Source organism: Asterias amurensis, chromosome 17 (genome assembly GCF_032118995.1).
Source record: "Asterias amurensis chromosome 17, ASM3211899v1".
In the NCBI taxonomy this organism is placed as follows: Eukaryota; Metazoa; Echinodermata; class Asteroidea; order Forcipulatida; family Asteriidae; genus Asterias; species Asterias amurensis.
In genome coordinates, this window is record NC_092664.1 from 12,819,558 (window position 1) to 12,924,580 (window position 105,023).

Genomic DNA, 105,023 nt, shown 5'->3' on the forward strand with positions numbered 1-105,023 from the left:
CCTTTAAAAACGAAAGGAAAACCACACGAGGCCGGAAACCCATGCAGTAAGGTGGAAACCGAAAACCCAACCCACATGCAATTAGTTCAGCGAATCGAACCGATGTCCAAATGAGCGTGTACAGACAGAAGGAATAAACCACTCAACCTATCAGTTCCCAGAACTGCCAGTTGTAGGGAGGGATTGATTTTCAAGATTTTGAAAACAATATCAACTCTAGCAAATATATAGGAAACAATAAATAAATCAAAAAAACTGAAGAAGCGGGCACATTACTCAGGTGTTGCTTATGGAGCTTTATGGCGATGGTTGGCCTATCGGAACGATAGTTGCCGGAACATGGAGGGGGGGGGCCACCGGGGTTGTTGAAAGCAGTTCTAGAAAAAAAAAACCGCTCATATTGCCAATAGTAAAACAAAATGCGACGGCCCTGCCCCCAAAATTCAAAAGGCTGCAAATAGGTGAACTCTATAAATGGAACAAGTCCATGATTTCGCGAATCGCGTGTCTTAATGAGAACAAGCCAACGCCCGGGTGTAGTTGTTGGTTAAGGATTTAAATTGAATCATGCGTGAACCGCCTACCAGAACTTTATAGAGCAACTAGTTGGCTTTAATTTAAAATGGCCAGATTATTGAATTCGCGATGTAAAAATTGGCGAACGGTCCACTGTCAACGGTCATCAGCAGGTAAAAGAAAACTGTAATATGAAGAGCTATCTACACCACTTCCGTGTTACTCGGTTGTTTTGTCAAATTTACCACCCTGCTAGGTGAAGAAAAGCTGTGATGAAAAGAAAAACCAAATGTGGCATTGATTGTACATGTGGTGTAGTTTGCCTTTCCTGCTTCCATTGCTCATTATGAAGGAGTTTAAGAACCCCTGCTCTGGTGAGTGTAGTGACTCTGTCGGTTCATTGATTGATGTGGCAGTCGCTTGGGAAATACAAGTAGAGGAGTTTTGTTGAGCTGTTGTAACTCCACACGTTCTACTACCTTGTTCGAGGAGAGAGATAAACTGCTACGTGTTCACACACCACAAGAGGCCGTGTACCGTCCGCGATTGTTTTGAGAGTGTAGAATGTAAGATTTGGCTTCATGTGACAGTCGAATCGTGGAATATTGTATCATTTACAATACAGTAGGTTTGCTGTGAGCCATAACAACATGGATGTACTTGTGCATGTACCATAACAAAACATACCACTGTTGAGCACGCAATTGAAGCACAACAACACACGGCATCAGTACTACTCTGATGGTCATCAGCAACTTCGGGTACCCACCGCAGACCACGAAATATCCCACGGTACGCCGTTTGCGGTTACTACACGAACACGCACACAACAGCTTGATTGCTTTACCATTCGCATCTGAGAGGAAATTATAAGCTTTTCTGAAAGATTGGTGTGAAGGAAGGAGGGTCTTTGTCATCTTTGATAATTGACTCTGCATGTGTATGTGGTGCAGTCGCTCGGAACCGCTGTGGTGCCCCTACTCATCTTAGCTGACATTTACCGACGGAACATCTACTTATCAAGTTATGTGACGCTAGCTTGAAGAACTTCTGAAATCATTAAAGAGTATCCACTACTGCAGGTCGTTTTCTTTGATACATCATTCACATTGGTAGTCAGCAGAGAGCCTTTGTTTTCGTCTGCACAAAATGTACTGATACAGTCGTCTCCTAAAACACTCTCACAGTACCCCCCAAAAAACAAACATGCAGCGACTTGCCACCGTTCTCGGCATGGTACTCCTCGTACTGCAGGCTACATCAGCGCAGTTTTACTCCAGCGACGAAATACGGCGTTTTACCCGGGATGTGGATTCCACGATGAGTGGCATGCGAAGCGCGGCTTACAGTGCCGACGATACGCAAGATATCCAGGAGGAGATTTTGAACTTGCTCGGTCTGAAACGAAGACCGAGGCCGGACGCCGTGAAAGGGACACACAACCGCTCGGCACCACTCTTCATGTTGGACCTTTACCGCTCGTTGAATACCAAGGAGTTCGAAGATGAAGATTTGGATTTGTATTTGCTCTCTGATGATGTGGTTACATGGATGCCTGGGACTACCTTCAATTACACCATGAATGAGGTGTCTGCTTTAAATCAGGCTGATACCATCATGAGTCTTCCAGGTAAGGTGACTGTTGATAAACGCGTCTATAGAGCCTTGTGTATTATACTGGTGTAGAAATATTTACCTTTCCACTTCACAATTAAAGTGTTAAAAGCGAGGCTGGAAGGTATCAAACAGTCGTGTTTCCTTTTGCCATAATGATTGTTCATATGGATTTTTTTTCAATTTCCGTAAATAAATAATTATAATATTAACAATATGACGAAACTGATATTTTATATAGTATAAAGAGTATTAAAATACTCTTTCATATAGTTTACTTGAAGGATAGGAGTCTACTGTTCTGGTGGTCATTATAGACCAATAATATCAAAGTTATACTTTATATATATCGTCCGCCCTCTGCATTGGGTTTGAAGCAGTTCCCGCCATCATTCAGCAACCAATCCCTTAGCAGACTAGGTGCAAATAACGTAACCCTCTTCCCTACGGCGGAGGAGGGTTACGTTTTCACAACTATTAGCAGACAATCTCTTTGAAACAGAAGTTCAAAGCATTTTGTCCCTTTTTGGACGTGTAAAACTGTTTTCATTTTTTATTTGAATTCAAATAAATTAAATTTTAACAGGGCTTTACATTTCAGCTACTCCTTAGTAGAACTACTGGTGGTACGATAGCGGAACGAACCACGAACTCATAGTTCTAACTTATGTAGAAGTACCTTTGGTTTTGAGTGAGCCCTAAAAAAATTTAAATCTATAAAAACAACGGCACATATTCTCATTCAATTCCATTGTTGATAATATCATGGAGGTAGGATCTAAATATTCTGACTGAATGTCAACAAGTTCTGAATTGTTATAAATCTGGAACCTGCTGCGGTATCGGAACCTGCGGTCGCCGGAACCCACGACCTCCGGAACTTGCGGGAACTTGCGACATATTGCTAGAGCACAGACACGTTAGTCTAAAGCATGGAGGTAGAAATAGATCCCATGGGCTAAGTTATCTAGCCCAAATTGTGGCTCATTACTTGATGTCTAACCACTGGAAGTATTCGGCACTGCTCCTTCCCATGCCGTGCAAAGGTTTCATTTTATGTCTCATGTCTTGAGTTTGTTCACAGAAAGCCACAAAAGAACCTTAAAATACCACGCATTGATTGCAAAAGGATTAAGATACAGACTTCCTGCTGTGGCTCTAAAGTTAAAAAGTAGCCGAGACTCAAGACTGACTGTTAACAACAAAAATGAGTAATGTTTGTGATAGAGTCCCGATTTGGGCTTAATTAAAGGCACTGAACACGCTTTGTATTTACTGAAATATAGCCCCAAAACGTACTTGGTAACATCGGGGAGGTGTGGATAGTGTAAAATATTGTGAGAAACAGCTCCCTATGAAAAACGTAAAAGGTAATTTCCCTACATATCACTCAAATATTTGAATCCGAGAAAGACTTCAGGTCTGAAGCCTTTCTCATTCATGTGAAAGTACACATCTGTGCAACAAACAAGGGTGTTTTCTCTTACATTATTTCGTGCAACTTCGATGAACAATTGAGCCAACATTTTCACAGATTTCTTGTTTGATGCGTATATTGTTGTGATACACCATGGAGGTAGTATGGTTACATGGATGGCTCTATGGATGGACAAACCGAGTGAGAACACTGGTCTTTGACAATTACCAAACGTGTCCAGTGCCTTTAAAACTACTTTGTCCTGCCGTGCCCGTGTTGACTGCCATAGCTCCTACTCCTACATTGTACAGGGCTAGAGTGGGTTTGATGACTGACCTCCCCACCTGTCACATGGATATAAACCAGCTGGACGGCTAATTAGCCCACTTATTGTAACCCAGCAAGAAACCTCAAGTTGCTCAGTCACTTTGCAGTCCACACATTGTGGCCCTCTAAACCCAAGGAACACAGTGGGTTGTAGGGTTGTATGCTGTAACATAATACATCATTGTGTAGGAGTCAGTTCAGACATGGATGTATTATAGCCCCATGGCTCAGAAGGGCTCGCCATATTGGTGTTGTGGGGTCTGGTTTGCGAGGGTCTGAGGCAGTGACAACATGTCTGATAATTCACGGAGGCAACGAAGGCGGTTGCCTCCATGCCCCTTTGGTCGGTGCCTTGGTGCCCTTCATATGATCCAGTAGAAAGTTCCTATCTCCGCATAGGTTGCCCTTTACCAAGGGGATAATGCCTTTGTGCCTTTGCCCTTATAGAAACGAAGCGTAGGGTCATTAGATAAACTTATGTGGCGCAAAGGTTGACAACAACACCATGAGAAATTCCAGCACTTCAAATCAACTTGTAAAACCAAAGCTTTCCTTCCACCATGCCAATGCAGTCAATGCACCATGCATGGATAAACTCTTTGCTCCATGGTTTAGAAAAAGGCTTGTAATGTATCTGTGTTGTTGGTCTGAACATGGTCTGAACTGCGAGGTTCATTTGAGGCAATGGTAAACTTAAAGTCACCTGGAAATTTTTTTTTTTCTTTCAAACATAAGAGTATATGCTTACGAACAATAAAACAATTTTTTTAGTAATTGTTTGTCACGATTTATATGTTTAAAAAATGTATAAAGTTGTTTGGGGGCTGACTCCGCCTACCCCTTTTGTGACGTCAGTCGAGGCAGACTTTGCCTGCAATGCGTATAGTAAACACACGTGCAAAGTACATGTACGTCCAAGTCGTGAGTTGGTACATGTCAAAAAGTGTTTTTCTGCATTCAGCAGCAATACACCTGGTCGGCATTGCCGGAAAAACAATTTTTTTTTTTTGAAACGTACAAACTCACGACTTGGTCCGTACATGTACTTTGCAATTGTGTTTACTCTACGCGTTATAGGCAAAGTCTGCCTCGATTGACGTCACGAACAGCGCCCTCTCGGGTCGGGGTCTACTCTTAAATTTGTAAATAACATAAGAACTGATTTTTTTTAAACCTGAGTTAACTGTTTATTCACACTCCACTCATCAAAACACATATTTTAGTGACAAAAGCTTTATTTTGAAAAAATACCACTTCCAGGTGACTTAAAGAGAAACTGTCTACAGCAACTTGAGAAATTCCAGCACCAAAAATCAACTCATGTCATTGCAGAACCCAAGCTTCCCTTTCCTCCATGGTGATAAATCGTTTTATTATAGAACCATATCTCAATGACAGAACGCAGGGTCGTGGGACTGGTTCGGGAATTCAGGCATCGTGGCCTAAAAAGTTAAATGGCCATTTCTCATTCCCTTCAGATATTTTAAGAGGCGCCTTGTTTAGTAAGTCTATTAAAGGCATTGAATTAAAAATTTGACACTGTTGATAATTACTTAAAATAATTATTATAATAAAAACCTACTTCGGTAACGAGCAATGGAGAGCTGGCCTGTTGATAGATAGAACATTGTGAGAAACCGCTCCCTCTGAACATAGAGCAAGGATCAGATTGCTCTATGCTCTGAAGTAACATAGTTTTTGAAAGAGGTCTCATTGAAATATTTGAATCTGATAAAACATTTCAGGGTTGAAGCCTTTTAAAGCGTCTGTGTTACCACCGCACAAAACAACTGTTGGTTTTGTGAATAATATATCTTCAGCGTCGTCATAGTATCATATTCCCAAACGCGACGTGGTACCATCCAATTTAACACCAAACAAGAAAAAAAGTACTTCTACAAATATGTCATGATGGTGTTGGCAGAAGCACAACTCTCTCTTTGGGAGCTAAGTAGATCCCGAAGTTGTCAGGTTAAGATATATGAATTAGGGTGATATTAAACAGTTGTAAAAGTGTGTTTTTTTGGAGATCGTCCAAATATTAATAAGTTCAAGCATCCGTCTGAACAAATTAATCCGTTCTGTCTTAGAGTTGCAGAGACACATCAGCCAAAATAGACACATCTTGGACTGTAAATAACCGCGTAGGGCCTACTTCTAAATGTATTAAAACAATATTTAGGAGTAGTATACGGGCTTCCACTCGATGCTTGCAGGGTTTGCCACCTCTAGTAATTTTCAAATACCAGTCTTTTCACTTTGTGTATCTCAAACCTGTTATCCAATAACAAACCTGTGAAAATTTTTAACTCAACTTAAAAGTTGCGAGATAATAATGGAAGAAAAAACACCTTTGTCACACGAAGTTGTGTGCTTTAAAGCCATTGGACACTTTCGGTAAACAGTATTGTCAAAATCCCACACTTCGTGTATCACAACTTATATATAAAATATTAACAAACCTGTGAAAATTTAGGCTCAATCGGTCATCGGAGTCGGGAGAAAATAACGGGAAAACCCACTCTTGTTTCCGCACGTTTCGCCGTGTCATGACATGTGTTTAAAATAAATCCCTAATTCTCGATATAGCAATTCTCGATATAGCCTATCGAGAATTGATATTGTTTTAACGTTTTCTCAAAAAGTAAAGCATTTCATGGAATAATATTTGTAAAGAGAAGTCTTTCACCATTATCTTCTGTAAACCCTGTAAGTTATTTGTAAATTTGTGAACTTTTATTTTTTGAGTAGTGGGCCGTGTCCGAATTGGTGGCTACGGATGCGGCTACGACCGTTGCCAGGGGTGTTGCTAAGGGCGTCCTATACTTCAATGCATGATGACCGGTGGCCGTAGCCGCCAATTCGGATCCGGCCGTAGTATATTTATGGGCTTCCACTTGATGCTTGCAGGGTTTGCCTTTAACTTTATCAATATCAGTCTAGCCACTGTTGATGGAGAATGTTGTGGACGAGGCTGTGGATTTAACCTCGGTTTAGCTGCTTGCTGCTCAGGTACGTCATTACACGTACTGTATGTGACATTGTGGGGTTCGATACCCTTACACACTCCGACTTATGGGGTAGGCCCTACTTTATAACTAGTGGAGGCCCAGACCAGACCAATAGAGCAATGACCAGAATGCTACCCCACATGGTTCTCTCTCTCTCTCTTTTTTTAGTGGTACCCCAAAGGAATGAGAATAATATAATGGAAGTACCCCAATACTTTCATGTATGCAACTTGTAAGTAAGGGTGAGTTTCCACCCAAATATTTGTAACCAGCTAGATAGCTTCACATGATAACCTTAATTGTTATCTTAGTATCAAAGGGTGGTAGCGTTTTCGAGATATCGCCGAAAATCCAGAGCGGTTTAATGTCCAAAAGCAAGGTTGGAACTCACAATCTGATGAACGTTTCTTAACTAATGTTTGGTCGATATAAATTGAGATATTTTTCTATAACCACATTATTTTCGAAGTGAAATGATTCTCCAAATGCTTTATACTATCCAATCCAAAGCTGCTAACCAATTCTTCTAACAAGTAAGTTTTGGTTGCCATAGTAAAGGAACATTGCTGAATTGCGGGTTTTTGTATTGTATTGTATTGTATTGGTTGTTTGTGCTAACAAATCAGTTGCTGGCAGTGTATTATAAGCACTTTGTAATCCACCCTACACTGACAATGAGATTGATCGGCCGTCTGGGTTACGCGAAAATAGTGGAAAACGGATTACACATTTTGCATGAAATCCATTCAAATACAAATTAATGAAACGCTCACTGGGCGATAAGTAACTCCACAAACGGGGATTTAGTTTTTATTAATTTCTCATCAAATGTGACACTTTAGACGGAAGTGTTTCAAGGGAGGTTTTCTACCATCATCATAAGACCGTGTAAATCTGTGATCTTAAACGATTTTTTGTACCAATTCTGTAATGTTTTAAAGATTGCATATCAGTTTACTGTGAACTCTTCAGCTTGGTTCGGCCTTCATTGGTGGAGTAAAAGTTCTTTAAATCTTAGCTCTGCTAGACGTATGATTGATTTGCCTAAGGCCGTAATTTTTTACAAAAAATGTGGTTGCCACATGAAGTCATTTGTCCGCGGCTGGTCAAACGACCGCTCATCAGTTGCGCACGCTCAAAATCATGCAAAAAATAATGTGTGGGTTCAGCAATAATTGGACCGTTCCTTACTTCGGGGTCAAAGGTCATGGTGTCTTAAGTAGTCCATGCAATATTAATTTTGCCACGTTTGCAATATTGTTTAAAGGTAGTGGACACTATTGTTAAAGGCAGTGGACACTATTGGTAATTACTCAAAATAATTATCATCATAAAAGCTTTCTTGGTTACGAGTAATGGGGAGAGGTTGATAGTATAAAACATCTGAAGTGACGTAGTTTTCGAGAGAGAAGTAATTTTCTACGAATTTGATTTCGAGACCTCAAGTTTAGAACTTGAGGTCTCGAAATCAAGCATCAGAAAGCACACAACTTCGTGTGACAAGGGTGTTTTTTCTTTCATTATTATCTCGCAACTTCTTTGACCGATTGAGCTCAAATTTTCACAGGTTTGTTATTTTATGCATATGTTGAGATACACCAAGTGAGAAGACTGGTCTTTGACATTTACCAATAGTGTCCACTGTCTTTAAGTACTCAAAACATTTTGTTTGCATAAAAACATAAAAGCTCACATTTTCTAAATATCCGAAACGATCATTGGATAGGGGACAATGTTAAGTTCTCACATTTTCCGAAAAAAATTCTCTTAGGGATTATGGTACTTTTTGTATGACACAAAACAACACAATTTTTTTACAAGTTAACATTAAACATACACGGTTTAAAGATAATTGATAGTAGAAAGCTTAAAATTCCCCTTAAAAGTAGTGGAGACTATTGGTAATTACTCAAAATAATTATAAGCACAAAACCTTACTTGGGGACGAGTAATTGTGAGCTGTTGATATTAAACATTTTTGAGAAAAGGCTCCCTCTGAATTAACGTAGTTTTCAAGAAAGAAATAATTTTCCACGAATTGGGTTTCAAAACCTCAGAATAAGATTTTGAGGCCTCAAAATCAAGCATCTAAAAAAAACACAACTTCGTGTGACAAGGTTGTTTTTCTTTCGTTATTATCTCGCAACTTTTCACTGGTTTGTTATTTTATGCATAATTATGTTGGGAAACACCAAGCGAGAAGACTGGTCTTTGACAATTACCAATAGTGTCCAGTGTCTTTTAATTTTGTATACCTTTTGTTTTTGGCCATGTCTTTAATAACTCACTTTGAATGAAGGTGTACATGTACATTGTATGTAATATAATTTATCTGTAGCAGTAAGTTTCAGCTTCATTTATCGTCAAGTTTTTGAGAAGAAAAAGTGAAAATTACATGGCGATTTTGACACGGTGTTATTGTTGTATTCAGTTCTTGTAAATACGTCTGTGTACACATGCTAAAATAATTTTCGTTTCCAGGAAATTAATTTCGTGACTTGTTTTAATCATTTCTCAAAAATTACAGCACCTCAGCAAGTAATATTTTAAGGGAAGTCTTTCTACCATCATCATCTTCAAACCTTAGTTGAATGTAAATCAGTGGACAGGCCTGATACTTCACGGAGGCAACGAAGGCGATTGCCTCCGTTGCCCCTTGCCATTGCCTTGGTGCCCTTGAAATGCTTAAGTAGAAATTTACATTTTCCTCATAGGGTGCCCTTTGCTAAAGAGAAAATGCCTCGGTGCCCTTGCCCTTTCAAAAATGAAGCATACAGGCCTGAGTGGATATTGTGTCCTGTGTCCTACACAAAGTAGTACCCAAACCCTTTAAGCACTATTCCTGTAAAATGACATTGCACAATAGGTGTGATATCGGTCAGAAACCTAAATTGGTGCCCCTGAAATATTCAACTATGCCCTCTTAGCAGACGCAAATGACATGTTGTCAAGTGGTTGATGGATGACATGAAACAAGTACGTGTGAAAACGTTCCGAAAACTAATTTTGCAGCATCCTCAAAAACGTTGACATTAATTAACTATGGAAGGCTCATAGGGCAAACAACATTAAGGTAATCAATGTGTGTTGAAGAGGTTTTCAACTAGTGGTTTAAACCCAACGACGCCTGGTTCTTGATAATTTTACCGAGACGAAGGTAGGGTCGTATAGATATACTTCTGTCAACGGTATTTTGATTTACATCAGCATTGTGGTGAACAATTTAGTTTAAATTTTTTATTTCTGTCGTTACAACCAAAAATAAGGACAATTTGTTTCCAAGCTGAAAAGTGTGCATGTTTTTTTACGTTTTCGCCCGACTCACACGACGGATTAAGCCCAAATGTTAACAGGTTTGTTATTTCATCATGTATCGCAAAAAAAAATCAATTTCTGTGACTATTTTGTCAGCTGTACATGTCCTTAAAGGCACGTTTGGTGATTAAATGGTGAAACGAGAACACCCTTGTTGGACGATTTTGTGTGCTTTCAGATAGAAATAAAAGACTTCGTTTTTTAATATTTTTAGTGAGAAATTACCCCTTTCTCAAAACTACCGTTACTTCGGAGGGAGTCGTTTCCCACAGTGTTATATACTATCAACAGCTCTCCGATGCTCTTACCAATTCAGGTCAGTTTTTAAGTTAATATTTGTTTGGGTAATTACCAAACGTGTACATTCCCTTTAAAAAAAAAAGAGAGAATTAGCTCTTGCAAACAACTTTGCCAACCGTTGGGAAATGTAAAAATAGGGCCTACGGTCTGACGTTTCGACCCTAGCAGAGTCTTTCACCTGCCCCTTCCCTCCCACCTTTGTATCCCTATTTATTGTTTACCCCTTGTTTTTGTGCTTTCTGGCTAAATATCTCTCTCTCTCTCTCTCTCTATTTATGTATTTCCACTTAACTGCTCTTGTAACACTTAGTTACCTGTTTATTTTTTCTGTGTTGTCATTATTTAGCCTTCGAGAAGGACTCTTCCAAAACAACTTCACCCAGATTGTGAATCATAAGTGCTGAGCACATAACCGTCATATTATTTGGTGATTATTCAACTGTGGTCAAGGTTAAAGCGCTCCCTCGGTGCGGGTTCTTTAATTTATTGTCCGGGAGTTATAGGAAAAGGATGTTGTGTTCCCTTCGGCGTAATAAAGATGTTTGTTAAACGCCTCCATTTGACCATGATTTGACCATTCTCTATGATTTGACGAAGATCAGCTGTCCGACCTCGTTCCCACGGGCTGTGTGTTTGTTTATCGTCCCGTCTTAAACAAGACACGGGTAATTGTCAAGATGAGATTATCATTTCATAGCAAGTGCGCCCACAGTTTCTGGTTTTTATTATGGTCAATAAAGTAACACAGAATGGCGAATGGGTGAACAAACTTGTAAGAACTTGCATGAGCCGCCATCTTTGATTAAAACGTGCGTGCATGAAAGGCTATCATTGGCTGAGAGTCGTCCGCAGTTGTATGCTTGTAGTTCATCAAAGATGGCGGTCAGTGACGTCATTCCATCTAACTACACTCGCATAACCCTCGACGTTACTCTGAGATCACGCGCACGTTTTTGGGGCACGAAGAACAAGCACCGTCCAATTGCCCCAGTGAAGGCGCTGTTTGAGAGCTTGACGTCTTTGCAAGGGGTCATCTGTTCAGATGCAACCTTCTTTTGTAGCAAGTTAAGCTTTCGGTTTGAAATTCTTTTGTGTAGGGAAGCAGTTTAGTTGTCTTGCCCTGCATTCATGCGTCATTGGGGGCGCTGTTTAAGAGTGTGACGTCATTACAAGGGGTCTATTTGATAACGGCCTTGTTTTGTGGTCTTAGACAGCACCTTTAGCTCTTGGGAATCAAGTACGCTTCAATTATTCTTCATTTCCTCTTAACATGAAAGGTAACAGTTTCAAAACAATATTGGGGGTGATTGTACCTTTATAATTGATTTATTGAAGTACAGTCACATTTCTACTTTTTAATAACTGTACCTCTTGATTCTAACAGGAAGCCACCCATCACACTTATGATGTATCACTTCATTTCCATCGTTTCCACTCGTTGAAAAAAATACTAAAGAGGTCTTCCTTGTGGTAACCATGCATAACTGCTAGACGCAAACTTGCAATTCTCGTCAATTACCGTCACAACTGCCAACCCAATGACTATTCTACTAATCGTCTCGATTGAATCTACTCAAGTACACAATTTTCGGTTGAACTATTGACCTTTTCGAAACCACGGTTTCGGCTTTGGATTCGGCTTCAGGCTCCATCCTCTCGTCTGAAGCCCTGAGCGCGGACGCAAATTATACGCAATGTGTCAAAAACAATCGCAGGGCAAGCTAGCCTGAGCCTGAGTCTTGAGCCGAAGCCGTGGTTTTGCAAATGGCCTCTATTTGTCTGAAGTTATTTCCACTGTGCGTGGATCACTCATCGCTGCGTACTTAGCTTCAATATACTAGGACTGACAACTCCGGGATTTGCTAAATTAATGTGTAAAGCTGAGGAAATTTGTAAAGAAAACAGAGGGAATTTCGGGAGGCATTTCTCAACAAAGTGGCGGATGTTCTTGATTAGTAATAACCCGTCACTGACGATAGCCAGTCATCGAGACTGGCATCTTACCGTATAAGTGACTCACCTTGAAAAGCTTCGGCGCTAATTCTCTACCCATTATAAACTATAGTCGTCTTCACTTTAGTTGTTTCTGGGCCACTTTCAAAGAGTGTGAGATTGTAGTTGTCCTGAAATTTATATTTGACTCGACCTGAAGCAGTTCAACAGTTCAATAAACTGCTTGGTTATATAATTATATTGGGGTGGGTTTAACAAAGAGTTAAGATTGTCTTATCTCGAGATAGTTACTCGTCCTAACTTTGGAATACCCTTTATTTTTTTAATCAGTCCTAGGGATAGTCCTAAGTTAGGACTAGTCCTAGGTTCCTTTTAAAATCGATCCCTGTAAGTGTAGGATATCGCTCTAAAATTCCGTGCAACTGTTAGTTGCACGGAATAGACTTCTTGCGTTGGCCGCCATCTTTGATGACGTCAACCAATGGAAATGTGTACGCGATGTGCGCGACTCTCGGCCAATGATAGCTCTTCACTTACCTCTGTGAGTGGGGCCGTTTTGGGCCTGTGACGTCCTCGACCCCGAAGAAAGTGTCTCAATGGGTCAAACCTCAATTGGGCAAAACCTTTTTTTGTTTGTTTTTAAGGTCATCTTGGTCTAGGATCGGAGTCAAAACATGGTCACGATGATCCGGAAATCGGGTTGTGCTGACCCGGTAGTGGTCATATGACACGTTAGGGCACTTCTCAGGTTCAATAGTTAATATTATGAAGTTTTCACAGCGTTGTACTAGATTTATTGTATTGAAGACTGAACTCTCTTAATGTAAAAGAGTGAAAAAGCACTCTTTGAAGAGCCATATAAAGGACAACTCTTTTTCGAGTGGTCTTCCGCTCTTTAAGATTGAACTTTGCATCTTTTTGAGTGATTTTTCACTCTGTCCTGGAGTGAAACCTCTCTAAAAGAGTAAAATAACCACCACTCTTTTTGAAAAGCCGTATGGAGGACAGCTCGAAATGTAAAGAGTGGTGTTTTTCACTCTTTTACATTTAGAGAGAATGATTTAAAGGGGAGGTTTACATTATGGTAATTATTAACTCTAAGGTTATGGCAATACAAAACCTTCGGTTGGAAGTATCACAGCTGTACAAAGAAGCATATTGAGACATATTTCACTTCGAAGTAATGAAGATCTAAACAAAATATCATTGTTTATGTTCCAAAATTTGGATCTGAGGAAGTAACTGACATTGGTAAAGTTTCTTTAATAGTGTTTTCCTATTTTGGATTACTCTTCCTGCGTGGACATAACCGCTTCGGGTTTTTGGTGATATCTCAAAAACGCTACCGCCTTTTAAAATGAAATCTTCACATGTAATTTTTATGGTATATGTCTACATTTATAAAGGAATTAACGCAATGGGAGACTTTGTTACGGTAAGTGGCAGCATACTTACCAGGTAAATTTCCATTGTTAAATAGTTCTGAGCGTGCGCACATGACCAAGAACAATGGATTTTACCTAGTAAGTATGCTGCCACCAAGCGTCCCAAAATTCTCCCATCGAATAGTTACAACAACTATTGGTATACTATACTTTGACTTTAAACGAACATGCTCCTTCACAATCAGTACGTTTATTAATTGATAACTTGTAGAGTTCAATCATACACTTGAGTTGCATCTAGCCTGTTTGTAGAACACTTGGCTTTTAGAGTGTGGTGCAGGGAGCAAGCAACATTGATGTTGCAGCTTTCCATGTGTGATGACTTGAAATATTATGTCCTGCGTAATTTATAAGAATGGAATATGGGTCAATAAATTAAGCGCAGATCGGCAACTTAGGAACAAGTTGCCTTGGATCGGACGAGTTGATCTATAAAAAAAACGTGTGTACAGTTACCGTTCGTTATAAAATGCATTAGGGTTGGAAAGATGTTTTATGGGAGTCAAACATTTGACTCCCATTTAACTCCGACCGTGTTAGTCGACGAGGTGAAAGGAAAACCGTGCAATTTCGAGACATGTTTCTGTGGATCATTGTATTCTACTTTTACAACATCTTTCTACCCATATGCATTTTATAACAAACGGTTACAAACGCTTTTCAAAGACCATCTTGATCGATCCAAGGCAACGTGTCACTTTAACTATAGCATGTGACCACCTGTAGGAACATTACGGAATTGGTTAGAAGACAAAAATCGTCTAAGATAACAGATTTTATATAAACTTACACATGATGATGAAAGTAGAAAACATCCTTTGAAATATTTCTATTTGAAATGTCATATTTGATGAGAAATAAATAAGACTAATTTTCCGTTTGGAGTTTATCACTCAGTGAGCGTTTTTTTTTTTTTTAAATCGATGTCATGCAAAATGTGTAATCGGTCTGTCACCGATTTCTTGTTTCTTGTGATCCAGATGGCCGATGGATTTCAAACTTGTATACAGGTTTATCAGTTTATGTATGATGGATTACAGTCCGCAACTGTTTTGTTTGCAAAAACCAATTTTGTAAAGTTCCTTTAAATCTTACCCCAAACCTTATTTCTCGGAGCTTACTGTGTCTTTTTTATCAACTGTTTTTTTTTTCAAGCAGCATCATCAGATGGTTGCATCCCGACGTTTTATGAAAGGAAACATTACTTAAAGAAATACCAGCGTTCCCTTTTTAATTTATCAGAAGGTTTTCTGTTGCATGGACCGTGTGTTATAAATTATGGGAAAATGAAACACAAGCCGGGTTAATTACTTGCCAGGTTTTTGTTTTTTCTGAAGGTCGTGAATGCAATAAATCAGGTTCTTTTGGGAAGTGAAAAGACATAAATTGTGGACATAAAAGGTTACTCATATCCAAGCCGTAAATGTGTAACCATCTCGCGGTGTAAATACTTCCATATTCTTTAATTTGCGTGACATGGCAGTAATTCAGATTCATGTAGAATTCAACCACTTTCATAAAAGTAGGTTTACAGTATGTTATAAGTATTGCTTTTTTATTGAAGTGATTCGATTTTTAGTTTGCTCTGTTTTTTTGGTTGGAACTTTTGAGACGTAACACAATTTTCATTGTATCATTTTGGACAAAGGATATCGGATTTTTGTGTGAATGGGTAACAAACTATAGAGACCCAATTTCATAGCGCTGCTTAAAGGCACTGGACACCATTAGTTACTCAAAATAATTGTTAGCATAAAAACTTACTTTGCAACGAACAATGGAGAGCTGTTGAAAGTGTAAAACATTGTGAGAAACGGCTCCCTCTGAAGTGACATAGTTTTTGAGAAAGAAGTAACTTTCTCACGCAAATAATAATATACATCAGACATAACGCATATTATAAGGCATCTGAAAGCAAACAAATTTGTGCAAAAATGGTGTTTTTTCTTGTATTATTTTCTTGCAATGTCGACGACTGCAGTTGAGTCAAAATTTTCACTTATATGTGTTGTTTTATGCATATGTTGGGATAAACTATAAGTGAGAGTATACATGTACTGGTCTGACAATCTTACCAAACGTGTCCAGCACAAAAGTAAGCTAAGCACACAATCATTTTGCTTACCAGTATATACGGCAACCGTCCTGGCGTCCACGATATGATGTCATCATGTGCCAATTATGATTGATGTTCTGTTTGTCAATCAATCAATCAATCAACCATTCAAGCAATCAATCAAGCAATCAGTCAAACAATCGTTCAATTATCGATCAATCAATATTATGGGGCATCTGATAGAGCGCCAATCGTTTAGAGTTGCCTGTTCTGAGGCATTTAGCAAAGTGAAGGAACATTTTTAAGACCAAAGCCGTCACGAGTTAGTCCATGAATCGTGTACATTCCAGGGCCTTTTTGGTAGGCAAGGTACTACTGGTCATTATGGGAAGTGCTACATTAATGTGTCATTAATTCCACATAATTTCAAGAGTTATATAAAATAATAGTGGTTCGAGGTGACTTTTCGTTATTCTGCCGCGGAGGAGTACAATCAAAACACACTTTACTTAAAAACTCACTCCGCGGATCTAAATCAGCTAAAAGTATATAGTCAAAGTAGTATAGTTAAAAGGCAGTTTTTTTCAGGAACAATCATATAAATCTACTTCGCGGTAATAAGTAGATACACATGGTGTTACCGCAAACCAAATATAGATAGCTCACCATGCAATGCCTCAAATAATTGGTGTTACCGCAAACCGAAAATAAACTGATACCTCAACATGCAATGCCTCAAACATGCTTAAACTTATGGAGGAATCAGCTCAAACTAATCCTTACACGATTACTCATACGGTCTGCCTCCATTCCTCCACGGTCATGTCATGGAAAAACAATAGGCAAAGCTGTCACATTGTGTCACGTTATGAAGCATTGATGATTACCACTGCTACACTTAGTTTCCGTTCCGTGATAAATGGACCAGATTAGTGGCTTAGCTCTTACAACTTTTTGTTTGTTCCAGGTTTTGTCCCGAGTGGAATGAATGGTCAATTTAAGAGACGGTTTTATTATTTTAGGATGTTAGATGATTGTTTCCAGGCTGGTGATTTATCAGGTTTAGTCTGGTTCTGGGGTAATAAAATTAAAAGCTCTTTGCAAAATCACTGGTTGGGTTTACGGGCTCCAGCTTTGGCTTCGTCTGCCCGTTTGAAGTCCCGTAAGGAGTGCGCATATTTTCTAAATAGCCGAAACGGTCATTGGATAGGGGAAAATGTAATGTTCTCACATTTTCCGAAAAATTCCCTTAGTGTTTTGGGTACTTTTTGTATGACACAAACCAACACAATTGTCCACAGATTTACATTAAACGTACACGGTTTAAAGATAATGACAGTAGAAAGCTTAAATTCTCCCTTGAGAATTTACTTGACGAGGTTCTGTAGTGCTGTAAATTAGCAAAACAAACAAACAAACAAATTATTTTAACGGATTTACGCGTCTGTCCTGAAAATATTTTCAACGACTAATAAAGCTAATTTCGCTGGGACCAGGAGTCCTAAATATCCAGCTAGACTCAAGAGTTCTAGTATTGTTAAAAGGCTACTGAAGCTAGCAGGTATAGGCCAATGCATATGTATTATTTGTACATATATATTATTTTGGTTTGCGGTAACACCATGTGTTATTTGGTTCGAACATGGTTCGAAGTATGCCTACAATTTAAAAGCAGCCTTCGACAGAAAGCACTTTTATTATCATTTCAAAAGATACGAGTATGTATCCCCCAAACTTGAATTCGAGAAACGTTCCTGTGTCAGAAACGTTTCTCAGATTGTGTATTCATAGTATAATAATGCCTACATTTACATACAGTTCCGTATCGTAATATTATAAGAAACACAAACAGCCACAATTCCATACAAGTTTGTCAGAACACCCCCCCCCCCCTCCCTCTTACACAGGCATATTTGTTATGACAGCTATGGGGGTTCCTTTTTCGTAACGAGAACAAAGAAAACATTGTGTGCTACAGTATTGTTTCATCGTGTAATGTATACACAGTAAGTTGGCTTGTGTAAGGGCTATATGTAGCCTATATCTGACAAACTTCAGATATGTATATTTGGTTTGCGGTAACACCATGTGTGTATCTACTTGCCAGGTAGAGTTGTTCTTAGAGAACTGTCTTGCTTTATTCTACCGTTTCACTTCAGATAGTGTATGGACACTTTATAAGGGGGTGCCATTGAACCTTTTCCCTGACACTTCACCAAAATATAGAACAACCCAATCACCAAAAATCAAAGTGGACTACTTGTGTTTACAGAAGGTCTATCTACACACCTAGTGTAAACTATCTATACCTCAGCCCTTCACAATCTATCTTTCGTTACAGACATCATTCATAACCCATTGCTCCCCGTGGATCATAGCTAGCAAAGTTAACGTAAATAGTTATTTTGCCCTTCTTCACCCTAGGCAACCCTACGTAAACATGGCGCAGTTGGCAGGCTTGGGGGCGTTTCCGGATAGCCCGCTGAGTGGAACTGAAAATACACTTGGCACGTGTTAAGTTACATACACCTGTTTGACATTCCTTCTGGATGACGAGACTACGATCCCTTTGAAAGACTAGACTTGATTTCAAGTCGGAGATCGTGGTTGTTTCTCTACGTCAACTCCGCAAAATGCCAAGACTTGGTTATCAGACACCCTATAACTCGTAGGCTATGACGGTGGTCAATAAGGTTTTTTTCTTTCTTTCACTATTCTCACGCAGAGAATATTTGATTACCAATTGAGTCCAAGTTTTCACATATTTTATGTTTTATGCAAATGTTTGAATACACAATGGAGGTAGAATCACAGTACTGATCTTTGACAATATACAAAATATGTCCAGTGCCTTTAATTCACAAGAGGGCGTTCTTCAGGCAGGTAGACTAAAAGCCACGACCACAGACTTGGAACCAAGTCTATTCTTAAGTCTATTTTATAGGCTCAACTAATAGTTCCCATTTGCTCTCAATATCGAAACCACGAGCCCGCACTTTCCAATCCCTTGCGTATTCAATGCGGCAACTCAATCACTAACTCTGAAGCTAACCAATTTCACAGGATCCGTTTGTTGTCACAAAATATTTTGTCAAAGCAAACCAATGGTGAAGTTGCTCTAGCTAATTCCTTATCTCGGTCGATTTACCCCCGTAAAATGTACACTGGGCTACATTTTGGAAATGGTATACACTTGGCGTATGGCCTCCTATTACCATGCTCCATGGTAATTACAAAAGATACTGACCATTACACATTTACTAATGGTAAGAACATGGACGGAATAAAAACACACTCCCTCATTATAAGAAGCACTGCAGCTGTTGGTAATGTAAAACACTTGATGTGGTTTTAGAGAGAGAGAGAGAGAGAGAGAGAGAGAGAGATATATTAAAAACCTACTTAACCTTTTAACAGCTATTTCATTTTTTGTTAAAATAGTTTTTTTCGGATAAAGTTTTTTTTTCATGTTTAACAAAGAAATTACTTTTTTTTGGGGGGGGGGGGCGTGCTGGTCTTTTTCCATCGGTCCTTTTTCACCAACCGAGCAATGGAAACGCCAATCGACGTGTATTAGTATATGCCTCTTCGGAGTTCCACATCAAACAAAATGGCTGCTCTTCTGCGGTACACTTAGCAGTCTATCTCGTGGTGAACTTGCTCTCAATTCTCCTAATTTCCATAAATCATGGTTTTATGACTGACACCAATGCCCGGTCAACTTTATCGATTAAAGGCTTCTGGTACTTTTTGTACGACACAAAACACAAGTCTACACGCAGTTTGAAGACAATGATGTTAGAAAGCTTCCCTTAAAATAGTACTTCCTGAGGTGCTATATAGTTTTTGAGAAATGAGTAAAACAATGTCCCTAAAACAAATTTCGTCTCAGGAGACAAACAAGTAGGGGCATTCACATGTAACGACATGTAACGAAAACATCGCTCTGTGATGTTCACCTTTTTTTCTCAAAAACTTGACGACTTATATTGTTGCTAAAAATTCTACAGGTATACAACATAACATAAACATCTTCTTTCAGAGTGAGTAAGGTTTCATGTCTTGGCCAAAAACTTGATCTGCAAAAGGTATCAAAACCCTTTAAAGGGTTCCGCAAATAGTACATCGTGTCTGTCATGGTTAATTTACTTCGCCTTGCTTTTGTTTACGGTTTCTGGTCGTTATCGCGACCGCTGAACTTTTTTCCCGCCGAAAATAGTGGTGATGATTGGGATACTTGATCTGACGTGTTTATGTACATTTTCCCCTCGCAATATACTGTGGATCACCATGTCCCATGTCTTTAAAGTTTGACTATATGATGGGCGTGTTAACATAGATGGATTCTCATTATTAATGGGGAAAAGTGAAGAATGTGTTTGGAGCAATTTACGGGGGAAAATAAACAGTGAACCGTAATCAGTTCAGACAAATGCGTGCGGGTGTGTGTGCCTTAAAAGTTCAACCATAGAGAAATGACCCACCGTTCAACTCACTGTATAAAGAACACAAGTCCGTTCCGCAGGTCCCTCCACCATTTGAAATTTTGACCTTTAATTGAAGATTTTTTTAAGCAAATCTTAAATATTGAAAAGAGGGATATAACCAGCCTCTTTTTGTTTAGTAATTTTCGAAGACCGTATTCTCACTTGGTGTATCCCATGCACCATATATAAAATATAAAGTCTGTGAAAATTTTGACTCAATTGAATTGGTCATCGAAGTTGCAAGAGAAAAATGAAAGGAAAACACCTTTGTTTCACAAATAAGTATACTTCCAGGTGCCTTGTAAAAGAGGGAGCCGTTTTAATTATTACAAGTTTTTTATACTATTATCAGCTCTCCTTCGCTCGTTACCAAGTAAGTTTTATGCTGAACATTATTTTGAGTACTACGTGTCCAGGGGTGGATTTTACAAAGAGTTAGGACTAGTCTTATCTCGAGTTAGGAAGAGTTACTCGTCCTAACTTAGGACTAGCTGTATACGTTTTTGATATCTCTTAGGACTAGTCCTAACTCTTTGTGAAATCCACCCCTGGTCCTATACTTTTTACTATAAGTCGTGTTAGCAATTTCTCATTATTAATGGTAAATTAACGGGGGCAAACAAAAAGTGAAAAGTTCGTTATCCCACCATAAATTAAGTTCAAACAAAAACACGTGTGTGTGTATTTAAAGCGCATTGGAAAAGTTTTGCGAAAGAAAGTTCAGGTGGTACTAAAGAACACAACGTCCGTTCCCCGAGTCCCTCCAACATTTGAAATCTGGACCTTTAAAGATGAAACAAATCTGAAATATTTTAAGGCGGGATACAAGATAGCATACTTTTGATGACCAATTGAGCCCAATTGTTCACAGATTTGTTATTCCATGCATGGTGGGATACAATTAACTGGTCTTTGACAATTACCAGACGTGTCCAGTGCCTATAAGGGCATAAACAAGAATGTTGATAAAGTTCTTTTATACAAAACAAAGCGTATATTAAAATAATTATTTGCAGTTTTAATCAGAGTGCCCTATAGTTCCATTGTGTCCGACTACATTTTATGGAGTACATTCTTAACATTTAATCCAATTGTAGAGATATCTATATTAATAGAGATATCTCTATTAACCATAGAGATATCTATATTATTAATGGAGATATCTCTTTACAAATAGAGATATCTCTATAATAGAGATATCTCTATTAATAGAGATAGAGATATCTCTATTAGAGATATCTCTATTAGAGATATCTCTATTAATAGAGATATCTCTATATATCTATATTAATAGAGATATCTCTATATTAACAATACAGATATCTCTATTATTAATAGAGATATCTCTATTAATAGAGATATCTCTATTAGTAGAGATAGAGATATCTCTATTGATAGAGATATCTCTATTGATAGAGATATCACTATTAATAGAGATACTCCATAATATTTGTCCTCACTTTCGCCGCTCGGCGAATAAAAGAAGTTTCCAAACAATGTTTGAGCGTCTAGTCTGTCTAGGGAGCCAGTGACATCCCCACCTGTTACTGAAAAGCATTAGTGCTTCACTGATTTAACATTCTGAGAAATCAAACTATGGGTGGCATTTTTTTTTTCCTTTTTCGGAAGAAACAAAAATGTTGCAGAACCCGAGATGAATCAGCAGCTGTTGATTGGTGATCGATCACCAGATCCAAGATCCTCAAGATAAATGTTGGTTATTTTTACCCAATTTCTCAGAGAAGTTAAAGGTTGAAGACGGTCAAACTCAAGTGTGGGCGTTTTGTTCATCAATGTTTTTGTTTTGTTTTATGTTGATTCATTCTATTTTTTTGAAATATAATGTTGTTTTTATTTAAATGTAAACTGAGAGACAAATTTCACTTTGTACTAATTTTGTTTCAGTTTAGGTTTTAGTCCCACTCGATCACATTACTTCACCAACCTAAGCCCTGCTTAAAGGAACACGTTGCCTTGGATCGGTCGAGTTGGTCTTTGAAAAGCGTTTGTAACCGTTTGTTATAAAATGCATATGATTACAAAGATATTTTAAAAGTAGAATATAATGATCCACACAAGTATCACTCGAAATTGCGCGGTTATCCTTTTACCTCGTCGACTAACACGGTCGGTGTTATAGTTCGCAAAGTAAAAGGAAAACCACGCAATTTCGAGGCAAATTTGTGTGGATCATTGTACTCTACTTTTAAATCATCTTTCTAACCGATCCAAGGTATTTCTTAAATTTTAAGACCGAGGCAGATCTTATCTACATTGTCAGCTCCTGAGTTATTGGTTTATATTTTAAGAATCTATGACCACTGGTATGCACGTTTTCACATTATTGTTTATCTTATCAACTGACAAAAAGTGCATTCCGACGTTGCAACGCAAAATAATGACTAGACTAGTTTTGAAGACACACATTCTGATAGGGCTTCAAATTTATGTTTGTTGACTTTTCCATTAAACTGCAATCATTTGAGGCATTTAACGGGGCACATTGAATTCGGAATGTGCGCTTTATGCCTTAAAAAAGCATTTGGTTTGAAATGAATATGATTTAAATAATATGTTTAAGTAAAATATAATGATTTAGTAATGTTTCTGCACAGTATAGGAAGACGATGATGGGTGATGAATAACCAATGTGAAATTGTGTTTTTTCTTTCCTTAGTACATTACAAAGAGAAAGCAATAGCGAAGCACGGACCTCATCGGTACCACTTTGATCTGACACGGATACCTGAAGAGGAGACAGTTACAGCAGCCGAGCTCCGGGTGTTCCGATATAACACCAACCAATCTCCTGGGAATGGAACCTACAGGATTAATATATACCAGGTTCTACCTCCGGATCAAGAAAGTGGAAGGTAAGAAGCCAAAGATCCGGGCCCAATTTTATTTAAAGTGTTCAGCATCAAATACTGCTCAACAAATTTCTTTGCTTAAACAAAATTTGAGGAAGCATGAGTCACAACACTGATACTTTATGGATTGAGTGCGCAGGCCGGTTTACTGTTTCTGTTAAGCAACACTTTTTTTATGCTAAGTAAGTTTTTGTGCTTGCAGGCTTTATGAAATTAGACCTGTGCCAAAATTTATAGAGCTGCTTAAAGTCACCTGGAAATAGAATTTTGTTTTCTTTCAAACATAAGAGTATATGCTTACGAACAATAAAACAATTTTTTTAGTAATTGTTTGTCACGATTTATATGTTTAAAACATATATAAAGTTGTTTGGGGGGCTGACTCCGCCTACCCCTTTTGTGACGTCAATCGAGGCAGACTTTGCCTGCAATGCGTATAGTAAACACGTGCAAAGTACATGTACGTCAAAGTCGTGAGTTGGTACGTTTCAAAAAGTGTTTTTCTGCATTCAGCAGCAATACACCTGGTCGGCATTGCGGGGAAAAAAACAAAAAAATCTTTTTTTGAAACGTACAAACTCACGACTTGGTCCGTACATGTACTTTGCAATTGTGTTTACTCTACGCATTACAGGCAAAGTCTGCCTCGATTGACGTCACGAACAGCGCCCTCCCGGGTCGGGGTCTACTCTTAAATTTGTAAATAACATAAGAACTGATTTTTTAAAACCTTAGTTAACTGTTAATTAACATTCCACTCTTTAAAACACATATATTAGTGACAAAAGCTTTATTTTGAAAAAATACCACTTCCAGGTGACTTTAAGCACAAAAATTAGCACAATAAAATTATGCTTACCAGAATAAGTTTACAAGCCAAACTACCATGCCACATTTACATTTTATTGTGTGGTATCTTGTGGTTTTGTTTTGCAAAGCAGAACATTTTCAAACAATATTTTCTGCATTAGCAGCTCTTAGGAATTGTGCCCTGGTTTGGAGCTGGTCCAAAAGAAGCCATTTTGAGATATGTGCAGGACACCAAATCTGTCTGATACACCCTAATCAAACTGTGCACAGTGTCCACAATATCGCAAACGGCTAATTTGGGGAGCGCGCTACCATGGGAAGCGGGCCATATCGATACCTCTCTGGGCCCAATTTCATAGAGCTGCTTAAGCAAAACATTCTCCTTAAGCAAAAAATTCCTTACTTAGTAAAATCAGATTTTTGGCCAAGACCCCACTCAATTGTTATGCTAAGTAATCAACAGCTAAATACCAGTCTCAAGCAATGTACATGGCATGAAATTTTTGCCAGTAACATGTGTAAAATAAGCCAGCTATTTTGGTGCTTAAGCAAATGTTTTGCTTAAGTAGCTCTATGAAATTGGCCCCTGGATGAAAACTGTCTATGACTATTTGGAGAGCTTTACCATTCCTGTATTATACCTTTATTTAAAATACTGCAAATTTGTGATTTTTGTTTTTGCATCATAACAGAACCTCCAGGTCAATGGCGTATTTGGATGGGCAAGTGGTCGGTCGAGGTGAGCATGGATGGCTCGTATTTGACGTCTCGATGGCAAGTTCTTCTTGGCGTACATCTCCACGGGCTAACATGGGATTGCACGTTACTGTGGAAACATTACAGGGTATGTGAGAAGTTTAACATTTTGATTTTGTTGCAATGTGCATTGAAGTGTTTTATATTAAGGATCAAGACTCTAATTTGGGATAAGATTTCACAAGACAGCAGAGCCTGAAGTTCAAATCGGACTAACATTTATTTTGCAAGACCAAAATCTAAATAAGAAAGAACTTTCTTACTATTTTTTATTTAAATAAGTCTCATTTTTCATTATGGGTAAGTATTCATCACTTTATTCTATCGAAAGTTGCTAGATACTTCTAGCCAAGTAAATTGTTATTGTTGTTAATTTTAAGATAGTGATTTATAAAAGTATCATTGTGTTACCATAAGAGAGGTTTGCGATAACACCTGGTGGAAATCTCAGTCCAGTTCATTTCAGAACCAATAATCATTTCAGAACCAATCAAAAAGAGATTTGCACATAAACTTATCGCAAACTTAAAGACAGTGGACACTAATGGTAATTGTTAAAGACCAGTCTTCTCACTTGGTGTATATCAACATATGCATAAAATAACAAACCTGTGAAAATTTGAGCTTGATTGGTCGTCGGAGTTGCGAGATAACTATGAAAGAAAATACACCCTTGTCACACGAAGTTTAGTGCATTTAGATGCTTGATTTTAATACCTCAAATTCTAAATCTGATGTCTCAAAATCAAATTCATGGAAAATTACTTCTTTCTCGAAAACTATGCCACTTCAGAGGGAGCTGTTTCTCATATCGTTTTATACAACCAACCTCTCCCCATTACTTATTACCAAGTGAGGCTTTATGCTGATAATTATTTTGAGTATTTTATACCAATAGTGTCCACTGCCTTTAATGTTGTGTTGTTGGATGTTCTTGTAGGACAGTCAGTGGATCCCAGTGTGATCGGTCTGGTGGGTGTAGACAGTGAACAAGGCAAGGAACCATTCATGGTAGCCTTCTTTCAAGGTACAGATCAACAGCGGACATCCAGAGTGAGAAGTAGACGAAGCACAACCAGAAAACCAAAGAAGAACAAAAAAAATGAGAAGCCAACTACAAACTCACTCAATGATCTTGGAACGCCATCTCTGAATGGTGAGTCTTACACTGGGCCTGAAACATTCTGGACGTAATAAAAGCGATTGCCTCCATGCCCCCCTAGTATTGCTTTGGTGCCATTAAAATGCTCCTGTAGAAATTTGCAATTTCCTTAATTAGGGTGCCCTTTACCAAAGAGAAAATGCCTTGGTGGCCTTGCCATTCCAAAAGAGAAGCATACAGGCCTGAGTTCATATAACTGGTTTTCTTTTCACAAACTAAATGATTAATCAATACAACTCTCAAGCAAGGGCCACTGTCAGCATTTACTGAAATCATGAGAGTAGTGACAACAGAATTAAACAAAAAGAAATGAAGAAAATACGTTACCACAAAAATGCCATAAGCTGGGAAGTAGGTGAGTTTTGAGTTGGCACTTGAAGGTCACTTACCTGACAGCACATTGCAGCTTTTTCCACAGTTTAGGGGCATCAACAAAGAATTAAAAAAATATATATCTTGCATTTTTGTGATGCCCCTGACTTCAGAGGGAGCCATTTCTCACAATATTTTATACTATCAACAGTTATTTAGAGTAATTACCAATAGTGTCCAGTGCCTTTAAAGAGAGCATGAGATAACATGAGGTAACACCTCCAATGATCATTTGGAGCAAAACAGCAGACTCCTATTTGATGGGTGAATGCTTTTTTGACAACCTAGCAAAAAAAAATAACAGAAGGTAACTTTTCTTGTGAAGGTCATATGTCACAGCTTTGGTAGTTATTCTTGCCAAATCTTGAGGTGAGTTGACATTTGTTTAGAGGGGGGAAAATAAAATTGTAAAGACCAGTTAAAAAAATAATCCTTGATTCTCTCTCCCTTCAGCAAACTCGGGGTCAGTCAGACAGCGAGAATGTCAGAAGAGGTCACTGCAGGTCAACTTCCGTGACCTTGAATGGCAGGTAAAGTACATCATCTTGTTATTCTGCTGGGGTCTATTTATAAATATACACACATATGGGATGTTGAGAGACTGTGATTGATTGGATGAGAGTGTGGTTTCTTTTTCAACTTTTTTATTTAGTGGCGGTCATTTGTGAAAAGAACTATGCATTTGCTTTAAAATATTGTTATTTTGACTCTCTGTTTGGATGGAATGAAGAAAAAAAAGATCTTGAAATAAAAAATAACTATGCAGGTGTTCAATTTTATGTTCAGGACTGGATCATCGCACCCCATGGATACGCTGCCTACTACTGCGAAGGGGAGTGCGTATTTCCACTCAACGACCACCTGAATGCGACCAACCATGCCATAGTACAGACATTAGTGAATTTACGGAGTCCGGACGCCGTACCGCAAGCCTGCTGTGCTCCAACCAAACTCAGTGCTATCTCGGTTCTCTTCTTTGACGACAGCTCTAATGTGATACTGAAGAAGTACAGGAATATGGTGGTACGTGCTTGCGGCTGTCACTGAGTCTCTCTCTCTAGATAGTCCTCTTTAAAGTACATCTTTAAGTCTGCCATTTTTTACGGGCAACAGACCGTGCAAGTCTCGCGCTGTCTTTTTTAAAATAATGTACCGTGTTCAAAAAGGACTATTGGCAGCGTTGAGTAGCACAAAATTGGTTACTTGATTGGCCAAAATTTACCTCAAAAAACATTTACACCCCCAAAAACATTTACAACAGATTGTGCTAGTCTCCCGCTGTCTCTTGTTAAACAATGACCATTGTTCAAATAGGCCTTCAGGCAGCAATGAGTTGCAGTAAAATGATAACTTGATGGCAAAAATTTCCCTTAAAAAAAACTATTTACACCCATTGCTAGGAAGAATATCAAGTACTTTCGATTTCTTTTGCCTGGCAAAAATAAATTCATCAGTGATTTTGCCTAGTTTGATAAAATTTATATTAATTGTGATGAACAATCACTTTTTTACCATGGTTTGTAAAACCTGCTGTTGTGACGCAGCTAAGACAAAAACCCCAGTTGCCCGTAAAGATGTCATAATATCAGGAACTATCTGTTAAACATAAAACAGAACCCTAAATCATTTATATCCTGCCTCCCCTAGTATTTTTTTATTTTCACTGGAGGTTTGCGGTAGCACCTTTTAATGTTCCCCAGGAGAAAAACTAGAGAGCCAGAGGCAGTTATATGTGTCTGCAAACTCAATATTTCAATCATTAATAGCTCGGGGTCTGTTATGGAGCTGGTATAGCACAAATTTGCTAAACGGTGATAAAATACTGCTTAGTGGAAAATTTTTACTAACCAAATTGCATGTGATTTACATTGTGAAGACTGTTTCCCTGGTAAGTAATTTCATGAAGCTGTTTGGCAGAAAATACTGCTTGACATATTTCTTTGCAAGTAAGAATTTAGTCGGGCAACAATCACAGCAATGTAAACTTAACATTATTTTGGCTGGTAACCCAGTTCTGTTAAGCAATACTTTTCTGTGCTTAGCAAGTTTTTGTGCTTACAGCCTTTATGAAATTGGGCTTAAAGGCCGAGTCACACTGCAGCGATAAAAATCACGACGCAAAGAGAAGGCATACTATTGGTTGAATTGCTCCATGCAGATTACGCATACGCACATGCAACCAATCAAGGGTGTGCATTTGTTATCATTCTCGTTTTGTTCTCGTTATCGGGGCCTGGGTCTTTAGGACCACCAAAACTCTAGATACAAAGTTGCCTCCATGATGATGTATCTTACCTTATGGACAAGTTTTTCTTGTATTTTTAAGTATTTTTATTTAATCATTATACGATATGTGAGATTGGAGTTAATGTACAGTCTGTTATAAAAACTAATAATTAAGGCATCTCTTATGGCTGTTGTGTAGTATTGGAATGAATGTACTGTTAATAGAACCAATGGTGCCTGTTAACGACCAGTTGAACCAACTCTTATTAGATTTTCAGGATTGGAAAACCAATCTCCAAAACCAATGGTGTACCATCTCTTACGAATAAGATTCTGGGATTGGAAATAATTTACTGTTACGAAACCAGTGGTGTACCATCTCTTTTATATAAACCCTTTCTTGTCATTGGAATAAATGAACAGTGACTGCTTTATGTTCAGACACCCAAATGTGCTGATAAACCCTTGTGAACTTCATGTTAGGGTGAGGGTTAGGAATATTGTGTGGGTATCGGAACATTAGGGGTGTCGAAACATAGGTGTGTCTGTTAAAGGCAGCGGACACTATTGGTAATTATTCAAAATAATTATTAGCATAAAACCTTACTTGGTAACGAGTAATGGGGAGAGGTTGATGGTATAAAACATTGTAAGAAACAGCTCCCTCTGAAGTCACGTAGTTTTCGAGAAAGAAGTAATTTTCCAAGAATTTGATTTCGAGACCTCAGATTTAGAACTTGAGGTCTCAAAATCAACCATTTAAACACACAAGTTCATGTGACAAGGGTGTTTTTTTCTTTCATTTATTATTTTGCAACTTCGACGACCGATTGAGCTCAAATTTTCACAGGTTAGTTATTTTATGCATATGTTGAGATACCCCAACTTTGAAGGCTAGTCTTTGACAATTACCATTAGTGTCCACTGCCTTTAGGTATTCATGGGGTCGGAATGAATATGCGTTCCGGAAAATAAACCGTGGATATACCATCTTTAATTATTCTTGTACACAATTCTAACAGCAATAGTCTTAAGTAGTTATTAAAGTTGTAATGTTAGGCCTAAGTAAGAGTTTGTTGATCATTTTGAAAACACGATCCCTGTTCAAAAATGTAAATATGTTTTTAGTTAGAAATAAAACCAGAAACAAAATATGTTTAAATGGTATTTTTAAAAATGCCTTAATTAATAAGTTATAATGTAGATAATGGGATACTTTTTGGTGACACTAAATGGTAGCAGACTTACTAGGAAAATCCGTTGTTTTTGGAAATGTGCGTATACTGAGATCTACGTTCGTCTACTGCCACCTAGTGCTCCAAAGTCTCTGATTTGACACAGTGGGTGTGTAATAAGGTTAACTTATGTTTAGATGCAATTTTCTTCAGTATTTAAAAGTATAGCATTTACTCTTTATTTTCAACCGTGTAGGCCTCTTAAAATATTTTGTGAATACTTTTTAAAGCCATTTATAATCTTTTAAACACTTCTTTTAAATAAAGTTTTTAACGTCTGCACTGTATTAATGTTTCATTTTCTACACCCTTTGGACAATTAAGTGGACCTTGTAAACCATTTTGTCTGGGCAAGATATCAGAAGTAGTATACATTAACATGAAGCCTTTATCATGCATTTGAAGTAAACAATTCTAGTGCACAAATAGTGTTTTTGCGTTCACTATTTTCTTGCAACTTTGATGACCAATTTAATAAATGTTTTGCAGTTTTTTTTTCATTTTTTGCACATCTCTGAATACACCCATTACAACAAGGCCTATCTACAGGCGAAATGCCTATAGATTGACCCAATTCACCTGAAGTCATCATCGAATAATCTTGGAACCACCATACTGGTGGGCAATGTCACTGTGCGTTATTCAGTGAAGTTCGCATTATAGGCGACGCGGCATTTACACGCAAGCGTGGCACAGTCAACGCGTGTGACGTGAGTGCAAGGGGTCAATAGAATCCTATAGGATTTAAGTAAGATTCCTTTAGAATTCTTTAAATTTTGTCATATCTTTGATTCCTATAAGAATCTTATAAGATTCTTAAAAGTTTTTCTTGTAAGGGACTAAGTGAGGATACTTGCTTGGATAATTACCAAAAGTGTATACACTGCCTCTACCTTAGGTAAAGCAGCCCACTGTTTAAATTAACCCATTGGAATCTAAGATGCAAGACTGATCTTCAATTGTATAATGTGACTGGGAATGATGGGGCAAACAATAAAGAAACAGTTTTGAAAAAAATCTGTCTTTTTCCAATTATTGTTTTTATGGTGAAGGAGTTTTCATGGGTATAAACATAGAGCATGAGTCATAGAAGAACATTTAAAAAAAGTAACTAATTAATCTTCAAAGAAAATAAACATACAACTCGGTACCACTTCAGTGTAAAATCTGTTCTCATTTATTTATTTAACTCAAAGTTTAAGTTTCAAATAATGAGATAAAAGAGATATTGAAGTGTGTGTGGGGGGGGCGTAAAACAATTTAGAATTATAAACAGTATTGGAGTTTATTTTAACTGTTTAAATAATTGTCATTAATGATTGTCCATTAATTTAAACAAAAGTTTTGAAAACAAGTCGCCAAACAAGAGATAAATTTCTATGTGTCAATGAAAGTATTTGAAGTTCCATGTAAAGACCATGTAACCTTTCTTTACAAAAAGAGCGACCTTGTACGTTCCAGGGTCTTCCTGGCAGGCAAAAATCAACAGCTACTTTGATTGGAATCGAACCCACAACCATTCATATTAGAGAATAAATGAATCAACAGCTTGACAGCCAAGTTTTACATTTATTTTCACCCTTCAAAAAAATTAAGTTTCATGCTTGATGAAAATAAATAAAATGGGGACATCAGTGTTTTAGTACCCAATGCTAAGGGTTCGGACTGCCTCTAGCCATAAGGCTAGCTCGGTGGTCTAGTGGTTCGATATCTGCTCTAGCAATGCAAAGGTTGTGGGTACGGTATTTTGTCTGTGGATTGGGTTTTGTTCTTCACAGAACTCAATTAAGTACTGATTATGCAGCATTTAACACACATCGTGTAAAGGTAAAAACAAATTGTATTCTTTATCCCTGATGCAAAAATTAAATAAATCTGTGAACAATCTGTCATGTGTATTGGTTGAAAAAATATATGTTCATTGAGCTGCACATATCTTAAATGGTAAGATGGTATAAAGGTGGTATTTTGAAATATTTGTGCAGGTGCAAGTCCTGCTTTATTCGTCCAAAATTTTTGAAAATCAGTTTCCCAAAAGGTTTATTCCTTGATATTTATTTAAAAAAAAAAAAAATCCTCTTGGGTGATCCCCCTGCTGCGCTACATTTGTTGCTAATAAGCAAGTCATTTTACCAGACATTTTATTGAAATCTAACTTGCAAATGGCTTATTGGGCCCTGGTCTTTGACTATTACCCACAGTTGAATGTTATTCTTGTGTAGCATGACTGGCAAGAGCGTTGGTTGTCTTTGTTCTCTTCAATGCATCAATACAATGTAGTCTCATGATACCACTCTGTCCACCGCTTAGTAGCCAAGTATGGGTACCTAGGTTGGGGTTGCAACAAGCCTGCAAAAATACAAACAATACAATGGATTTAATAGATAGTAGTTTTTCATATAAGATACATTTATTTCATGTCATCATAAATCAATACATAGTGTGATAATATTGTTTAGAAAACATATATATAATAACGTAAATGAAAAACTTGATCCAGTTAAAGGCAGTGGACACTATTGGTAATTACTCAAAATATTTATTGGCACAAAACCTTACTTGGTAACGAGTAATGGGGAGAGGTTGATAGTATCAGATATTGTGAGAAACGGCTCCCTCTGAAGTACATAAGTAACATAGTTTTCGAGAAAGAAGTTATTTTCCATTAAAATGTTTAAATTTGATTTCGAGACCTCAGAATTAGAAATCAAGCATCTGAAAGTACGTAACTTGGTCTGACAAGGGTGTTTTTTCTTTCATAGTTATATCTCGCAACTTCGACAACCAATTGAGCTCAAATTTTTACAGGTTTGTTATTTTATGCATATGTTCAGATACACCAAGTGAGAAGACCGGTCTTTGACAATTACCAATAGTGTCTGTCCGGTGTCTTTAATGAACAATAAATAGATAACAATGTGACATCAACATGTAGGAAAAAGGAGAAGCAAACGCTTTTTGTTCCCCAGCCTTCCCTAAAGACAAAAGCAACAAATTTGCATCGGGGATAAAGAATATTATTTCGGTTTTACCCATATACACCGATGTGTGATAGCACTGTATACTCGGTACTTTCCCAAGCTATGTGCAAAAAAAAATCACATGCATGTTTGGGTGGGATTCGAACCAGCGCCAGCGACCTTTGCAATTCTAGAGCAAGGCCATACTAACTAGACCACTGAGATTGCTAGAGCAGTGTCTTACATTGGATGCAATTATCAGAGTGTTGGTTCGAATCCCAGCTGTGACACTTGTTTTCTTGGGCAAGACATTTAACTATAACTGCTTTTCAGGGTAGATGTTGTTGATGTGAATGATTAGGAACCTGTGTGCCAATATGGCTGCATACTCCAAAGAAGTTGAGATGATCTCACACATTCTAAAATTCTCTCCTCACAAAATAAAATATCGCGAGTACAAAAAAACAAGAACTGTCCTGCAGTGCTTTAAAATTACACATACAGCTGTTTTATAAGGCAAAACTAAAAATAACTTGTCCTTGAACAAGGCGCTATAAAGGCAGGGCAATGGCACAATATTAGTCGCTAGGATGACTCCACTCATTGAAATCCTGTCATTGGCAATAACTGATCCTCCTAAGGATGTGTTTCATTAATCTCAGGAACAGGTGTTTTCGAGCTCCTGAATCCTAACAGTCGATGTAAACCAAACGTACTACTGATTCTGCATGTTCATGTTCATGGGGGATAACACCATAAGACTGTTAGACTATAGGGCTAGCAGGGCAAAGCTTTTCAATTTTTAATAGATGTTAAATTTGCATCGGGATAAAAAATATTAATTTGGGTTTTTACCCATGCTCTAGAGTTGCAATGGTTGTGGGTTCGATTCCCACCAGAGTAATATGCCTGTGGTATTTTTTTTCAAAGGACTCGGGAAAGTACTGAGTAGACAGTGCTTACACACATTAGTGTATATTGGTAAAAACCAAAATTAATATTTTTTAGTTTTGTTTGCAAGACCAAAAAATAAAATGGGGAGTGGAAATTTTCATTGTTGTTGAAGTAAGAGACAGTATTTTCTAATACCTCTAGCAGGCTTGAGGAGATGTACTGTAATACTGATTTCGCAGACAAACTTGTTCATGGGGGAAAAGACCATAAGACTGCAGGACTTTGAGGTCAAATGTAGTAACATTTTTGTTTGATTTGGGGGTTGCACAAAGAATTGACTAGAGAGGGATTCGAAAAAACAAACTCCGGATTACTGTGCAGGCGCTCAACCAACTGAGCTATCTAGCCCTATATTGGAGGTGTCCCTATTTTGTCAATACCTTTTGGGGGTGCCAGTCAGAAGCCATACAACCGTTAACTGCCGTGTAGCCAGGGATCACACCCAAACTACGACACAACAATTTTTGTTTGTATGACCAGAATCAAAATATGCAAATGTTTGTATATGAGAGAGATTGGCTGTTGCCACCTTGGTATAGACAACCCCCTGTGAAGCTAAAAACAAGAAAGAAAAAAAAACATCACAAAATTTGACTCGAATGAGTAACCAAACTTACCTTGTGAATTGCAACGGCTGATCGCTGCCTGGAGCTCTGAGAAAAGGATGATAGAGGAGGCTGGCTCGAAAAGCTCTCTTTCTTCCAGTCAGGGTTCCCAAAATCATCCTGGAAATAAGTGAATTCATTTTCAGGGAGGCAAAACCCAATAGCGGCTCAAAGGAAAGATACTTATCTTAAAGGCAGTGGACACTACTGGTAAATACTCAAAATAATTATTGGCATAAAACCTTACTTGGTGACGAGTAATGGGGAGAGGTTGATGGAATAAAACATTGTGAGAAACAGCTCTGAAATGACATGAGTTGATGAGTTTATGAGTTTTCAAGAAATAATTAATTTTTCACAAATTTGATTTCGAGACCTCAGATTTAGAATTTGAAGTCTCACAATCAACCATCTAAAAGCACACAACTTCGTGTGACAAGCGTGTTTTTTCTTTCATTATTATCTCGCAACTTCGACGACCAATTGAGGTCAAGTTTTCACAGGTTTGTTATTTTATGCATACGTTGAGATGCACCAAGTGAGAAGACTGGTCTTTGACAATTACCAATAGTGTCCAGTGTCTTTCAAGGGTTTGGGTCTTTTTTCCATGACACAAAACACAAACATCCACAAATTTACATTTAACTTACAGGATTCAAAGAGAATTGTGGTAGAAAGCTTCTCTTAAAATATTACTTGCTGAGGTGCTGTAGGTTTTGAGAAATGAGTACAACAATTTCTTTAACAACAATTGTTCGTCTCAGTGGGATGAAAATTATTTTGGTTTGTACAACAAAAATTATGATTAATGGATTATTGGCTCTGTGGTTTTCACTTCTTTTTCCCCAAAAAATTCTTGACGATTAAAATAAAGTTGAAACTTCTACAGGAAAATGATATTACATACATCTAATTCATAGTGAGTAGGGATTCATGTCATGGCCAAAAAAACTTGATCTACAAAAGGTATCACAAAACCCCAAAAGAGCAGTGACAGTTTGGCTAAATTTCTACTCACCATCAGCGAATCATTAAATGAGATATACATCTTCTCCATGTACTCCTTAAATGTCTTGGATGTTCCCCACTTCACTTCAACTCGCTGCTCCGATGATCCCTCTTCCTCACATTCATCATCTTTAGTGTCCTTAGTAGTCCTTAATGTGTCTTGTATTTTACTTCTTGTGGACTTGGAGGCTAGTCTATGTCTTTTATTGCTCATAGTTAATACCTCCTTACGCTCTTGGGGTGTTTTGGAAACATTAGCCCCACCGCTCATTGCCTCATCATGGATACGTGGTGGACCCATAGTCTCACAGTTAACAGTTAAGGACACGTTACCCTCTTGAGGTGTTTTAGAACCATCAGCCTCACAGCTCATTGCCTCATCATGGTGACTACGTGGACCACTAGCCTCCTGACTGACAGATGACGCCACATTGCCCTCTTTAGGCACTTCAGAACCTACCGCCTCACTGCTCCTTGCTATTAATAATGTACCCTCATCTTGGTGAGGTTGCGTACTACTAGCCTTACAGCTCATTGCCTTATCATGGTGACCTTGTGGACCTCTAGCCTCACTGTTAATAGATGTTACACAATTACCCTCTTGTGGTACTTCAGAACCACCCACCTCACAGCTCCTTGCTGACTTTACTGTACCCTCATCATGTTGAGGTTGCAAACTACCAGCCTCAAAGCTCATTACCTCATCATGGTGACGTTGCACACAATCAGCCTCCTGACTAACGGGTGATACAGCATTACCCTCCTGGGGTTTTTCAGAACCATTAGCCTCACCGCCCACTGCTGATCTTACTGTACCCTCATAACGTTGAGGTTGCGTACTACTAGCCTCACAGCTCATTGCCTCATCTTGGTGACAATGTGGACCGTTAGCCTCCTGATTTAAAGATGATAAAACAATACCCTCTTGAGGTATATTAGAACCATCAGCCTCTTGGCCCTTTGCTGATCTTAATGTACCTTCATCACTGTGACATTGCAAACCATCAGCCTCCTGACTGACAGATGATACAACATTACACTCCTTGGTTTTTTCAGAACCATTAGCCTCACGGCTTACAGATGACACCCCAAAACCATCTTCTTTGCTTTCAAAGTTGCGATCATCCCGCTCAGAAGCTGATTGCAGATTTTCTTCTGGGAGAATACTTTCTTGGGTCATATTTTCAACGTCTTTGCAAGTGTTCAGAAGATCTGACAACTCAAGATCAAAGTTTTCAAACTCGGGAATCTGGGCTTCATGGCCCGATGCAGCATTATCGTTAGTCTTTGTTGCATTGCTTGGCGAGTTTTGCCTCCGGACTTGGCAACAGGATTCTTGCATCGGTAATGGACATTCTACAACTCCTTCATGTTTGTCTAGACGTATACCAGTGAAGTCTTCCCTTTCAGAGTGTGTGTGGTGATTGGTACCAGTGAGATTATTCCCTTCATTTTGCAAATTGTGAGGGGCACCAGTTAAACTGTTCACATTCAAATGTGATTTGAGATGCACACCAGTTAAAATGACCCCATTAGTCTGTGTATTAATTGATGTTGTATGATTGACACCGGTGAGATGGTTCCCATCAATACTTGTAGTTTTACGTAAACCAGTGAAGTTTTCATCATTAGCTTGTGTATCATCATGCGTACCAGTATCATGATGGGTACCAGTGAGATCGTCCCTATCAACATGTGTATCTGCTGCTTGACTGGGAACCAGTGGAGTCAATGTGTCACATGATGATGATGTCTCTGCTGCATCTGGATTAGGTTCCTTGGACGCCATGTTATCAGCAGACTCCAGTTCATGAAGGTTACTGCTGTACACATGCTGCAAAATAATCAAATAATTTCTAGTATTAAATCAAATTAAACTAAATTCAATTAACAAAAACTTTTAAATGCATGAGGGCGCTTTCAATGGCTTTTTTCTGTGCAACACAATAAGCCGTTTGCGATTTAGATTTGAATTGAAAGTCTGGAACAAGGATTTAAGATATTTGTTTGACACAGACATCTCTTCTCCAGTAATTGCCACGTTTAATGAATCGAACATGACAATCATGACTACACTTCAATACAAAGTGCTATATAAATGGGTCTCATTATTCCAAAATAGCACTGAATACCTGTTGTTTTAATAAAGAGCACTTTGAGTCACCTGATAAAACTGCGTATTGTTATTTTACTTTTTGGGACTTAAAGGTACACGTTATCAATATATATTTGGTTTGCGGCAACACCATGTGTGTATCTACACTGCCAGGTAGACTATGTTCTTTTTAAGCACGAAATCTTGCTTCAAATTCTACTACAAGGGAGTAGATTTTTCAGAGTTTTTTGGGGACTTCTAAGAATTTTCCTTCTTTTTAAGCACTACCTGGGCGGAATGTAGAAAATTGGCCGGGACTATTTTCTTAGTTTTAGTGGTTTGAGGTGAATTCTTATTATTAACTTCCATACTGCAGAGGTCGTCTTTAATAGTTCTCAACGCTTCAACTAACTTGCTCAAGTCATCTTCAGGTGTTACCGCAGACCAAATATATACTGTTATTTTTTTGTCCTATTACTGCTTGCCACTCACCCATTTCCGTCCCATGAACTCGTTCCGTTTCATTGCATCAAAGTTTGTCAATTCAGGGAGTAAGCAGAGACTGACGTTTCCAACGTCGTTGCTTATTAGCAGAGAATGTAACCAATCTGAAGAATTCACACACTGTAAACAAAAATCATGATTATTACTAAGATAATAAAGGAGTGTAGATGGGGTCTATAACCAGCAGTTTAAAACCAACAGGGTCATTTTGAGTTTAAAGGCAGTGGACACTATTGGTAATTACTCAAAATAATTATTAGCATAAAACCTTACTTGGTAACAAGTAATGGGGAGAGGTTGATGGTATAAAACATTGTGAGAAACGGCTCCCTCTGAAGTGACTTAGTTTTCGAGAAAGAAGTAATTTTCAACGAATGTGATTTCGAAACCTCAGATTTAGAACTTGAGGTCTCGAAATCAACCATCTAACTTCGTGTGACAAGGGTGTTTTTTCTTTCATTACATGTATATCTCGCAACTTCGATGGCCAATTGAGTTCAAATTTTGTTAATTCATGCATATGCACAGATACACTAAGTGAGAACACTGGTCTTTGACAATTAACAAAAGTGTCTATTGTCTTTAAAAAAAAAGTTTAAAAAATAAAAATAAAAAGTTTTTCGCACCAAACAAAATGTATATGTTGCTGTTTTGTGTTGCCTTTGTACACCCCAAACTCAATGAGTTATATTGCTCTCTCTAGACTATGGCTTGGTTATACATGTATATAATTGATGCCACTACTTGAGTATATAAAATAGATTGCCACTATATTAAGGATAGCGGTGGTAGTATAAGTTTGTTCCTTTCATCGTATCTGATGAAGTTGTTGTTGCTACAAAAGCTCATGCAGTTTTTTCCACTGTTAGTGTTTAAGTGCTACCATTAAGTTCTTTTGTTGTTTACCTCGGCACTGAAAGAGTTCAAGAATTCCTACTTACCCAATCTGTGCAAACTGAGTTGGAGAAGACAATCTTGATATTATCTGCAGTTGATCTTGTGCAGAAACAAGTTCCTCTGTTGAGTGATCGACTGTAAAACACAACAAATCATTCAAACTATGAACGATACATGGCCCAATTTAATTCCTTGCCTATCGCCAAATTCTGCACTTACAATCATCATTCTCCGCTTGAGCAACAAGCGCTGAATTTCTGCGCTAGCTGTGTAAGCGTAGAATGCCTAGTAGCTTGGAGTGCGCACAAGCACAAGCCAAAATTCCCAGCTAACTTGTGAAATACATTAATACAAAAAGAGTCAGATAGCTATTACAAGGAAGGTAGTGGTAGCACTTCAAGGCAGTGGACACTATTGGTAATTACTCAAAGGAATTGTTAGCATAAAAACTTACTTAGTAACGAGTAATGGAGAGCTGTTGACAGTATAAAACAATGTGAGAAATGGCTCCCTCTGAAGTATGGTAGTTTTTGAGAAAGAGCAACAAGGGTATTTTCTTAATTTTGAGGACCAATCGAGTCAAAATTGTCACAGATTTGTTATTTTATGCATATGTTTGGATACACTAAGTGAGAATACTGGTCTCTGACAATTACCAAACGTGTCCAGTGCCTTGCTCAATGGCACAAGTTTCATGACCGGTATTTCGCACCCGCACTCTGCTGCTGACAGCACCAGAGCTTGGGTCCAGTGATCTACATTGACCGCTCATCTTACCTCATAACATCAGTGGTTACTGCAAGTCCACATGAGTAATCTAACCAAGTACAATCTGTACACAGTCCATGCCCATAGGAGACCACTGGTTCATTGGGGTCTCGTAGGTCCCAGAACTTGGCTTGTCTATCTGGAGAGACTGTTACCAGGTAGTTGGAATCTGAAATAAATAATACAAAATACTATAAGTGACTGTTTATAGACCTTTATCAGAGGTCTCGAAATCAAGCATCTGAAAGCACACAACTCCGTGTGACAGGGGTGTTTTTTCTTTTATTGTTATCTCGCAACTTTGAAGACCAATTGCGTTCAAATTTTCACAGGTTTGTTATTTTATCCATATGTTGAGATACACCAAGTTAGTAGACTGGTCTTTGACAATTACCAATAGTGTCCAGTGTCTTTAATCACATTTTTCAGGTTTTTTGGGGAAATCAGATACAAGTAGGAAGAATATCATGCCTGTAATTTAGAGATGTTCATGATGAAAAGAAAGGGTTTGACTTACCAAATGGACACCATGAGAGTTTTGAGACTCTAGCACTGTGACAATCAATGACTAAGAAGGGTAACAAGTCGACCGGTTGAACCCTCAGTAAGGATGATCGGCAGCTCACATCCCATAGCCCTACACAACCTGTTCAATTTCACAAAACATTAGCAGGGAACAGTCTCATCAGTGTAGTAATAATAACTAGTTCTTACATAGCGCATTTCACAATAACCGTATCAATGCGCTTTATATTAGTGCCCTGGTCATTGGGCCAATAACATACCTTTAATCTTTCTCAGATCACTGGGGAGTATAGAACCTGGGCAACCATAACGCAATATCAACCTCTACCCCTGCATGTACCCACTTATTTATAACCATCTTGAACCTAACAAACCTGTGACAACAAATCAACAAAAATGAAATACATTTACCATTTGCGAAGCCAGCAGCTATCTTGGTGTGCCCATTGTCTGGTACCCATTCAACACACCAACACTGACCAAATGATGCAGACACCTTCCCGGATGGGTCCAGTCCAGTCCATAATGTCAGGGATGGCTTTAAGCTGAATACACCTGCAGTGAGAATGAATCCAAACAACAAGATTAATGACTGCATTGGATGACGATGACTAGAGCAAGCTTGTTCAAACGTTCTGAAGACTAATTAACAACTCACTCTGCGACAGCAAAGTTTATAATGAGAAGTACCCTCAATCCACTTTGTGAAAGTACCTACCGCCCAGGGCCCAATTTCATAGAGCTGCTTAGGCACTAAAAGTAGCTAAGCACAACAAAATTATGCTAACCAGAGTGAGGTTACCAGACAAAAATGGCATACAAGAACGTTGTATGAAGCACAAACAGAGCAAAAATAAAATAGTAAGATTGTAATAGTTGTAATTTGTACAGATTTTCAGATACAATTCTGAGTTAACTTACTTGGAGGTTGACCTTTAGCTCCATTCCTCAGCTGTTGTATGTACTCAGCGGATGGTATGTTGAGAATACGAACGGTGCCGTCTGAACAAGCTAAGGCTAAAACACCTATCCTGTTGCTGTCTTGCTGCTGCCTGCTGGTGTCTTGCTGCTGCCAAGCTCCGGTGGTTTGTTGTTGCCTGTTGGCGTCTTGAGATGTTTGTTGCTGCATGTCTGATGCTGTGTGCTGTTTCATGTTGGTGTCTGGAGCTGGTTCTTGATGCTTGCTTGTGTCTACTGCTGTTTCCTGCTGCTTACCACTGTGTTCTGCCATTTCCTGCTGCTTGGTGGTGTCCATTGCCGTTTCCTGCTGCTTGCTAGTGTCTACTGCTGTTTCCTGATTGCTTGTGTCTACCGCTGTTCCCTGCTGCTTCCTATGGTCTACTGCTGTACCCTGATTGCTTGTGTCTACTGCTGTTTCCTGCTGCTTACCACTGTGTTCTGCCATTTCCTGCTGCTTGCTAGTGTCCATTGCCGTTTCCTGCTGCTTGCTAGTGTCTACTGCCATTTCCTGATTGCTTGTGTCTACCGCTGTTCCCTGCTGCTTCCTATGGTCTACTGCTGTACCCTGATTGCTTGTGTCTACTGCTGTTTCCTGCTGCTTACCACTGTGTTCTGCCGTTTCCTGCTGCTTGCTAGTGTCCATTGCCGTTTCCTGCTGCTTGCTAGTGTCTACTGCCATTTCCTGATTGCTTGTGTCTACCGCTGTTCCCTGCTGCTTCCTATGGTCTACTGCTGTACCCTGATTGCTTGTGTCTACTGCTGTTTCCTGCTGCTTTCTAGTGTCTGCTGCTGTTCCCTGCTTGCAAGTGTCTGTTACAGCTCCCAGCATACTGGTATCTACCGATGTCTTGTCATGTTTACTGCTATCTGGTGCTGTTTGACGCCGACTGTTGGTTTCTGTCAGGTCGTGTACGTCCTCAGAGCCGTAACTTGTGGATGTTTCATTTTGCCAGCAACCAGACGGACACCACTTCATATCCCAAATGCAGCCGTATTCATGTGCCAGACAACAAACAAGTCGGCAACTAGGTGCCTGCCTACAATTACAGGGATAAATACATTTTAAAAATCTCCAATTGAGATAGTTTTTGTGTAATTTATTCTTAAACAACATACACCAAAACACAAGGCAATAAAATGGATCAACATTTGGTGACGACATGTTGCAAAAAAACCCAGGAGGGCTCAGATGTACATGTACTTTGAGGGGTCGCCCATTGTGTGTGAGTGCCCTGTGTAGTGGGGCATCACAGTAGACTGTGGAATATCAATGGAGTAGCAGGCTGGTGTGCTTAGTTTAAAGGGAAAGGGCACCAAGGCATTTTCTCCTTTGTAAAGGGCACCCTATGAGGAAATTGTAAATTTACATTTCAAGGGCACCCAGGCAATGACTTGGAGGCATGGAGGCAATCCCCTTAGATTCTCTCAGTAGATACTCTGATGAGACGGGTATACCAGACTTTCTCAGAAGCTAAGGCCGTGTCCGAAATGGTGACCTCGGCTACAGCTACGGCTAGATCGTTCGCGTCTGCCTATTCTTCAACACTGACAGACGCGCTGATCTAGCCGTAGCTGAAGCCGGAGTTGCAATTTTGGAAACGGCCTATGACTAGAATACAAGGAGTAAAAATAGTGGCTTACTTGCTGAGTTGTTGCAGATGCTCAAACGCCCACAGCTGGATGGCTCCAGGTTGAGTATAAAGCCTACTGATTAAATGACACTCGTCAAATGATCTATGGCAACCAATAGCAGCATATTCAGTTACAATGCCCTGGCTGGGTGGGCGAGGGCACCATGCTAAACTCCATACTGGACCACCGACGTAGAAATTCAGGCTGGATTTGCACCCTTGTTTAAACATAAAATATAATTATTGCATCTAAGGCAAATACAAAGTAAGAAAAATTTGGTAGTTGACTACACCATCATTATAGCTTTGAGAAATAATTTTTATAAAAAGGTGCTTTTAAAAGGCAATATAGGCATAACTAGTCAAAAAATCATATTAATTTTGGTTTTACCCCTACACCGATGTGTAAAAACCAAAATTAATATTCTTTATCCCCGATGCAAATTTAACATCTCTTATATCAAAAAATCATGTATCAAATATCTTTTGTCGCAGTCTCGACTCTGAAAAGAGCTGACGAGGTCTCGACATTTCGATCAGTATAAACTGCTCGTCTTCATGACTTTATGACTACATATTAAGTAGTAAGTTTATTTTTATGTTTTTGTTTTTGTTTACCTGGCTGAGAGGGAAGTACTTCAAACAATGCTAGAGATGACGGTTCTCTTCTAGTCCGGCCTGAGCCTACTGTGAATCTGATCGAGTCTCCAACCTCTGGTAAATATTGCTTTGATTCACTAGGAGGAAAAAAAACAGCGATGATCAATAACAATAATAAAACCATTCTTATATAGCGCATATCACCATGAGGTCCCTATGCGCTGTATAAAGAAATCAACAATTATTGTACAAAGTAAACAGATATGTTTTCAACCAGGTTTTGAATTGTTCTGATGTCTCAGCCTGTTTAACAACCTCTGGAAGACTGTTCCATAACTGAACTGATGCATATTGGAAAGAGCGGGAACCGTACAACAATAATATTATTACACTTAAAATAAAATAAATTATATTACCTTCATTGAACAAAATATACATAAAAAATTACATTGGTGCAAAAGGGACACCCTGAACAGGCACACAGGCCCACTAAATGGGGACCCTTGTTTACACATCAAAAACATAAAGACAAGGGACAAGCACAACCACAGGCAAACAACCGAAGAAAACAAAGAAATACTATAATAACAATACTTGGTTCCTGTATAGCACTTTTCACACCGGAGCGTTCATTATTTTTGCTACAGGTATGCAGAGCTATGTTTCTGGTAAATTTTACAAGAAACTTGGAAGCAACCAACTGCTTTGCATGCAAAGAGACACTTCAGCTGTACAACCGACACTTTTCAAACATCATCTTTCTGTCCCAAGTAAATTATATTTAAAATAATAATGTGGATGTTTATTTCATTAATTCCATTTTTCTTAATTCTGTAAAAACTTTGTAAATTTGAATATTGTCAACCTTTTGGTTGTTTTTTATTCAGATTAAAATAAACCATTAATAAAAATGTTTGTTCTTCTTGGAGCTACAATGTAGTTGCCCTCAAAGAGTATTTTTATCACTTCCGGGGCTATATGCGATTTGTCGTGCACAGTAGGCGTTCTGTCACTTTTGTTGCACCGTAGTTTTAAGTTGCTTTAGAGGTGGGTTGTATCAGCTCCTTCAAATGTCTTATTGATTTGATGTGTTGTTAATGTGTTTCGGTCTTTCATAGCTGTTTTGGGTACAAATGAATATACCCCCGGAAGTGATTGAGAGTGTCCTCACACGGTCAAAAATATGGCCCATCTATAAATATAGAAAATGAAACCTTCTCTCCCAACAAAAACCCAGCTGATTTTGTTTGTTACAACCAAATTTAAGGACAATGTGTTCACACACATGCTGAAAATTGTGGATGATTTTTAACTATTTTCTCCTGACTCCCACAACAGACTAAGCCCGAGTTTTCACAGCTTTGTTATTTCATATTTGCAACTACCATTTAAAATGAGCCCTGCTTTATTACATGGTAACCAATATAAATTAAGAATACATTGTTTTTCCCACCTTTGGGTAAGCTGGTTCCAGGATGACCAATCAACAGTAATCTCTCGACTTACATGAGTCTGACCGTCCGACAAACCAAACCTTCTTCTTCTCCTATAAAGAGGAACACAAAAGTCTCATAAATAACACTCTTTGGAAATTGAACTCTCTTTAGATTATTCAATTACGTAAATCTTGACGACATGTCCAGACACTGGGTGATATTAATAATAATAATAACACTATAGATATTTACCAATGCAAAAAACAAAACAGCAAAAGATTAATGATGACGCCAACTGAAAAAGTAGGTTTTGAGGTTACTAGTTTTGAGGTAACTAGTAACTAGTTCTAATAATTAGTTCTTATATGATGAATATAAAACGGGTACCTGTGCGGGTAGAGTTTGTGTATGAAAAAGCAACTGGAGCGCCATGGCAGCTTAGGACTGTACTCCCCAGGGAGCAGAGACAGATTAATGTTTTTATTATTATTATTATTATTATTATTATTATTATTATTATCATTATTATTATTGGTTTATTAAAAAACATTTAAACTTGGCAGCCAGAGGCTTAATTGCGTTTAAAATTACAGAGCAATAAAAAAAATTAAATAAATGTTTTTGGCCCAATGAACAGAGCACTGATGTAAAGCACATTGATTCCGTCATTGTGAAATGCGGTATATAAGAACTAGTTATTACTTTTATTATTATACTTCACAATCCCGTATATATAAGTTAGTACTTACTCATTGTAAGCTAATTTCATGAAGTGAGCGATACGCAATGAGATGTTACGTTTGATTTCCTGTTGACACCTTTCTATTCTTCCTGATGCCCTGTCTCCTTTATGAAGAAAATTAAAAAGGTTATTTTAAAAAAGTATTATCAATTTTTGCTTTATTTGTTACCTATACTTAAGGATTGGTTGCATAGGAATGACACCTATGGCGATAAGGACACAAATGTCAAGATCAGAACTCGAACCAGCACTCTGCTAATCAGAAACACCAGAACTTGAGTCTGGTGCGTGTGACCACTAGGCCATGACACGCCATGGAAAACTTTATGGCAAAAATATGAGCTGAAATATGAGTGGCGGAAGTAAGTGTAGTAACGCATTCAATTATCTGCTGACCCATTCAAGCTGGCGGGATCTATGAAACAGCTTAAGCAAATAAGGTTTCAAAAATCCTACCCTCTCATTAATTATCTTACCCTTCATTGTTATTGTTCTTATTATAGCGGGACATGGGCCAATGACCTCCAGATTAACGTGCCAGTGCTCTACCAACTGAGCTATCAAACCCGTCAGAAGCCATATATAAAAAAATATGTAATAACAATTTGTGATTTATCTTTCGTACCTAGATAAGGTCCATAAGTTCTCCTGCGTCTGTCTCCTTCCTTATCGTCAGAATCTTCCTCATAATCCGTATCGTCATCATCATCCTCCTCACTCTCATCAAACTCAACGTCACTTGCTACTTCTTTTATTTTCTGCCAAAATCAAAAGATATTTTTATGGTCACACAGATTTTTATATCGCGATAGAGAGCATGACTGAAAGAATGATATGAAATGTAAAAACAACTAGAAATGTAGTGTTTGTAAAGTTTCACAAACACTAGGTGATCAGGTTTTCAATGAAAGTTAGCAGGCCTAATTGAGTCTCCTTCAAGTCCTTGCAGATGAAGACAGGGTTCCAGTAAGTGTTCCACACGAAAACAAAATTGTGTTCCGATTTGATACCTACCTCCTTGTGTTTTTCGATGATATGAACTCGCATTGACTTCCATAGCGCCAACATTTTACCGCACACCAAGCATAGAAACTGCCCACTATCAGCGTCTGGATTCTGGTGCACAGATTAAAATAAAAAAAGCTCAAAAAAAATATTCAATGGTTCATTTTTGAAATTGGTTTGACCCACACACCTACCCCAAATTTTGGTTTTCAAATATTGGGTGGATTCATAATAATAAACTTCAACTGACGAACGCGGTAATGACTCAAGCGAACCAAACATTTAAGATCAACAACATCAGTAGTTCTCAATTACTTTAAAAAATAAGTTTGTAGCTTAATAAGGAACTAACTTGATGCTATATATTTGGTTTGCGGTAACACCATGTGTGTATCTACAGTAGAATAAAGCAAGACAGTTCCCTAAGAACGTCTCTACCTGGCAAGTAGATACACACATGGTGTTACCGCAAACCAAATATATATTGATACCCCACCATGCAATGCCTCAAATCCTATATAAATTGATGATCTTGGCCAGCTGGGTATTTTTTTCTTCTTCCTTTCCTGGAAATGTTCTGCTGTATATTCTACAAATATATATTCTGCAGTATATTCTGCCGTTTATTCTGCAGTTTAGTTTACTCTGCAGTTTACTCTGCAGATTCTCCCTTCTCCCTAAACCTTTGAACATTACCTTGCAACACATGCTGTAATGGGACTTGAATAAAGACCAACTCAAGAACTTTTGGTCACATCCTGATATGGGCCGTGCAATATACTGTGCAGCATATGCAGGACAGTCTACTGGTTATTCTGCAGTATACTCTGTTAAATATTCTGTCTATACTACAGGGACAGTATATTCTCCCTTCCCCCAATGCTCTTTAACATTACCTTGCAACACGTGGTGTAATGGGACTTGAATAAAGGCCAACTCGGAAACTTTTGGTCACATCCTTCCCAGATGCATTCAACCTCTTCCCCATTCTCTATGGCAAGTCTGCATTTCTCAGTCTCCTTACTAGTTGGCATCTTGGATGGAGTCCTGTACAGGGTCTGTATGGGGGTCAAGAATAAGAATGTCACAGGTTCCAACTCTGCATGGCGTTTCTTCTGGCTGAAGCTTTTTATTAAGCATCTAAAGGTACACAAATTTGTGCACTAAGGGTTTTCTCCTTTAATTTTTCTCTTGCAACGTTGTTGACCAATCAAGTCAAAATCTGTATTTTCTATGTTATATTTTTTATGTTTGCATATGTTGTGATACACCAAGTGAGATTACTGGTCTTTGACTAATACCAACAGGTGTCTAGTGCCTTTAATAGACCGATCCATTAGGCTCCGCACATGGTGCACGTGTGAGCAAGAACATGCAGGCCTTTCCAATGCCATTCTACACAACTCAGCTGCGCACCAAGCATACACGCAAGCATGTTAGACTTTAGCTTGTCAGACTTTTGGTTGCGCACTGGGTTGTGATTGGTCAAACCGCAATGGGGGAGCTTAATGGATCGGTCTGTTACCTTCATTTTGTCGGTGAGGTGCCTGGCTGCCTGGTTGGTGCTCTCATCATCCTCCAAGTCCTTCTTCATGTTTTGCAGGTTGTTTATGGCTCTACACATAAACAAAATGTTTCAAAAATACACTAAGTAACAATTTGACACTAGTGAATGAGAATGTATGTTCATGTGATCAGGGCCCAATTTCATAAAGCTGTTAAGCAAAAACATACTGCTTGATAAATTTCTTAGCTAAGCAAAAATTGAGTGGGGCACCAGTCGTAACAATGTATTGCTCTTAATAAGCCATAAACACATTAATATTTACCTCTGGGCTGCTTTTCGTTTGCCCCTTTCGGGGCCCAGGTCAGTCTCAACTGGCTTGTCGGGTGGAGTGACTTCCTCAGGAGGGGGGCCATGGCTGGCTTTCATGTGGTAAATTAACCCTCCTTTACTGTGGTAAACCTTGGCTGTATTCACACAAACACATTCAATAATGCAAAAATTAAATGCACACCTTTAGTAATTGTCATAGACCAGTATTCTCACTTGGTGTATCCAATGTATAAAATAACAAAATTGCGACGATTTGGGCGTAATTGGTCATCAAAGTTGGAAAAAAAACATCCTTGTTGCACAAATTCGTGTGCTTTAAGTTGCATTAATAAAATGCTTCAGGCCTGAAGTATTTTTTTATCAGAGTGATAAATTACCTCTTTCTCAAAAAAATATATCGTTTCTCACAATGTTTTATACCATCAATAGCTCTCCATTGTTCATTACCAAGTAGGTTTTTATGCTACCAATTATTTTTTAGTAATTACCAATAGTGTCCAGTGCCTTTAAGCACCTCTAAGAAATTGGGCACTGAATAATTAAAATGAATTACAGGGGTCCTAATTAAGTGTATTTTCATGGTAGTCAGCAGGGCTAGTAACCCAGAATTTTTAGCAGCCCAGATGAAGTTATGGTAGCCCTAAAAAAACACATTACATCTTGAGTCACCAATAGTTCACTGCTGTTTGTGGTATTGATTTTTGCAATAGTTCCCCACTAGCCCGCCGGGCTTTCAAACTGGAATAATGAGTAGCCCCGCTGTAAATATGGTAGTCCCGGGCTAGCGGAATAGTGGCAATTTCTACCCCTGGAATATGAAAATACACAAACTGACATACCACATATTTCACAGATGAATTGTTCCGCTTCTTTGCCGCATGTCTTCTGATGATAGAGAAAGCCTTGATAGGTAGTGAAGCTCTTGGAGCATCCTTGGATCAGACATGTTATCTTACCCATCCTCTTGAGAATCATCCTAAGCTCGGCTTTATTCAGCTCTTTAGAATCGGAGGCACTGTTGTCTGAACTGAGCTGTGACATAGATCGGAGGAAATCATAGAATTGTTTTTTTTAATACAACATGGGTGAGAGCCTTAATTGTGGTTTTACACATACACCTATGCAGTGTTGTAGCCATGGTGGGCGGTGCTGGGCGGGCCTGCCCAGGACTCACAATTTTCGCCCAGCACTCTGAGGAAAATACATTATGTTGCCCAGCACAGATTTCAAATATTGTCCACTTTGCAATGATCTGAGAAACAGCTAATGATGAGGAGAATCAAATGTCACAGAGAAAGAACACAATCAAAAGGCCATTCAACTTATTGCATGGCCCCATAACACAAACAGTTTGGCAACCTTGCCCCACTTCAGCCATAATGGCCCATAATTAAACATGAATAATTTTGTTGATCCCCTTGCCCTCGGTAGACTTCCAACAAAATTTGATTAATTGCCCACCACTAAAATTGGTCTAGCTACAACCCTGCACCTATGTGGGTTAGCACTGTATACTCACTACTTTTTTCAGCTCTGTGGAAAACAATCACAAGCATATTACTCAGGTGGGATTCGAACCTTTGTAATTCGAGAGCAGTGTATTATCAACTAGACCACAGATATTGCCCGATAGGTAGAGGCAGTTCAAAATCCTTCTTGCTCGTTTTGCTGAGCAGAACATTTTGTTTGATAAGGATGCTTTACAAAATTTAACTTGCCAGCCGAAACAAAAGGCATAAAGGCACAATTACTGCATAGGATTAAGACCACACTGATTTTCATACATGTACATACCACGTCATGATGTGTGGTCATCAGGTGATATTTTAGGCCAGCTGAGGATTGCACTTCTTTCTGACAATGGCGGCAGATATAACTAGAAGGCTGAAAAGTAAAAACACATACCGGGAAAAAAGGTCAGGAACGTCCACTGTGACTCACATAACATATTAATGGTTTATCTAATGTGAATAAAAAACAACCAAAAAGTTGACAACATTCAAATTTACAAAGTTTTTACAGAGTTACAGTGTAAAGGCAGTGGACACTATTGGTAATTACTCAAAATAATTATTAGCATAAAACCTTTCTTGGTAACGAGTAATGGGGAGAGGTTGATAGTATAAAACATTGTGAGAATCGGCTCCCTCTGAAGTAATGTAGTTTTCGAGAAAGAAGCAATTTTCCACAAATTTGATTTTGAGACCTTAAGTTTAGAATTTGAGGTCTCGAAATCAAGCATCCAAAAGCACACAACTTCGTGTGACAAGGGTGTTTTTTTCTTTCATAGTTATCTCGGAACTCCGACGACCAATCGAGCTCAAATTTTCACAGGTTTGTTATTTTATGCATATGTTGAGATACACCAAGTGAGGAGACTGGTCTTTGACATTTACCAATAGTGTCCATTGTCTTTAATAAAAACGGAATTAACAATACACAGGTTAAATCTATACACAAACACACAATTTTTTTAATAAAATGAAAGTTAAGCAGGTCACATGATGACAAACAATGGAACAGTGCATGTATGTACGCGGTGCACATGACTTTCAGCCAATAATGTTTGCATGTCTCATCAAAATGGCTGCCAACGTAAGGGGCCTGTAACAAGTATCTGGTTTGATTGGCAGCATATTGCGCCACAGCACCTTGTTAACCATTACATGGTGCTGTGTAAATGGTGTAGGTCTCAATAATTCAAAGGAGTCCCACATACCTTGCAGGAAATAAACGGTATGTTACAGCACCACGAGCGTCACTGAGTGACGGATGTTAATGCGCGCTATGTAAGAAGCCATTATTATTATTATATAAATGTATCTAATTGTATCTTGAATTAGAAAAATAGTTAGTGGCCTGACAATTCGACCCTAGCAAATAGAGGTGCGATAAAAAACCTACATTGCATGGCCAATACTAAACCATGCGATCCTAGCAAAGTCTTTTTCGAAGGCTAAATGACAACACAACAAACATAAACAGGTATAAAAAGTGTTACAAAAGCAGTCAAGTGAATAGAGAGAGAGAGAGATAGAGCGAGAGGCAGAAAGCATACAGAAAATGCAAACAGTAAATAACAGGCATGCAACTGCCCGTTGATAAAAAAGAGGAAAATTTTCAAAGGCACAAGGCAAGTGAGGAGAGAGGCAGCCGAAACGCCACGGGACATGATACCCACAATGGTAGCCTAGAAAATGTAGAGGTTTATTATGCTCCTAGGTGCATTTTTAGCATGTACTAGGCTTATTTTACATGGTTGTAGTTGTACACTGTTAATGCCAGGCATATATTAGGCTATATAAAATAAAAACGAAAAAAAAAAATAATAATAAAAACAAAAATTAGGTTTTTTTTTTGTTTTTTGGGGAAGGTTTTTTAAAGTTTTTTTTCTTTTTTTCACGCTAAAAAAAAAAAAAAAAGTGGAATTCCGCGGAATTGCGGAAGAGTTGCATGCCTGAAATAATGCACAGAGGGACAGAATTCAGATAAACTTTACTGACCGTTTTGAGAGAGCATTTCTTAAAGTGTCCCAGCATAGACTCCATAGAGCGTCGTCTGCAGTAACACAAGGAGCACTTGGCAAAGCCAATCTCTCGGAACTGAACCTCCCACAATGAAATCTGAACTTTGAACTCATTGTTGTCTGCTTCACCTGTTATTAAATAGAATAATATTAACTAGACATACGATTTTGTTGAAAATTACATGAGTCACCAATTAAAGGCACTGGAAACCTTTTGTAATTGTCAAAGACATACTTGGTGTGTCCCAACATGCATAAAATAACAAATCTGTGAAATTTTTTAATATGTCATCGTAAGTTACAAGAGAATAATGAAAGGAAAAACACCCTTGTTGCACAAAATGTGTGTGCTTTCAGATGCTAATAAAAAGCTTCAGGCCTTTAGTCTTTAATCATTTGAGTGAGAAGTTACCTCTTTCTCAAAAACTCACTTCAGAGGGAGCCGTTTCTCACAATGTTTGATACTACCAACAGCTCTCTATTACTTGTTACCAAAGGTGTCCAGTTACTTTAAAGGGAAGGTACACATTTGGTTATTACTCAAAACAAATATTAACTTAAAAACTGACTTGGTAATGAGCAATGGAGAGCTGTTGATAGTATAAAACATTGTGGGAAACGACTTCCTCTGAAGTAACAATCATCATTTTCTCGCAACTTTGATGACCAACTGAGCTCAAATGTTCACATGCTTGTTATTTTATGCTTATGATGGGATACACCAAGTGAGAACACTGGTCTTTGACAATTACCAAACGTGTCCAGTGCCTTTGAAGGTATCTCTCTTCTAAGGTGGTGACTCCCTTGTGGATGGCTGAACGCCAGGCATTGATTGGCCAATACATTATTGTAAAACAAAACATATACAAACAACTTCTTATTCATGCTATTATGGAATGACTTACCAAGATTGTTTGCTGTTTGAGGCTTGACTTGAGACTTAGTCTCCTCTTCATCTGACTCCTCCTCCACCTCTGCCTCTACTTGTTTCCTCCGTCTTCCTGACTTTCTGCTTGGAACCACCGTCTTATCTTCACCTGAGTTTTCTAAGGCTTGACCTCTGCCTCGACCTCTTCCTCTACCACGTCCCCGACCCCTGCCACGCCCCCGGCCCCTACCACGCCCTCGACCCCTCCCACGTCCTCGGCCCCGCCCTGCAGTCTTTATTTGTCCTCCCCTTGGACCTGTACTGCCTCGCTGTGTGTCTGCGTACTCCACGTCGCTTCCAGATGAATCCTCAGAATGTCTGCTGGCTGAAAAACACAATATTATGTCCAAAATGAAACTGGTTGTAATACTAACAGTTAAAGGCAGTGGACACTATTGGTAATTGTCAAAGACCAGTCTTCTCACTTGGTGTATCTCAACATACACATAAAATGACAAACCTGTGAAAATTTTAGCTCGATCGGTCGTCAAAGTTGCAAAATAATGAAAGAAAAAACAACATTGTCACACGAAGTTATGTGCTTTCATATGCTTGATTTCGAGACCTCAAATTCTAAACTTGAGGTCTCGAATCAAATACGTGGAAATGACTTCTTTCTCGAAAATTACGTCACTTCAGAGGGAGCCGTTTCTTACAATGTTTTTATACTATCAACCTCTCCCCATTACTTGTTACCAAGTAAGGTTTTATGCTAATTATTATTTTGAGTAATTACCAATAGTGTCCACTGCCTTTAGGAAGCTAGTCCACATCATGGAGGCAATGAAGGCGATTGCCACCATGCACCCTGGTCATTGCCTTGGTGCCCTTGAAATGCTCCGACAGTACACATTTTCAATTTCCTCATAGGGTGTTCTGTCAAGGAGAAAAATGCTTTGGTGTCCTTGCTTTTTCAAAATCGAAGCATACATGTCTGCGGTTGGCTTGGTATTGCCTTCACAGCTCAGAACTTGGAAACAAAAACATTGTGGGTTTCTAAAAGGGAAATTTGCCCTTTTGTAAAAATAAGCCTCATTCCCACACTGAAAGGGCATTAGGGTCGAGACCTGGGCCCAGTTTTATAGAGCTGCTTAAGCATAGAATATTGCTTAGCAACTATCTGCTAAGCAGAAATGAGCAAAATAACGATCACGAATTGTACATGCGACATGGTAGTTTGGCTGGTAACCTTATTCTGGTAAGCATAAGTTTGTTGTGCTTAGCATCTTTTTGTGCTAAAGCAGCTCTATGAAATTGGACCCAGGGCAATAGACCTCTTGCATAAGATGTCGTACTCTCAAAAAGCACTCCAAGCCAAAGGAGGCAAATCATTACACAATTGCTGTTCTATTCTAAACACGATTTGTCTGTGCTTAGCACGCTTTTGTGCTTACCGACTCTGAAATTGGGCCCTGGGTGGATTTCACAAAGTAAAGACTAGTCATATCTCAAAACTCATCCTAGCTAAGCATCAGCCTAAAGTTTTTAATAACCAGGACTAGTCCAAAGTTACGACTATCTGTATGAAATCAACCACTGGCTCTCTGCTTAACAAGATTTATCTGTGCTTACTGCCTAGCAAGCTTTTGTGCTTACAGGCTTCATGCAATTGAACCCTGGTCCCACCGATCAATCCGAAAAAGGTAAACATGATAAAAGCAAACCCTGATACCTTGTTCTTCCTCATCCTCCAGAGTAGCGTCTTCATCAACCGGTATCTTCCTTGAGATTTGTCTCAATCTTCTCCCTCGTCTTGGCTCGGTTTCTTGCCCCCCTCTTAATCCCCTACCCCTTGCCCCGCCCCTCCCAGTGCTTCCGTTATTTCCTTGATCTCCTCCCTCATTATCCTCAGCAATGTCTTCCAAGTGGTCATTGGCATCAGGTGCTAAGACTTCATCAGTTTCGGGGTTGTCCCTTTCTACTTCGTTGGATACTCGGTCTAAAGGAGTTTGGTCCCTGCACAAAACTTGGCTTTGCTCCTCGGACACTGTTTCATCTATGTGATTTTCAGGAGAAATGTCTCTGCTCTTTTTGCAAGGCTGTTCGTCAAACTTAGAGGGAGCCCTTGTCTTCCTCTTGGGTCTTGATGAAGGGGACTCCATCTCGTTAAAATCTTGTGATTGTCCGAATGTTACAATCTTGTCGTGTTGTTGCTTTTTTCTTCTCTTCCATGAAATTTGGATCGGTGACACTTTAGATCTGTTGCTGTTTGGTGGAAATCCTCTTAAATCTACAAGTGGTAGATATGTCCATCACTGGTCTGCTGGTAGAGTTTATCTGCAATGTGTAAATGATGAAAAGCATGTTTTGTGAGTTGGGTGTTACCGTTAGATGTGACTGCAGCATTCTCCCTGTAGGACAGTGGCATTCTGGCCAGATGCCAGTAAAAACACTCAAGGACCAGTCAAACTGAAAGAAGGCCTATCATTATTTTTCCCCACTTTAGGCAAGTAGGATTTGAAACTTTGCATGGTGGAGATAAGATATAGAAGAGTTTGCGGTAACACCATGTAATAACAATCTCTAAATGAGTTGGGGTGGTTCTGAAAAGAACCGTTGGGTTAACCCAACGGTTCTTTTCAGAACCACTTTAGGCAACATGACCTATTATGCCATAATAAGAAAATTTTTCAAAAGGTTACTTCCATAACTTGCAAGATGAAAAATGGCCTTGCCCCTCCAAAGATGAAATTCCAGGCCTGATAAAGTGGTCCAACTTACGACACATTTTTCAGTACAGATTTGAGACAATTCTGGAGCTCCCTCAATTTTTGTGTGAAACTGAGCGAAAGTACTCCAACTAAATCTTGCAAGACCGATAATGTCAACATTTTGAAAAAAGGAATCTATCTATCTAGCGCCCCAGTAACTGTGAATACCAACCAATGTGGTTGCAGGAGAGGGTGGTGCAGTAGGTGGGTGTTCATGATGATTGAATGATAGACCCCCCCCCCCCCCCCCCACCAACCCACCCCCCCCCCCCTCCCCCTCCCATCCCCCATGGCCATTTCCATGATTCATGGACAAGTGATTTTCCATTTCTCAAAAGGTACAATGTACGTCTCAGTCACGGCTGCGTCACTCAGTTTATACTGAGCATAGAGTAAAGACCGATAAGTTACTCTATGCACTAACTCCGTGACTGATGTGTTGTTGACTTGCTGGGAATTTGGATAACTTTCCGCATGGCGCCACCACTTTTTCACTCATTTTTACAAAGAGGGATATATCAATCAGGTAAATTAGATACTATATTATTTTATTTCGAATGAAAAAGTGGTGGCGCCATACGGAAACTTTTCCGTTAACATTGGTGTTACTGTTACTCAGTTAAAATAAAAAAATAATTGTTGATTTACCGCGATGACTGATAAGTATGAGACTTTCTCCTGTTTCACACCGCGCATACGCTCACTTGCACAATCATAAAATGACTGATCAGATGGAGGTAAATACTAAATGGATTTAGCTAAATATCACAACAATGCCTATGATTGAAGTCAGCATAAATCGTGAAAATAATGAATTTCAATACCAACTTACAGCTAGCACTGCCATGCAGTCGTCAGCGACATTATTTCATGTGGTTTTCGATGGAAGAAGATGCCTAGTTGAAATAGCGCCCTCAAGTGTTTGTAAAAGTTGTACACATGACCTCAATTGACGGTGTTTTCTTAACCATACACACGATGATCGTACGACTAATGACGGTCGTTATCCACGACCTCAGCCGAAGTGATAGGTGGATGACCTCACTAAAATATTGCTCTACACTGCTACAGCTTCTCAATCATACACATTAACCACAGCTGAGGTGAAGTAATTGTTCTGAAGACGAAGTTAGGCAGTGCTACTGCTCTGCGATACAGAGCCTACAGTCTTCGAAATTCTGGTAAGACACGGTCTACTCTCCTGATTTAGTTGCGACATATGGTTGCGACAATCATATTCATAACAACATCCTCTGTCATGTCTGTACTACACATGCTACAGTACTGTGACAACTCCCTAGAACTGTGGTGAGGTTTGTTTACTCCTAGAACTACTTAGGTTTCGTCCGGACCGAAACCGAAATAGCTCTAGGAGTATACGTTTGTTCAGCTATCGTCGCAACAGCCGAACGAACCTCAGTCATAGTTCTAGCATGGAGGGTGAACCATGGAGGTAGAACTCTGCGACCATTGGTTTGGGCATGTTGCGTGTAATGATCAAACTCGCCTCCCTCCGCAGATTTATACTTAGTTGCTACGAATTCCCCATCCATTGTTGCAATTGCCGTTACCCACTATCCTCTGTGACCATCAACAGGTTGGAGGTTTACAAATATCCCAACTGTAGCCTCTTTATGGGATCTCCCGACCGTGGTGTGCGACGGATGACCAGAGGTTACAGGTATAGTTGCGATAATGTAACCCTCCTCCTCTCGGCCGTCGGGGGAGGGTTACGTTATTGCAGCTAGACCGACCAAATAAGTTTACCTTTTTTCATTTCTTGTTCATTAGTAATTATCAAAATGCCCGCACTGAAGATTTAATTTTTTTATTTTTATTTCAGAGAACTGGCCGGTTGAATGGATGAGACGAAACAGCAGGAGGACAGGACTTTCCTCAGAGAGCGATTCTTAAAGACTCTCCTTGCATTGTCCGGATGTAAAGTGACCTTTGACCTTCAGGAGCGGACATCTGTGGGAGCGACCTTCGGCACATCTGACGTGGACATTTTGCGGTTTCAAGTGTCGGACTTGGAGACACCGATCGGAGTACAGAGACAGGCGTTATTGAGATGCTCAGACATTCTTTCCTTTGAATGTGAGATGAGGAAACAGCCAGAAACATCTTCAAGAGATAACTCTTTGACTACGGAAGATGTTGGATGAATTTGAATGCTCTCGAAAATGACTCGTCCTTATTATTTTGAAAGTTTACTGGCCAAGTGGGTACGGCTGAATGCTTCTTCAACAGTGGCAAAACTATGCGGGGGGAGAAGTGTTGCATAAATGTTTTGTTCAACATGTGAAATAGGCCTCCTAATTATATCTTTGCCCCCTGTTTCCAAAAAATGAAGATGGTTACGCCTTTGTTTGTTCAAAACAGTGATAGTGGCGTGTTGTGGCCAAGAGTCCCAAGACATAAATGCCGGACTCAAGCTCTGATGGTTCAGTTCAGCAGAGTGCGGGTTCGAGTCCTGGTTGTGAGACTTGTGTCCTAGCAAGACACTGCTGCTGTGTCCTGGGATTTGAACTGCCTCTAGCTACCACAATCTCCATCTAGCAATCTCCATCTCGTATGCAAGACACACCCCTAGAATTGGGAAGGTCATGGGTTCGAATCCCACTCAAGTGATATGCCTGTGGTTGTTTGTCTACCCGGCCGTTCATGCAACAGTAACGGTGCAATTATAATATGCAACGGTCGTAGGTAGCGCGTGGACTCACACACACATACTGAGAGCGAGGGTGAGTGTACAGTCCCCGTAGCTACACCGCGCTGTAACTACACCGCGCTTAACATTTACCGTCTTGACTTCAAGACTAAGAGCTCGGGAAAGTACTGAGTATACACTGCTAACACACATCGGTGTATGGGTAAAACCAAAATATATATTCCACAAAGTATGGGATTGCAATCACAGCTATCGGAATGTTTGATGCACAATAAAGGAAATTCCCTTGTTGAGGAACAAACTTGAAAATTGTGTGTGTCTATAATTTTATTGATCGTTACTATCATGTCCAACTTATAAACATTGTCCGAGTTTTGTAGTTCTGAAAAAGCTATCTTTACTCATCAGAAACTTATTAGATGGCTCCATTTATCGCCAAATTCTGCGCTTACACTCACCATTCTTTGCTCACGGAATAAGCTAAGAATACCTAGTAGCAAATGGAAAATACACGCATACAAGTACAAATTCCCACCTGCGCCAACCTGAAATTTATTATGATTGGTGCAAGCGCAGAATTCCCTGCTTCCCTTTTAAATGCTGAATATTTGCTTCCAGTGACCAGAGTCATAAAATTGGGTCATGTACCTTACTAACCATTCAGTCTTTCTCAAAGCACGCCTCATGTAAAAAGCTTTTTCTCAACTTTTATCCCCGTTTTTTGTTTTACTGTCAATAGAGCCCCAAGCATCTAGATGTAGTTGGCATAGTGATGTGCTATTTTATTGATAGCTTTTGGAAGAAAAAAACCTTCCAAACTCTATTTGATCACTTGGAAAAACACAAATTTACAAATGCAGATATTTTTAAAATGGTTTTTAATACAAAACAATTCGTATAATCTCTCTTTTCCATATATATACATGTATATTCAATAAAAAAAACAATCTCTACACCAATTCCTTAACATTCAAATTTTAAAATTAAATCATGCATAGCAATGACATTCTTATCGGAATACAATAAACAAATTTAAAATAACCATAATTCCATGAACATACTAAAATTAATAAAAAGTAATCGGTATTTCAATTTGGTTTGAATTGGTTTATTTTGGCAATAAAGTTAGAGAGTATTATTTGTCTTGATCATTTTTGTTGACTGCCAAAATTGTTTATCAATTTTTACCATATACTGTAACAAAATTATCCTGCAGTCACACAACTTATACATTTCTTTGGGATCCTCGAGCAAAACACAATTTTCTTTTAAATTCTTGGCAATCAAAAAGCAGGGATGAGAAATGTAAGACCTTTATCCGAATTCAGACTTTTTTATGTTTGCTTTAAAGAAAAAAAAAATAGTTTTTTCAAAATGGATTTTATTACAAAACAATTTGAATTTAAATCTCTTTGTTTCCATATCTTTTATAAAAAGCAACTTATATACACCAATTCCAAGCTTAAAGACACTGGACACTACTAGTACTTGTCAAACACCAGTCTTCTCACTTAGTTTATCTCAACATTATGCAAACCTGTGAAAATTTGAGCTTAATTGATTGCTGAAGTTGGGAGAGAATAATGGAAGAAAAAACGCCCTGGTGTGCTTTCAGATGCTCGATTTCGAGGTCTCAAAATCAAATTCAAATATTTTAGTGAGAAATTACTTCTTTCTCAAAAACTATGTTACTTCAGAGGGAGCTGTTTCTCACAATGTTTTATACTATTTACAGCTCTCCATTACTCGTTACCAATGCTAATAATTGTTTTGAGTATTTACCAATAGTGTCCAGTGCCTTTAACTAGTTTGAAAGACAAACAAAACATTATGCATAGTAGTAACATCCGAATACAATAAGTAAGTTTTAATTAACCACAATTCCATTACATGCTGCATCAATAAAAAATAATTGGTATTGGTATTTTACATAAATTAAAGGAACACGTTGCCTTGGATCGGACGAGTTAGTCTATAAAAAAGCGTTTGTTATAATAAAATGCATATGGTTAGAAAGATAATTTAAAAGTAGAAAACAATGATCCACACAAGTTTGCCTCGAAATTGAGTGGTTTTCTTTTTACTGTGCGAACTAACAGGTTCGGCCATTTATGGGGGTCAAAAATTTGACTTCCATAAATGGCCGACCGTGTTAGTCGACGAGGTAAAAGGAAAACCGTGCAATTTCGAGGCATGTTTATGTGGATTATTGTATTCTACTTTTACAGCATCTTTCTACCCATATGCATATTATAACAAACGCTTTTCAACGCCCAACTCGACCGATCCAAGAATCGTAGATCTTTTTGGAAGACAATTTCCTTTTCTTTGTATTGCGATAGCAGAAACTTCATCAAATAGATGATGTCTTGTTTGAAAACAAAAATTAAAAACAGGTATAAATTCATTTATTTTCAACGTGACTTTGGCTTTTTTCTTCTCGATAAAAATATTTAAATATAAAATTTTATTTAATACTTGGAGAGCTCTAAGAAGCAATCCTCCTTGGAAGTAGTTTGGCTCGATGGTCAGAAACTATTAGTAAACCCTTCAGAGAACAGAGCGGCCGGAAAGGGCTTGTAAGAAATGGCCAATAGCAGCTGCAGACGGCTGCAAGATTTGACCTCAACCAAAAAGGTCAAAGTAAAATTTATGACGGGGGTCCAATTTCATGAGGGGCTTTGTACACGAAACATGGTAATTTAGCTGGTAAATTTTCTGGTAAGCATCATTTTGTTATGGTTAGCTCTTTTAAAATTGGGCCCTTAATTGACATTTTCCAATGTTTCTCATTTTTAAATAGAACCCATGTTTATAAAACAAAATCGAATTTCTGCTCTATCTCACTTTTGTTCTTAAAAAAATATAACAAATAAAACAGGACCCAACAATGTCAGAACGCATGATGATTACACAGAAATGAATGGTCTCTCGAGGGTTTAACAGTTTGACTTATTAAAGTGCTAATTAAAAGTGGTAATTAATTAATACTGGCTTGAGAGTCCTGAGAACATGTGCGCTTGTCATTCTCATCTAAAATTGCATTCTCCCATTTGTTCATAAAATGGTATTAACAAAATATAATATCCCTTACTAGACCTGGGGTGGATTTAACAAATGTAGTAAGCTTAAAATGTAGTCCTAACTTAGGACTAGTCCTAAGCAATGCTAAGAGATAGGACTGGCCCTAAGTTAGGACCAGTAACTCATCCTAACTTAGGACTGGTCCTACCTTAGCATTGCCTAGAACTAGTCCTAAGTTAGGACTACCTTTGTGAAATCCACCCCTGGAACTTAATCTTTGAGAGGGCAAGGCCATTTTCATTTTGCGAAGGGCACTTCCATTGGAAAATCTTTAAGTCTCTGGGGAACTTTTGAAGGGCACCAAGGCCAGAACCAGGGGCAACGGAGGCCATGACCTACGTGGCGTGCGTGTTATTCCAGGCCTGCCTTGCTTGTGGTTTATTAACATTTGTATGCCAGGCATGCAACTCTTTTTATTTTCAAAACAGTCTGAGTGCCCAGAAAACCGAAAAACACTTCTACGAAAGTTAAGTGTGATCAGCCATTTCCATTTTTTTTTTTGGCAAACATAAAGTTGCATGTCTGGTATGTGATGTTAACAATAAAAAGTTACATCCCATTTAAAGGAACACGTTGCCTTGGATCGGTCGAGTTGGTCTTTGAAAAGCGTTTGTAACCGTTTTTTATAAAATGCATATGGGTAGAAAGATGTTGTATAAGTAGAATACAATGATCCACACAAACATGCCTCGAAATTGCGTGGTTTTCCTTTTACCTTGTCGACTAACACGTCGGCCATTTATGGGGGTCAAAATTTTGACTCCCATAAATGGCCGACCATGTTAGTTCGCACAGTAGAAGGAAAACCACGCAATTTCGAGGCAAACTTGTGTGGGTTATTGTATTCTACTTTTTAAACATCTTTCCAACCATATGCATTTTACAAAAAACGGTTACAAACGCTTTTGTTTTGACCAACTCGTCCGATCCAAGGCAACGTGTTCCTTTAAGGAGATCCCTCTACCCCCCCCCCAACATCACCACTTACATGTACCCCTTATTCACCTCGACTATAATTCTATTAAATACACCACATGAACATGTACAGTATCATTATCTTACATGAACAACTGTCTAATATTTCACCATTATTTTTTTACTATTTCAAATTTTATAAGAAATTTCTCACCACACACATGATTATTACAGTATTGTCACACTCCCACAACATAAACTTATAAAGTACTGACACTATTATAAATATTAAATGACCCTTTTTAAAATAAAAATCATTCAATGAAAGACATAAGTAATTGATTGAAGTGGCTGATTTTGGAAAATAAATTTAGAATTTTTTTTAGCTTGTCTCGTATTTTTTTATTGACCGACTGCAAGAATTTGCTTTCATGGACTTAAATGCACTTTTGTACCCTACTGTGACAACGTCTTCAATGTGCAATCACTCAACTTATTACATTTGTATGTGATCCTCAAGCACGTTTGCTTATAAAAAATGGCAATATAAAGGCAGCGATGAGAAACTACAGACTTTCATCGCTAAGCCTGAACCGACATACTACCAGTAAACCATGCAGTCCCTTCTCTAACCAATCGCAATCTTGGTGGTCTACCCACTTAGTTGTTGTGTTTCATCGAATAAACACCTATTGCAGTTATACTCTCAAATCAAGCACTCGTTGTCTCTATTTCTACTGTTGTTCCAAGGTTAATATATATAGGATTATCTTCAACTTTCTCCTATAGACTAAAGTGATTTAATGTAAACACACCCATTGGAGGAAAGGATGTATTTCCGAGTTTTGAGGCGAAAGTCGGAAATCTTCAATAGAGCTTTCCCCAAATATGCTAATTTATGTTAATTTGTACTCATCAATACCTCTTTAATACCGTGCTGGAAGAAGCCGTGTATAAACTGGTCAAAGAGTCTGAGCATGTACCCGTTACCTTTCGGAAAAAATCCTTCTGTGAATCCAACATGGCCGCCGTATGAGGTCACCACAAGAGCAATGTTGCTTTGTTCTTTGGCGTCGTCCATCGGGATGGCTGCAGGAAATAAACACAAAACAAACAAAATTGGTGCAAATATTTTGTACATCTCTAGCCTCAACAATTTTTCTCAGGAAATTTGCCTACTAAAGGAGAATATTACATATTGTGCTCCAATTCCCCCCATATCGATTACAACGAGATTAAAATCAATTGTTAATATCAGAGCATATTGATCAAATGTTGAGCTGTTAAACCACATCCAACACCCAAACTGTTGCACTCTAATTATGGCGCTAAGCCTGAACCAACATATTATCAGTATCCGAATGCCAGCCTACAGGCTACCCAACCTGGTCTACTACAATGACTTCAACACTACACGCCCCCACCATTGCGCTGGAAGGCGCAAATTCAGGATGATGCCGACATTCCACTTCATGAGGCAGAACATTTTAGCTATAAATAGACCTGAATGGGTACGTTTTTCCAAGGAGACCAAGGGACACCCAGTCCTAAGCAGCTAAGGAAGGAGGGGAAACCATGCAGTCACCTCTCTTACCAAATGTAATCTCGGTGGTCTATTTGTAGAATAATAACAAATAATAACAAATTCTTATATAGCGCATTTCACAATAAACCGTATCAATGCGCTTTACATTAGTCCCTTGGTCATTGGGCTAATAAACATCCTTTTATTCTTTCTCAGCTCCCATTAGGGAGTATACAGCCCCGAGCTGCCGTGGCGCTCCGAAAGCTTTTCATTCACAATATCAACCTCTACCCTCGCAGGTACTCATTTATACCCCTGGGTGAAGAGAAGCAATTATAGTAAAGTATCTTCCTCAAGGACAAAAGTGTCACGACCGGGATTCGAACCAACACTCCGGTGACTTAGCACTAGAACTTGAATTCGATGCTCTTAACCAATCGGCCGCGACACTCTATACTCGACCGTAGAACACTGCTCAAGGTTGTCAGTGGTAGCTAAAGGCAGTTCAAATGCTATATTTTTAGCAGCAGGTAAATTAATTATTATTATAATTTATATGATTGTTCTTACTCTCCAGAGGGGCGAAGGGATCGTCACCGGCGCTGAGGCACAAAGTTGGTATCCCAATACGATGTACTTTATTATGTAGAGTGGCATCATTGTAGTAATGGTCCACGTCATTGTAACCAAACACCTTGGTTGTAAATCGCTCATCAAACTCCTTAATGGTCTGCGCCTAAAGAAGAAATTTGACAGGAATAAAAGGATATTAGTTTTGGTTTTACCCTTACACCAATGTTTTTTTGTGAGGTTTTTCACAAGTGGGCAGACACACAAGGCCTGAAGCCCATTTCAAGTTGTGGGCTACAATTCAACTATTTTTCCAGGAGCCGTAGCCACTTACTCCTGGGGGTGAAACAGGGTTGTGCAGTTATACAACAGATCACAACCCTCTGGGTCTGAGGTTAACATGATAACAAAACAAGAGATGTATGGACGTACCTGCATGGCATAGTCAGTGTCAATATGGCCTTCAAACATGTGAACATTCCTATGAAAGAAAGAAACAATGAAATAATATCAAAATCTGGGAGCTTTAAATTTACACTGGAGCGCCGGTGTTGGCTCTACCCTGTGTAGGTGCAGGGTGCAGGGGACAAGCACAAAATAATGAGAAGTAGAAGAAGAGTGTTATGCGTAGATTGCGAAAACTATGAGCTTAGATTCTGGAGATAAGTAGGGGCGAGAGCTTTTCTGAGTTTGAAAACAAGGAGGAGGACTTTGAATTTGACTCGCTTGTTAATGGGAAGCCAGTGAAGGGATTGAAGGACCGGTGTGATGTGTGTCACATATCCCACTTCTGACACCATGTTATACTTAACAGGACATGTGTGACTTGTGTGAGTGAGCTAACGCAAAGTGCGATGCTTATAGCTCACACACACAAGTGTCCTCCTAAAAATAACAATGTGTTCTTGGATTTTTGCTGAAATGATTAGATGAGCTGAAAAGATCTACTATGCATGAAGGACAGAGAGATTTGGGGACCTTTTCTCTCACAACATCATTAACCAAGGACACCACTCGAAAAAAAAGTAAGACTTACTTGGCTAACACTTGAGTTAGTTCTCGTGCCAAGAAGCGATTGAAGAGCATGAGGTTGACAGGAGTCTCGAGTGACTCGGTGGACTTCATGGTGTTCCAAGCAACAGACACTGTCATGGCTGCCTTCAATGGTGTCTCCTTGCCAACCTTAGCCAAGTAGTTAAACAAAATGATCCTGAAAAATAAGACAAGACATAATTGGTCCTAAGAATAAAGTAATAGATGGAAATTTGCCTCCGAGGATAAAGAACATTAATTTTGGTTTTTACCCATTCACCGATGTGCGTTAGCACTGTATACTCAGTACTTCCCAGAGTCCTGTGCAAAAATATCACAGGCATACTGTACATGTACCTTGGGTTGGATTCAAACCCACAACCTTTGTTTTTCTAGAGCAGTGTCTTACCAACTAGACCACAGAGATTGCCTGAATTCTGCACTTACAATCACCATTCTCAGCCTACTGCAAGCGCTGAATTTGTGCACTAGCTGTGTAAGCGAAGAATACACGGTAGCATTGAGTACGCGTGTGCACAAGCGAAAATTTCTTTCTAACCCATGAAATACATTTCATGTAAGCGAGAAATTCCCTGCATCTGTAAGCGCAAACTCTTTGCTTACGGTAAGCTGGGCCATGAAATCAGGGCTTGTACTAGTTTCTTTCTCAAACTTCTCCTACCCCCCCCCCCCCCCCCCCGCCCCCACCCTGCAAATCCAACCACTTTTCCCAATTTCTCCTCTGTCCGGTAGCCTGGATCTTCCTCTCATCATGTTACTTACCCTCCAATAGAGATGCCAACAGCTATGATGGGTGCCTCCGGATATAAACCATGGACATGTTTGATGACATACTCTAGGTCTTCAGTGTTGGCGGCACAATAGGTCCTCGGTGTCTAAAAGTACAACAGAAACACAAATTTTTAATAACAGAATTCGCAAAATGGCTAATTGACTGCACATCATGGACTAGTGTTTCTTACCTTGATGACAGCACCTCCTAAGCCTCTGTAGTTGAACACCACAGACCGGTAGCCATGTTTCATTAATGCTTTGTTCATGTTGAGGCAATAATGGCTTTTACTTGAACCTAGAAAAGAAGAACAAACCATCCAAAGAGAATTTAAGACAATGCTGTAAACAACAAAGGAAGGTCATCTTTGAGAAAAACAAATTGTTTTAAAGTCACGACTTACAGGGGCTGTGTCATCATGATCACATACTTTGAAATGCCATGTAGTTTTTTAGAAATGAGTAAAACAATTATGTGATCTTGCGAGTAAAAGACAAGTTATTTGAAAACGGTGCAAACTTAAGAATTTGTTCACTATTTTCTTATGACGCCGATGATTCATGTACAATGCTGGGGCACTTGTGGATACTTGAATAATGCACATGCACTTCAAAGATCAGGGGTAATGTAAGAAAATTGTAAATATTGGAAAACAAGTCAAAATAATTCTGCATTCACCGTTCAGGGTCAGTTAAGGAATGATTGACACGTAACTTTTTTCACAACATGAATGCCAAGACACTTCAAGGAAAGAACAAACTTATTTACCTGTTATTCCTGGCAGTACAAGAACAGTTGGTCGAGTAGACTGACTGTGTTTGACGTCATCGTTATTATCCATCCAGTCTATGATGATCTCGCCTCCATCAGATAGCTTCAACTTCTCACTTAAAAAGAAATAATAATAATAAATGTGAATACAAAAAATAATGTGAAAATAGAATCTGTTGCAAACAATTTACCAACCAAAGGACTGATGGTATTATGCAAACAATAGTTAAAGGCACTGAACACTCTTGGTAATGTTTACTCAAAATAATTTTTACCATAAAATTATTTGGTAACAAGCAATGGAGAGCTGTTGATGGTATAAAGCATTGTGAGAAACGGCTCCCTCTAAAGTAACAAAGTTTTCGAGAAAGAATAACATTTTAAATTTGATACCTCAGAATTAGATCTTGAGGTCCCCAAATCAAGCATCTGAAAGAACACAACTTCGTGTGATCCCTAAGGGTATTTATTCACAGGTTTGTTATATTGTGCACTGTTGAGATACACCAAGTGAGAAGACTGGTCTTTGACAATTACCAAAGGTGTCTATTGTCTTTAAATGGCCTCACGCTTTGCAAGGTAACAGCAGATACCAACTGCATCTCTGGTGAACAGTGGCTGCAGCATTTGCGAATGGACCCTTAGAAATCTGAGAAATTATTCATGCATGAAAAAAAAAACGTCAGCGAAATTGGACCATGCAACTTAAAGGCACTGTACACGTTTGGTAATTGTCAAAGACCAGTGTTCTCTATTGTTGTATCCCATCATAAGCAGAAAATAACAAGCCTGTGAAAACTTGGGCTCAATTGGTCATTGAAGTTGCGAGAAAATGATGAAAGAGAAAACACCCCACGAATTTGTGTGCTTTCAGATAGGAATAAAAGACTTCTAGCTAGAAGTCTTTTATTATTTTAGAGAGAAATTGTGTACCTTCCCTTTAAAATGGGGTCCTGTCAATGATCAAAGCAGGCCCGTCTACTGTACATAGAATCCATGAACTTCTTAGCTTAGGGCCTACTGTGGGCTCTGCAGAAAAATTTGCTACTGTGCAAGCGTATTTCAGTTTCACAGATAAGCAGAAAAATTAGGCGGCCATATTTTTTCGTCCCCTGTGGATTTGCATTGTGACATTGTTATTTATTTCTGTGCAGTTATCACCTGTTTGTGTGTTATCGGTTAGCAGCGCTATGAAATGGAAATTGTACACTAAGCACAAAAGCGGTCGCTTAGCATCTTTATGATATCAGGCCCTACTTTGATCATGACCACACGGGCCTTTTAGAGAGTATTCACTACCTTCGGTACTTAATGGACGTTAAGAACTTCATTAAGACTGGACCGATGGTCTGTAACTGATGGATGAAACACCAGAAGGTAGGTCTGAAGGGCTCCCTCAACATCGGAATGTGCCGTCCAACAAACTGCAGAAACTTCCCATCCTTACCGAAGATTTTAGGTTTCTGTAAAATCCAGAGAAGAGAAAGGGGAATTTGCCAATGCAATGCATTTTTTAAAGAAAGCGTTTAGAAGCAAGATTGTGTAGCAATAGTTAGCGAATTTCGGGGGAGGGTTTTGTTATAGCAACTAGCAGACTAGTTTTTCCAATGAGTAACGACAGACATTGTATCCAATGAAACGGAAAAGTTTCCGTATGGCGCCACCACTTTTTCATTCGATATGAAATAATATAGTATCTAATTTACCTCATTGAGATATCCCTTTTTGTAAAAATGAGGGAAAAAGTGGTGGCGCCATACGGAAAGTTATCCATTCTGATTCTCTGTAATTCTCTGGGGTTTTTCTCCCACATCTACAGCTGAAATTTCTTCATTGTTTTCTCTTCTCGTTTGGCTAAAAAAAAAGAGCGTTGAGAATCCAGATTGAGATACTGTTAAAAGTGTTTGCTCATGGTTGAACTTTGAAGGAAATTAATTAGATTAATTTAAAATGAAGGCCTTTTCTTAAACTTATTTAAAAGTTTCAATTTTTAACTCATTTGTTTGTACCACTACAGAAATAGGTAGGACGTCAGTCAGTGCCACTGACTGAACGGAGGAGTCCAACCTGGGCTAGTTCTAGGAGTATATCATAATAATATGGCATCGGGAACTACAGTTTGTCAACTTCCCACAATACAATTTGAAATAGTTTTAGGAGTAACAATTTGATATATTATTTTTACCTGCACCACTCTAAAGTAGTAATAAGTTGTGTAGATTCCCAGAACTCCTAACAGAGCCAAAGCATGGGTGTTTTCCAGGAAGAACTGCTTTACAGAGTTTACTGAGTCCGTCATGATGAACAAAAATAAACACCGGTGTTTATGAAGTTTGTTCGTTTCCTTGTTTGACCATCCGCCGAATGATTCGTTGGGGCGGCCGCTGGCTTGACGGCGAACGTTCGAGCGATATTCAACATTAAAATACCAAACAAGAACCAGTTACTCGTTGGACATTCACATGTGCATACTGTACAATGCGTACCTACGTATGCGAATGAACAGTTTAAATCATTGTTCATAAAATGTCAGGGGGAGGTGTCCAAGGACCACACCCATTGCAACTTTTACCTGGCCCATTGGTTCTTAGGTTTTTGCATAGATTTGTTTTATTACGATAGAAATATCACACCAATCATTGTTATTTTTGCACAATGCATTTACTCAAAATTTTGAATGGATCAGATCGGTCAATGGTTTCAAAGGACCACACTCATGGCAACTTTCGACCCATGTTAGTTTTAGTCATTTTTGTAGATTTCTGAAAAATATTTCTTCATATTTTTACAAACCAACATCCTTATGGGAAAACTGACTAGGTGAATTTGAATTGATTTAGGTTTGAACAAAAGAAAAAATTTACTAGAGCAGGATTTGAACCTGCAACCTCTTTAGTTTTTACCGCGCCAGCAATTTACCAACTGGGCAAAGACCATGGAAACATGGAACTGTCACAATAGGGGTAAATAGCTTATAGTAATAAAAGCGCCAGCACATTACTCCAGAGGTTGCAAGTTCAAATCCCGCTTTCTATAGTCAATTCACTTTTTGCTTTACATTAAAACAAAACAATGGAAAACAAGATTGATAAAACCTTGCTCAATGAGTCCATAACTCCAACAACTTCTGTTTTATTACGCTCTTCGTTTAAAGCTTAACACCCATGAGCAAACCTCTATTTCTTTTAAGTAAATAAACACATTAAGCTACCAGTTTTGTTCTGTAATACTTAAATATTTCTTATAATTCTAATCAAATCTCTGGAAGTACGCTTCTTCAATTCACACACAGATAGAAATCTTGATAATAAATAAAACATTTAATTTATAATGGTTTGATTTTATTTATATATTAAAAACAATCTTTATTAAACAATGGTCTTGGACCTTGATTTTCTGCCTCAAATACCATTTTATATTTTTGGAATGTTATTTTTTTAAACAAATTATGAGAGATCGCCTTAACATTAGGCCCTAAAGGAGGGCTATACACTTAAAGCCATTGGACACTTTCGGTACAAAAAAAGAAAAAAAAGTTCACACAGATTCACAAATAACTTATAGGGTTTACAGAAGGTAATGGTGAAAGACTTCTCTTGAAATATTATTCCATGAAATGCTTTAATTTTTGAGAAAACTTTAAAACAATATCAATTCTCGATGTCAAGAATTACGGATTTATTTTAAACAAAGGTCATGACACGCAAAAATGCAGAGACAAGGGTGGGTTTTTCCCGTTATTTACTCCCGACTCCAATGACCGATTGAGCCTAAATTTTCACAGGTTTGTTATTTTATATCTAAGTTGTGATACACGAAGTGTGGGCCTTGGACAATACTGTTTACCGAAAGTGTCCACTGTCTTTAACTCGCTTGGGCTGTTCACCCATAACAACTACCACCAGTAGAGGCACCTTGCCACCTACTCCTGGAGCTGAAACAGGGTTATCCCCTTCAAAGTCCATAAGGATGCAGGCGTAGGAGCCTGTCTGGCGAGCAGACTGCACCACCTTCCCAACTTTTCATGAAGCACTCAGGTTTAAGGTTTATTGTTTCCACAATAACGAATTGTAAAACAGGCAAATGTACAATGTACATGTTTCAGTTAAAGGCAGTGGACACTATTGGTAATTACTCAAAATAATTATTAGCATAAAACCTTTCTTGGTGACGAGTAATGGGGAGAGGTTGATAGTATAAAACATTGTGAGAAACAGCTCCCTCTGAAGTGCCATAGTTTTCGAGAAAGAAGTAATTTTCCACAAATTTGATTTCAAGACCTCAATTTTAGAACTTGAGGTCTCAAAATCAACCATCTAAATGCACAGAACTTTGTGTGACAAGGGTGTTTTTTCTTTCATTATCTCGCAAGTTCGATGACCGATTGAACTCAAACTTTCACTGGTTTGTTATTTTATGCATATGTTGAGATACACCAACTGTGGAGGCTAGTCTTTGACAATTACCAATAGTGTCCACTGGCTTCAAGCAAATAATTCAGTTAAGCCAGCAGGAGGAAATAAATACACCTTTATGATACTGCAGGGGAGCTCACTAAGAAGCAAACTTATAAGCATGAGTCCCAAACAGGCACACCCGTTGAGCCCAAACCAAACACCCATGTAACATTGATAACATAGGTTGGGTAAACAGTAGAAATAGCACGAGGTTGGGCTCAAGGGGTGTACCTGTATTAGATTAATACATAAACTATAAATCAGCCTGCTCAAACCCACACTCTGCTGCTGACAACATCAGAGAATGGGTCCGGTGAACTATAAAAGCTTGAACAATGACACACCACATTATATTCTGATCATTTAATGCATGGCAAAAAAAAATCAGAAATACCTGCTAATATACAAATCTTATTCTCTGTTTTTCATAGGTAATATAACATAGATGAAGATATATAAACAAAATAAAGAAAACGGCAAATAAAAAAATAAAAACAATATGATAAACAATGAAACAAACAAAAAATAAAAAAGGGGGAAATCCTCTCAGAAACAAAATGCTTACTGATGAGCCTCATGTGTCTAACATTTTGAAAACCTGTGATTCCCAAGTAAATTTATAATTATATGTGAAACAAAATTGTAATTTTACAGGTCTAAACATCAGAGGTGAGAATCACTGCTGAAAAAAAAGTGTGAGACTGGGGTGTAGATCTTCTGGAAAGTACATTGCAATGATGGCATCCCAATCTTTGGTAACTCTCGCAGTTATAGATTCCAAGAAGCTTTTAAGAACAGTATCCTCAGCACTAGAGAAGCAGATCAAAGAGAGAGCTCAGCATGAATTATTTGAGCTTGAGAAAAATATAGTATTTTTTTGTTTACTAGGAAGACTTTTTAAAAAATCTGAATTCAGATTAAAGTTCTCATCCCTGACAATTTTTAAGTTTGAGATTTGTCAGGCAATTAGTAAAATGTGCTGTCATGGTACTATTTTCATTCAAGAAATGTCCCTGCTTGAATTCATTCATATTATTAACAGTATGTTTAATTGGTAAAATGTCTGTAGTTAGAAAATAATACATTTGTTCACAAAAAAATACAATTCTGTTTTGAGATGTCTTTTTGTCGAGCAACACACTCACAGCCTGCGCTGAATTATCCCTAAATGTTTCTTGAAAACTTACTAGAGAAATTAAATAAATGCAGCATGGCTAAACAAGTCATCCCTTTTTACCCACTGTCATTTAGTTAAAGGCACAGCACACTATGGATAACTAATGAAAGTAATTGTTAGCATAAATACCAACTTGGAAACAAGCAATGGAGAGCTGTTGTTAGAATAAAACATTGTGAGAAACAGCTCCCTCTAAGGTAAAAAGTTTTTGAGAAAGAAGTAATTATCTTATAAAATATTTGAATTTGATTTTGAGACCTCAGAATTAGATTTTGAGACCTCAGAACTATATTTTGAGGTTCTGAACTCAAGCATCTAAAATCAAACAACTTTGTGTGACAAGGGTGTTTTTTCTTCCATCATTTTCTTGCAACTTCAACGCCAAGTGAGAAGACTGGTCTTTGACAAATACCCACGGTGTCCAGTCAATACCTTTAAGCTTTATACTGAAGTTGTCACTCATTGGTTACCAAATGCATTGACCTCAATGTTTAGCAGTTTATTGAGGAACAGTGGCAATATTTACAAAAACAAAATCTTGTTGAAAATGTCATTGTTGCCTGTTTTGTCTTGTTTATCCATTAAGGTATTTCAGACAATAGACTATAAAGGAACATTTACAGAATTATTTTGTTGAGAACAAAACAGTTGCTGGCAGTGTAAGCATTTTATGTAATCCACCATATACATAAACTGACAAACTTGTAGAAGTTTGTGATCAATAGGCTATAGGGTCACAAAAAAATATTGAAAAACTGATTACACATTTGCATAAAAATCATCCATCGATTAAAAAACAAATGAATAAAATGCTAACTGAGCGATAAACTCCAAACTGAATTTTTTTCACATTTATTCGTCATCAAATATGACATTTCAGATAGAAATATTGCAAGAGATGTTTTCTACCATCATCATCATTCAACTGAGTAAGTTTTATGTACATCTGTGATCTTAGTCAATGTTGTTCTTGCCAATTCTGTAATGTTCCATAAACTTGATTGCATCACAAATAACCCCGGGCATTTCTTTGCCCCCGTCCCCCCACCCCAAATGAAAACGTCAGGTAATGCCCCTTGATGAGAAAATAACCTTTCAGATTACTGTGGCGTCTCTGACTCGCCGAATGTTCTGTACGTTCCATCCTTGTACTCGTTCCCCTCGGGCGAGGGCGGTAGAGGAAGCTCGCTCACGTCACCGGGAATTGGTATCAAATGTCTCCAATATTTGACATACAGGAAATTCAACAGCAAGATGAGTAGGAAGAAACCACTCCACTGGAATAAGAACAGCAGAAATTAAAAAAATTATTGTGATGCACCAATGACTTAAAGAAGATTTGTGAATTGACAAGTCATAATTAAAAATTGAAAAGATTTAAAACAGGTAGAGTCATCAGCAAAGTTTGGGGAAATTAAAAGTTTTGCAGCGTCTTAACTCTAAAATAAAAAGGTTCTGGGATATCGAAAACAGCATCCCTATTTCATTCGACATTGAAAAAGCTAACAGAGTTGTGAAAGCTAACTGGTCCTGCTGCAGCCTAGTCCCTGAAGAAGTTAATGGTAAACCCTGCACTTACCTGAGCAATAGTTATCATGAAGCTCTCGGTTGAGAAACCATACCAAGGATCGGAGTTCATGATTGTTGTTACTGCCCACCAAACAATTAATGTTAATGCTTCCAGAGGAGCAACAAATCTATAGAATGGGAAAAAAGAACGTTCAATTAGTAATAGAAATGAGACTAAAGGGATCTTATCAAAGGGAAAGTACACGTTTGGTAATTACTCAAAACAAATATTAACATAAAAATTGACTTGGTAATGAGCATTGGAGAGCTGTTGATAGACATTGTAAGAAACGGCTCCCTCTGAAGTAGCATAGATTTTGAGGAAGAGGTAATTTCTCACTAAAGTAATAAAAGACTTCTATCCAGAAGTCTTTCAATCCTATCTGAAAGCACACATCGTCCAACAAGGGTGTGTTTCCTCTCATCATTTTCTCACATGCTTGTTATTTTATGCTTATGTTGGGATACACCAAATGAGAAGACTGGTCTTTGACAATTACCAAACGTGTACCTTCCCTTTAAAAACAATGGACACTATTTGTAATTGTCAAAAAAAGTGTTGTAATTTGTAATTGTCAAGAAAGTACTGAGTATACAGTGCTTTATACACAACGTAGAAGGGTAAAACAAAAAAATATTCTTTATCCCCAATGCAAATGCAAAAAATAATACTATGCTAAAATATAGAATTTAAAATGCATAATACTACTGGGCAATCTTGGTGGCAATATGGTAGATATTTACTCTGATATGGCAATGGTGCTGGGTTTGAATCCCACCCAAGTATATGACTGTGGGATTTTTTTGTTTGGTAGATACGTGTGCTATATAAGACTTTGTTATTATTATTTATAGATCAAAAACAAAGGGTTTTTCTATCAGAAAATGACAAAATAAAGACCCTGAAGAGGCTTAAAACCACATTATCATTTTTTTCATCCTCTCATCACTAAACAGCCCTATACTGGAAAGTGGGTTGTGCGACCAGCAACTCATTTTTGAAGAGCCTGTTAAAAATATGAACAGGTTTCTAAGTGTAAGAAAAGCAGTGAAGAGGAAATACATGAATAGAGAAAGAGGGTCAGAAAGCACACAGAAAAAGCAAGCAGTAAACAACAATATGGTCTCTTACTTAACAATCCATTCCCATATAACAGGCAGCGGCCAGTCACTTTCGCTGAATTTATTAACAAGTTCTTCGCGGAATTTATGGACTCCATATCGAATGACTAAAAATTGCAGAGCCATTCCTGAGAGTAAAAGGCCAAATCCCCAAACAAAATCCTGTCATAGAAAGATAGAAAAATATTGAATTATGATAATAATTTATTGATACTAAATTTCATTAAGCTGCCTTAAAGGAACACGTTGCCTTGGATCGATCGAGTTGGTCTTTGAAAAGCATTTGCAACTATTTTTAATAAAATGCATATGGGTAGAAAGATGCTGTAAAAGTAGAATACAATGATCCACATAAACACGCCTCGAAATTGCACGGTTTTCCTTTTACCTCGTCGACTAACACAGTTTGCCTATAATGAGAGTCAAATTTTTGACTTCCATAATGGCCCACCGTGTTAGTTCGTAAAGTAAAAGGAAAACCACGCAATTTCGAGGCAAATTTGTGTCGATCATTGTATTCTACTTTTATAACAAATTTCAAACCATTTTATACCAAATGGTTATCAACGCTTTTTACAGACCAACTTGACCGAGGGCCAAGGCAACGTGTTCCTTTAAGGGTTTGGGTAAATTTTGACACCAAACAAAAAACGTTGAAAAATGTACATTAAACTTACACAGTTTAAAGATAATGATGGTAGAAAGTCATGAGAAATTAAAAAAACAATTTTAGAAAAATTATTTTCGTCTCAGTGAGAGGAAAAATAGTTCAGCATATACAGTGGATTTACGCAACTCTCCAGAAAACATTGCTCTGTGATTTTCCCTTTTTCGTCTAAAAAACTTGACGACTAATGACGCTGAAACTTCTACAGGTAAATACAAACATCTTTCTTCACAGTGAGTAGGGATTCATCCGAAAACTTGATCTACTAAAGGTATCGAAACCCTTTAGACAGAAAGTATGGCTTTGACAACTTCTGCTAAGCAGAAAAAGGGAAACAGCCCTAGGAAATCAATAGCAAACCTTTTCAAAGCAAAAAAACCCAAATAGTTCAAAATAACAACAATTGTCATAAACAAATGTTGACGGAAGGTTATTCTTTTTAAATCGATTAATTATAAATAAAAAGTAATTGATTGAATTTCTGCCTGCTTTGCTCTATTTGTATAGCATCAGCCAGCATTCCATTACAAGTAAATGTAATGATTAAATTGATTTTTACATATTGAAACGAATTAGCATTTTAACCAAAATCACTGAAAACGTAAAAATTGCATCAAAACAAACAAACCATAAACCATATAAATAGAATTCTTCCATACCTGATTAACTAAAAAGTTGAGGCTGAGAGCCGAACCAAGGCCAGAAAAAAATACCACCAATGCAACAACTGGAGTAGCTATTTTTCTTGACACTGTGAGAAACAGAGACATTGTATTCAGGTTGGTTAGCTTTGAAAATCCTTCGGTTCAAGGACTTTCTCTAGTGCCGCCCCCCAACTTTGGAACTCTCTTCCTGGCTACATCCGCTCTCCACAGAGCATGGAACAATTCAAAACTCTGCTCAAATCCCATTTGTTTTCTATTGCCTTCTGTTCAGTTTAATCCTTTCGTTTGCATTTTGTTAGCGTATTTTTTGTTATTGGTTGCTTTATTGTTTGCCTTTTGTTTTTTGTTAAGCGCATTGGTATTTCTTTCAGTTATGAAATTCTATATAAGAATTAGCTATTATTATTATTATTATTATTATTATTATTATTATTATTAAAATATAACTTTATCTCACAAGATTAATATGACCCGTAGCAAAGCTGGCGATCGCACATTCACAGTAACTGCATCCACAGAATGTAACAACATCCCCTCTTTTATTAAAGCCGCTAACTCCACAGACCAATTAAGAAACCTCTGAAAACACATCTCTTAAGTCAGTTAACTTAAGCTCTTTTTTTCCCCATATTCCTTTCAAACATTATGTAGTGTGTACCTTTTCTGATGAAATTTAGTTGTTTGTTGTGTGCTATTATTTTTTTGTAAACGCTGTGATATAACGTTCTATGGGGAGCATTCTAAATACTTGTTATTACTATTAAAATTGTTGTTATTATTATATGAGTATTGCCTTTCTAGTACTGGTTTGGCAATTGCCCAAGGTATACTTTTAAACCCTGCAATGAAGGACCTGTTTGATTGAAACGCCCCTAGGGAACAATGTCGGCATAAGCTCACAAGATTTTTCCATAGGTTAAAAAGGAATCTGCTCTAGCAATCCAAAAGTAGTAGGTTCGAATTCGAGTGATTAATTGCCTGTGGATTTTTTCCTGTGGAGTTTTCAGTGCTAACACACAAAACTTCATGACTTGTTTTACTAATTTCTCAAAAACTACAGCACCTCAGAAACGGTGTGTGGTCTCCTTTCTAAATGTAGATGCCATCATCATAAGCTGGATTGAATTTTGCCCCCAAAAAACGGATGTTTGAACCCAAAAGTTAACAAGTTCTAGTTGCCTCATATTTGAGGTCTTATTTTAACATACCTCCAAAATCTTTCATGTTGTGAACGAAGAGCTCTAACTGAGCAACCAGAGAGCTGAAGCCGGCAAGAAGTAACGAGAAGAAGAAGAACACCATGAAGACTCGCCCACCGTTGATCTTATTATACAGGATAGGCATCCTACAAGGAATCAAGAAGACACACTTTAAAGGCACTGGACACTATTGCTAAATAATCAAAATAATTTTTTGCGGAAAACTTACTTGGAACTAAGCAATGGAGTGCTGTTTATAGTATAAAAGATAGTGATAAACGGCGCCCTCTGAAGTAACGAGGTTTTTGAGAACGAGGTAATTTCTCACAAGGTAAAGACTTCATGCCTGAAGCCTTTTAAAGGAATCTGAAAGCACACAAATTTGTGCAACAAGAGTGTTTTTTCTTGCACTATTCTCTTCCAAAGTTAATGACCAATTGAGTCCAAATTTTGACAAGAACAGATTTAAAAGATTTTTATCATATTTATGGTCAACACTTTTTCACAAAGATAAAGGCCTAGTGAGGAATTTAATTCAACAGAAAAACACAAGGCCACCTCACTTTGGGCTTCTGGCCCAGTATCAATTTCAAACCCTGTCTAAAGTTGAATTAAGAGGTTCCTTTTTTTGTCAAATCCAAAAACAATGCAGTTGTTACATCATCTAAATTATTTTTGGATGTGAAAAATACTGAACCTCTTAATTCATGATTATTAACAATCCAGATGAACATCTTTAGTGACCTGCCTAAAAATCCTATAACAAAATTAGATTTCAAGTAATTAGGGAAACTGACATTGGCAAATTAGTAAAATTGAGGAAATAAAGTGTAATTTTGTTTACCAATTAGGTTTCTTTGTTCAACCCCAAAACTCATTTCAAAATTTACCCAGTCAGTTTCCCTTGTGGTTTATATTGATATCTGAAACAAAAAGTCGCATCCCCTTAAGGTGATCCCCTTGCTGCCACTTCCCAGGTTGTAACATAATTTGGGTGTAATCCCTGGTTACACGGCAGTTAACGGTTGTATGACTTCTGACTGGCACCCCAGAACAAAGATATTGACAAAATAGGGACACCGCCAATATAGGGCTAGATAGCTCAGTTGTTAGAGCGCCGGCACTATAATCATGAGGTCGTTGGTTCAAATCCCACTCTAGTCAATTCTTTGTTCAACCCCAAAACTCAAATAGGTTTCTAGCGGACACTGACATGAGCAATTTAAGGAGAAAAAGTGAGTGTTTTCTGACCAAATAAAGGTGAGTCCAGTGTTTCCAGGCCCATTTTGTTGCAGCAAATTCACAATTTCCTCTGTAGATGATCCGTTCCTTAATTCACTTGAAAAAACAGTTGAGAATGTGAGCATTCCGCAAAGCAGGCTGGAATGAAGATGATTAATGAGACACTGTTGTTAATAATAATAAAATAGTGACTTTTACAATGACGGTATCAAAGCCCGATACATAAGTGTCGTGGTCATTGGGCCAATAACATTCCTGTTAAAGAAACATGTTGCCTTGGATCGGACGAGTTGGTCTATAAAAAGCGTTTGTAACCATTTGTTATAAAATGCATATGATTGGAAAGATGTTTTTAAAGTAGAATACAATGATCCACACAAGTTTGACTCGAAATTGTGTGGTTTTCCTCGAAATTGTGTGGTTTTCCTTTTACTTTGTGCACTTACAAGGTCGGCCATTTATGATAGTAAAAAATATTGACTCCCATAAAAGGCCGACGACAGTGTTTGTCTACAAGGTTACAGGAAAACCATGCAATTTCGAGACATGTTTGTGTGGATCATTGTATTCTACTTTTTAGGTGTTCGGGCATTGAACCCGAACACCTCTTATTTTTGTTCGGTTTTTTTTACTTCTTCTTCTTCTTCTTCTTCTTCTTCTCAGCGTCCCTTGTCCGCTAACAAAAGCGCCTTTCCCAAATTCGTATGAACTTGAAACTTCACACATAGTTAGCGATTTATTAGTAGAAGAAACCGTGTGAGTTACGTCATAATGACATCATCAATTCTTGAGTTATGAATATTCAAAGTTTATTAATTCAAAAAATCATAACTTTTGATCTACGTGAGGGATTCTTACAATCGAAACATCATCGGAATCGTCATTGAAAACTCCGTAAATGCCCCACAGACATGACCCCATTTTGATGTTGTCTTCCGGCTCAAAAGAGAGGTTGAAAATTTCAAAATTCACGTCTAAAGAACAACGTAAATCCCCATTGGTTTGGCATAAACATTGCACGTAGGCATACACACAACGTGTAGTGTATTAGCGGTGCAGCAGAGCACGCTCCAGTGATCATCCATTCTGCTTATTAGCGGCGATTGTCCGCTAAAAAAATCACACTTCCCAAGCACATATAAAGTTGAAACTTTAACATAGTTAGATATGTATAAGGAGAAGAAACCGTTTGAGTTATGTCACGATGACGTCATCAATTCTTGAGTTATGAATTTTCAAAGTTTATTATTTCAAAAAATCATAACTTTTGATCTACATGATGGGTTGTTACAATCGACACATCATCGGAAAGTTCGTTAAAAACTCTGTAAATGCCTCGCAGACGTGATCCCATTTTGAGCTCGTCTTCTGGTTCAAAATCGAGTTTGAAAGTTCACAATTTCTTGTATAAAGAACTACGAAATTTCCCCATTGGTTGTGCGTAACACTTGTGGCGTAAACGTGTAGTGTATTAGGCATAATTTATTTGGTGGCATGCTGCTAAGTTTGTTGTACTCTGTGCCATAGCGTGATATGCATAGAGCTATATACATTAGCTATGCAGAACGCTGCGCAAACGATTTCATTTCAATCTTCAGCGTCAAATTGTTCAAATGTTACCCTTCTGATGGCTTAGTGGTCAATGAGGAATTGAAGACGAAGTTTCGCTGAGATGGCCACCTACTTCAGTGATTCATGGGACTTTTAATTATGTGAGAAAACAACAGTACAAAATGACGAACATTGGTCATGTTTTGGTTAAACACCGAGAAGAACAGAGACGTTACATCGATCGACCACTCCCCCCGGGTGAAGGGCGTTTTGGGCCCACAGAATTCACGTCAGTATTACGATATTTATTACTTCTTGAACTTAGCATAATCATCAATTGTTTTGATTATTTGTTAAAACAACTATCCAAGTTATTTTGAGTTAAATATTTTGAAGAAAAAAAATCTCTGAAATAACATAAGCCCTTTCAAACTTTCTCTAGTAGGAAAGGACGTTACGTAAACTAATCTATTTCTACCTCCATGCACAGACATGGATGTTACAATACAAAACATTCAAAGAAAACAGAATGGTTAAAGCATAAGGCCCAAGCAATTAGGAGTGGTCTTGCTAAAATAAACTGCTGGATTAAACAAAACTTTAGTACAAACAAATCAATAAAACAATCCAGATTTTCAACTTCTTCTTCTCTTCGTCCCTTGTCCTCGAACAAAAGTACACTTCCCAAACTCGTATGAACTTGAAACTTCGCACATAGTTAGATATGCATTAGGAGTGGAATAATGTGTTAGTTAGGTCATGATGACGTCGTCCATTCTTGAGTAATAAAAATTCAAATTATTATTTCAAAAAATCATTATTTTTGATCCACGTCTTTTTTTTTACTTCTTTTTTAAAATATTATCAATAGAGCGCGAAAAAGCTTCATGAAGAATAGTCTTCGTTCAAGGCGGTTAAAACATACATGCCCCTTACAGTCTTTTCTTCAGTCGTCAGTCAATATTTCCTAAGTTCATATTTCCTAAACTACATAAGCTATTTTGACAATCTGTACATCATATGAAAGGGCTTTACGTACTTGACAGAAATGGATATGTTGGTGAACTTTCGTTGACCTTTTGACCTGTTTAAACGGGAAGTGACTGTGAAATGATTTTAAAGGGCGTGGTTTATTGTCTTTTAGGTCGAAATAAACATCCTTTGATGCTTTACCATCACACCATACAAGTCTGGCAAAGGTCTGGTTTAAAACAAATATTACCGATGACGTCACCAAACAAACACTTTTACTAGATGACGTAATCATGTGGTTTTGACAGTTTTTGTAATTTGAATCATTTATTACAAATCTTGAGAACAAAGCAAGGTGTAATATTTGTTTTTTAATCCAGGCTTTTACTCCCGGAAACCGAACACCTTGAGTTTGTTCACAAACTCTCAATCTCTAGTAAAACATCTTTCCAATCATTTGCATTTTATAACAAATGGTTACCAACGCTTTTTATAGACCAACTCCCCTCTTGAACTGAGTTACATATCAAATTATTCACAGGATTTATAAAGGTTTTTACATTAAGCCAAATACTAATAAAAACATTTGTTTGTTCTATAAAAAAATTTATAATGTAATGAATAGGGTAGATGGCCTTAGCTTTCGATCCAATCCGGACCTTCTTCAGAGGCATAAAACAAGTACAAACAAATACATATCCATTTATAGAAAAAGAGAGGGGGAAAGGGATTAAGGAAAGGATCCAGAAAGAAGCGGGAAAATAACAGCCAATCAAAGTTTCTATTTCAGAGACAATATTGGTGGCTATGAACCAATAGGAGTGAAGTGGCCAGGACAAAGGATGTTTAGAATGAAAGGATGGGTTACTGGACCATAAAAGTGGTAAATGTATTGTTAGACAACAATGCAGGGAGACATGAAAGGGTAGGATTAGAGAGCAAGTTGCATCATGATGCAACTAACAATCTATTACAACTAACAATGGTCAATTAATAAGAATAGCAAGATCAAAGGTATGATGATTTTAAAAATAGGTATGAGGGACCTGTGAAAAAAAAGGGGGGGGTTACTTACATCAGATAGTTACAGTGATGAATTTATAAAAACAACTTTAAACAAGATTAATTTATACTTTATGTACAGAATATATACAACATATAAGTTCTTGGGCCGAAGTGAAGTGGAGGGTAATGAGAAGTTATTTAACACCAGTGTTTATGTTAAGTCCAAAGGGTTTGACTGTCTTGAGTTGGTGAATCCAGTGTGATTCTCTACTCTTGCGGTGTGTGTCATCACCATTGCAAGCTTCAATCACCAGAAGTTCAACATCACTGACACTATGATTGGGGCCGTTGAAGTGGATAGAGACTGGGTACGGTTTCTTAGTCTTTATGGAAGAGACATGATTCGCAAAGCGAAGACTAAGTTTGGTCTTAGTCTCTCCCACATCTCTTACATGATATGACTTAGACGTGCTACATTCAGAGTCGGTCTTGATGTTGTATGAAGAGCCAGTGGTATGACTCTTCACCTTAAGTGAGGGCTTAATGTGCAGACACGTTCTGCATTTGGAACGGGTACATTTGTGACAGCCCAGTATATCTGTTGGGGGTTGTGTTTGGACTGTACCTGGGGGAAGTTTGGCCCTGACTAGTATGTCACCAAGGTTCTTAGGGCGGCGGAATGCAACCATGGGAACCTTAGGGATTGCTGAGTGTAACCTGCTGGAGGAGTGAAGTATAGGCATGTTATTATTGAGAATTGAGGGAAGTTTGGGTAGTTTGGGGTGGAAGGTGGTGACCAAAGCAACTCTATTGGTCGGAGCTTTTTTAACTCCGGTGTTAGTCAACAGAGTATGACGAGGTACGTTGAGAGCCCTGTTGATAGCAAGTTGGACCCTACGTTCGCTGTGTCCCCTAGATACAAGGTGTTTCCTTAGCTCTGATGAGCGCCTCTTGTACAGGGTATCTGTGGAACAGATACGTCTGATACGTAAGGCCTGACTGTAAGCATTTATAATGTATATTTATTTTTTTATGTAAATGTAATAAAACTAAAAAAAGGAGGCTGCCTCTTAAAAGGAAGTGGGCTGGGACGCTGTTTTTTTTTAAGGATCTCAGCAAATACTTTATGGATCTCAGATCACTTTTTAAAATAGCCAAACAATTTGTATTAAAAAAATGTGTTGGCGGCCATTTAAACAAGAAAAGAAAAAAAAAGGCCCTCCTCTTTCCTTTTTACAAAAAGGGGGGACGCTAAACATAATTTTGTCTTGTTTTGCCCTAATGAAGAAAAAATAAAACATGCAGGTAGTACACTTGCATATTCATATGGAACTATTCTACTGTCAATCAGGTGGTTTCAAAAATGTGCTGGTATTGTGTCCTTGAGACCCGTACAAAATGTGATCTCTTCAGCTTGATCGCTGCATAACTTAGTGTGAATGAGTAGAATAAAACTCATTAAAAAAAACACTACGCAGTCATTATTTAGACACTTTCTTAATTAAAAAACAAACCTTGGAAAAACAAACGTCAGAATTTAATGAACTATCCCTTATCAGTTTGGCAATGATGTTACTATTTTTATTAAGCCTACTATTTTTATTAAGCCTACTACCAATTAAAATTAAAATTAAAATTTCCTTCTGAACGCCTACTGATTGTAATTTTCATGCCAGTACCAATCCTCCAGAGAAACATTTCTATCTGAAAGCTCAGTGATTATAAAGTTCATACAAGCACCAATCCTCTATAATGTAAATATTTCCATCTGAAAGCTCACTGATTATAAAGTTCATACCAGTACCAATCCTCAAAAGAAATATTTCCATCTAAAAGCTCACTGATTATAAAGTTCTTACAAGAATCAATCCTCCATACTGAAAGCTCACTGATTCTAAAGTTCTTTCCAGTACTAATCCTCCAGAATAATATCTTGGTCTGAAACACTGAGGAAATAGCGACCCCAACAAACCACTGTTTCTTATTTCATTGCTATAATTTAAACTCGACATGAAAAGCACAAACTGCCTGACCAAATACAGTATACTTTTAAACTAATATTAATTACTGTCACTCTAAAAATTGTCCAGTGATTGATTAAAGGCATTGGACACCTTTATTAATTGTCAAAGACCAGTCACTTGGTGTATCCCATCATATGCATAAAATAACAAACCTGTGAAAATTTTGACTCAACTGGTCATCATTGCAAGAGAATATTGAAAGAAAAAACGCCCTTGTTGCAAAAATCACCTTCAGATTCATAATAAAAAGGTTTCAGGCCTTAAGCATTTTTTTATTTAAGTTAGAAACTACATATTTCTGAAAAACTATGTTGATTCAGAGGGACCTGTACCTCACAATGTTTTTTACTATCAACAGCTATCCATTAATGGTTACCAAGTAACATTCTATGCTAACAATTATTTTGAGTAATTCCAAATAGTGTCCAGTGCCTTTAATGATATCTTTATATCTCACCTAATAACATTATTGCAGAGTGGTACGAGGGTCCCGTAGCGTACGATGCCATTCTTTGACGTCATATATGCAGCGTAGGAGACAAACAAACCTGAGCCTGCTCCTGTATCAAATGCATTCTGGGTAACGGCATCCACCCACAATCCTGGCTGTTTAAATTGCTCTGTTGAAGTGGACATAATATTAGTAATTTATACTTCTAATTAAATTAGTTAGATAATTAATTTGACTGATATAGCTTTTTCAAGGGCACAATCAAATTAATTAGCAGTTGGCAAAGTGCAAACCTCAAGAAACTTTTGAACACTGTAGAATTATATTATTTATTCCAGGCATATTTGGTCACTTTAAACGTGCACCCCTACCATGTGGCCTGGTGAAAAGTTTGAACTCCGTCACTTGAATACTTTCCCTGTAATAAAGGTTTCGGGGTCGAAAAATCTCAACTTCTAAATTTTGCGAACTGAGCAGGTGTGTCCACACAGAAAATTTGCTCAGGTGGTCCACCTTGGTTGATTTAGACACACTTTATATTTTCACTAAAATTACAGCTTTTCCCAGGGAGAAGGGGGGGGGGCTATTATTGGGTGTAAATGCTCCCTACTGAAACAAAATTGTCCGTTATTAATGGCACTGGACACCTTTGGTAATTGTCAAAGACAAGCCTTTTAACTTGTCACAGGAAGTTGTGAGCATTCAGATGCTTGATTTCAGAAACTCAAAATCTTGTTCTGAGGTCTCGAAATCAAATTCGTGGAAAATTACTTTGTGTAGTAACTACGTTGCTTCAGAGGGAGCCGTTTCTCACAATGTTTTATACTATCAACAGCTCTCCATTGTTTGTTACCAAGTATCTTTTTTATGCTAACAACTATTTTGAGTTATTACCAATATAGTGTCCACTGCCTTTAAGTTCTATGAAGTTGGGCCCTGACATAAGCTTTTAAAAAAAAACTTTTAACAAGCTTACCCCAGTCTGGTGAGAACATGAACTTTATCCCAGTGCCTGCATTCTCCAACGTCATACTCCAGATGAATGTAAACAGTAGAAGAACAAGGAAGACTGGAACAACGACGCAATTGGCCAACTCTATACTCTTCACACCCCAGGCCACTGAGAATGCTCCGAAGGCAATGGCAACAAAATGGCAAAGGACTGGAAAGAAGGAGTCCTGGGGGGGGGGGGAAGGGTTCATTGAGGAGCTAAGTTATAAGTCTTATAATTTACCTTGCACAGGGTTAACAAAACCATGGAAAACTACTTCGGTAAATTTCAATCTCTAAGCACATTTGTGCAACAAGGGTATTTTATCTTTCATTATTCTTTTGCAACTTCGATGACCAATAAGTCAAAATATTTGTTAATTTATGCATATGTTGGGGTATACAAGTGATGAGAATACTGGTCTTTGACAATTACCGAAAGGTGTCCAGGGCCTGGATTTCACAAAGGTAGTCCTAACTTAGGACTAGTCCTAGGCAATGCTAAGAGATAGGACTGGTCCTAAGTTAGGACGAGTAACTCATCCTAACTTAGGACTGGTCCTATCTCTTAGCATTGCCTTGGACTTGTCCTAAGTTAGGACTTCCTTTGTGAAATCCACCCAGTGCCTTTATACTACAAGCCAGCCCCTGCTGTCTCGAGGATTCTCCCTCTATATTTGAGACATTGCCCAGAGGAGGCTGCTGGCCAACCAGCTTCAATCATTGGCGATGACAACTGGGCCCAATTTCATAAAGCCTGTATAATCACCAAAACCTGCTTAGCACAAGAAAATGTCATGTAGACAAACAAAACACACGCCAAAGGTTAATGTAAGGAGGTGAGTATGTGGAACACTATTGACCCCTTGACCCCTTGCACACGTGGCAACTGCTGCCAAGCTCACCATGTTGGTGGTCAATAGGTTTACGTGTAAACGCTGCGTTGCCTAAAATGTACACTTGACCACCAAAATGGCGCATCCAAGAATATTCTGATGATGACGTCAGGTGAATTGGGTCAATAGGTCAAAAACCTATGAGATAAGCATCAAGAAGTTGTTTTGTCTGTCAATAGGTTAAGGCGCAAAAAGCCTCAGCTTCAACTAAACCTAATTGTTGTCCTATAACTATAGGTTTTCTCGGTCAAATTCGGCAAATGAGCAGTCAATTTAATTTTCATGCGTTCGAATTAAAGCTGTTTTGCTCTTCCAGTTGTTACTGCGTTTCAAATTCAGAATTCGGCCATTAAACTTCGTTTTGAGTCGAGTCAAATTCCTTAAGCACTCTGTTCAATTTAGCGTAGCGTCATTCTTTTTCGTGACACACACGCCTCAAGAAGCGTCTGCGAATTTGAATGCTGCTTTGATGAATTGTTAAATTGAATGATTATTTTGTTAATTCAAATGAAGCAACATTACATTTGACTAATCCCAAAACGAAATCGAATGACCCTTTTGAGTAGCATTCGATTTTGCGTGAAATAGAATAGCTTGGTGGTTAAATTGGCTGCTCTTTTTCCGAAATTGACCGAGAAAACCTATATTATTACTGATCAATATAAATCATTGTGAACTATAATTTTTTCATATCTTAATTTGCTTGTTACTGTGTATTACTTATAATATGAACCTAACTGTGAAATGTAAGGGCAGCAATAAAATAAATTTATGATGATTGAATAAATGAATTATTAATAGTAAGAGAATCTTCATCTCAATACAATACAATATGCAATGTACAATACATTGGGTTTTTATATAGCGCCATTTCATTTAGACCCCAGCGCTTCAGACAAACAATAGCAATGCAAATAATACTCATTAATCTCATTAATACTTTAACAATTTACAGATTTTGTTTGTTCTTTTTCAGAACGAAAGTCAAGGTTTGAACATAATCCTAAGACAGCTTGATGTGATATATTTGCTTTGGCCCACTTGGTTACACCCAGCTCATAAATATTAAGTACTGTCTACTTTGCATACAGCTCATGTCAAAGGTCACACCATGACCTGCATTCCCAGCTCCTTTGCACAGTGTATGGATTATTGTCTACCATCCCACGCGAAATACACTACACTTGACTTTTCCAGTCCAGAGAATACTGGCCCAATGTCATTACTCTCTGGCGTCGGGCTTGCAGTCCATAGTAAATTTCAAGCTTTGTCATTTCAAACGACCATAACTTTTTATGAACTGTTATCTCTTATACTTTTATGTGCCTTCATATTGTTTCTGTCTGGATCACTTTTGATAGTGATTATTTTTGCTTTAGGGTTTTCCGCAGGCTTGTTCTCTGTAGTCTTATTTATAGTGTTATTTCTCAGGGGGTGCGTTCGTTTAGCTCTCCTGGGTCGACCCCGGTGTGTGGCATTGTTTTTTCGCAGGACGAAATTATCTGCACACGTTCATCCTGGGAAAAAAAAAACGCCACACACCGGGGTCAACCCAGGGAAGCTAAACGAACGTACCCACTATGTACTGTTTGCCTGGAAATAAATAAATAAATAGAATAAATAAATAAAAAGTAGGCTCAAATGTTACTTTACCTCTGAAAAATTATGGAAGATTGAATTACTCTCAACAAATGTTTCCGGAAGCTCGTTAGCGATGAAGAAGAAAAGATAATATAAACACCATCCTACGATGACTGAGTAGTACGCTCTGCAAAAATATAATATCAAAACAAACAATCAGCCATAATCGAAAAACAAGTTGTTAATAATACATTTTAGTTTTACCGTATACACCTGTCGAAAAAAACAACAGACATATTACTTGAAAGGGATTCAAACCCAGGACCTTTGCAGTTCTAGAGCAGTGTGATACCAATTTGGTTTGACACTGCTCTAGAATTGTGATTTTTTTTCACAGAAATCGGGAAAAACTGAGTAAACAGTGCTAACTAACAACAGTGTAATAGGTAAAACCAAAATGAATACTTCCTTATCCCGAATGCCAATTTAATATCTGTTAGTTAATATAAAGAAAAAAAAATCAGCCAATATCGAAAAAACTAATTTTTAGTTCACACAAATATTATACTTAGCTTAGTTTAATCATAAAGAAAAATATTCAGCCAATAACGAAAAAACAAGTTTTTAAATTCACACAAATATTGTGCTTAGCTTAGTTAACATAAAGAAAAATATTAAGACAATCTCGCACAAGTTGTTAATTTATTTATATTTGCTTAGCTTACTTAATATAAAGAAAAGTATTCAAACAGAATCAATAAACAAGTTTTTAATTCACACAAATATGCTTAGCTTAGTCAGGCAATATTATATTACATCCTTGGTGATTTTGATCACACAAACACTATACTTTGCTTACTTAATATAAAGAAAAATATTCAGCCAATATGGAAAAACAACTTTTTAATTTACACAAATATGCTTAGATTAGTCACACATACGATAAAGGGTCCTTGGAAAAGCAAGAAATATTTTAATGAGTAAAGGACTGACCTCCACGTGCATATGGTGTAGGCGCGTGTGTTCAGGCTATTTAATCATTTTTTCAAAAACAAAAAAAATTGGAATACAGACTAAATAAGAATAATTATCAATAATTATCATAATTATTAATAATTATTAATAATTATCATGCCTGCAGTTAGTTAATATGAAGTAGTAATCCACAAGGAAAACTAACTGGGTATTTTGATTTGAACAAAGAAAACATTTAATAGATCGAGATTTAAACCAACAAACTGCGAATAAATGGGCCAGTGCTGTATCAACTGAGCTATCCTTATCCCAAAGAAGTACAACAAATTTTAAAAGACAAGGAAACACCCTTGTCACAAGTTGTGTGCTTCCAGATGCCTTGAATTCTGTGGAGGTCTCGAATTCAGTTCAAATATTTTAGTGAGAAATTACAGCTTCGTCAAAAACTATGTTACTTCATAGGGAGCAGTTTCTCACAATGTTATATAGATAGTTCCCACATGACGTAAATCGGCCATCTTTACGAGCAATTTGGAACACATAGCCATGTGTTTTGCGGGAGAACGGCGTGCAGCACGCGCAGAATTCACAAAACTCGTTGCCTGATTGGTTAGTAAACAGCGTGGTTGCGTTAATAAACTGAGCGCTTGACGCGCCTGCAAGCTTAAATGCAATTTGCCCTTAAAGATGGCGTCTATTGCAACTTATCTGTACTTTTAACAGCTCTCCATTGCTCATTACCAAGTAAGTTTTTATGCTTACAATTATTTTGAGTAATTACCAAGAGTGCTCAGCAGCGAGTAACTCGTCCCAACTTAGGATTGGTTCAATGCGTCCCACGTCTTTAGATACGGAACTTAACTCAGCATATCCCCTTAGATTAATCCTAAACTTAGGAAGAATTTGGTGAAATCAAAATCAGTGCCTTTAATTTGAATATATGCAGATAGGCAATTTTAGTCCTTTGCAACAGATGGGCTGGCTATATTATAAATTATACAAACTCAGTGTCCAAGGTAAATATTGATTTTTGCGAACCACATTTCCATGCATGTCAGACAATGCATACTGAGTACATTGTACCTACCACTGTATACAGCATAGCAACACAGAAATTATGAGTGTCGTTTTTTTCTTTTTTTCTTCTGTTAAAATTGTTTAATTATACACACAACATTGGTTGTACACATTGTATAATAATATGACATCACCATCAACAGTATCAATGGCTGATGGTATGGTGACAATTTTATCTCATCCCTTTTTGGTGGTTTCTCATGTAACTGTAATAGCCCTAGAACTGTTTTTCTGTTTTCAATGGAACATGTTCACTGTATGCGAGCAATTGAATTACCCTCTTTAGGATCTAGGCCCTATTAATTAAATTTTTAAAAAGGAGACATTTGACAATGCTGTTTCCAGGGCCCACATTAATTGAAGGCACATCAAATTGGACATTTTAATAGATGATTAAGTTTGTATCAGAAAGATTATTCATTTTAGTTTCACCCATACACCGATGTGTGTTAGCACTGTATACTTTTTCCGAGTTCTGTGAAAATCAAATCACAGGCATATATTACTTGACCTTTCCAATTCTTGAGCAGGGTCATACCAACTAGACTATCACAACCGAGGTTGCCCAGTAGCTAGAGGCAGTTCGAATCACTAAATTTCTGCTTAGCAAAGAACTTTTCTGCTCAACAGAAAATTAGGCCGGGGTAAATTCACTTACGCTATTCCAAGTGTTACCAGGGCAATCCATGCACCTCCCCACATATTCTCCACACCGATCATCTTCTGGAAAGAGAGGATCGTTGATTTCTTAGTGAAGCGACCGACGGAGTATTCTATTATCAGCATCGGGATCGACCAGATGAAGAGAAAGATCACCCAGATCATCAAGAATTGAAGACAACCTGTCAGACAAACAAGAAACAAACAAACAAACAGTTGCTTTTTAATTGCCCCAATTCCATAAAATGTACACAAGCACAACTAAATACAAGCATTTATAACAAAATAATCAGACAAGCTTATTACAGCTGGTAGAGGTAAGGAAATACCATAATAAAAAAAAATGAAAAGACTTTTAGTCCAGTTTTGTAAAAAAGGTTTTGGCCTCATGGTCGTTATTTATATTTTGTAAAACATAATTTGGGAGTTTATGAAAAATCAATTTCCAGTACAAATCTGCATTTCAACTCACTGGAAATATTTATGGGCTGTTTCAGATACTTTAAAAACAAGTTACTACCATTGGGAAAAAATGCTAAAATTACAGAAGAAAAGTGGTACCATTATTGTGTTTTCTGTCAGTCATACTTTACAACCAAGCAAAAAAGTTACCTTTTTCGCCGCTATTATTGGCCAAGATTCTTGGGAATCTCCAGATGTTTCCCGTTCCAACCACGCATCCTATACAGGATAAAGCAAGACCGATCTTAGTCTGGAAAGTTCCTCCCTCCTGTTGCGCTCCATCACTCTCACTGACCTACAGATAAATATTTACAAAATACCTGAATAGCTTTCATAAAACATCCCAAGTAAGTGTTTGATTTCCCTTGTGTAGCGTAAGAGCAAGATCAGGGTTCGAAATTTAAGGCCAAGTAATGCTTTAATGCTTTAACAACAAGGTCAAATACTTTTACAGGGGAAGGTACACTTAAAAATTATAACATTTGCAACTTTTTGGCACCCCTAGTACGAATGTTCATCAATGAGCTTTTGGAAGCAGTAGCATCTGTACTAGAGAAGTAGACCAAAGAGCAAGTTTTAATCTCAACTTGGTAAAAAACTATAACTTGTTCAACCAGACAGACTGAAAGAGGTCTGATTTCAAGGTCTTGAAATTTACAAATCAACCGCACTGCGTATCTTCAATTTGAAGAGGAAAAAATGCTTTAGAAAAAAAGTTGACTTTTTGTTTGATAAGTATCTTTCAATTTTGTTGAGAAACAAAGTCCAACTTACTGATAGGCCTAAAACACAAGCCATGAAACTCTCTTGTTCAAATGCAAAAAGTTCACGTGTTTTTTAACCTGTGTATAGTTTTTTCTCATTTACGATTCTGATCTTCTTATTCTTATTCTTATTCTTTATTAGGCCATTAAACAATTACAAATACAGGCAGACAGTATGTCAAATAGATAATGCAAGTACGTAAATCTGGTCAAGCATAATAAGCTACAAAACCCTGGGGCCGATTTCACAAACCAATCAAATTAATTGCAAGACAAAACTGCCAGTATTACCATATGATTTGTATTACACCGCACTTTACTTAGTAACGATTGATTTGCATTTAAGATCAATCTTAGCTCTTTTTATGAAATCAGCCCCTGCTTTCTTGTGGATTTTTGCCCCAAGTTCAGAAATTTCTTCTGGTAGAGCGATTTAGAGTATTGGTTAAAAAAGCACTGGTGTTTCTGATCAGTAGAGTGTGGGTTCGAGTCCCGGTCTTGGCATTGGCACATGGAGTTCTCGAGCAAGATACTGTCACAGTGTCACTTAGAATGGGTGTCACAATGTAAACAGAATTGCAGTGATTAAATTCACTCTTGAGGCAACCTTTGGTTTCACCACCAGAAATACACAATGTTTTAAAGGCAGTGGACACTATTGGTAATTACTCAAAATAATTATTAGCATAAAACCTTTCGTGGTGATGAGTAATGGGGTGAGGTTGATGGTAACATGTATAAAACATTGTGAGAAACGGCTCCCTCTGAACATGGAGGAAGAAAATCCTCCATGCTCTGAAGTGCCATAGTTTTCGAGAAAGAAGTAATTTTCCACGAATTTAATTTAAAGACCTCAAGTTTAGAACTTGAGGTCTCGAAATCAACCATCTAAACGCACACAACTTCATGTGACAAACAAGGGTGTCTTTTCTTTCATTGTCTCGCAAGTTCGATGACCGACTGAGCTCAAATTTTCACAGGTTTGTTATTTTATGTATATAAAATGTTGAGATACACAAACTGTGAAGGCTAGTCTTTGACAATTACCAATAGCGTCCACGGCCTTTTAATATTATTATATAAAACCAACAAAAGGTCTGAACTTGTTCATACCCACCACACTCTGTTTATGGATCAAAGGTTAAGATCAGAAAAATATGGTAGATAAAATAGCCAGTGTAAACTCGTAAACAAGAGTACAATAGAACTTTTTGGGGGGCTTTTTACAATGATTTTGATGCACGGTCACGAGACTCAAAACTAGAAGGAAAAACAACAGGGATTTTTATCTGATAAACATGTCCAAGCTTAAAGGAACACGTTGCCTTGGATCGGACGAGTTGGTCAAAACAAAAGCGTTTTTAACCGTTTTTTATATAATGCATATGGTTGAAAAGATGTTTTAAAAGTAGCATACAATGATCCACACAAGTTTGCCTCGAAATTGCGTGGTTTTCCTTCTACTGTGCGAACTATCACCGTCGGCCATTTATGGGAGTCAAAATTTTGACCCCCATAAATGGCCGACGTGTTAGTCGACGAGGTAAAAGGAAAACCACGCAATTTCGAGGCATGTTTGTGTGGATCACTGATTCTACTTTTACAACATCTTTCTACCCATATGCATTTTATAAAAAACGGTTACAAACGTTTTTCAAAGACCAACTCGACCGATCCAAGGCAACGTGTTCCTTTAAGGTGGACTCAGTTTTACAATGCCTCTACTACAGGTTTCGGATTTGGGGCAAAACACAACAAGACCGCATAGATTTATAAATTGCAGACTTGAGAGTCAACTCAAAGTCATAGGCCCTATTATTTTATTTTAACACTTTTTTCAGCACCAATGAAAACAACCAATAATGGTACACTACCCACATTTTTTCATATAATTAAAAAATTATCAAAATCAGCCAAACATGTTTCCTTAGTTGTATTCTGAAACCCAAACACTTTTTGTACACAAGTCAGCATTTGACTTTGAGAAAGACTGTAGTAGTAGTTAAAAAAGTATGAAAGTCACCTGGAAATATAATTTGTTTTTCTTCAAACATTAGAGTAAGTTTCTGAACAATAAAATAATTTTTCGAGTAATTGTTTTTAACGATGTTTAAAAAAATAAATAAAGTTGTGTGGGGGTGACTCCGCCTACCCCTTTTGTGACATCAATCGAGGTAGACTTTGCCTCGATCGAACATCGAACACAAGTACATTCAAGGGATAACTTTCCGTATGGCGCCACCACTTTTTCACTCATTTTTACAAAAAGGGATATATCAATCAGGTAAATTAGATACTATATTATTTTATTTCGAATGAAAAAGTGGTGGCGCCATGCGGAAACTTTTCCCATTCAAGTCCTAGTCGAGTGTTTTACGTTTCGAAAAAACGTTTTTTTTCCGGCAATGTCGACCAGGTGTATTGCTGCTGGATCCAGCAAAACAACTAAAGACTTTGAGCCGTCGTGCTTCAAGAATCAGGAATACACTGCACATTTTGACATGAAGAGAAAAGTTCTTTTGTAAAACATGACGCCATCCCAACAATTTGTCCAGCTAGTGGGGAAGTCGAAGAAGGTACCTGAAAGACGTCACGAACCTAAAAGGAGCATTTGCCTAACGTAAAAAAAAAATCAGTAATTGTTTCAACTTTGAGGGCATGTTTTTAGCTTGCGCAAAGCGTCACTGCATGATGCGATTCATCGCGCCTCGATTGACATCACGAACAGCGCCCTCTCGGGTCGGGCTTATTTTCAAATTTGGTAATAACATGGAAACTAAGTTTTTTAAACCTAAAGTTAATTGTTTATTCATATTCCACTCATCAAAAACACATATTTTTTAGTGACAAAAGCTTTATTTTGACAAAATACCAGTTTCCAGGTGTCTTTTAAACTAAAAAAGACTCGGTACAAAACCAGCTGGTCATACTCATACTGCTGGTTAGCCCACCTTGTAATGTTGAGCTGTTAATGACTCCGCTTTTAACATGGTGACAGTGATGAGACCGATGTTAAAAGCGGAGCCATTAACAGCTCAACAAGGTGGGCTAACTGCTGGTGTACACACACAGTACAGTCCTTACTGCTTACCTCCGGTCTTTCTTTCTGGACAAGCCTTGCCTTGTCTCCACCATCATATTCCGCATCCATATTCCTCACAAAGTCTTCTCAAATCAAGGTTGCATTTCCTCACAACTTATTGTAGATAGCAACTTATTGGTTGCTGGTGTGGTACAACTAAAACCATGGAGCAATAAACTAGACACATCAACAGCTGCCCGCATTATTTTATTTCAACGATATTCAAGGGCAAACACCCACACACATGTCATGACTGTTAAGCAGTTGGCACTGTTGTTGCGAGTATAATTTTATGACATGATGCACTCTCTACTAATTACGACGTCGTCGTACACACGATGCTGGTAGTTGGTGGTTTGTGTCAGAAAGTTTACAAGGCCAATAGAGGGCGCTATTGAAAGCTCACCACGCGAATCCAAACCTAACCTCTAGGAAGGCACTAAAAACTAACCACTACAGCGGTTCGGAACTTTTCGTGTGCTCTCGGAACATTCCGGCACGGTTCGCGACGATCCCCCACGCAGCAGGGTTGGGGAGTTGTTACATAAGAGTGGACTAACCACTAGGACCTGGTTGTTAATGATTTCATGTCTAAAAGATGCAAGTACTGCTCCAGACCTCTTTATTCAAGTACATTTGTAGCAGCAGGTTTGGGGAGTTGTTACATAAGAGTGGACTAACCACTGGGACCTGGTTGTTTATATTTTCATGTTTAAAAGATGCAAGCACTGCTTCAGACCTCTTTATTCAAGTACATTTGTAGCAGCAGGTTTGGGGAGTTGTTACATAAGAGTGGACTAACCACTAGGACCTGGTTGTTAAAGTCACCTGGAAATAGATTTGTTTTCTTTCAAACATAAGAGTATATGCTTACGAACAATAAAACAATTTTTTTAGTAATTGTTTGTCACGATTTATATGTTTAAAAAATATATAAAGTTGTTTGGGGGCTGACTCCGCCTACCCCTTTTGTGACGTCAATCGAGGCAGACTTTGCCTGCAATGCGTATAGTAAACACACGTGCAAAGTACATGTACGTCCAAGTCGTGAGTTGGTACGTTTCAAAAAGTGTTTTTCTGCATTCAGCAGTAATACACCTGGTCGGCATTGCCGGAAAAAAAAAACAATCTTGTTTTGAAACTTACAAACTCACGACTTGGTCCGTACATATACTTTGCAATTGTGTTAACTCTACGCACCACAGGCAAAGTCTGCCTCGATTGACGTCACGAACAGCGCCCTCTCGGGTCGGGGTCTACTCTTAAATTTGTAAATAACATAAGAACTGATTTTTTAAAACCTTAGTTAACTGTTTATTCACATCCACTCATCAAAACACATATATTAGTGACAAAAGCTTTATTTTGAAAAAATACTACTTCCAGGTGACTTTAATATGTTAATGTCTAAAAGATCAGTACTGCTTCAGACCTTTATATTAAAGTACATTTGTAGCAGCAGGTTTGGGGAGTTGTTACATAAGAGTGGACTAACCACTAGGACCTGGTTGTTAATATTTTCATGTCTAAAAGATCAGTACTGCTTCAGACCTCTATATTAAAGTCGGATACTTTTTATGATACAATAATTACTAACAAAACGTCATTTTACTAGCGATCTTTGTAGCCATCTAGAGATCTTCAGGCAAATAAGTAGTCTTGGTGCAAGACGTTTCTCGTTTCCCTTTCACGCACACCGCGGCCAATTCACCGACAGCGCGCGCACACCGACTCCCCACTCACCGTTTCTTAGGTGAGTCGGTGCGCGCGCTGTCGGTGAATTGGCCGCGGTGTGCGTGAAAGGGAAACGAGAAACGTCTTGCACCAAGACTAGCAAATAAGCAGAACACCAACATCTTATTGACATTATACCAAAGAGCTATAACAGCTCATTATTCCCCATCATAACACAAAACTGTGGATTAAATCTCTACTTCCAAGCTACATATAAAATAAATAATTACAAAATCCACAGGAAAAAAATTGGAAATGAAGGTAACTTTATTCAATGATGATAGTCTAAAAATAGAACTTATTTCCTTCATTGGTTTCCTTACAGGAAAACAAAAAAAGAAGAAAAAAAAAACAAGAAAGAAAGAAATAGAAACACAAAAAAAGCAAATAGACTTAGAGAGTTAATATTTATAGTGGTTAGATTTAAAGCTTTAAAAATACAACCAAAGTAAAACAAAATTGTTTGATTAATTATGGCTATAACTCAGTCGGTAGAGCGCCGGTGTAGCAAGAGATTCTGCTTTTCCGAAAGCGCCCTCTTTTTAAAGGCAGTGGACACTATTGGTAACTACTCAAAATAATTATTATCATAAAACCTTTCTTGATTACGAGTAATGGGGAGAGGTTGATAGTATAAAACTTTGTGAGAAGCAGCTCCCTCTGAAGTGACGTAGGCTGCGAGAAAGAAGTAATTTTCCGCGAATTTGATTTCGAGACCTCAAGTTTAGAACTTGAGGTCTCGAAATCAAGCATCTGAAAGCACACAACTTCGTGTGACAATGGTGGGTTTTTTTTCATTATTATCTCGCAACTTCGACGACCGATTGAGCTCAAATTTTCACAGGTTTGTAATTTATGCATATGTTGAGATACACTAACTGTGAAGACTATAATCTTTGACAATTACCAATAGTGTCCACTGTCTTTAAAGGAACACGTTAGATCGGACGAGTCGGTCTTTCAAAAGCGTTTAGAACCGTTTGTTATAAAATGCATACGGTTGGAAAAATGTTTTAAACGTAGAACACAATGATCCACACAAATTTGCCTCGAAATTGCGTGGTTTTCCTTTTGCTTTGCGAACTAACACGGTCGGTCAAAAATTTGACTCCCATAAATGGCCGACCGTGTTAGTCGACGAGGTAAAAGGAAAACCACGCATTTCGAGGCATATTTTTGTGTGGATCATTGTATTCTGCTTTTTAAACATCTTTCCAACCATATTCATTTTATAACAAACGGTTACAAACGCTTTTCAAAGACCAACTCGATCATCTATCATTCAGCGCAATGTTAAAAATTAATTTTCCGTATAATGGGTCCAAGACGATCTTGTGAAAAGGTATCGTAAAAACAATATATGCGTAATATGCTTTTCATATTTTAGTTTTGGTGAAGGACTTCTCACGTTTTGGGATCACGAAGAGACACGTATTTTTGACTAATATTACTGAGACAATAATATTGGCCAATTATTTCAAGAAATTAGTCAACGAAGAGGTTAAACTTGTACAGAGTCATAAAAAGAGAGAGGAAAATGAAAATTAGACATAAGTGGATCTTATGTGAGATTTTCTAACATCACACGGCCCGACGGCTACTTCAAGGTGAGTGCTACAATCGACCCAAATCAACTGTCACAAGGGACACATTGTCATCTTCTCCTGGGGCTGAAACAGAGTAATACCCCCTTCACGGTCCGTATAAGGTTGTAGGCATGGCTATTACCCAGTAGGAGCCTGGCTGGTAGAGCAGAATGCTACCTTAAAGGAACACATTGCCTTGGATCGGTCGAGTTGGTCTTTGAAAAGCGTTTGTAACCGTTTTTTATAAAATGCATATGGGTAGAAAGATGTTGTAAAAGTAGAATAAAATGATCCACACAAACATGCCTCAAAATTGCGTGGTTTTCCTTTTACCTCGTCGACTAACACGTCGGCCATTTATGGGGGTCAAAATGTTGACTCCCATAAATGGCCGACCGTGTTAGTTCGCACAGTAGAAGGAAAACCACGCAATTTGGAGGCAAACTTGTGTGGATCATTGTATTCTACTTTTAAAACATCTTCCCAACCATACGCATTATATAAAAAACGGTTACAAACGCTTTTGTTTTGACCAACTCGTCCGATCCAAGGCAACGTGTTCCTTTAAGTTTACAACTCAAGGGCACAAGTGTCATGGATTAGAACCAGGGGCCAATTTCATAGAGCTGCTTAAGCAGAAAATTTGCTTAAGCACGAAAATAGCTCGCTTACTTTACACATGTTACTGGCCAAAATTTCATGGCATATACATTGGTTGTATTTAGCTGTTGTTTACTTAGCATAACAATTGAGTGGAGTCTTCTTGGCCGGTAAACTGATTGTATTAAGCCAGGATTTTTTTGCTTAAGCAGCTCTATGAAATTGGGCCCAGAACTCTGCTGCTGACAACACCTGAGCTTGGGTCCGGTATTAAACTAGACAGCTCGGCCATGACACACTGCATGATCATCATCGGTAGAACAGATTCTAAGACGAAAGTTGAGGCAGAATGTTTTTGTTCTGCATCTTCACTTATCTGAACTTTCCTAACATTATGCCACCTAACGTAATTCATTTGATAACAATATATTCTGATAAAACAAAGAAAGCACATAAATGTATTTTGATAACACAAAGAAAGCACATTACCAAAAAGATACTCACACAGTAACATGATAATTAAATAAGTTAATAGAAGTAGAAAACAAGACAGAAAATTGCACAACATTTTCAAAAGGTAGCCCGAAAAAGCTAATAACTTAAACTCATTTCCATGTGGGTCTTTAACAGTGTTAAATTCACGTCAGAGAACATTTTTCATTGTTTGGTTTGGTTCTTCTTTTTGCTCCGGGGCTGTCTGGTACCTTGACTCCGATTCGAGTGTTCTGCGCAATTTGCGCTCCAAGCTACTTTAGGAATCTTGGTCCGTTTTTTAACAGACGGTAAAGGATGTGGTTGGTCACAATTTTGGATCCCGTCATAATCTGCCGATGACGTCGTGGATTCAAATGATGACGACGATGAGCGCTCAGTGTTTCGGTTGAAGCTACTGCGCATGTTGGACTCGTTCACACAATCCGTTTCAAAACTAAGGAATTTAGCGCGAACTGGTTTATTGTTGCGATGACTGTTGACTAGTATAGATCTCTTGTGACTGCAAACCGTCTGCTCCATGCATGCATACCGTGTCTTCTCTTCTTGTTGATAGTCTTTCGTCTTCACAGCTTTCTTGGTTCGTCGTCCACCGCGATCGGAACGAAGACGTCTCTTATGGGTAACAGTGTGCCTTTTCGAGGTTCGATTCTTGCGTGTGGACTCCACGCTAAGCTGCCTGTTCGCCCACTGTCGAGTAACAGTTAGAGGGGTCAGACGGCAATTTCGTAGGGGTACCCTCTGCGCCCATTGATCACCCCCACGAGCGACCCACGGCGGTAATGGCTCGTCAGGAATGTTACCCTCATTATCGGAGGGTAACCGGGGCGAGGAGTACCTTGCCCCACCTTCTACGTCACTCTCCTCATCTGCATATTCAACGACGTATTCACGCGGGCGCGCAGAGGAGGATTCCGGTTGGGTCTTCAATCCGCGGACGGAGTTACTTTGAAATAAACGGTCCTTGTAATCAGATTGGGATGAAGAGGAAAACACACTTGACGGGCAGTCTCCTGGCAGGATCATGTCAGGAGGGGTGCTCAGTGAAGGAAGTCCCTCTCGATTTGAAGACGAATCACGGTGGGCAAGCTCACTGTCGTGCAGATCACTGTCTGGATTATGGAGACTGAAGATCTTCATGTTTAACATCCTCTGTCTAGCAGAGCGCCCTCTCCGGCCGTTAAGGTTGGCGGCGAATACGATGGTGGAGCGCCGATAGTCCACTCGTCCCCTGCAGAACAGTCGTATGACGAGTTTACGGAGTGTTTTCCGCATCCGTCTGTTAAGGAGGCAGTACACGTATGGGTTGATAACGGTACTCATGAAGGCAATGAATGTCACCACAGTTATCTCCCAGTGGTGTACACCGTACGGGTCTACCAGGAGGTTATCAGAGTACGTGAACTCCTCCTGTTTATGCCATGCTGATCTCGTATTGGGATCAAATTGAGCATAGTTCCAAATGTGCACCGTCACGTACGTTGTCCAGCAGCAGAAGAAGGTCCCGAAGACCACGAGGATGGTCTTAGTGGCCCGTGTGCGGTGGCGCGGCGGACGCCAAAACTGGGCCCGACCGCCTCTTCGCCTGTCGGAGCTTGTTTCGGAGTCTCCCCCACGGGAGGGTATAAAACCCACCCGTCTTGATTGAGATCTGGCGGCCTTGAAGATACGGAAGTTACAGTAGGAGGTGATGAGGAGGGGAACGAGGAAGCCTAGACTAAGGACTATGGAGGAATAGACCGGGGAACAAGTCCAGTCGGTTGTGCAATGGTGGGAGGCTGGCAGGAATCGGTACAGACCCACGCCAAAGGTCGGCAGCAGAGAGATGACAGCTATGGGAATTCAAAATAGAGAAAGAGTAAGATTTATAGGTGGTCATCATTATTGGTCTTAAAATACAAACATGAATGAACATGAAAATCTGCAGTTGTTGATTATAACATTTTCAGGCGCTTTATACGGTTGTTTTTAGGCTACTCCGTTACACAGCATGCCAAATGGTGTACAAGGTGCCGAGGCGCAATATGCTGCATGCTAAGGAACATCGGGGCGAACCCCATCTCTTTACGATAAGTGCACTGGGTTATTTTACGTGCGTTACACAACACACGGGACCTACGGATTAACGTCCCATCCGAAGGATGCATCATTTAAAGTGTCACGACTCTCGATCCCACACTCTGCTGAAAAAAAACAGCAGAGCTTGAGTCCGGTGCTCTTATCCACACGGCAACGACACGCCAATTGTAAATGAGAATCTCTAATTGGGCATTCTTCTTGATAGCTACAACCAAAAATCTCACCTGCAATGAGCCACGTAAAGGTAATCATGACCTTTGCCCTTAGTTGCGTCATGACAGTCTGGTAGTCCAACGCGTATAATATTGTGCAATACCTGTAAAGGAAACAAAACATACGATTCATACAAAGGTATCAAGATACCGGGCCTGATTTAATGGTTCTGCTTACCGCCACATGCGCTTACGATCACCATTCGCCGAGTTTCGGCACAATAAATGGCGCTCGCAAAGCAAACTTCTAAAGCGCGGAATTCACTGATTCTGTGGCGATGATTATTTGCGTAGAGCACACGGATACATTTTAGGGCCTAGCTGCGAATTCACCATGCTGACACAGTGTTCTCTATTTTAACGTGATTTTTGAAGCTTTAAATGATCTGAGTTGATCATAAAGTAGTAAAACTTGCGGTATGTATACAACTTGTTTGGGGAAAAGTGTTGGTTTTAAGTGTTATCGACGTTTCGAAATACTCTACTTGTCTTCAGGAAACGCAGAGTATACTGTTCGAAAAGTTTAGACCATACGTCCGGTTCTCCTCAGATGCAACACTTCGCTTGTAAAAAAAATGTAAAGGCGCATGCCTACATGTATTAATTTTAGGAGTATTTTTAGCATTACCAAGGATACCCTGCCTTTCAGTAATGTTTTGAACAAAATGGCCGATGTGAAACACAATTTATAAAATCTTGCTTAATTTGGGGTTGAACTAAGACTGAAAAGTAGGAGACGTGCCGGGACTCTTCGAACTGAGCCCTATTTTGGCGGTCTCCCTATTTTGCCAAAGTTCGGCGGTGCCAGTCAGAATTGAATGGGAATTGAAATACATGTTACTGAAATGTCATATTATACTGATTAATTATAAGGACACTTTACCTGTCAATGGAAACACATGCCACTGAGAGCGTGGACGCCAATCGAAGGGTCTGACTGATAAATGCTGTCACTTGACATACGATGTCCCCTAGAAGCCATCTTTCTGGGTCTCCTGATACCAAAGTAGTGAGAGCGAATGGCATCTCGAGAAGGCCTTTTAGGAGATCCGTAGCTGCTAAGTTCATCATGAGCATTGCTTCAGGGAGAAAAGGGGAAACCTTCGTATTAAGTTTTACGGTGTTGGGAATTTAATATTTAAAAGTGAAATGTTGGCGTGGTATCTTTTAGGAAAACATAACACATAAGTTATCATTAATGTTTTACGTGCGTTACACAACACACGGGACCAACGGCTCTACGTCCCATCCGAAGGACGAAGCACCATGGTTGAGTGACTTAAAAAAACAGGCGTGTCACGACTTGGACTCAAACCCACATTCTGCTGATTAGAAATACCAGAGCTTGAATCCGCTGCACGCTCTTTACACAACAGGTGAAAATGTATATCTTCTTTGCGGTAAACATCATGAGCCAATTTCATAGAGCTGCTTAAGCACAAATTGCTTATTAAGTACGAACATAGCTTGCTTATTTTGCAAGAGCCATGTTACTGGCCAAAACTCCATACGATATACATTGCTTGTGACTGTTATTGAGGTGATGTTTATCTTAGCATAACAGTTAGATGGAGTCTTGGCCGGTAATCTGATATTACTATAAGTAAGGATTTTTTTAGCAGAATCAAATATTGTGTTTCAGCAGCTCTATGAAATTGTGTGTGTCTATCTTGCCATTTAGAGTTTGTTCTTTAGAGAACTGTCTTGCTATATATTCTACTACCGCGGAGTAAATTTCTAATTTCGGCAGACTTGACTTACCTGTTATTGGTTCACTCTTGAACGTGTCGTACGTTACCCAACAGACGCCCGAACTCCCAATTACTGCCAATATAATCATTACTCCAAGTATAATGGACTCGAAAACAATCTCAATATCCATTATTAGAGTTTGTTTATGGACCGGTCCAATATAAAATAATAAGTATATTGGCTGGTCCAATGATCGTGTAAATTAGCTGGTATGTGGCTAAAATAACCACGTCCAATCAGCTAATAGCAATACATATCCAGCAGTTGGGCATTATAGTGACGCTTATCAACGTTGGATGGGTCAGATATATTAGCACTGATGTACAAAGGTCCAATATCAGATCTATACAGGTCCAAATATAAGATGCATACACGAGTCAATAAGATCTGCAACGTACCAGGCGTAACACATACATACGTGGTGACAGCACAATACGTCTTCAATTTGCCCAACGTTCACCAGATTCAACGCGTACCAGATTTAGCGCCACACACTTGTCTAGTCTTGACGTCGGACTAGCACCCACTTCACTTTCTCACCAATAGAAGATCAACCTTCCCAAGATTCAACGCGTCGCGTACAAGATTCCGCGTCACACTTGTCCAGTTATACAAGTTGACGTTGGACTAGCGCCCACTTCACCCTTTCACCAATAGAAGATCAACGTTCGTCAGATTCAACGCGTACAAGATTCAGCGTCGATGAAGACAAATGCATTAAAAGAATGTTGTTTCACACCGAAAACGCACTTGTGTGTTCTAATGTGACTTTCTTACTGTAAAATTCAGTGGGTTTTTCAGTTACATAAACAAATATTCTCCAGTGCAGCAGCATTACGCAACATCAACTACATCTCACGAAAGTCTTGTGTTTTTGAAGATGCATGTTTTGTTGACAAACACCAAGACCGGTCTCCAGTCTTCTGTAATCTAAATCTTTCTCTGCTCACAGTTTCTTTTGCGTTAAATCTCACACTAAACTTCTAACATAGAGTCAAAGAGCGCATCCAAGACAAAAACAACTATTCGTTTAGTCTAATCATCATCGTATCCAC

General features: G+C 38.4%; 5 protein-coding genes across 6 annotated transcripts; 1 reads left to right on the top strand and 4 right to left on the bottom strand.

The window, feature by feature from the left end:
* The first annotated feature begins 796 nt into the window (after positions 1-796).
* On the top strand, positions 797-28,521 carry LOC139950176 (protein DVR-1 homolog). The gene is made up of 6 exons (XM_071948813.1): positions 797-2,146; positions 23,119-23,314; positions 24,814-24,965; positions 25,818-26,033; positions 26,865-26,941; positions 27,198-28,521. The coding sequence occupies exons 1-6, from the start codon at positions 1,723-1,725 to the stop codon at positions 27,456-27,458; spliced, it is 1,326 nt and encodes a 441-aa protein (XP_071804914.1). The 5' UTR covers positions 797-1,722; the 3' UTR covers positions 27,459-28,521.
* A 1,008-nt stretch (positions 28,522-29,529) lies between these two features.
* On the bottom strand, positions 29,530-56,483 carry LOC139950173 (uncharacterized). The gene is made up of 24 exons (XM_071948808.1): positions 56,397-56,483; positions 54,526-55,130; positions 52,831-53,178; positions 51,903-52,054; positions 50,194-50,283; positions 49,239-49,431; positions 48,392-48,533; positions 48,088-48,178; positions 47,459-47,620; positions 46,572-46,673; positions 46,183-46,315; positions 45,565-45,661; positions 44,833-44,925; positions 43,398-43,516; positions 42,790-42,997; positions 41,110-42,185; positions 40,600-40,743; positions 40,181-40,309; positions 39,673-39,832; positions 38,940-39,030; positions 37,987-38,118; positions 35,410-37,233; positions 34,404-34,511; positions 29,530-32,221 (listed from the first exon to the last, which is right to left on the bottom strand). Exons 2-24 carry the CDS (start codon positions 54,953-54,955, stop codon positions 32,081-32,083), a joined length of 6,165 nt encoding a protein of 2,054 aa, XP_071804909.1. The 5' UTR covers positions 54,956-55,130; positions 56,397-56,483; the 3' UTR covers positions 29,530-32,080.
* Positions 56,484-62,183: 5,700 nt separating this feature from the next.
* LOC139950180 (phospholipase ABHD3-like) lies at positions 62,184-69,296 on the bottom strand. Its single transcript, XM_071948817.1, has 9 exons — positions 69,111-69,296; positions 68,225-68,388; positions 66,923-67,041; positions 66,345-66,451; positions 66,145-66,257; positions 65,366-65,539; positions 64,762-64,810; positions 64,330-64,495; positions 62,184-63,323 (listed from the first exon to the last, which is right to left on the bottom strand). Exons 1-9 carry the CDS (start codon positions 69,222-69,224, stop codon positions 63,136-63,138), a joined length of 1,194 nt encoding a protein of 397 aa, XP_071804918.1. The 5' UTR covers positions 69,225-69,296; the 3' UTR covers positions 62,184-63,135.
* Positions 69,297-70,049: 753 nt separating this feature from the next.
* On the bottom strand, positions 70,050-95,852 carry LOC139949913 (uncharacterized sodium-dependent transporter YocR-like). 2 transcript variants are annotated; one of them, XM_071948484.1, is made up of 13 exons: positions 95,523-95,852; positions 91,818-91,962; positions 91,204-91,387; positions 88,566-88,680; positions 86,003-86,204; positions 85,033-85,195; positions 79,033-79,161; positions 77,791-77,927; positions 76,577-76,668; positions 75,261-75,412; positions 74,139-74,256; positions 73,652-73,836; positions 70,050-72,191 (listed from the first exon to the last, which is right to left on the bottom strand). In XM_071948484.1, the coding sequence occupies exons 1-12, from the start codon at positions 95,580-95,582 to the stop codon at positions 73,660-73,662; spliced, it is 1,674 nt and encodes a 557-aa protein (XP_071804585.1). In that variant the 5' UTR covers positions 95,583-95,852; the 3' UTR covers positions 70,050-72,191; positions 73,652-73,659. The 2 variants fall into 2 exon arrangements, with proteins under 2 accessions (XP_071804585.1, XP_071804584.1); XM_071948483.1 differs by having other exon boundaries at positions 70,050-73,836.
* A 4,238-nt stretch (positions 95,853-100,090) lies between these two features.
* LOC139950130 (uncharacterized) lies at positions 100,091-104,633 on the bottom strand. Its single transcript, XM_071948756.1, has 4 exons — positions 103,978-104,633; positions 103,100-103,295; positions 102,229-102,320; positions 100,091-101,757 (listed from the first exon to the last, which is right to left on the bottom strand). Exons 1-4 carry the CDS (start codon positions 104,096-104,098, stop codon positions 100,091-100,093), a joined length of 2,076 nt encoding a protein of 691 aa, XP_071804857.1. The 5' UTR covers positions 104,099-104,633.
* Between the last annotated feature and the right edge of the window lie 390 nt (positions 104,634-105,023).

What these genes read in the sequence shown, in the direction of transcription:
- LOC139950176 (XM_071948813.1), top strand. Translation starts at nt 1,723, where the DNA reads ATGCAGCGACTTGCCACCGTTCTCGGCATGGTACTCCTCGTACTGCAG. An exon ending in CCGGATCAAGAAAGTGGAAG is followed by an intron (nt 23,315 to 24,813) that starts GTAAGAAGCCAA and finishes GCATCATAACAG; the next exon opens with AACCTCCAGGTCAATGGCGT. An exon ending in TCCGTGACCTTGAATGGCAG is followed by an intron (nt 26,942 to 27,197) that starts GTAAAGTACATC and finishes TTTTATGTTCAG; the next exon opens with GACTGGATCATCGCACCCCA.
- LOC139950173 (XM_071948808.1), bottom strand. Translation starts at nt 54,955, where the DNA reads ATGGAGTCCCCTTCATCAAGACCCAAGAGGAAGACAAGGGCTCCCTCT. An exon ending in TCAAACAGCAAACAATCTTG is followed by an intron (nt 52,055 to 52,830) that starts GTAAGTCATTCC and finishes ATTTAATAACAG; the next exon opens with GTGAAGCAGACAACAATGAG. An exon ending in TGACCACACATCATGACGTG is followed by an intron (nt 49,432 to 50,193) that starts GTATGTACATGT and finishes TCTATGTCACAG; the next exon opens with CTCAGTTCAGACAACAGTGC.
- LOC139950180 (XM_071948817.1), bottom strand. Translation starts at nt 69,224, where the DNA reads ATGACGGACTCAGTAAACTCTGTAAAGCAGTTCTTCCTGGAAAACACC. An exon ending in TAGGAGGTGCTGTCATCAAG is followed by an intron (nt 66,258 to 66,344) that starts GTAAGAAACACT and finishes TTGTACTTTTAG; the next exon opens with ACACCGAGGACCTATTGTGC. An exon ending in TCCCTTCGCCCCTCTGGAGA is followed by an intron (nt 63,324 to 64,329) that starts GTAAGAACAATC and finishes TATTTCCTGCAG; the next exon opens with CCATCCCGATGGACGACGCC.
- LOC139949913 (XM_071948484.1), bottom strand. Translation starts at nt 95,582, where the DNA reads ATGGATGCGGAATATGATGGTGGAGACAAGGCAAGGCTTGTCCAGAAA. An exon ending in CTGGTAACACTTGGAATAGC is followed by an intron (nt 88,681 to 91,203) that starts GTAAGTGAATTT and finishes ATATTTTTGCAG; the next exon opens with AGCGTACTACTCAGTCATCG. An exon ending in ATATGGGAATGGATTGTTAA is followed by an intron (nt 74,257 to 75,260) that starts GTAAGAGACCAT and finishes CCCATTCTATAG; the next exon opens with ATTTGTTGCTCCTCTGGAAG.
- LOC139950130 (XM_071948756.1), bottom strand. Translation starts at nt 104,098, where the DNA reads ATGGATATTGAGATTGTTTTCGAGTCCATTATACTTGGAGTAATGATT. An exon ending in CAAGAGTGAACCAATAACAG is followed by an intron (nt 103,296 to 103,977) that starts GTAAGTCAAGTC and finishes TTCTCCCTGAAG; the next exon opens with CAATGCTCATGATGAACTTA. An exon ending in CTTTACGTGGCTCATTGCAG is followed by an intron (nt 101,758 to 102,228) that starts GTGAGATTTTTG and finishes GAATTCCCATAG; the next exon opens with CTGTCATCTCTCTGCTGCCG.